Raw genomic sequence first — 142081 nt, 5'->3', positions numbered from 1 at the left:
TTTGCTTCATATGCAATATTATATACCTGAAGAAGTTGCATAATTGCTTGGAAGTCATTTTCATTAAATTTAATTTTTGAATCTTACATTTAGGAGTCTACAGATGGTGTTAAAATTCCTGCCTACTATAAATATAACGGTACAACACAAGCATTTAAGTGCGGAATAATTCTTGACAACCGAATATTTTCACAAAATATTCCATGCATGCATATGCAAATTAGGTTGTATTTACCCAAGGTTAATTCAGTATCAAGTCTACGCTTTGTTTGGTAGATTGATGCCTGTTAAAGATTATATTCGCACCTTCCTAAATCGTATATATATAAGATTTTTAATTCAAATTCATCATTTGTTTTGCGGAAAAATTGATTTAAATGTCTGTTTATGCAAAACTGTTCCAAAAATGTATTAAAACATATCATCTAATATCTTTGAAAAAAATACTTACCAATTATATTTTTGTAGCGTTTCAGCAGTGGATACTCGCATTATTTTATTGCATTTCGAACAGTTACACCATCGTGGGAGCTTTGCTTTTTTACTATAAACGACGTTCGGCAAACATTCGCTCAAACTCATACCCAAAACATTCCAATCAATTGCGAAACGAAGTCCCGCCGTGCATTCTAATCACATGACGATTTAATACACGATAAATTCCATTCAAACGTTACTTTGTTCACTAAAAATAAATTAATCAAAAGCGATGTCAGAATAAAATTAGTTTAATTTAGAAAAAAAAAATAATTTCACTAATAAATCGTTGACAATGACTAGACTTTTTAAAAAAGGCTTTTCATTAATTACTAAAAATTTTTGTAGTAATTTTTTTTTTACACAAAAATCTTGTTTTTCTTTACATTTTTCGTCTTCAGAATCCAGTAGATTTGGTAATTTTTTTATAACTTTTGGAATAAGTTTCTATAGATTTCAATAATAGAGAAAGGAGAAGATTTCTAGATTTCTGGTTCTCAGTAAACGATGAAAGTTGTCTAGTATGAGTAACATAGATGCTTAGATCGTGTGATTTAAATAAAACATTGATGAGCCGCGCTCACAACCCTTGCTGAATTATAAACTTGCGTGCAATGGGACATGTAGCAGGAAGCGTGAGACCGCAAACTAATACATAAATTTCTTCATGACCAAGGAAACTAACAATTGAAGCTGAAGGAAAAGAGTAGCAAGTAATTGGTGATTTGAAGATAAAAAAAGAGCAATAGAAAGAATACAGTTGTTTATTCTGAGAATAACTGTATTAATTCTATACTGCTTTCTAGAAAACTTAACTGGATCAATGTTTTGTTCAACGCCCAACTTACTATTAAGCCAAGACACATTACCGTAGGTTTCCACTGCTGAAACATCTGTACAGAAATATATCGTTATCTCTGTTTTGTCAGAATAAGTGAAAAGGGTGACAGCTTTAGTTTATTCATGAAATTAATTTATGAATCAACTAAAGCAGAAAAAGTACAATGAAAATCTAATTAACTTTGTCTCACAAACCATCTGCATGTATAGAATAAAAATAAAAAGGCGCATAAATTTAATAATTCAATTCGATTCGTATAAGTCCCACGAAGTAACTAATGACATTAAAATACTGCAGACACGTTTTTCCCAGTCTGAGCGAAGACGCGGGAACAAGTTGAGCGTCACATATAAAACGTTATGATCGAAAACGAAATTCGTAAAATACCGTTTTTTATCCACCCCCAAACCAACGTAATTACAGAAAAACCACACTTATTTCTTAACGTATAAGGTAAAATTTGGTATTGACAGGTATTAAGATTTTGGTGCAATATCTCGTGGCCAGAAGTCTTCGCAAAGCTCGAAAGCAACAAGTCCACCGGAGAAAGGACACTCGAGTCGTATCGATACTTTGATGGAACGTTTAGGGCTGTATAAAATACGAGTCATTGTCTTTTTTGCGCTCGTAGTCCGCAGCCGCGGAATGCCAACGAGCTACCGGCCGTGCGACGTGAGCGTCCGCCTCACACCGTGCGACCACAACACGGCGACGGCACGACGACGACACGACGTACAAATTAATTTTATGCGCAACTTATTAGCAAGAATAATTAAATCAGCCTACGAAAATCTTTTCTACTGAATTCGCGCAATCTTGACTATTTGATAAACTAATCCGGTTAACTTAGTTAAGTTAACTTAAATTCAATTTTTTTGCCGACTTCAAAACGAAGGAGGTTATCAATTCGACTGTATTTTTCTTTATGTGTGTTACCGCGATGCTCCGCCCCTGGTGCTCCGATTTTGATAAAAAATATTTTAATCGAAAGAAAGTGCTTGCAGATGGGTCCCATATTTTTGATTTTCTTTTTATAAAACTAGAAGACTAGTAGATTTTGAATTTAGCTTCAAAATTCGTTGCGAAAATTAGGGACATTTTTGCTTTCAGCGCTTACGTAGACTAAACTATAGGACCTACATAAGAATGATGTATGGAAGAATTGTAGCTCTTTAAATGTGCTAAATAAAAGTCCGTGATAGCATATATCTTTTATAGTTTTCTCACAATAACCATTTTTTTCTTTAGAATTATCAATTATTTATATTACAATCCAAAATATGGAGTCGTCATCGTAACATGACATGAAAAGAATCGTATACAAGACCTCACGATCCCCGAACTATCTTCACACCCAGAAAAACTCAGGTTTTGTCTCTATATTGTCATTATGACATACTTAAAATTCAACACTTTTCCTTAAAGATATGTACCATAAGGTCCAAAATTGAACATTGTGACTCATGCAGTGAACTAAACCTTTTAGAGACATGAGTTTGGCCCGGCTGACATTCGAAAAGACGCAACTTCCATTCCTCGATGATTTCTTTATCTCCGTCATTATGGCCAGTGTTCGATAAAGAGTTCACTTTTAATGAATTTGACATTTTATCGCGTCCCAATCATCTCGGATCGCTATCGTGTAAATATCGCAAATTGTTGCATAAATTACCTAACGTATAATTATGTACATATTGGTGAAAAAACAGATTACCGCTACGACTTAAGGTCCTTCAAGAAGCGAGCGTATCACCATCTCAAAGGCCGGCAACGCATCTGCGATTCCTCTGGTATTGCAGATGTCCATGGGCGTCGATGAACACCTTGGTGTTCCCGCTGCTCGTTTGGCCTCTTCTCTTATAAAAAAAAATTCTATCCCCCACTGTTTTTTTACCATAACATACTATTTGCCTACGGCTTAGGTGAATTTTAATAGTCAGTACCATCGGCTGCTTGTCGTTAATTGTATTTCAAAGCTATTTGAAAAGATTTAAAAAGGTAGTTTATTCAAACACCAAAATCTATGGAAGACTTTACTAAATTCTGTTAAAAATCGATAGAACAAAAAGACCTGCACCGCTATCATCCAATGGTCAATTACAATATTGGTTGTTTTTTTTTTTTTTGTTGACAAAACATATTAACCCTTTTTAGGCTACTACTTGTACACACAACTCACGCCTGTAACCCAGAGGAGTAGTCAGAGATTACGTTCCTCCATTTGGTGTGGCCAAATGAACCTCCACAATCCACTTTTCGCCATTTCGGGAGACGGAACGTGACGGATGGCGAGCCGCATCGTCGTCTTTTTACTCCCGGGAATTCACAAATATGTGCGGGTTGCATCAAGATGTTTTCCTTCATCGTAATACTTGTATATTAATATTTTATCCACTAGGTCATAAACTTTTTGTTTCAATAAGAAACGTCTATAGTTCTATATTTCTATATAAACGTGTCTAATTTGCTCTAGTGATAAGAAATAAAGGACAGTGCGTACAACTTTGTATTTCGTATAAGGTAAGACTTGGATGGAATTTCGCTGCAACATGTGTGGTCCCCAATTTGGACCGTTGACTGAACGCTAAATGGCTACTTCAAATTTAACGGGCTTTTGATTGCTCCTATTATCCTGTATCACAAGCGAAGCATACTTGCTGCATTTTCAGGGTTGCCACCTCATCGGTTTTTACCATAATTAATCCAGTTTTCTAATATGGAAAAATAATTAAGTTTAGATTTAGGATAGGGGACATCAATGTTTTCGGGAAAGAGTTGGTAAGTGTAAAATTAGTCGCTGAATGACGTTCTTTTCGTCATTCGCTAAGGATCAATGCTAGAATTCTTTTTCTTCGACTAATAAGAAATCAAGTATTAACTAGTCACCGATCGTCGGTTTTTTTCGCCAGTGTTCGGATCTACGTTTCTTGAATATGACAGCCCTCTGTATGGTATGGCTCTTAGTATGCGTGGAGATATTTTTGTAATGAAAACATAAAAATAAAAACAACTCTTACATATTCAGTGACAATGTGAAGATCATCTTTATTTATTTGTTTTCTGTTACGGTTCAGATGCTCTAATTAGTTCTGGTCACATTCTATTGGTTAATTTTTTACATGTTTTAGGAAACTTGATTCTGAGTAGCGTCGCAAACAATTATAGGTTTACAGCGTTCTCTAAATGTGTCTATTATTTATACTTCCCCTCACCAAAGTTTTTTTATAGTATAAAGTAAAAAAGGCCCCCTGATTTTGACAAAATAGTGAAACGACCGCTGACCAAAGACACCGACAACTTGTTGATGTCTACCTTAAACAGACAGGGTTGAGGACGTACAGAAATGAGTATTTCCTCCACGTTGCTTTCCCGACGAGTCCATTTTCCCATTCTATCCTTTTGAGAAGTGAACTTGAGTTCATAATCCGGCACACAACATTGTATACCATTGAAATAATTTTTGAAATCTATAAATTAGGTACATAGTTTAAATATATTTTTTAAGTTTATTAAACGAGTAACAAACAAAGTACAGGACATTTAAACGATTAAGGAATAAAGATAATTCATTACTTTAAATATCTACATTAGTTTTTTAATGTTCTTTTACCATTATCTTTTTTTATTAACAAAAAAAAAAACCTAATTTATTGACAGGTCTAGATTAAATTTGTGTTTTACTTTAATATATTGTCCTTGCACTGGGCGCAAATTATATTTTATTTATTAATGCAAATACCATACTGTATAATGAAATCCACCTTTTATTATTGTTCACCTGCAACTAATTAAAGCTACCAATGTTAAGGAATATTAACATTTAATTGTGATCACATTTCCCTTTTTAGTTACGTTAACAACGGTAAATGTCGATACATACTGACATGTGTTATACTCGTAGTATAAGAAACAAAGCGTCAGAATTATAATTCCTGAGTACGTCCCTGTCTATTTAATGAGAAGTTTATGATAATTTCTATTATTGCTCTGTGTTTACATCGCTTATCTCGTGTTTAACAGGAATTAATTTGTGACGTAATGATTTTTTAGGTTTTTTTAAGTTATTTAGTTATCACGTAATTATATTTTGATTTCTATGGATTCTCATGTTTTATAGCATTTCATACAAGCGTTATTTTATAGGTGGTATTTTTTTGTTTTCTTATATTTAGCGCTAAACTTTACTTCTCTAGATATTTTTTAATTCCAGGAGATAAACAGTTTTTGATTTGTGACTGACTTCTAAAAAGATTGTTTCATCGGGTCCTTCTTAGCAATTCTTTACGGTATCCTCACTCGTTTGGAACATTTACAGTACCAGATTGGATTTGATACGTTTTCTTTCTCATGAACCTTATTACTTAAACTCTCGCTTGTCCCAAATGTCTGTCTAGACATATTACTGTCTAAGCTCTATCCTTGTCTTGTCTCAGGACAGTCGAGTTTGTCTATAGCACTAGAATTTTATGACTGCCATGTCTCCAGCACGTACGGCGGCATCGGTGAGCTGTATGGCGTGCCGCGTGCTCCCGCCGCCAGAGGTCGCGGGGTGTGCGGCGCGGGGCGCAGGGCGGGCAGACAACAATGGCGCTGCGGTAACGAGCGGCCGCGTACGCGTTGCGTCCGTGCCCGCCACGACACAGCGCACCTCAAACTTTGACTAGTTAAACTTATTAAAAAGTTTAAAGTACCACGTTCTAAGTACAAGTTCAAAAAATACTGCTGGAGTTTTTGTCATTAACAGGCGATTGGTCGGCTCTACCGTTTATTACGACGGCTTCTTGACCTTAGAAGAGTCTTGCCCTATCCAAAGTTTAATGTAAACGGTTTATGTTGTTTATTTACTTATTTATTTATAAAAATCATCTGCAAGTCTCACCACAGCAGTGAGCTGACTAAAATTCAAAATATTGAAGCATGCTTTCTACAAGTCCTTTAAATTTTTCAACAGTTTGAGTAGCTGTGTATGTGAGACGAGAAGCGCACGTCCTCATTGCGCATTCCGCGCTCGTCCATACGATATTGATGTCACTCGGCGTATTTTTTTCGAGTCGTCCGCCATTGCCTAGCGCTGCCGTGGTCGCCAGCACACACGTAACTGGCGCTTACAGCTACAGACGCACGCATAAACAAATTGAACAAACTAAAAATAGACAAGGAACAATGGGTAATGTTTGTGACTGTACCCTAAAGTGAATTTTAGCTTCTGTCACAAGGGAACTGTGTCCTGCTAACCAATTGCTTGCTATTCATGAAATGTATTTAATTCAAACTTAACATTATTTTTACCCTTAGACGTACCTACCTATCTATTTTACTTTTCAGGTAAATAAAATGTGAAAAGTTGTGCAAACCGAATAACATAATGCAAACTATTGGCGTAGACCAGGGATGGCTCACCGATGGCATACATAATCATTGATGGTACGACACAATAATTTGGTCACGTCATTGAAAAATAATCTGAAATAAGTATATAATATGAGGAAAGGACGCGAATGTATAATTGTCTATAACCTCATTATATATTTCTTTAGAAAAATAGCACATTGATACGTAAAGGTTCGGCACCTCTGGCGTAGACTAGATATGAGTTGATAGAACACTGATGCTTATTGTGTTTCTTCAGCTGTCTTCTTTTGAATCATTTTCACCTTAAGAAATAAACCTGATTCAAACAGTTTAGATCTACCAAATCAACGACTGTAAATAATTCGGCAAAGCAAATTGTGCAAAGTTGTTGTGTGTGTCTTAGAAGTACCTAATTTTCCACAAAAAGCTTCGAATTCGGGTGGTCCCTTCTGTTTTGGCGATTTCTAACCGATTTCTCGAAGGAGTGTATATCACAATTTCTTTGAAATATTTTATTGCACTTGTATTAATAAGAGTATTAATAAGAATATGACATGTTTATGAAAAGCTGTTATAAGATTTTTAGACATGAATTAACTGCCAGGAATTTTCTTGTCAAAAAAAAATAAGAAAGAAAGAAGGAAGTGTTATTGATTTTTTTAAGTGAAATATTACTATAAGAATTAACATACAACATAGTCTCATTGACTAATAAAATAATTTACAGGGTTTCGATACAACAATAATTATTACTTTTAAAATTAAGCCTTTATTACCTACTCAAGTATTTTTGAGTCCGTACCTGTTGAAATTAACGTTGAATTAAATTAAATAATAATTAAACAAACAACACGGATTATATTGTCGATATATTAAAATTAATATACATTAAGCCAAATTAACAACATTAAATTACCTACAAGGATATACAATATGCTAATACATACTAATACGTAAAAATCAACCATTTTACAAAGACACTTTTTAACTAAGAAACATGTAATGTTAAGTAAACAAAATAGATGCCTATGAAGATTCAAGTAAAATGGACGTATGGTGATATCAATTACCTTGTTTTATAGCAACACGTACTTAACTACCAAAATACTGAGAAACCGCACAATAAGTGCTACTAAAGGCATTGTCAAACAAATAGATGTTATTCTTGTATGACAAACAGTTCACGTTATAGTGGAAATAACAGTAATGTCAATTGCTTTGTTATCTACAAGCATACGTATTCACTGTTCAGCATAAGTTGACCTCCTCCACTTCTCTCTAGCAATACTGAGTCTGGCGTTCAAGGGGTATTTGTTGTGGTTTCATGGGTCAAGTAAAACTGGTGAGTTGGTCGTGAAGTGGTCGCGACGGTGAGTGCCATTGTTTTTCTCGTGGATTTTTTTCTCGGCGCGACCAATGGGGGGCGTCCGCGACGCTCATTGGTGCGCAACGGGGGCGTGAGACACCGCCGACAAGCCCCCCTTGCTATGCTCCCCTAGCACTGCAATTACAACTTAACTCGTTACTCCGCGAAAGTGATTCACGAGTTATTGGTATTTTGATGGTTAATTGAAATGTATGACTATGGAATTAATTAACTTATAAAACATATATTAAACACTTATACATATTTACCAGATATTTACTTGATTAGGTAACATTATTTCGATATTATTTATCTCTGTTTCTAGGTGCAATTGAAAATTCGAAAAGGATAGTATAGACTTGAATTTTATTTTTAGAAATTATCCCAACCTTAAAATAAAAATCATACTGATTCCTTACAATTGGCACTGATGACTGAATTAAATGTTTTTTTGTGTTCTTCGCAGTTCGGTTATCGAGATGACTTTTTAGGTTAAGAGAGTGCCAAAAAAGTCAACTTACGTATTTTTCATAAACTATCATAATACATTTAATAATAGAGAGGCCATTAAATTCATCTCAGTCCATACCAGCTTCAAAGGTTCCCGTGCATCTGTGTGGTCCATAGATAAGGGCAGGTTCACACGCGCGGCTCACGACGCGCCCATACGCCGCACGCCCGCTCTTTATCTAGCGACCACGATATATCTCCACGTCCACAGATATGATTTATGCCTGCACTATACAATCGACATGCAATCTTACTAATATTATAAATGCAAAAGTTTAGATGGATGGATGGATGTTTGTTTGAAGGTTTCTCCGGAACGGATGAGTGGATCCTAATGGAATTTGGCACAGATGTAGAACAAAGTCTGGAAGAACACCTAGGCTACTTAATACGTTTTTTTTAATGCTGCGCGGACAAAATCGCTGGCGACAGCTAGTCCTTACTAATATTATAAATGCGAAAGTAACTCTGTCTGTCTGTCTGTCTGTCTGTCTGTCTGTCTGTCTGTCTTGCTTTCACGCAAAAACTACTGAACCGATTTAAATGAAATTTTGTACACAAATAGCCTAGAGCCTGAGGATGGACATAGGCTACATTTTAACGCGAAAAAGGGGTTGTAAGGGGTTGAAAGTGGGGGTGAAAGTTTGTATGGAATTATCTTCATTTTTACAGGTAGAAGGTTGAAACTTATTTTCAAGGCTGCTAATTTGATAAAGATAAATATGAAATTATTTTTTTGTAAAATTTCACCCCCAAGGGTGCTAAATAATAATAGGGGATGAAATTTTGTTTGGCAATATGTGAGGTTTTGTTGAATGTTTTCTTTAATATGTTTTGCTATTACCCTTACCAATATTTAGTCTAGAGCCTGAGGAAGGACATAGGGCACATTTTAACGCGAAAAAGGGTTTGCAAGGGGTTGAACGTGGGGGTGAAAGTTTGTATGGAATTATCGTCATTTTTACAGTTGGAAGCTTGAAACTTATTTTTGAGGTTGCTAATTCTATATAAATAAATATGAAATTAAATTTTTGTAAAAATTTTGCCCCCAAGAGTGCTAAATAACAATAGGGGATGAAATTTTGTTAGGCTAATATGTAAGGTTTTGGTGAATGTTTTGTTTAATATGTTTTGATGTTACCCTTACCAATATTTAGTCTAGAGCCTGAGGAAGTACAAAGCCTACTTTTTAACGCGAAAAAAGGGTTATAAGAGGCTGAAAGTGAGGGTGGAAATTTGTATGGAAGTATCGTCATTTTTACAGTTAGAAGCTTTAAACTTATTTTTTAGGCTGCTGATTTGATATAAATAAATATGACATTTGAAATTTGTAAAAGTTTTACCCTCAAGGTTGCAATGTAACAAAACGGAATAGGGGATGAAAGTTTGTATGGGAAGATGTTTATGTGAATATTTTGTAAGTTTTATATTTTTTGGCATTTTTTATAAGTTTAAGTAAAAAAAACAACAACAACATAATTCTCGACCCCGTAACCCAGAGGGGTAGGCAGAGACCCAGGACCTACATTTGGCGCGGTCCGGGCACACCTCTTTCTATGTTCTTCGTCATACATCTAAGCATAGCACGTTGGTTAAATAAAATAATTAGCTCAAAAAAAATGCTATCCAAAATAGTATTTCACGCGGACGAAGTCGCGGGCACAGCTAGTACATTTATAAATACAAGATGAATATTTACATATGAAATTACTTAATTCGTTAAATCAGGCATAAAAATTTGGTAATTTAGTGCTTTTTTCCTCTACTGAAAAAGATCAAACTTTGTTAAAACTTATTTCAGCTAATGATAAAACCGTTTATAAAGTGAAAAAGTCATAAAATAATTTAGGTATGTCAAATACTAAGTAAAATTTAATCGACGATTTATTTCCGAAATACTCATTAATCACAAGAAGCGTTGAAGTATTTCCCTCAATATAGGGTCGCAGTGCTATATAATTAAAGGATAGACACCGAGTAAAAAGCAAAAACGAGTAAAACATTTGAGTTAGCGAGATGTGAGAGCACTTAGCGCGTGACTAATGAAGGAGGTTCGCGCAATCGCTTTGCATCACAAACGACGGCTGTGGGCCCTTGAACACGACTGCTAGAGTGCGACCCGGCGACACTGCGACCCTCCGCTTGCGACTCCATAGAGGGTTCGGTATGTTTTCACTGTGAAAACACCTGTATAAAAACATCTTGTTATCTGTATTTTTCATACACAGTGACAGCGATGTCAAAATAATTTTGCGACCTTTGTAATATTTGTGACCTTAATTTTAAAGTAGATAAAACGTTTTTGTCATAGCTCTCACTCTCTAAAGCTGGCTACACATCTTAAGTTTTAATTAACAATCCGAATGTTATGTTAAAACTGTAAAGTTACAACTGATGGTGTGTACTGGCTCTCAATATTGTTATCGTTTACGTGTTACCAACCAATAATATAAAACTTCAATATTATTAAATAATAATAATTATTCGTTGAAATAAATTACAAAATAAGCCGGATGCATTGTTTTTGTAGTCAGTTATTTTTTATTTTATTTTATGTTATAGATACATCAAATTACTACAAGACTATTCCTAGAATCATACAAAACGCGGCGCCTGTACCGCCGGAGCAGTCGTGATAAAGAACTTAGACATGTTCTTATTGAATCTATTGATGTAATTAGTTCTGAGACCGGCTTTAAGGTGGTCTCGTGTCGATTACGATTGATGATTGAATCTATTGGTTAACATTATATCCTAGCACAAGCTAAACAAAACAATTACAAAGATAAACAATGATGTACGATTCAATTATTCGATAAAAATTAAATTTTATCTTAGATGAGAGACGCGATACGACGCCATATCAATAAATTATGACTGAAAAGTAAACGCGAAATACATAAAATTACATTTGAATTATTGAGAATGTGTTTCTTAAGCGGAAAAAATTGTAACTTTTTAATTTACTCGCATAAAAATAGGAAGCAGTCGCACACATCAGGTGACACAACATGTTTGTTTCTCAATTCCCTTGAAAACATCAATTATTTAAACATAAAATAATATAATTCATTGATCCAGGGGGGATTAACTTAAAAGGAAATTCATCTTGCAATTACTTGTTGATTAGTAAAATATAATAAAAACCTGAAGAATCCAATGTAAGGTAGAGTAACGATGTATTTAACTCAATTATATTGATCGTTAGGACGTAGTCGCCTCCCGCGATGTCGCCTCGAATCGCATATACAATTAGACGCGCGCCGAGTTACATAGAATTGCAAAACAACCGCCACGAGAGGATGACGTAGACCACGCTAACAGATGTCTCATTTCAATTAAATAACTTGATAATGTCAAATAACTTCATTTAAACTATGCACTTATTCCCATAACACAAGCGTTCTGTTCTGGCGACATGTTCTTTGGGAAAGCCTAAAGGTCCGTTCATACACGACGGTGTGGTACAACCCTACAGAACAGATTTTTATCGCAAATAAAATTGAACTTTATTCGATTGAAATAAAGCTTGATTTTACTTCTTTTTACGCTTGTTCTTGAAAATTGCCTATTGATAGTGGATTTGGCAGAGGCGAGAAGTGCTTGCCTCTCTATGCCCATGAAAGAGGTAGGTACACGCTAGCCTGCTACCGTATTCTCTACAGCTAGATTAACATCAATATGTACGTATAATTGAAACTAGATATTTCCAAACGTTCAAAAAAATAAGGGTCCTATAAAAACTAGGGTCCGGGTAATTACTCAGCTGATTATTGTAGGCGTTACTTCGCAGTTACTTACTTGCCGATATTAAGTTTGTTTTGTCTCGAAGGGTCCTCATTTAAATGCGAACACCCATGTAGCTTTTATTTTTATTTGCTATATTTAGCATAAATAAACTTCCGGCGCACGACGAGTATTTGACCTCCGAAGAATTACGTTCGCTTTTCGCAATACACAAGTATTGCATTTGGATAGAGTGGCTCGCAAATAAACTAAAAGCTAGGGTGCGATGATACGAACTGTACAATACCAACAAGGAGAACAGTAGGTACCAACAAATATAGAAAAATTAACTTTTTCAAAGTACATAGTTCAAAATGTATTCAAGTCGTAAAAGCGACAAAAATATAAAAATCCAAAAAAGGTGAAGTACTTTTATTCGCTACGCATATTTTCCACAATCGTATTCTAGTTTTTTGAAAAATGATAACCTGTTCTTTTCCGTAATATTCACCTTTACTCTTTTAAGGACACAATTTAGACACAACAAATTTAGCATAAATCACACATTTTATATTAGTAATCGTAAAATATATTTAACATTCTCATTAGTGGTTTAGCAGTATAAATAAACAGTGGGGAGGCTACGTAATATTGTAAAGCGCCGTGTGCCGCACGGTGCGATCGCGTGTCAACGTAATGATGCGACACGCAAACAAACAAACAGACGCTCAATCACTGCCCCTTGTCCTGCCCCAATACAGTACCTGGGAAGCTTCAAAAACTACCCTCCTAAGTCAGTCAGGCCAAAAGAATGGTCTTTGTACGATCTATTAACCCTTTATCGATAACAATGGTTAAATTCAGAATCGATTTTTTATTCTTCAAATAAAGAATTTTATGCGATTAAAATTAATTAAACTGTCCCCTCTCCTTTTTTCTCTCTTTATAAATCTGCTTTCCCCTCATCTCAAAAGTAATTACCACATGTATGCTGATGACCTGCAATTATATAGTGCTGCATCAGTCAATGACCTAAATTCTGCTATATTATCACTGAATAATGACCTGTCTCGTCTCCAAAAGTGGTCTGAAGCATACGGCATCGTAATTAACCCACACAAATGCCAAGCAATCTTAATAGGTAGTTCCCGCCAGTTAACTAAAATCATTACTGATGACATCCCGTCCCTTTCACTCAACGGTTGTGTCATCCCGTTTAAGAGCACAGTCAAGGATCTGGGTGTCATTATTGACTCCGAGCTGCGATGGTCAGCCCATGTCAAAGAAATTTGTCGCAAATTCTATGCATCTCTCCATTCTATCATCCGATTTAAACACTTCCTCCCCGTCAAAACAAAGCTTACTTTAGTAAATTCCCTTCTTCTTCCCATTATTGATTATGCCGACGTTTGTTTTATTGATCTAAATACCGACTTACTGAATAAGCTGGATAGACTACTTAATAACTGCATACGATATATTTATGGTCTTCGCAAGTTCGATCATGTGTCGGATTTCCGATCAAAACTAAAATGGCTGCCCATCAGAGAACGTAGGAACGTTCGTATTCTCTGCACTCTTTACTCTGTATTAAATGATACAAATTACCCCACTTATTTAAAAGACTTCTTCAAATTTCTGTGTGAAAATCACGAGCTTTCTCTTCGGTCCCCTGATAATCTCTCACTATCCGCGCCTATTCATCACTCGTCCTTCTTGGATAAATCCTTCTCTGTGACAGCTGTTAGACTGTGGAACGATCTTTCACCTAACATTAAAAGAGCCTCCTCCAAAATTATTTTCAAGCGTCTGATTCGGCATCATTATGTTATGAGACTCCATTCATAAGTAGCCTTCTCGCTGTTATCGCTTATTATTGTACTTATTAATCTAGAGTTTTTATTTATCTTATTCTTTTTCTTCTCCATGTACAATGCTTTATTAGTATTATATACAATATATTATTTATACCTATTTATTTCTAATATATTAGGTCCTTACATATGAAATTGGCGTTTTTCGTACTGGCCACTTTAATCACGAATTTCTCCTCTTTGGTAAGGAATTCCAAATTCAAATTTGTACAGCTATAGACTCATGTATTTGTGGTTCGATGACCGTCATTCATTTGTTTTTTTTCTTCTGTTTTTTTCTGTTTGCGTCACTGATTTTACAAACTGGAAAACTTAAAATATCGCATTATTTAAGAGTATGAGTTCCGCCGTGGCACTAGTGCTGCGGAAACGACTCGAAGGGTGAATAATGTGTATGGCGGTCGTGTTGCAAAAGAAAACACAGTTCGTTTTTGGTTCCAACGTTTTCGTTCTGGAAATTTCGATCTGCAGAACAAGCCCCGTGGACGGCCTGAGACTCAAGTTGATAATGAAGAGTTGAAGGCTATTGTGGAAGTGGATCCATCGCAAACCACGTCCGAGTTAGCTGCAGGCTGCGATGTTAGTGATAAAACTGTTTTAATTCACTTGAAGCAAATTGGGAAGATTAAAAAGCTTGAAAGGTGGGTACCTCACGAATTGACTGAAGCAAACCGGCAAACGCGCGGCGACTGTTGCGACATTACTAAACCGGCACAATAATGAAGGTATTTTAAACCGAATCATTACCTGTGATGAAAAATGGGTTCTTTACGATAATCGGAAGCGCTCAGCGCAATGGTTGGATCCTGGCCAGCCAGCCAAATCCTGCCCCAAGCGAAAATTAACCCCAAAAAATTACTTGTAAGCGTTTGGTGGACTAGTGCCGGTATTGTTCATTACAGTTTTCTCAAATTTGGCCAGACTATTACGGCTGATGTCTATTGTCAGCAATTGCAAACCATGATGGAAAAGCTAGCGGCTAAACAACCTAGGCTGGTCAATCGCTCCACGCCACTGCTGCTTCACGACAACGCTAGACCACACACTGCGCAACAGACGGCTACTAAATTAGAAGAGCTTCAATTGGAAAGTCTAAGACATCCTCCGTACTCCCCGAACCTTGCTCCAACAGATTACCATTTTTTTCGAAATTTGGATAACTTCTTGCAAGGGAAAAAATTCAACTCCGATGGGGCAGTCCAAATCGCCTTCAAAGATTTTATTGATTCCCGTCCGACTGGTTTTTTTAGTAAAGGGATCAATGAACTACCTATGAGATGGCAAAAGTGCATAGAAAATAATGGTTCATACTTTGATTAATTAAATATATTATATTAAAAAATATTCGACTTTATGTTCCTCCCATACAAAACGCCAATTTCATATGTAAGGACCTAATATTACTGTATTACATAATATTGTATTAGTAAAATTGTATCTTCAATTCATATCTGCCCTGCACATAATTATACTTTCCTCTCATATACCGGATGACTGGTAGAGAATGCCTTTAGGCATTAAGTCCTCCTTGTACTTATAAAAGTGCTAAAGAATAAATAAATAAAAAATAAATAAATTATTAAATTGCTTACCTTCTATTGTTTATTACAATAGGGTTGGGGACAATTAATTAATTATGTTTATGATTGAATAATTGGTAAGCTTCGTGTATGAGTGAATTTCACAGTTCAATTTGGGTAATTTTCAAAAAATTAACTTCATAATAATAACAACTAAAAATCTAGCAAAGCTTTTAAATTAACTTTTATGCGAATTTATTTAGCCTAAAAAATACCTCATTAAAATTGAGCTAAAAATATTGACGTTAGTGGCCTCAATATCTCTACAGGGGTCCATTCGACAGCTAAGTAAAGCGTGGCTCAATCCCCAGCGACATGTCGACCACAAAAACATATGCTCTTTAATTGTGAAACCCAACAATAGCTCGCGCTTTGTCAATTGTGGGAAGTGTTGGCTGATCGATTGATTTGTGCAGACTCTATACCAACCCTAGGGGTCGTATAAAATCAGTGTCATTTTAATATCGGGATTAATTGTTAAAACAATTGAGTAACTAACAAAAGAGTAAAGGCTTGTTCTTTAAGAAAACGTCAAATTGATTTTATGACATCCAATAGCTTAAAGGGCTGAAGGAATTTTGACAACTTCGGTATCATTGATATTTATCCCTCTAGAGCCAGTCGGGTAAAAAGTCATTGCATGGTTGTGCTTCAAACCCCTAGTAATAATGTCCATGCCAAACAATACGAGCTTTATTTAACGAAATCCCAAATAAAGGGTTTTGCGCGGGACAGGCGCGCTGATGCGACAAATCGTCTTAGTTTTTAATTTAACCGGGCGACGTAATCCCGACGGGAACAGGGTCCTAATGGAAGCTGGCCGCCCGCAAGCACCCACCCTCCGTGTCATGTCGATGCGAAATTAAACTATTGCGCGAATATACAAAACAGTGCATATACTTTCTCGTGAGTTTCCACTGTTGATACACATGTACAAAACATATTGTTGTCCCTCTCATTTTATTTCAGTAAACAGTTATAGTTTCAGCAATTGTTCGAGCAACAATATGTTGTTGAACCCTGTATGAGCAAAAAGAGTATAGAGTAAAGTATATAAAGAAATGTACTGCCTGGAACTTGATTGTGTTTTAAAATGTATCTTAATGATATTAAGTTTAGGTGTTACGTTAATTCAAATGTGCTAGTAATTAAATGTACTCTCAGCACCCTCGTTGCACGTTTGAAATGTCTGTCATTAGAAAACAAGCTTTATACGCAACCTTCCATTAATCATATTAACTTTATATAAATTTACTCATAAAAAGAATAATTATTTCAACGCATGCCAGGGATTTTGGTCTCTGTGCTGATTCCAATCTGATCTTCATCATCCTCCATGAGGAAATATGGCATAAACCGAACGCCACGTACGCAATAAATCGGCAGGAGCTGCGGCACTACGTGTTAATAGACATCGAAACGGCTACGATCTTATCTTTCTTCTGTAGAATACCTCACACTTGGACGTCCATAAATATTGCTGAGACCAGGATCGTACTGAAGTTTTTGTCCAAATGTTTTTACAATAATATTTAAATTGGTTTTACATTCAGAGTACTCTTTTACTAATTATCAATTTGCGACGTATAATTTTATTTAACTGCAAAAAAAGTTTTAATGAAACTTAAACATGAGGCTTCCAAATTTCTAAATATTTTGAAAGATTTTTAATGTCTCCTATATTACAGTTAAGTGTGGTCAACGTAGTTGCACCTGTGCCAGGAGTTTTTGTCGCAGCACTCATTCTACCATTTAAATCATACTGCTGTTATGCCGGTGCCGGGGAACCCTTTGCGTGATTCTCCACGCCCGTCACCGCTGGCCATTCACGCTACTGCCTGCACCTAGGGCTGCCAATTATAATAAAAGTAGATTCACATATTAAAAGAAAAAAAACCAAAGAACACTGCGTTGTCTCTTGACTCTTGGCGGATCACGAAAAAAAAAATTGATTGTTGATTGAATTATTGCATACCAAGTTCTCTGACCCAAAGGCATCGATGTCAAAACAATCAGCCGGCATATGTGCTATTTTGATCCAGAAGAACTTCGAATAAACTTGAAGAGGTGACAACCCTGCCTGCTACACATACCGAACACATTCAGCTCTCATGATTTATATCATACCATACAACAATCGTAGAGACCACTTCTATGCACTATACGTAATTTTTTTTAAATACATATAAATTGAACGATCTTATTTAATCCGTGGCCAAAATCATTCTTTGAAAAGATACTATATTTTATTTTATTTTTCAAGAAAAAATCTGACGACGTCATTTTAGGAAAATATAATATTCGATTAATAATTCTAGTCAATACTATCCGCAAATTTAACCTACCTTAACTTGTAACAGAATATTGCAGATAATGCAGTACTGCAAGTCAAATTGTAAATTCTAGTTTAAAGATAAGGACTCATAACTTAGGGAAAGATTTGAAATGTTTTTATATATAACTAGCTTTTACCCTCGACTCCGTCCGCGCGGAATAAAAATTAGAAAACGGGGTAAAAATTATCCTATGTCCGTTTCCTGGTTCTAAGCTACCTGCCCACCAATTTTCAGTCAAATCGATTCAGCCGTTCTTGAGTTATAAATAGTCTAACTAACACGACTTTCTTTTATATATATAGATGACTAGGAGAGGTAGAGACTGGTAAGGAAAGCAGCCTCCACAAGCATATAAGTAACTACCTACGGAGAGAGGGATAGGAGGAGAAAAGATATATACGAGTAATGCAAGCAGAACTGAAGTCATAAATAATTCTTGGAACTGTTATGCCCATGTTCCATGTCAAATCATGTATGTAGAACATTCGAGACTAAACAAGCGAACGGCGCGAAAATACTTGAATTATTCAAGCAATCATGTAAAGTGAAGAGTGACGGCCGTAGGTGTCCGTGGTGAGTCGCATCTCATTGGAGCCCAGCGGCCAGATGTATGCAGATGATATGGACATGGACCCGACTACTTGAGATTTCGACATCTCATCAATATTTGATCTCGATTTGAGTTGCTGATGTCGCCTGATGACGTCAATGCCCTGGTGATGTACCTACATTGTAACCGCTTTTTAGCCAAGGCTAACGTATGCAAAGTATTCTTTATATGGAATCAGTACATAAGTGATAATATCTGTGATAGAGCACAGAGCAGTACAATAAGCAGTTAAGATTCTGTACGCCTCTTAAGAAGCACATTTAATATTTGAATCTGTGGTTTCTTCAAACGTAACAAAAAGATCAATGACACACATTTTTTGGAAATAAAAAAATCTAACTTCATGTGCATTTTAATGTCAAGTCATAATACGCTGATATTTGACCGAAAAAAAGTTTTTTCATCCAGCTAGAATGACATTGACCCTGAGACTTGGATACCTAATGTAGGATTCACGAGGCCCGGATACATACGCAACACAAGAAACAGATGGACCAACATTTTACATTATAATGTTCATGCGCACAAACTACATTATACCCAAAGAATATCAACAACTGTTAATATGCGCATTTTTTCAAAAACATCACGCCTTGAAAAAATATTATTGACTTTTGATAACATCTTTGCTGTTTGTCATTTCATGGCGATTGTGACGCCAATGAAACGAATTTAAATGAGTAAACATGTATTGGGAAGTGTTTTATTATATATTCTTAACTTTGTAAGTCTACCTACTTTGTCATATCCAACTAGCGTTGCCAGGCGTCCGGATAAAGCTGGACATAGGTAGGCTTTTTGATTGCGTGTCCGGCCAAAATAAACGGTTTTCCAGCTTTTGTTAGGCTTTTTACATTTCCCAAACGAGAGTACCTATTAATACTGAGACAAAATCCTAAATAATATAGGGTGTCCGACCTGTTTACCCAAATGTCTGGGCAAACTGGCTGGTCTGTCCGGCTAGTAGGTTTGGCGACCTGGCAACCCTATATCCAACATATGTTAGAGCAGCATTATAAACATGATCATTATGATCAATAGCGTTTTTAATATAATTATTACCATAAATAACAATAATTCGTTATTAACAACATTGTTCCAAGCATTGTGTTAATTTCCTAGCAGTGAAGTTCTGCAGTAGTAATGCAAACTTGCTTTGTTATGCTGAAAAAGAGCGTTATTATTTTTATTTTATTTATTTACTTACGAGCACACGACACCGACGTGCATAGATGTATGAATGTAGAATAAGCAAGAGAGGTGTGTTAGGATCGCGACATCTGGAAGTCAGTAGTTTCTACCTACCTCTTTAGGTTAGGGCGTGAGTTGGGTTCTTGGTGTTGTTAAAAATTCGAATAATAAAACTGTATGCAACAGCATAACATATTCGTAACAACATTCCGTCTAAGTATTTTATGCTTTCAACAATCTCTAATTCATCCACATTTATTTTCAATATAAAACGTGCGAAACCGGTAGCTTATCAGATCCATCCAGAATTCCTAATGTTTTATAAATAAAATATTGCAGTTATTAAATAAAATAATGGCTATGACATTGCAACACAGGTTCAGCAAAACTTCGAGGAAGGAGACCTTCGTAAGGGAACAAAAAAGGCTCATGTCCCGTTCCCTACCTGCACCTCTTATCAGATGTTTATTACTACGAATACAGTTTCTGGCTCTTTGTGCTTTTTTCTGGCACTTTTTTAATCCAGTTCATTTGTACGCAACATCTTGTCCAACATAACAAATAGCTTTATTGTTTGTTGAACATCTTATTGAATTAAATTTATTGCTGTTAAATGAAACAGTATTTATTAAAAAAAACTACAAATTAAGGATTCTGATACTTTATAAGCGACATGTTATATTAATTTAAACTGAATTGTGCCACTAATTTCGACCCTGTTATTCTCTTTGACATATGTTTCGTTCGCTTTCGCTTTAAAAATAATCATATAAAAGTTATTTTCAAAGCTTCAAAGCAAATTTCAAGAGCTAAGATTACATAGCAACAGGCCAGCGAATATCACATCGCAGTACAATGCGTGACCCGACCACGCTACCAAAAAAGCTGATCCCATTATCCATTATTATCCTAAACACAAAGAGTACCGAAGAACACGTAAATAATGATGTACAAGATATCGATACCTACTTCTAAAATATTTTGAACTATAAAAAATACATTTTTATACCTTTTATACACGAATAAAATTCTTGACGCTTTATTGTGAGAGGTTAATCAAAGTTGTAATTATTAACATACTATAGAGTTCTACAGATGAACAAATTTCAATAAGTACCAGACCGACGCGCATCCCCATTGCCTATTACAATTTATTTATTAGGTTAAACGAACTATAAGAAGATTAAAATAAAAATCATCGATATACATATAGGTATATTATCGAGACATCACTAGGACGGGTAGACGTGATTTTTTCCCGATCTCACGGCCAGTACGGACAATGGCAAGTGATATACGACACGAGGTGGTGATTTACCGCCGACACAATTGCACGGTGCAGTTAACCGTGGACTTCCACTGCTGAATTATCTATACAAAAACAGATGTCATCTCTCTTTTTATCTTTGAAGAAATAGAGATAAAATATTTTCTGTAATTGATAACGCTCACTAAATTAACGCAATGTTATTTCTAGTTAGTGTATCTATACGGCTAATTACATTACGTGATACAGTCGACTACATCAACTAAGTTCACGCACGAGATATAATTCAGATGTATGTATGTATGTATGTATGTATGTGTGAATGTGTATGGAGATGCAGCCGGCGTTTGATTAAGCAGTGGGATCCGGTAAATCAATGTTGTCTTACGTATTCCTCATACCGATCTATGATTATGTAACTTGGGACATACAGAGAGATTATACAACTGTATTAATTAAAATTACGTTTAGTATAAATTCTTTTTTAAATAATAGAGTACATTCCGTATTATGGTACTAGAAAGGTACAATTAATTGTAGTTTTAATTTTGTATAATTAATTTTTGATTTTGAAGATCCCATGATGATACAGTTAGAACCTCTATTTGCTATGTGATAAATAATTTACTCATTAATTAATGTAATATAAAGCGTCGATGGCTCAGAGGTTAAGCACTTGATTTGCAATCTGCAGGTCCTGGGTTCGAATCCCGCCATGTACCAATGTGTTTTTCGATTTTCGATTTACATATGTACATTAATCCGACGTTCTTACGGTGAAGGAAAATAACGTGATGCAACTTGCACATATCTGAGAAGAAATTCAAAGATATGTGTGAGGTCAACCAACCAGAACTTGGCCAGCGTAGTTGACTATAGCCTAGTCACCCCTAACTTGGGGTAGGCTCCGAACCCCTCTTTGGGGACGTATAGTGAGCTGATGATGATGATGAAATTAATGTATATTTTCAAAAGTATCATCTCTGTAAAGATTCGTGTTTAGCCAGGGCGGGCGGCGACGGGCGGCGTTGCCTAACTAACTATAAATTACAAGGTCACCAATTAAGATAACACCACGCCGGACGCGACTCTATTAGGCCTCTGTCACACAACGAATACGAAACTGTACCGAAGCAAAAGGAAACTTTATATGAAATATTATTATATTTAGTTAATCCCGGCAATTTATTCGCAAGCAAACTACTTACTGAATCTATTATAAAATATATGCATACCATTTTCGTATCTACATTCGTGTGTTTTCGCTTCGGTTCCAGTTCGCTTTCGCGTATGTGTGCTACGGGCCTTACCCGCTTCTAGTCCAGCACTTAAATCATATCCTAAGCACACATTAGTATACAAGACCTATTAATCTTTGCTTAATTTAAAAATTATGTGAGAATTAAGTAAACTAAAACTACAAAAAAATAAGTAAAAATTATCATTTTGCGAACTTAAAAATGGATGGATGGATGTTTGTTTGTAAGTATCTCCGGAACGACTCAACGGATCTTGATAATATTTGTCACAGATGTAGATCATAGTCTGGAAGAACACATAGGCTACTTATTAAGTTTTTTTTTTAATTCCACATGAACGGAGTCGCGGGCGACAGCTAGTTATCTATAAAACACATTTTGAAAGCCACGATTTCTTATTTTTTAAAATTCACTGAACCGATTTAATAGATCTCATGTCTAAAACAAAAACGGAATTTCTAATCCAAATTATTTTCAATCACCTTATGAGATTATTTTAAGTTAAACTTTCCTAATGCCAAATTCCGTTTAAAACAAATTGGCAGAATCATTTCTTACAAATAAAATCAGTACAGTCTAAAACCTCGAACAAAAGCAAATACTTTTACAGATTCCTTTTATTATTTGATATAAAATAATAAGGTCCGATTCCAAAAGGAACAAGATACGTAAATATTACAAGGTATGAGTGAACAATCGACAATGCCCGGTAGAAACAAAGCGTCGGCGGTGCTCTGAGCTCGCGGCCATAAGTTACCAAGTCCAAATAAAAGGACGCGGACAATACCGCGGCGAAACAGTAGCACAGATTAGCATATCGACCATCGACCGAACCCCACACAGCTTACATCACGACGTAATAAACCTCACTCTTATTTCATCCCAATAAGGTATATTTTCGTACACTTTTTTGGTTTCACAGTATGAATCTTTGTCGCTAGTATTCGTAAGCTTTATTCTAAGTTTTGCTCTTTTAAAATTCGCATATGAGGTGAAAATCTTATCTCGCTTTGGAACAACACGAATCTGTGAGGCGGCATTTGCTTGGCCTAGCGAGCGATGACAACAATATACGGAAAATATATTTTTATTCACATTAGGCTTTGGTTTTTATAAAGATAACTTCATTTTCTATCGTAATTTATCTAGCATATAATGTATGTGACACTAGCTGTCGCCCGCGACTCCGTCCGTGCGGAATTAAAAAAAAACTTATTTAGACTATGTGTTCTTCCAAACTATGTTCTACATCTATGCCAAATACTATCGAGATCCGTTAAGCCGCTCTGGAGATATCTTCTAACAAACATTCATCCAGACATCCAAATTTATAATATTAGTAACATATGGGTCGTGTCAAATGTTCCATTTGGCTCAATACTTTGTTACAAACATTTTTTCATTCCGATTAAAATCTATTATCTATTTTTACGTCTACATATTTTTCGAGGAACTTTAGTTGTTGTTTTTTTTCCGAAAAAGGTGGCCGAATTTAAACTATTTTCAAATTTGTTCGAATTTTAAATATATATTTTATTTTTCTAATGACGACACTGTCTAGGTTCTTTATCTGATGCACATTCAAAAGGTCATTGCATAAAATAATAATGCCAAGAGCATAAATAAACACTTGAAGTAAACAATTCTATTCTTCGTAATAATCATGCATTTATTATTCTGTCTGACTTTTTTTTTTAATCCAGCCATATTAGAAAACGTGAATATTTTATTTGTCTGAAGTCATCTTACTTTTGGAATATTCTGGTAAACAACGGCTGGACTTGTCACTCAATTTAAATTAATGGTAATGCCTCACGTGGCCCTCCTCAAGACTCCTGTATAATCTGTTTTTGTTTACAGCTTACGAATAAAGGTAGGTACTTACCGAAACACATATGTTATCAGTCAAAATCCTTTAATAAAACATTCCCAACAAAACTTTCGTATCTTTATTAAAAAAAAATTATCCTAGTTTTTATTATTATTTTTAGAAAATTTTAACTTCTACAACAACTCACGTTGTTATTACAGCTTGAGCTGCCAATGCTTTGCAAAGTCGTATAAAACAACGTAAACTTTGACGTAAGCAAGTCCAGTGCAAAGTCCAAGTGCGCACTATATATTTCAGCTTAAAACTTTGGATGGAATAAAATGTACATTCGAACACGACAAGTTTTAAATCAGCGTTTAAAAATTCGTTAAATTCCATCAAACAGTTTGTTAGACATTCGTTGTCCATTTTACGTTGTTTTAAAACGATGTTTCTTGTTGTTTCAGAAAGCTGAACACTGCTGAGTGAAATCTACAGCAGGGGGTCACAGTGGTGTCCGTGTCTATAGGAATCGGACCCCGCGCCCCCCCCGCATGACTCTCGCCCACTTCTTGCGACCCCCTAATTCCTGAAATGGGCCGCGCTTATGTATAATTCAATTGATTACATTAAGGATAGTTTTTCAAAGTCGGGTCACAATACATATGGATGTACGGCCTACTCTAATAAATTGGTCGGAGCCACGTTTTTAGTTGAACTTCCCGACTCGTATGCTGTACAACTAATGGCGGCCATACACGTTACAATGAATAACTTTGATTCCACTTTCATACAATAATTTCATTTACAAAAAAAGTCAAGTTCTTAAAATTATTAGAAATTACATAATAATTAATAATTAAAGGTTTAATATAAGGGTTAAGTTTACAAACATTGAAAATGGTAATATATTTTTTAAATATTTTCATTTTCCCGAATTTTTTATTAAATTTTAATAACTAAGTAAGTATGTAAAAGGGAAGATTTTGGGATGTAATTATTCTTACCGTGTATGGCGTACTTTAAATTTAATGCAGTGTACCTATTTATCAAACACAGTTTCTTGTTGTCGTCTGCCCATTAACTGAGTTTAGATCGATCGATTCTATTCAAAGATTTAACAAAATTAAATCGATAAGTACACCTTCTTTCATCTTTGCAGGCGATTAAACTTACATCTAAATCCCTTGGGAACATACCAAAATTGATTTCTTATTGGAGAAATATGTCATCAATCCAAAAAAAAATTTCTAAAAATTTAAATCATTCTTAAAACTTTTAAACGCCACGAAAAGAGGAATAAACAGAGAATAAGACAGATATAGAATTCAGGCTTTACTTAACTCTGCTTATCTTAAGCACAGAAAACTTTGACTTCAACATAGTCGTCTAATAGAATTAACAGTTTTATGTAGATACGTTAAGTCAGTAAGGTGTATGAGCTGTCATCAATTCACGCCATTTTACTTTATAGAACAAAAATTTAAAATTATGGCTTGCAAGATATGGTGGATATTAATATTTAATACCCATATAGCCATAGTTATAGCAAACATAGACAAATATAAATATTCAAGCGTAATTTGCTACATATCTGTCTATCCCAAATCGAGTTAGTTTATTATGATTTTAATTTTACTAATATGGCAACACTCACGGGTAATAAAGTAGAAGTGGAGGCGCGTGCGATCGTTATAGCAGTCTCTGTGCAAGTTGCACAGATAAAAAAGTGACTATAAATCAAGCAGACAGACACGGAAGTCGACTGCAATAGCACGTACGACAGGAAATTGCAGTATTTATTTTATTTTACTGAATAACTTTTCAACAACAAAAAGATGGTTTATTATTTTTTATCAATTAATAAATAAAACTCTTCCCTTGCCGTACATTCTGTTTTGTACATTCGTAGAAGGGCTGGAGAGTTACTAGGATATCATGAGAGTTAATATTGGTAAAAATGGCTAATTCATATGAAATTATACTTAAATATTCATCGTTACTCCTACTTAGTGTTTCCATTGTGCAGTTTACACTCGTTATCTTTAACGCAAATACGTCTTGTGTCATAAAAACACGTGTATAGTATAATATTTTTGTTTTGTGTATTACATTAAAACAATATGCTATAAAATTTTACGAGTCACATCGTTATTGCCACTTCACACGCCACAGAGACGGTCAGTGTGAAAAACAATAGCTGCTTCGACGACTCATTGTCCTCACAATTACAATATCATCACCTGTCACTTATTTTTACGTGCAATCAGTTATAAATGAAGTATTTTCTATACTAAAAATATCTCAGTTAAATTAGCTTTTAGGTGTTCTTAGCAGTAATAAAGCAAAGCTTTTTCATGTCGCGATCTCGCATTTATATGTAATTTTTTTTGCGGTTTCGATCGATTTTCAACAAATCAGCATTTATGTGCCTGTGTTGGCTGACCCAAAGTAAATTTGCTGTCTGCACAATAATAATGAAATTTTACCTGTTAATAAAATTTGTATTATGTTTCCTGAGATGTCCGAAGTCCTTTATGAGAGAGTACATCGCTTCATTCCTTCCGGTGCGCCCCAACTCACGTCACGTGACAGCTCCGCCAGCGCCACTACCGACATCAGCGCCTCTAGCGGACCTAACCTGCAACTCCAAAACCCGAGAGCACGCCACCAAGCCACCACCTTGTCATTGTTCGACTCATAACCGAATTATTTTGGTGGAATAACCACCAGAAAGCCCTTGTCTGGACTTCGGACATCTCAGGAAACATAATACAAATTTTATTAACAGGTAAAATTTCATTATTATGTGTTCCGTTCGATGTCCGAAGTCCTTTATGAGAGATCTGTTTGTTATCTTCTGGTGGCTTGTGAAATAAGAACGCAACAATGTGATAAAACACTTAATTTTTCGTTAAAAAGATCGTTAGAGGTATTTTGATCACTAATCACAATTTAATCGATCCGGATGATTTGTATTACTAACCCGGAAAAAAGAATATCCTGATACAAGTAATTGAAAAAGCGATTGCTCCAGTTTTGCTCGGCTATGTAGTAAACATATGCTTAGCCTTTTCGTGGCATCATCGTCATTCTCGGGCTCGGAGCCCACCGTAAACTAGGGACGACTAGGCCACAGTCAACCGCCCGGCCCAGTTCGGCTTGGTTGACTTCACGCTATCTTTAAAATTCTATGCAGATTTTCGTGGCATCGAATTTCCGTTATGCAGTTGCCAGCACTATTTTCATTACATAAATAAACAGAAAACGTCAAAGTACTATCAGATGCAATTTAACTTACACCAAGATAAACATGTGAAGCTCTTTCGACATATTTAGCAAGATAAGTGGTCCTGAATCAGTCTTTATAATAATATATTATCTGAGAAAACAATAACTTACTCAAACAGTGATAGAAGTAAAGCGTAAAGCTAATTCGTGAAATTTTAGTTACGTACGACTTAACATGACAAAAAGAAAAGAGAGAACAAAATAAGATTTTGCAATGTTTAAAAGTCAACTGATGACTTATATCCCCGTTTTGATTATCTGTTCAAAGAGTAGAATAAACTAACTACATTCAAACTGTTAGACGGGGAATTACAAGATTGTCGGTACTTAGCATAATTTGTATTATGAACAAAAAATTAATTTCAAGTTAAGCGATTTACGACATTCCACTTTCAGTTAGCTTATTTTAGGTAATGAAACGGCTAAAAAGCAATGAAAACATCTTATCAATATAAGAACACCTATAAATGTATGTTTTCTTATATGTACTGAGATCATATCACAAAATAAAGCGACGTTCAATCTATAAATCTATCAAGCGTTACAGCCCTTCTAGGGGCTAGGTTGGCTCATGACAGTGTGTCGGTGAAACTGACCCAGAAAGCAAACCATCGAAAATCTTTTCTTCTTCGGATGCTTGAAAGGTTTCCATCCAGAGAAGTGCCACAACATATAAATTTTTCCGTCACTGTGAAGTGTGTGTTAACGTATAAATGGCAGCAGCGAAAGCAAAACTTTTCCTGATGAAGTCGTATTCCAAAATCTATTGAAAGAGTTGCGATAACATCTATTCGAGTGTAATAAGTCGGCTGTATTAAAATTTGTTAAGTAGCGAACCGTTATTACCGCATCAGCTTTGCTGTTGTTATGCTTAACATGCCCTGCGGAGCCTTATTGGTCTGGTGAGCGGTGAGGAGCCGTGAAGTACTGTCCAACTTTGAGGGACAAGTACGATGTCTAAAACTTTTTGCTAGAACCGGAAAATACTTTGTCAAACCTGAAGGCTCTACAATTGTACTGTCCTGTTTGAGGGAGCAATACGTGCTATCAGGTCGTTCACCAGTGCAATTACACTTGTCAATCTCTGAAGGTATACATAACGTAATACTGTCCCAGTTTGGGGGAGCAGAACAATATCTAAAGCAGTTCACTCGTGCCAGAAGTACGCTTGTCAATCTAAGACACCTTACAGTCATACTGTCCTAGCTTAAGGGAGCAGTAGGAGCTTCGAGGTGCTTGACTAGTGCAGAAGAAGAAGTAAGCTTTTCAATCGCCGAAACGTTGCGAATACTACTGTCTGTGATTGGGTACTGTCCCAGTTTGAGGAAGCAGTATGAGTTTCCATGCTTTCTTTAAGGAAAAACAAGCGTCTGTCGCGCTACAGTTATTGGCAATGCAACTTTCCCCGTGGGGTGATGAAAGTCGCAGAATTGAACATCCTAAGAGGCAGGGCCAGCTCAAGAGGTCAATTGCCAAATGCTAAGCGATCCCATCTCATCTTTTCCCGTGCAAACATTTTGGAAGTCTTGACTTGTTAGCGATACGCGTACGTTACGTAAAACTCTGCGTTTATTCACAATCAAGAAGTCGTTCAGGTATTTTAGTTGACATAAACCGTGGTTGCGAAAACGGACGACCGGCAAAATTGACACATGTACACAGCATCGGTGCAACTGCAGACACGTCATCCGCTAACATATGTGACGTAATGGATTAGCAGAAACGAAGGTCAAGCTTCAATGACAAACGTATGTCACCCATATACAACCGCAATGCACAGTACAAGTTCATTACAACGTGATCTTAAAATATTCACCTTAAACGCCGAAGTGTGCAGTCTGCGCGACCTTAGCGCCATGAAAATATCGAGCCATCGATAGGCGACAATAAATTTGTAGATATCGAGCATACCTGTAAGGAACCCGAATACTTAGTACCACAAACTATTTCGTATCAAAATAAAACTAAAGGTTGCAACTCGATTAATTGACAACATAGTATTAAGATAATGTTCGCTTTGTCTGTTGTTCTCTGCTAATGAGTGTACGGGTAATAGCGGGTACTTATAAAATTGGAGCTACAATGGCATGACTATAGTTCCATCTTTTTTTTTTTTTTTTTTTATTAAATTCTTACACAAATGTGTTCTAAAACTAGTTGATATGATTGTATCACTTCTAGTACAAAGAAAAATCTATATATATAAAGGAAAGTGGTGCTAGTTACACTATTTATAACTCAAGAAAGGCTGAATCGATTTGACTGAAAATTGGTGGGCTTAGAACCAGGAAACGGATATAGGATAACTTTTACCCAGTTTTCTATTTCTCATTTCGCGCGGACGGAGTCTCGGGTAAATGCTAGTAAAAAATTCATTAAAGGTGATTAATAAATAAAAGGTAATTAACTATGGTTGTTATTAAAACTCTGGATTCTACATGGTGAGATTGCGCCAGACAGCAACCACAAATAACCTATAGTCACCTTGTTTTATCCTAATCCTATTTATTGCCCCTCCCCCCTCTTTCTTTTTCGATAATGTCAATATTCGCGACTGTTTTGAGTTTCACACTTGGTACGATTTAGAATAATAACTTCTAAAAGGGGGGTCCAATGACAGCCATTAAAGGAATTTTCATGCATCTATTCTTAGCAACACTAAACCGGGTGGCGACTCATTGCATGGCATAGACGTACAAATAACTTATTTACGAAGGTTAATAATTTGACCGCACTTTGCTAAAGTTATGACTATGCCTCTGTATCAGCGTATGAATCATTAGACAGAAATCTATTTAACAATACGAACAGCACGTACGCGGTACGAGTTTAAACAGCTACAAGACAAGAATGTGTAGCGAACCTAAGAGGGCGTGTCGTGGTGAGCACTGCCAAAAAGGTATCTTGATACACTATTCTATAGCTTCGTATATCGTAGCACTTAAGGTTGAGTGTAATCGACGTACTAAAATTCGTCCAGTACGGTAAGGATTATCCATTTGAAATAAATGTATTTCAATAAATTAACATCTTGGAAACATATGGCACGTAGAATATATTTAAAAAACAAATGACATGTTAACGATCTTGGTTCATTGAAAATTTCGTTATAGACGATTATTACACATGTACCTTGTAATTTTCTTTTTATTTTTTGCTAAGACGGTGTATACTTTTTCGGTTTGAACAAAAGAAACACTATGAAATAGCCTTTTCGATTAAGATTATACTGTAAAAACCAAGAGAACAGTGAACTTTTTTACTTGTAATGACATTTATTTAACTAACTATTCTATAATATCGAACTATTTGCGAGGTAGTTGGCTTCGAATTCGGCAATTCGTACGGAGTTTGACACGTCCCAACGATTTCCTGATTGTTACAATACGCTTCAGTAATCTCATAATGTACAAATTGACACGTACGCAACATAAAAATAATGGAAGTATTATCGAAGTATTTCAAATAGGTCAATGAACTAGCGTTCCGTAATGTGTAACGTCAACATAAGTATGTAAAACGACATCGATAACGATATAAAATTTCCATTTCCTCCATGATCTTTAGTATGGAGATAGCGAAGCTGAAGCCGCAGCTCACGCAAGGATCGAGCATTGCTATCGTTAATGCTCGAGCTGCATTTGGTTCTTCGAACCGCACAAACGTCTCGAGGCTCCATCAGAACTTACTCGTTTCGTCCATTTGTTCTGCAGCATTCGGCAACGACGACTTTCCCCGTAGGGTGATGAAAGTCGCCAAGTTGAATACCCTAAGTGGCTGGGCCAGCTAGAGGGTTCAACAGCCGGCTGTTAACGCTGTTATACACTCACGACCGTCGAAGTTTTCTTGTAGACTCTTCTAATATCACGTGACGCACTTTTCAAATTTTTTTTTTTTTTTTTTTAACTTATTGCTTTGTAATAAAGAACTTTTTAAAGAACTATTTGTTTGAAAACCTAGGGACGACCGTTCGGTTTGAAAAACGACGCAACAATGACAAGGTGGTGGCTTGGTGGCGTGCTCTCGGGTTTTGGAGTTGCAGGTTAGGTCCGCTAGAGGCGCTGATGTCGGTAGTGGCGCTGGCGGAGCTGTCACGTGACGTGAGTTGGGGCGCACCGGAAGGAATGAAGCGATGTACTCTCTCATAAAGGACTTCGGACATCGAACGGAACACATAATAGATATATGTAGTTCAAGTAAATCTTTCGGATGCAATCATTAAGGCAATAAATAAAAATCTATTCAATGGTTTCGTAAAAAACGTCCGCCATAGCGGGAGGAAGCGCGCCACGCGGCGACGTCTCGCGCGCTTTTTTACGACAAAAGCGCGCGGAAGTGGCGCTGCGAGCGCTGCGAGCGCACGCGTCATTAAACCGCGCGCTCCTCCGCTCACGACAACTATATATTTATTGCTGTACGCTTTGACAATTCTGTCCTTCGTATTTGCAACACCCTTACACCAAACACAGCGTTTTATTTTGCACTCTGTTACAAAAAAAATAAAGTTTCAATCACCTTATACTCTGTCCCATTTTGGGGGTAATTACGTGGGAGAATGATCTGGCGGAAAGTTCCAGTGTCATTATTTTATGACGTCTTCATCGAGGACACATCGGACACGGCGCGGGATATTTGTGAAGTCATACTAGAGTAGTTCCAAAAAGGGCAGAACGGATTTATTGCTCGTTTTATTTGTGTTTGTATTTTATTTGTAAGTTTGTTGATATTATGTTCGTAAAACATGGATTAGGGATGATTTTTATTTGCCTCAGCTTCTTGGCTATAATTGGCTTGAATAAAATTTGATTATAAGGAGCAAAGATGGGTGAGAAAGTAAAGCAACTTTACTGATTCTTCTTCTTAAACAATATTTCTTAAATCCCGCCCTATTTCACGGTGAAGCGGCACTTATTCAAAGAGCGCACTCTCCCGATACGGAATTCGATTCAAAATATTCATGCTTAGGACTTATTTGTTTTAGGTTCTGAGGATCCATCACGAATATTTCCGTTGTGCATTTTTTGTTTACGAAGTTGCTGTATACCTTCTTTTTTAAGGATATTTTTGGTTCCAACTAATACAATAAACTCACGATATCTTGAGATTTAAAATTAGTTGAAATCATTAAGTTTTTTCAATTTTGTTTAAAAGCAAAAACTTTTTTAACACCATCTAGTGGTGTAATTTATGACTAATACAACGTCTTTGTGGTGCGCGACACGGACCGACACAGTTAGTGCAAGGTGTATGCAACAGATGGCGTTGTTTTATAAAAGACAAATTTTTTCAAAAGGTAAATTTTTGTTTATTTTATAAAATACCGATAAATTTTGATATAGGTTTGGTATTGTTACCTCAATCTTATGCGAAGAACAAGTTTTATAGTTGTTTTTATAAAAAGTTTTTGCTATATTGTCAAATCCCCAATTAATTTAGTTACTCTTTTTTGATAGATAACCGGAAGAGTTTGTTTATCGATCACTATGGTAACAACAGGCTAGAAAATAACAACAATAATGGAGGGTGACTGCATTTTAGCATTTTTTATTTAAAAGTGATGTCACATACAATTAAATTACTCGCAAGGAGGATGAATAGTTCTATTTTCAAACTAGCGTCTGAGTGACATTTTCTACGTCGTTATTGATAGTGCGTAGAGTGTTGTGTGTTTGTGTTTTGTGTGATTTCCACCTGTTGAGATGAGCATGTCAATGCGGTCTGTGCTCGTGGAGGGCCCGCAGCGGCCGAAGGGACCCTTCACGTTTGCCAGTACGCCGCGGGCTCTTTACAACAATATGAAACTCAAAAAAGATACGTCATGGTAAGGACTAAGGACTTAGAAACTAAGTAGCAGTATTTTCAAGGTTATTTAACTTGTTGTGATATCTTTCACTTACCAAATAATGCGTATGTCCATTATCTTAAAACTTTCTGTACACAAATATAACAAAAAAATCCAATAAGAGTACGTGGTGAGACAAGAAAAAAAAAGAATGTGTAAAATTACATTAATAATTGTACTTCATACTAATATTATAAATGCGAATGTTTAGATGGATGGATGAATGGACGGATATTTTTGTTGAAAGTATCTCCGGAACGGCTCAACGGATCTTGATGAAATTTGGCACAGATGTAGAACATAATCTGTAAGAACACATAGGCTACTTATTAAGTTATTTTTTTTAATTCCGCGCAGACAGAGTTGTGGGCGACAACTAGTCTCATAAAAGGTAACACGACTGGTCAATAGCTGGATTCCTCGTAATAATACATCGCATGTCGACTGACATTATGATGCGATACGTTTGATATAGTGCATTATCAAGTGTTTGTGACGTCACTTTTACCTTTTACCTTAAAGTGCACTTGTATACCATCGGTCTTGGTCTTCATACCTAAGAACAGGTTTTAGCTTTAAGCTACACAATAATGAGAACTATTACCAACACAAGCATATTAATCTATATACGATACATTCTAAATTTGAATCCAATTTCGTTATATCGTGTTTAATTATTCCCGCTTAATAAGAAATGAGTCATATAAATTCAATACATATAACCACGTTACGTTTTAAATTTAAAATTCTACTATATTTCCACGTAGAGTGTAATTTAAAAACACATTGAAATCGATGACCTTCGATAACAATATGTAACAATAATTTTTATAAAAAAGAACGAAAATTTCAAAACTAAGTGCACAAATTCAAAAATAAATATCAACAGTGTATTCACTTTCGCAACCCAAAAATTAAGTTATGTATTTCCCAATTCATCATCCCCGTCCTTATCTCACTTACATAGGGTCCGGTCACTCCCTTCTTGATCATGTCACCTTTCACCTCTCCCGGTATACCCTTCCACACTCATATAATACTTAAAGTAAAGTCGACGTATTTCCCAATTGTGAGATTACGAGCTAACGATGTTTACATTTATCACATTTTTTTTCCAATGACTGAGATTCAACCCTGGGAAGCAAAGCAATTCAAGGTCGTGTTCAAGGTCGCTGTAGTAAACATTAATGCAGACGTACACCTTACACGTATACAAAAATGGCCACTTAATTAAAATTGCCGGTCACGGCAACTTGCAATCTAGATAACGTCAACTTTACACATATTCATTTATCATCTTAAAATACCTTGGTCGAAGTTTTCTTCATTTAAATAAGGTGTTTTCAATATAGAAACATTGCAGAAAAACATAATGTCCAATAACTCATTCTCATAGGATAAGCCACAACAGCGGTATTTTAATGTGTAGATACCTACAGAATTCTTCCGATGCATTGTAGCCTCATTTAGCCTAAATTACTTACCCGATTTGAAGAATGATGTGTCGATTTGAATTCGAAACTTTACAGTAGTAGACAATCAATTCAGTTTATTGGATTTTGAATATAGGTACTATTTCTTGTTATGTTTTAAAACTTCGTTTTACATAGACATAGTCTAAACCCCAGATGCTTATTTAATCTCTTATAATAAAGATAATTATATTATGAAGTGTACAAAATATTACAAAAGACGTTGGATTTCTTAAAATAATTTTCTCGTGTCCTATTTGACCGGTGTCTGAGCTCGCGTGGTGATGGAAGATAAGCTGTTACAAGAGGTCTAGCATGTTAATATTACGGTGGAGAGCAATGCCCTTAACCTTGGTTGCTAATAGCAGCACCCTCTAGGGTGAGCTACCTACATCTATTTGCCAAAGACCCTTACCTTTTATTACTTGGCTCTTACTTAACATGTGTATAAAATCAATTAAAAATTAGACCGATGTAAATGTATAAAACTAAAAACTAACTAACTATAAACTTGCTTTGTATCTTGATTTAGCTTGCTAAGGTTTGTATTAATGTTTATTGTGAAAGTAAAATTACTTTTTCACAAGTTCTATAAATCGATTGGTCATGAACCCCAACAGAAAGATTTCAATGTTGACTTTAGTCTGTTATCTATCAGTGTATTGTGAACTCTCTTGGTGATAATGTCATTCAATATTTGGAAAATAGCATTGCCTTACCATATATTAAGGTTGCTTGTTATATGTTTTATATTAAACCTTTAAATAAATAAAAATATTAAATAACACTATAACACTGATTTTTCAACACCAAGTTTTGTCCTTATATTCCAACATAATAGTTATATTAGCTGTCGCCCGCGACTCCGTCAGCAACATCAACAAACATACATACATCTATGCCAAATTTCGTCTAGTTCCGTTAAGCTCTTCTGGAGATACCTTTCAACAAACATCCATCCATCCAAACATTCGTATTTATAATATTAGTAAGATTGTATTAGTCATAGCGCAAAACACACCCAATACCACTGTTTGATCGTACGCGTATAATTTATTTAGTAGATTTCGTTTAATGGGCAATCTACAGATGTGCGATAAGACGAGTGACCTGGGGGCGGTTACTAAGCCAATGCGGAATGTACATGAGCCTGTATCAATTAAATTATGTTATCAATTAAAATATTAACATTTTAAAAAGAATGGAAGTCGTTTTGTTCTAAAATTTTGAATACTTTAATTGATAACATAATATCTAATGCATGGATTTCGTAACGGACTTTGGGAACTGTTTGCAATTTATCCTATAGCCCTATAGTTTATAATCATCTTCCTAAAGATAGATAGGTAATATAGATATAAAAATATTTAAAACATTTAGGTTAGCCTAGCCTAGCTTAGACACTATAATTTTTCAGAATTTTGATCTTTATTCGTCTATTTAACATATACGAATCACCGAAATATACATAATTTGGTGACTATCTATTTTATCCATTTAATTTTAATCTTATTTCGTAGTGACTGCAAAGTAAAATTGAAATGGCTCCTTGACTATTTCTAAATAGAAGATCATTGCGTTGCGATCGTATTCATAGTTTTTATTGCGCGTAGCCCGACATGTAGCACGTAGCGTTCGCCGCTACATTATTATGTAGGCAGCGTAGCATGACGCACATCCTGGCTACGCAATTCTACAAAACGCTACAATGGACCTTCAAGGTCAACTCAAGGCTTATATTAACACCAAAATATAAATTCTCTTTAATTTTTACGTAAGGTTCTTATGCTATTAGCGTTTTTATTATTTTGAGTTAAAGGAATGAAAATTAGTTTAAGTGGTAACTGTTCCTCGAATGAAGTAAAATTTTAACTTGCTGTCAAACCTTCTATCTTACGAGCTTTAGTTTTATTTATTTATCGATTCATTTTATTTGGTACATAATATGTTCTTCATATTTATTCATTTATTTATTAAAATTTATTAAAATTTTTACAAACATATGAAGTTACACAGATAGGTTGAGCGTTGGAGCCTGCAATAGTATGAACTGTGTGACAGGCACCGGCGCCTTTCCTTACAATATACATGGTTAGCGGATTAGTGTTTTGTGCGTAGTGCGGTATGTACGCATGCGGTACATGTGCACATACACATTATTACGCACAACACACTACATACAAGTAGACACAAATATAACATGTAATTTTATATGTAAACTAGCTGTCGCACGCGACTCCGTCCGCGCGCAGTGAAAAAAAAAAGTTAATAGCGGCAAGAAAAATAGATAGTAGCCGATTCTCAGACCTACTGAATATGAATACAAAATTTCATAACAATCGGTAAAGCCGTTTCGGAGGAGTACGTACGTAACTAACATTGTGACATGGAAATTTTATATATAAGATTACGTGAGAAATGTTTAAAGTTCCAATAATAATAATTAAAGATGTCTAAAAATGTAAATCTGTGCTTTAGATGTATTAGTTGTACATTGCGATATAATAAATTAAACAAGAAACGAGTCTTGCGACTCTCAACTGGCCGCGGTCAGTCTTAGCGCCTGCGCGACACGTGCCGCAGCAGTTAGAGCTAACTCTACAAGGCATCAAGCGCCATCTGACGGTGGACGGTGACGACGTTTTGTTGGCGAGCGCAAGTGACCGTTGGCCGTCGCCCAACCCTGCCGCCAGTGCCCACCGGCCGCCGCCGCGGACTGCCGCCCTCACTACATGTAACACGCGATGTCTGCCTCACTCGCGCCTTCCGACAACGGCTTACCAGTCGTCGACAACGAGACCCCACAGTCAGACCACGCAGTGAAACGCAACCATAGCAATGTTAACATAGTCCGACCTCTCGTCAGGCCACCGGTGGACTCACGCACCGCTCTCAATCCGAAGTTCTCTCGCGCGCTCGACTTTAAATTGCGCCGGTTAAAAGAGAAAGAACTATTGGAAGCAAATCTACGTCGGCCGGTCAGACCTCGACACGGTATGGGGGCGTTGGCCGCCTCGGAATGCAACCTCCACCTCAGTCAAGACCGAGCTGAGCGGGAGAAGGCAAAGAATCGCTCACATCCACATATTAACTGTATCCCTTCAATGGAAAGAGTGAAATTATCACCGAGAATGGAAGATAGTCCGTCGCCGGATCAAAAGAAGCGAAATAAACAGAATGAGCACGATAAGCCGCGTTTTGTTACGACAGTTAAAACTGGACAGTTTCTCCTCCCTCCGCCGGAAGTTGCTTACCTTCTGGGATTACACACTCTCTACCCTTCTCAAGATAGAGAGAAGGTTGTTTATTCATATGCCAGTAAACCGAAAGCTGTGACGACACGTCCAAAGCGATCGGTCGCCGAAACTAAGGACAACAGGATGACCAACGGCGGTCCTAAGGTTGATGCTAGTAAAAATGGAATGAACCCCGGGGAGGCGTTCCGTGGGGTCCGTGCGTTAATCGCCAGCGTCGCCGGAATGAGACATATGGTTGAGAAGCAAGACAAAGTGTATGTTTCTCTATTTTTTTATATGAAATAGCACGTTTACAAGCCTATACAGAAGCAATAACCTCACCAAAGAATGACTCGATAAAATGAACACAATTGTTTTTTTTCTTCGTCCACAAAAGTTATTTTTCTATAATAATTCTTTGCATTTAGCGTATATAGGTGGAAAAAAATCTTTACGTATTTTATAAAAGCAAATTCGTTAAGCCAATGTTACTTGTTTAATACATTTCAATCGCTGTAATGTGCATTAGTATGTTGAGGTTTCCTTAACGGAGGTAAAGTTTTAGATGTATTTAACAAGAACTGTTTAACTACATTATTTTCTAAGCCTGAAATTTACAGCACACGTATATATAGATGTGAATGAAAGTCGGAGGAGGGTTGATATCGGGGTCAAGCCGTGTGTAATGACCGCGGCTGCATGCCCCACTAGCCCTTGCTTCCCCCCGCCGCCAGTCCCCGCACGCCCCGTACGCCGCGACGCCGCCGTCGGTCAACTACCCCCCGGACATTTATACCTCTTATCTAATCTTATCAATTATAAATCTATAGTCTCTCTAATTCCAGGCGTCACTTTTTTGTTTTATTTGTATTAAAAGCTTTATATATTTGTACATAAAATAATGATTCAGCTATTATAAAATTAAATATATAATGTTCCGCGATGCCTTAGTAATATGAGCCTTCTTTTTCTTACCCGTTTACTTAACTTAATTAAATATAATTAAACGAAGTTATATGTTATTTAATGTAATTGGCAACTTTAAGTTATCGTGATTTAGACGACTTATTTATATATATGTTTTTCTTACAGCGAAGAAGTGGGGCCACGAAATCTGATGCATGACCGGCGTGTGGTGCGCGGAAGCACATTCGCTCCGCAGACTGCGCACGCGCACGCTGCGGTAAGTATCTAATAGAATTGTGGCGCTGTAGTCTCGACATTGTAACGTTATCACAAAGTATCAAAACTAAATGCACCCAGAAATATCTATAGGCAAAGGTAAAAAAAAAATACGAATTGGTACAGAAAGTTACACTATTTTATTTCTAATTCTACCAGTTTTATAATACTCGTTAAGATGTACTCGGGTCGTTAATTACCATTATTGTTTGTACGTAAATTCCGTGAGCCGTGATTATGAATGTCAAAGTAAACAACTATATTACAAGAGCCGTGACTTAGTAATCAAACGTCCAGTGCGATTGCGACCAGTTCACATGGTTAAAAAAGCTTAACACTTGTTTAGTTGCAGTATGCATTCACAATTTACATGTTAATACTTAACGGGATTTATGTCGATAATAATTACGAAGTGCACATTAGCGTTTCGTTACTAAAGCTTTCAAAGAAGTATGTCAAACTGGAGAGAATATTTTGAAATGTGGTGGCAGATTCTGTTTCAATTAATCTATATATATATAAAAATGAATTGCTGTTCGTTAGTCTCACTAAAACTCGAGAACGGCTGAACGGATTTATCTTATCTTAGTCTTGAAATGTTCGTGGAGGTCTAGGGAAGGCTTAAAAGGCGAGAAAAAATTAATACCGCTATTAAGTTTTTTTTAACTGCGCGCGGACGGAGTCGCTGGCGACAGCTAGTCGTTAATAAAATACAATATATGTCTTTAATTGTTAATCTTTTTTCTGTTAAGAAACAACTACCAACTATTCCTATGTGACCTGCATAGCTCGTGCTAAAAGAATCCATTTATCCAATTGCAGCTATTCAAAAATATTAAGTTTTCAAAGTAAAAATGAAAATTACTTAGTCACTTGTATCACATTACAGTTATAACAAGCCAGTAAACGATGAATCAAAAATTCATCGAAATTATCATCATGGCCGGACTATAGCCGGCACGGACTGGATAATTCACTGCAAACGTGCCCTCATAATGCAATTTGAACTCAACATCGATCACTTTAAAGGTTACATTTGATTGATTAGATCGAGTCCATGTACGACATGCAATTTGTACGTACATTTGAAGGCAAGAAAATCGAAAAGAAATTTGTTTACTTGCAGCTTTTTTATGTGTAAATGGTATAATAAGTAAGCAATTCGAAACGCAGTTAGTTTTACAATTGTCTTTGACTTACATAATTTGTAAAGATATAATTGTGTGATTATACCACCACCTTACTAATATTATAAATGCGAATGTTTGAATGGGTGGATGTTTATTTGAATGTATCTCCAAAACGACTCAACGGATCTCGATAAAATTTGGCATAGATGTAGATCATAGTCTGGAAGAACATACAGGCTTTTTTTCTTTTAGGTTTTTTTTTAATTCCTCGTGGACGGAGTCGCGGGCGGCAGCTTTTTATATTATAATTTTTATTGACCGGACGGTACATTTCTTTTTCTACTCTCACCATAACTTTATCAACACTGTACCTACATAATCTTAATATCTGTTTTACCACTGTCTTAAAATAGATGAATTAATAGTTACCATTTATTTTTTACGTCATTATTAAATGAGTTAAATTTTCTAAATAGAAAACATTTCAAATAAATAAAATATTTTTAATCAATCTTTAATTTTTATTAATACAGCAACTCTCAGTGTCGCACACAAGCATGCGTGTTAAGTTTCGTCACGCAAGCTCCCCGGGGTGACGTGACCAAAAACACTGATTTCATGGCCCGAACCTTAAGCTGTGAACAGTACATTTTGAAAGTGACCTATGAAAGTCTTAGCTATTAATTTAATTGCAGACCTTCTGTTAAAATCTTGATTGGGTCAACATTTATTAATTCATGAGTTTTTTTTTGTTATAAAGTAGGTAGATAGAATGTTACCGTTGTAATTATTTTAATTTATTTTGCGCAACTACTTTAAGAAATTTCGTAACTTTAGGTAATAAAATTTTGCTCTGTATTTATAATTTATGATTTAACCTTATTCCACGTTATTATTTTAGTAATTGCCTTATATTTTTTGCGAAATACGCTAGAAAAACACCGCCGAACTGTGAAAGGAGTGGTCTCTCCGAATCGACATCGAATAATCTCATTACATTCAACTTTTATAACCAATACATGCGAAAAGTATCTAGTTATACGTCTTTATGAAAGGAAAGTCCGTCAATGCTCAAGTTATTTCGTGACTCAGCAGTATATTGTGTGCTCAGGGCGATGGTGCGAACAAATCGCGGCGGCGCGCGCTTGCCCGGCGTGCAGCGCTGGCAAGGCTTCGACCCGGCACGCCACCGCCGGCTCCTGGCCGACGCCACTTGCCGGTGCAGACTGAGCACTACCTACAAGAGGTGAGAACTGAATACTTTGTGTTTTGCTTCATTTCTTAACTACCTACACACTAATCTTATCTCTGGTTATATGTAGATAAATGCTCCATATCGTTTGTAGTATTGTTGCGCTAAAATGATGCCGAAAACCTGCTTACTTGAAGTAAAGCAATTACATCCACCAAATCATACATACAAAACAATCTATAGGCCTATTCAAGCATATCCAAACATTCGCTATGATATAGAAGAGGAAAAAAGATGAAGAATAGCAGTTACTAATGTAGTATGTACCTGTGTAGCTGTTTGATAAAGGCGTGGAGCTGGAGGTAGGCGTGCAAACGGACCTGTTTGCTGACCGGCCCGCAACGCCCATCTATGTGCCCGCTAAGACCGGCGCGGACGCGCACACCCAGATTTACCCTGGAGATGTGAGTACCCGTACACCAGTTACTAATCATAACTAACTGGCACACAAACAGCTTAAAAGTGACTAAAGCAAAACTTAATGTAGATATCTCTCGCTAGCTACATTAAGGAATCCCTTCAGAATTTTATTAGAGACGATGAGACCGTGATATTTATATATTTAATTCTGTAAAAAAGACCGATAACCTTTTAACAATAGAGAATATAGTAGAATGTAATTTATGATATTCTTTTCTGGGCAGCTGTTCGACTTCGACTTGGAAGTGCAACCGATCTTGGAGACGCTCGTGGGCAAGACGGCGGAGCAGGCGCTGGCGGAGGTGGCGCAGGAGGAGGAGCTGGCCACGCTACGCGAGCAGCAGCGCCGCTACCTCGAGTTGCGCGACGCCGAGCGCGCTGAACGCCAGCGGCTGCTCGCACAGGACATACGCCTACAAGCTGAAAAGGTACACTAGTACGCAGTTACAATGGTGAAGAAAAACAAAAGTGGGAACTTTATTCTCCTGGTTTGTTACTACCACGCGTACATCTACATCCACTATTGAGACCACTGACAAGAACGTTTCGAAAACTATTTAAAATTTTTGAGAAACTTCATCTGTAAATTCGCGTAAATTTGCTTAAAGTGGTCCCGGATAGAACACTAAACTTACACAGATAATCGATAGAGAAGACTGTAAGAGTTGGTCTCTAAACCACACCTTTTCCTCTGAAGCGAATCATAGGTGAATCAATATATTCATATTGTATGTGTGTAGGAGCGTCGCGTGGGCGAGGCGCGACTGGCGCAGGTGGCAGCAGGCGAGGCGCGCGCGCGAGCTGCGGCGGCGGCGCTAGTGCAAGGCTACGTCGCCGAGCTGTTACCCAGCGTGCTGGCCGGACTGCGCTGTCACGGCTATCTCATCGAGAGGATACAGACTGGTGACTATCTATCCTTTTTTGTCGTTACTATAAGTTCCTACATAAATCTGTTAACGTAGAAACCGTGCGGTTTCTCGGTGTAATCCTGAAGAACGTTATTCCTGGTCCTCGTAAGAGTTTTATATTTTGATGCTTGTACTGCTGATTTTCTATATGCGATTTGGTTAACAGGCGTGAACGAAGAGGTAATGCCGTGGCTGGTACAAGAGGTTTCGCTGGAGATTGAATCCATTATCACAAGCCGCGATGTCATCACAGGTAGGCACTGGCACTTACATTCTGTTTAAATAAGATTAGGGCTTACTTTCTAGTTGAAATTGACAATCTAAGGAAATAAAATGAACGTATATGTTTGCAATCAGTTTCTTAATTTCGTATTATATTTATAACAACAGAGATCGTGCGAGAGGTAGTGGAGACGCGCGCGCAGGCGCCGACGCCGCTGCACGTTCCCGACTCCCCCACGCCGCCCTCCACGCCCAGCATGATGCTAGAAGGTGAGCTCACACCTTATACTACCGCATTACAACTTGAACCATTCAGTATAGATACACCTTAACAAATGTCAAAGTACTTGGTATCATCTTGGCCACACTTGCTCGTGTCAGCCGGTGCAGGGCCACACCGGCGGCTCCCGCGTCACGTGCACATTCGCCACGCCATACCATCCCCATTAGACCACTATTCAACTCTGAGCGGACCTTACAATACTTGCAATAATATCGCATTGCTCGCTTTGTAATAACAATGCAATTTGAACTCTAATAATTTAGAATGTTACGTTTACGAGGTTTAACATGAATCTTATGTCCATAAAAATAAAGTTTAAATTACACAAATTATTATGAGGTTAGATCTACAAGTTTTTTTCAATGGAATGTAGTCTTTATCGCCTTCGAACATGGTTGATTTTGCATTTCTAGGACTCGCCTAGTGTGGATCGAAGAATAGATGTAAAAAAGGTGTTATTTGTGTGACGAGGCACTGAAAAAGGGCGCGTTTTGCGGCCGGTGCTGCGGTCACGGGCGATTAGCTAACGCGGTGTGACGTCACAGCGGCGTCACAGCGCACGTGCGCGCGCGCTAATCTCTCGCGACGCTAACGCCATCGCTAATACAACCACTTGTCAACTACAATACGCATAATAATGCTATTAAAAATAAATTTTTGTTACATTATATTTGATGCGGGGCGTTGAGTGCACTTATTGTTGATAAAATTAAAAAATGGAGATTTAAAAATGCTGTAAAAAATGTCATATGTATAAAATTAACTAGCTAACCTATTAAAGTAGGTAATATTACAAATATTATAAATGCAAATGTGTAGATGAATTGATGGAAGGATGTTTATTACAAAGTATCTCGAGAACGTCTCAACGGATTTGGATGAAATTTTGTTCTGTTTTGAGAAGTCAAGGGTTAGTTGTGTGATACTGTGTTTTTCCTAATTCAGATTTACACAAGTTTAAATATTAAATAGAATCCTCTTATCTGAAGAAGACCCAAAAAGAAAATTTATTATCGAAGCTTACAATGTATTAAATTGAGTTGTACCATATATAATTATTTAAAAAAAGCTTGTATCCCTTACCACCTGGAGTTGTGTAATCTGATCCATATAGACTCGTGTTTGGCAACAGTATTTAATTCATTTATTTAATACAAAAATGTTGAATGCAATCATGAGGCACTCTATCTCCCGTCGAGTTTGTATTGCTTTCGGTTTGGCGACGTTTATCTGATGAGATGGGAATTAAGATAAGGCGCACGTGGTCACAGCGCGATCCCCGTCCACTTGACTCGGGTAATTGTAATTGTTGCAGGATTTAATAAAACTAGAGTTTCATGTGCTATGTGAATATTTATATATATAATATGTATAACAAAAATTCTTAAAAAATCTCTATATATATATTTTAATATTAAACTTGGTTGATTTTGACACGACATTTCTGTCAGGTTTCATATGAGACGTACAAACGTACAATCATACCTTCGAATACATTCCACTGTCTGACAAAAATTCAGACCTTTATTTTATTTAAAATAATCATTTGATCAAGACAAAACAAAAAACAATAATTATTAACAACCGTACTTAAAAGACAATACTCTTTCACGCATTTTAAAGAGACCTCAATACGGATACATTATTTATATACTAAAATGTGATATGTAATAAAACAAATGGTGTTCTAATTCCAATTGTTCTGACAGACATCAGATAACAGTAAGTGAAATTAGGAAAAGTCACGGGGCCTCTGTATCAGTGGGGTCTGAGTGTTAAACAAACTTGTGAGGCGAGTGGGCTCGCAAGACACACTACACATGTCGCATTTGCCCTAGCCTCCTCTATATTCGCTAATGCACATCTAAATGGACATTAAGAGTTCTGTGATCCGTTTTTAGAAAAACAACCTTAACGTAACTGCATAAGATTCAGTTTTTTCCGTAAGCTTGATTGTTCCGGACTTCGAGAGTTCTAAATTGCATTGTTGGAAAATGAACCTTGCTAGAACGGAAAAAGGTGTTCATTCATTTGTGTCAATGCCTGTTTGTGCAGCTGCATGGAGTCGCGTCGCCTCCGAACAATGCTATAATGATGTAAAGAGCTTAAATGTTACCATTTTGATCACTCAATTAAAATGAGCAACGCGAACAAATCGGACTCGTTCTTTATCCTAATAGGGGTATATAGTATAAAGTTTAACATACGAAAATAATAATTATTAAATAAAATATATTTAAATTAATTAAATATAGCGGAAAATAATAAAATTGCAAGAAAACTATAAGAAAACATAAAAAATAAAATGCTGTTATATTTTATGTCAAGTTATTGGTACTGAAAAATATCCTGATTTCCACAATACTCATTGATTGTGGCGTGTACTAACCAATCCTTATTAATTTCCTACTAAATAAATCTTTTACCACTTAACTAAATTAAGTTCGCAAAAAAAAATTTATTTTAAATTATAACTTCTTATGGTTTATCTATAAAGTTTTATTAAAATGTAATATACCGGGCGGCAATAACTAGTGGATCACCACAACTGCTGCAGGCCGTGGCTTAGGGCGGCCCTGGTCCAAACAATTAAAATAATGCAAAATCAAAACACGAGAGGGCGCGCCGTGCACCGGCTCAATGTTGCAGCTTTTTATCTAATAACAGATTAATTCAGCCGCCAAATCTCTACATCGCTTGTACAAACACACGCACACGGTCACCATATTGCTCTCCAATTAAATTGTTTATATTCAAAATAAATAACCTATTATAAATTTAAATAACCTATTATAACAAAGGTATAAGTTTCCTGGCTAATGTTACGCTAATGAATGGAAGTAACTAAATTAATTTGATTCTATTTTTTTGTTTTTTGACCGCCTTTTTACTCTGTGCGCGTAGGACAATATAAAAAGACTGTCTAGACACAAATTAAAAAATATCAACCATAGATTTACACGTTCGTAACACTTGTCCGGAAAAACTTTAACGTGTATCCATCTTTTGAGTGTACGCGACATGTGCGCAATTCGGCGCGACACTAATGCGACAGTTATCGTTGCTCAATGGTCGTGTTAAAGCGACCCTTGAACTCAACATCACACCTGACATTTTATAAAGCATAATTTCTGTCAGTTTAACACTGGATTAAAGCAAAAATGTACTTACCAAAGTAACTGGGTTATTTTTATTCTACTTTTTTGCGAAAATTGTATGTGACCACTAAAACCAAGCTGACACTTGAGATTTAATGTAAATTTGTGTTTACAGGAATGGAAGAGGAATAACAATAGCGTGCTTGTGACGTCATGAACTACGCTTAGAGAAGGTTCGAGCGGTTTACGTTTTAGTAAAATTATCAAATTATGATGTGTATACAAGTAGTCATCGTTTTGTTAAAATATTCAATTATTTGTTATATTATATTTAAACTTAAACTTTAAATAAAAGGAAAGGGGCATTTAAAATAAATTTAGACGAAAATCAAATCCGATAAATTAAATCACGATATTTATGAAAAGATGTAGTCTTTGGTTCTCCGAATCGGTTAAAAAGTCAAATTAAATGATGTCACTAATTGTTCTATATAAAGTATAATTTGTTTATTATAATACATAGAATGTGTTACACATATCGACGCTGGAAAGCGTAAACGCTGTAACCCCGAAAGTATGAACTTTACAGGAGAGCCAAAAAATCATAACTCGTGAGCTGATACGCCTACAAGCATGCGGTATTTAGCAATGTTGTGTAGTTTGTGCTAACCTATAATAAAATCATTATCGTTTGATAATGGTTGAAATTATTAACGTGTGAAAAACATATTCGCGATTTCAAGGGTTACAGCGTTTATGCTTTCCAGCGTCGATATGTTACAATAAAAAAATATTATCATAAATAGAGAATGATAAAGTTGTGGAAATTAGAGTACGAAATAAGAATACTTAAGAAAAGGTACTATGATTTTGAAGTTTTTGGCGCTTAGCGCATTTTTTTTTTTTGGGACGATATGGAATTAAAATTACAAAATCCTAATTCTGATTTATACTCGCGAGTAGGCGAAGATAAAAGTATTTCTATCATATCAAATAATAACGATGTCAAAAACAAAGTTATTTAAATTATAAAATTAAGATATCAAATTTAATTATATGTATTGTTGTTTTTTAGGACACAAATATGTATATACCTACTTTCATGTCATACCTTTGAAAATAGTAAGTTGTTTTGTTATGGTAATTGAAATAAATTGCAAATGTTTAATAAATATGTTTTTAAATTTACATTTTTCATTTTCCATTCAAGAATCTTATTATCTTACTGATATTATAAATGCGAAAGTTTAGATGGATGGAATGGATGAATGGATTGTATGTTTGTTAGAAAGTTCGGAATCTCCGGAACGACGCAAGGGATTTGACTGAAATTTGGCATATTATAATATGTAGAACATAGTCTGGAAGAACACAAACTATTAATTAAGTTTATTTTTAATTCCGCGTAGACGGGAGTCGCAGGCGACGACTAGTCCGTAATAAATAATTGGGCGTAAAACTTAACTACGTGTAACTTTTATAGAAACATATTTGTTACCGTTGTAGAAGTTTATGATTAGTTGGTGTATTTGGAAAACAGGTTAAGTGTTTGTCCCTTTGAAAGACGAGAAGAACATTTAAAAAATCAAAGAATCGAAAGTAAGAAATCTGCTCAATTTTTTGAAGCTACTAGATTATAACCCACCGGCGTAGGTACTTACATAAATTCGGTACAAAATGTTAATAGATTTATAAATGACGGATTTTAACACTTGGATAAATAATATAGATGATGTTATTAGAGGGCGATATATTTTTTTTCACGGATATTTTGATTGCGGGGTCGGAGACAATATGTGTCGGAGTGTCGGGGGCGGTCAGAAGGCGGAGTGCCGCCCTGAGGGTTGCCACCCTCCGGCACGTAAATACGAGGCGCACGCGGCGCACGCGCCACTTGCATTCCACCTGCAGCACTGCACTTGCCACTGGAACATACATATTTCATTAAAAAAGGTAACTGCGGCTCGGTTTAGGTGCAGTCCTTAAAAGGTTAAGTAGTTGTAGGTTAATATTATTTACGTCAATACAAGGAGATATAGAGGTAGACACTCATAATGAGAACGCTGGCTCGCCGAGGCCTGTCTTCTGGCGCGTGTTCCGCAGCCTTCGGGACGAGGGAGCTGAGATCGGCGCTTCAACATGCGCTCTTCACACCACACAACGTAAGTTATACTTCTGTTTCTATTTCTCTGTCTCTGTACGTCAAATTTTCTCCGTTAAAGTCATCGTATCTTAGACGGTAACCGTCCAATCAAGAAGGAAAGAGCTTCTTGGCTGGTCACAGGTTACCCTTGGATTTAGTTACTCTTAGGTATTGTTGTCGAACAAGCAAACAGCAACATGCCTCATGTAATGTAACCGTAGTGACACCCATGTGACATATCCAAAAATTCATATTTCTACAGGTGTACGTAGATTTAGACGTGAGCGGTCGTCTGTGCGCGCGAGGCGGGCCGGCGGGCGCGGCGGTGTGCGCGAACTTAGCCCCAGCCTCCCCCGCAGCAACACTACTACTCTGTGCCACCTCGCACTCTGCACCTCAGCAACTGGGATCGGCACCGGAAACGACAGAAGCCGGCTGTCTCCGACTGCGCCTACAAGCGGAGGCCGCACCTCTACAAGAGCTGCAGATATGGTTTGATGACACAACGCTCGCTCTACTAGACATGCCTTTTTTATCATTGAAGAACATTCAAGGTAAATGCTATTTTATTTTAGCACGTATTTTTCTTTTAAAATTTTATGCTCGTAACTTTTTACATTGCTATGCCTGTAATAACCGCTTATTATGTTACAGGTAAGAAAAATTACGTGTGCCACGACTGCGGCGTGGAATTTGAACAGCCGAATCCGTTGAAGATTCACCTGTTTCTGAAATGTGGGGAGTATTCAATGGGAGCCTTTTGGCAGACTTGCCTCGAAGTTCTAGAACGTGCTACATCTCAACGGAGCTCGGCTTTCCGACCGTATAACATTTCGTCGGTACAGCATTCAGTCAGTCCGATGCCACACTGGCCACTTTTGCCTCTCCCAGCAGATGACGCCGCGAGCGCCGCAGTGGAAGCTCTGGCCGCTGCATGGGGCAAGTCGCGGGGCGGTCACACCTGCCTCTACTGCGGCAAGCTCTACTCGCGTAAATACGGCCTCAAGATCCACATTCGAACTCACACAGGCTACAAGCCGCTCCGATGTCGACATTGCTTGCGCGCCTTTGGTGATCCGTCTAACCTCAACAAGCACGTACGCCTACACGCCGCTAGGGCTCCGCACGCGTCGCAAGACTCCGCCCCTCACGCGTGCCCACGCTGCGGCAAGCCCTTAGCGCGCCGCAGAGACCTGGAGCGACACATGCGAGCGCGACACTCCCATTCACCTCACATAAGCACAACCTCGCCTGACCACTCGTCTTGATCCTACCTTATAAAAAGAAAATGGATGGATGTTGCCAAAAATATCGTCAATAGACTCTGAAAGTGGTGAAATGATCACGACCAAGAGCCTCATGCTAAAGGTGCTAATTAGCGGGGTAAAGATGATCGCTGTAAATTATTAATTTGTGTAACGTAGATAAAAGTGGATGTATAAAGGATAATATTAGGTCCTTACATATGAAATTGGCGTTTTTCGTACTGGCCACTTTAATCACGAATTTCTCCTCTTTGGTAAGGAATTCCAAATTCAAATGTGTACAGCTATAGACTCATGTATTTGTGGTTCGATGACCGTCATTCATTTGTTTTTTTCTTCTGTTTTTTTCTGTTTGCGTCACTCATTTTACGAAATGGAAAACTTAAAATATCGCATTATTTACGAGTACGAGTTCCGCCGTGGCACTAGTGCTGCGGAAACGACTCGAAGGGTGAATGATGTGTATGGCGGTCGTGTTGCAAAAGAAAACACAGTTCGTTTTTGGTTCCAACGTTTTCGTTCTGGAAATTTCGATCTGCAGAACAAGCCCCGTGGACGGCCTGAGACTCAAGTTGATAATGAAGAGTTGAAGGCTATTGTGGAAGCGGATCCATCGCAAACCACGTCCGAGTTAGCTGCAGGCTGCGATGTTAGTGATAAAACTGTTTTAATTCACTTGAAGCAAATTGGGAAGATTAAAAAGCTTGAAAGGTGGGTACCTCACGAATTGACTGAAGCAAACCGGCATACGCGCGTCGACTGTTGCGTTACATTACTAAACCGGCACAATAATGAAGGTATTTTAAACCGAATCATTACCTGTGATGAAAAATGGGTTCTTTACGATAATCGGAAGCGCTCAGCGCAATGGTTGAATTCTGGCCAGCCAGCCAAATCCTGCCCCAAGCGAAAATTAACCCCAAAAAAGTTACTTGTAAGCGTTTGGTGGACTAGTGCCTGTATTGTTCATTACAGTTTTCTCAAATCTGGCCAGACTATTACGGCTGATGTCTATTGTCAGCAATTGCAAACCATGATGGAAAAGCTAGCGGCTAAACAACCTAGGCTGGTCAATCGCTCCACGCCACTGCTGCTTCACGACAACGCTAGACCACACACTGCGCAACAGACGGCTACTAAATTAGAAGAGCTTCAATTGAAAAGTCTAAGACATCCTCCGTACTCCCCGGACCTTGCTACAACAGATTACCATTTTTTTCGAAATTTGGATAACTTCTTGCAAGGGAAAAAATTCAACTCCGATGGGGCAGTCCAAATCGCCTTCAAAGATTTTATTGATTCCCGTCCGACTGGTTTTTTTAGTAAAGGGATCAATGAACTACCTATGAGATGGCAAAAGTGCATAGAAAATAATGGTTCATACTTTGATTAATTAAATATATTATATTAAAAAATATTCGACTTTTTGTTCCTCCCATACAAAACGCCAATTTCATATGTAAGGACCTAATAGATGTGTTTTTAAACTTCAAATCCTGATTTTTGTAGGACAAACGGACATTTTTGTCATTGATACTCAAAGGTTCAAATTTGGAGTAAAAAAAATTGTTGTTGTGTAAATAAATAACATTTTCTTGTTTATATCGATTGTTTTCTTCAAACCCATTATTTTTCAGGATCTTCCGAATTGAATATGGAATCAATAAATTGCGGTCCCACACAACGCAAATCACGATTATAGTCAAATGTGGATAAGCGACTCATTGTCATTCCGACAGAGGAACTCCAAATAGAGAAACTCGGGTTGACAAAACCTCTATACGCAAAAAAAATCTCGTGGTCCCTTATACTCTCGCTTATCCAGGCTCATATACATATACTTAGAACCTCATTCTACTATCATCAGCTGACTATACATCCCCACCGCAGGGTTAGGAGCCTACCCTTAGTTAGGGGTGACTAGGCCATAGTCAATCACGCTGGCCAAGTGCGGATTGACTTCACACATATTAGGGATCTCCGTTTCTGTTTCCGCAAGTGCGGAAGTTCCGCGTGCTTTTCGACATCCATTTCTGTTTCTGTTTCCGCTACTTTTATAACCGAGATACAAACGGAAGTTTACGACGGCTGAGAGTTACACATGCACGGCGCGAGACGCGCAGTCCGTGCACGGCCTTTCGGCACTTGTCGCATTTGTTTATGTACTTTTTCGTGAATTTAAGCGCGTAATATTTTCTGCTGCTGTTTGAAACAGTTTCTCTTGCTGGGGTAAAAAAGTCTAGTTGTCCATATAAAATTTGACAACTGGCAATATGCGACTATTTCATAATTACGAGTTAAATTCTCTGATATGTCTAGGTTGCATCACGATGTTTTCGTTCACCGTAAGAACGTCGGATAAATGTATATATGGTAATAGAAAATCGAAAAACACTTTGGTACATAGTACAAGTTTAGCCATCGCTTCTACAATTATACATAATTTTTTTAAATCCCAAATCATAAAATTGTCATTTAAATGATGTACAGTGCTTGGTATTTTATCTGAAGTTTCTTTGCTGGATACTTTAACGTGGGATATAAAGAGGGTAATAATAAAACAGTTGTATAGTTCTTATAGTTTAATGTTGTGTTCACTGCGCGGCGACCTTTGCAGCGATGCGCTTGTCGCGTTCCTCTGCGATGGTGAGACGCACTCCCTTGCCGCGTGGCAGCGAGATGTACGCCTTAGTGCCCTTACCGATGATGAACACATTGTTCATCCTGTAAACACACAAGTTACTAAATAGTTGAAAAATACTATTACTAGCTTTTGTCCGCTACCTCGTATATGTTGTATTAACAAAACAACTCAGTAGCCTATGTATTCTCCAAAACTATATTCTGTGTCTATGTAAAATTTCACGTGATCTGGAAATACCTAGAACAGACATCCATTCAAAGATCCATCCATACATCCATCCATCCACCCAACAATAGCATCTATATATATAGTCAGAAAGTCGTGTTAGTTACACTATTTATAACTCAAGAACAACTGAATCAATTTGACTGAAAATTGGTGGGCAGGTAGCTTAGAACCAGGAAATGGACATAGGATAATTTTTACCCCGTTTTCTATTTTTCATTCCGCGCGGACGGAGTTGTGGGTAAAAGCTAGTTTATAATATTAGTAACATTAATTGTTGAAAGTGCAATTGACAAATAGTTCGAATGTATCAAAAAAGTGATCTTCGTCATGAATACATGTGTCTATGTAATAAAAAATTGTATAACATATTACCTAGTGGCGAATGTGTGTCCGGTAGAGTCCCGGATGTGCACAATGTCAAAGGAACCTGGATGCCTTTCACGGGACACGATTGTGCCCACTCGCCCCAAGTTACGACCTCCCGTGATCATGCACAGGTTGCCTAATATAAAAAAAACAATATTAAAACTTCACTAAACAAAAAGAATAGGAGGCTTTTACCCAAAAAGGGGCCACATAACAAAGAAAAGATGAAAACTAGTTTATATAATCTGTTTTATATTTATTGCATTGTTAAGTGGAAAGTAAAGCTTAAATAAAAAATAAAAAACAAAAATAAACATGTTTTCAATTACAAAAGTGAAACAAAAACGATCATCTGTTTTGACTAGCCTTTGCTTTCTACTATATTGAGATAGTAGTTACATATATAGTAAGATATTATCATCTGTTATTTTCCCTAAATAAACTGTAATAGTAGTAAATTTTAGTACTATAGTCCGGTCGCGGAGCAGGAAGAATTTCGTACAATGACCTCTTTACCTACTGACAGAGGTTACAAACGTTAGTGCGGCATACATGAATTATTTGAAGGAGAAAGAAAATTTACCAACTTATAATATATAGTTATTATTATTATATAAATTATTTATTTAGATTTAATAATACAAGTAATAAAAATCTAGACAAGTATCTAATAATAAAAATTCCTTTTCGGTAATCCTTCTAACGGAGCCCATAAAATTTTTACAATTTACAATCCCTGAGGACGGCGGCCTTTGTTTCTGTGCGAGCGAGACTCATTGTATTTACGCGGGAGTGACAGAGACAGGCAATGCGAGTTCAATGTACGAAATTCTTCGTGCTCCGCGACCGGACTATAGTATTGTCACAGCAGGAACTCATCGTAATAATGACTGTAAGTCAAACTTTGGCAAGTCAAAATGCGTCTTTAATATAATTAATCACAATATGAAACATATCAATAGGTCCTATGTATAAGGGCCAAAGTAATAAATTGCTGATTTTAACTTTTTTTATGTTAAAACCTACCTCTTAGTTTAGTTAACATGCACTAAACATGTATGCAGAAGTAAAAGGGTGTATGCAGCCTCTTTTCCTATATGGTTGAAACTTTGAAAGCCTCTTCTGAAAAGTTGTCAATTTGCATATTGGCCCTTATTCATAGGAGCCATCAATATAGAAACTATTTAAAAAAAAACAGTATTCTTTGATACTCACCAGACTCAAACTTGATGAAGTCCATGATTTTAGAGGTGGCAATGTCCAGCTGGATGGAGTCATTGACCTTGATGAGGGGGTCGGGGTAGCGCACCGTGCGGCCATCGTGTGTCACCAGGTAAGGCACGCTCTTAGGTCCTGTACCAACTGCGCGCACTTTGCACAGCTTGTACTAGAATAAAAAGTAAAGTCTAGTAATTACTTGCAATATAACATATTGACGTCAACCAATAGACTAGTCTTGGCAACCATATTTCCATATAATTTTTAGGTGCATGGTGATAATCCAACAAATTTTTTACAGGGTTTTTATTGAATTATTAAATTTCTTATATTATGAACTATTGCCTAGGCCAGGGATTCCCAAAGGGGAATATATTCCAAATATAGACACCGTGGGGTAGATATTGAACTTAAAGCATTCCTAATTCTCACTCTGTCTTCTTCTATTAGCTTAAGTCAGAATGAAAAATAATAATAAAACAGTAATTAATCTTAAAAGTAGATAATTTGGCCATGGGGATCTCTTGGGGGTCACTTGTCCAAAATAGTTTAGGGATCCCTGGTCTAGGAGCTCTCTATAATCAAGATTATTTTACAAGAGTGCCTTGAAATCCAACAAATTACAGATTAAATATAGATTCAATGTTATACTCTGAATGTGTCAGCTTACAAGGGTCAACCAGATGAGATAAAGCCAGATTACTGCAGGTGCATTATGTGTATTATCACAGTAGCAACATAAAAAAAATTATCTTTCAACAAACTAAATTACTCTTCAATTAGTTTAACCCCGAGCTCAATCTGCGTGGCCAATATAATGTTCAACTTTTAAAACTTATAAAATTCCTTAAACTAACAGTTTTAGTAAGATCTTGATTATTGCGTCACCAACAATAATTTTAAATCAATTTGCTTTTAATCCATAGGCTATTTCATTTTTGTATGCATTAATTTGGCACACATCTGGAGAATGCTGATGTAGTTGTAGAACATAGTTTCATTTTCAACAATTATACTTTAAGCTATTTATATTATTGTACACATAAAATTTTCAACAAACCTTAGCTTCCTCTGGGGTAATGCGGTGGATTGTGAAACGTCCCTTGACATCATAGATAAGTCTGAACAATTCATTGGTCTTCTCAATGGATACAACATCTGAAATTATACAAATTACCATTAAATCAAACTAATTTTGTTTAAATATATGTATATCTTTAGAGTTAACTGATTTATAAAGATTATTAAGTTTCTGATTTATTTTTCAAGATACATATTATTATACCAAATAATTCAAGTATTGCAATATTTGAATATACATGTAAAAGTAAATAATAAATTTTAAAAGAAAAGGGTATTAAGCGTTTTATAATAAACTTAAATTATAAGCTTACCCATGAATCCAGCAGGGTAAGTAGGGTCTGTCCGCACTTTGCCGTCAACTTTGATCAAGCGCTGCTTTACGATCTTTAGAACCTCATTACCGGTGAGGGCGTACTTCAGCCTGTTGCGCAGGAAGATCACCAGCGGCAAACATTCACGCAACTTGTGGGGACCAGTGGATGGTCGAGGCGCGTACACGCCACCCAATTTGTCCAACATCCATGCTTTCGGCGCGTTAAGACGCTTTAAGTGCTTCTTCGGACCACGAGCCTGAACACGACAACAAAATATTATTGAAAGTTATGTTTTCCCTAAGAACATAACCTTAAAAAACTCCTTAAATGCTTATCGAACTGTAGAAACTATTAACATATAATTAATATAATTAATAGTAACCATTGCTTTAGTGTTTAAATTTGAAACAGATAGGACTATAACAACTTCAAACAACTTCGGTTTATTTTCAAACTACATACAACTTTCACATAGGCCACTGAAAATATAGTATCCTACACGTTCTAAATTTAACAGAGTTTAATTTCACATGTAAAAAAATGATTTTTCATAAACACTTCTTGGGATTTAACACGATATTTCACAAAATAGACATAAAACTCACCATGTTGGACTACAATATTCACAAGAAAGACATAAGATCTGTCAAACGAACCTTATGTCAACTACTAATAATGCGTTCAGAATAAGAAACGTATTTCGGTTGTTCTTAAATGTTTTAAATTATTTTGTTAACCCTAACTTAAATTAGTACTCCACACAGTTATTTATAGAACAAGTAAGTAAAATAATTAAACAAGCATAGGCTAAATGTAATTTAAAATGTTAAAGAAAAGAAGAAATGTTAACAAAACATATAAAGAATATTGAAAAACGGAATAAACTTAACAATAGACATGTGACATGCGTCATTGTCAGTTGTCATAACACAACGAACACAACACATGTCACATGCATTGAGAATTGTAATTGTAAGGTTATAAATTTCAACTTAGAAATTATAATTAAAGATTTTACGTTATGTGTACATGAATTTAATTACTTAAGGTTTTAATGGAATCATCGGATGACTTTGCTTGGACGGACACTTCCGAGGACTCGACGTAAGTTACCTTAATTTGAAGCCATAGAATAATGGTTTGGTTACTATTTATATAAATTTTTAACAATTTATTTATTTAAATTAATGGTAATTTTAAACAGACAAAAGGAATATTTAGTTATTATCCTGAAGAGTATAAGTGAAGCGAATTTGTTACTTTTGTTAATATATAATTATTTTTTTAGAATCATGAAAGAAAACGGTGATGATGGTGATTCTGAATCAGGATACAGCTATAAGCAAAAACTTCAAAAGAAACTGTTCAATAATCAAGAAATTTCTAACCAATATGACAATGAACAGAAAAAATCAAAGAAACGGAAGCATAGTGAGTTAGAGAGCAATAATGTGGAGGAACCTAAAACAAAACAAATAAAAACCGAACCAGAAAGCGATTTAGATATAAAACCGAAAAAGAAGAAATCTAAAACATCAATTTCTGAAAGTGTTCTACCTGATGAAGAATTTTTAAATTTAAAAGTAAAAGAGGAGCAAATGTCCACAGAATGGAAATCGCCAAAGCCTAAAAAGAAGAAAAAACGTAGAACAAATTCGGAAAGCGCAGATTATTCCAGCTTCAGTGAATCTCAATCACAAGGGATTGATAATTCACAATGTGAAAATGATATAGATGTACATCTAGAACTTAGCCAAGAAAATGATTATTCTAATCTCAAAGAAGAACCAGAGGATAATGAGAAGGTTAAAAATAAAAAGAAGTCAAAAAAGAAAAAAGAGAAAGAAACTATTGATGACACAATAATAGAAGACAAGTTTAGTGCAGAAGAAACTTTAGTGGAAGAAAGAATATCCAATGTTCATGAATCAGAGAGTATCATAGAAGAAAAAGTACAAAAAGAAAGGAATACTGATGAAAGTATAGATGAAAGTGAAGGTACATATAATACAAAACAAAGTTTATCCGAAAATCAAGATAATACAAATCACATAGAATCAAGTCAAGATAAAAAAAGGAAAAACAAAAAGGAAAGAAATAGTTTATTTGATAAATTAGCCCCCACTGATGAAATCATAAGCGCTAATGGTAGTATCACCCCTTTAAAACCGTTGAGAAAAATTACTGACAGAATAAGATTTGAAGAGGACACTCTTGATTCAAGTCATGACGAAGAAGAAGTAAAAAGTGTAAAACATTCAGCAGCACTAAAAAAATATCTGAAAAGAAATGCTCATCTAAATCAAATCACAGTGAATCAAAACAGTAGTGCTGTTATTACAGATGAGGATGAAGTTTGGGTGCTGAAATGCCCCAGTGAAGTTGACATCAATAGTCTAAAAGACACAAGTTTAGTATTAGACACTAAATGTAAACTTAAGGCGAACAGTCAAACCTATGTTGGTTTTATCGAAAACTATACTGCTCAAATCGCCCTCTTGACATTAGATCAGAATAAACCGATCATAAAAAATGTACCACTTTCTGGTATGATACGGTTTTCCAAAAGAATTCCGAAGGCTCATTACGTTGAAGATAATAATATAGTCAACAGTCAAACAAGTTTCATACCTTTACCTGACACAAAGTCCCGTCATCCTTTATTTGGTGTTAATTACAGAAGTGCAATAAAGATACCGAAACACATATCAAACCGTCTCAAAGGTTTAGAAACTCAATTGATATCAGAAGATAATGAAAAGAGAAAAAAGAAGAAGAAGAAGCATAAAAAAGAGGTTAATACGTCAGATAATGAACTACATATGAAACCGGAACCAGAACCAGAGCCCATTGTTCATAAGAAAAGAAAACGCAAACATTCTCACAATGATGACATATCACCAAAGGTATCTAAACGGTTGAAACACGACCCTGACTCCGCTGAGGCTTGGGATTCAGAAAAAGCAATTGAACAACAACTATTTAATTTTTAAGTAACTACATAAGTTTATGTAGAATCAACAATAATGAATTTAGCATAATTATATTTTATTACTCTTTGTTTTATTGTTTTTATAAACTACGAGCTGTCGCCCGCGACTCCGTCCGCGAGGAGTTGAAAAATAAACTTTGTTAGTAGCCTATGTGTTCTTCCAGACTATGCTGTAAATCTGTGCCAAATTTCATCAAGATCCGTTCCATGAGCCGTTCTGGAGATACCTTCAAACAAACATCCATCCATTCATCTAAACATTCGCGTTTATAATTTTAGTAAGATTACAACTTGTCCCAGTTGCAACCCAAAAAGCTTAAAGTAAAATAATGTGACACAACTTCATTTTTTTATTACGTAAATATATAATTTCATTCATCTAACAAAACAAGAATTTATTACGTTTTATTTATCACTTCTTTTTGGCTTCTTCCTCAATGAATATGCGAATGACTTCGGCAAAATTACTATCTGCAATAAAGCCGAGGCGATTCGCACGAGTCGTATCAAATTCAGGCGGGAAACTAGCCACCATGCGCGCAATCATTTCATCCTTGACGAACTGCACGCGAGAGGCGACTTCCTCTCCGGCCACTTCGCGCAGCGCACGCACCATCTCCCCCACGGTGGCGGTTAGACCGGGCAAGTTGATAACCCGCCACGGGTCCAGCTGCGCGCTCGATAATGTTCCCGCGTGTAGTATGTTCTTCACGACCGTTTTCGGGCTACAAAGCCACAAGCGCTGATCTTCATCCACCGGACAAACCGCACATTCGCCTCGAATCGGCTCACGAATTATTCCACTAGCAAACGAGGTGACTGCACGGTTGGCAATGCCTCCACGGACTGATACAGTCGGCAGCCGCACCGCTAACCCGTCGACAAACCCTCGGCGGGCGTACTCATTCACCAACAACTCGCTCATCGCTTTTCCGACGCCGTACGAGGTTTGCGGGGTCACAGCGGTGTAGTCTAAAACGACAGGTGGAAGGTCACCACCGAAAACACCCACCGTGCTCACAAACACGAAGCGCATATTATTGGCTCGTTTTCTAGCTGCCTCAAGTAAAGCACGGGTGACGTCAAAATTGACGGCGAGACCCAAATCGAAATCTGCTTCGGCGTGGCCGCTGACGACTGCTGCGAGGTGGAATAAAATCTGGCGGTCGGAGGTGACGATCTGATCGGCGGCCCCGGGCGCCGTCAGGTTCAGGGCGAGGGTGCGCACGCGCGGGTCGGGGCGTATGCGCGGCTCTATCGTGTCCACCAGCAGGAGACTTGCCACCTTGATAGGCGAGTCGTTCGCCAATAGAGCATCTGCTAACAGGTCTCCTATGTACCCCGCCGCTCCAGTTACAGCGATATCCATTTTTAAAGAACTTTTTCTACAAGTTTTCTTGCGACGCGTAAAACTTAGCCGTAGCACTAAGTAAATATATTATAGACTAGTTGGCACAAAACTCATGAACAAGACTGATTTGATAAAAATGACTTCAAATATTTAAGTACTTATTATATAACATTTATGAGATACGAAGATATTTAAATGTAAACATTTCGTAACAAAACATCAGCTCATCTTCTCATTATTTAAATTATAAATAACTGTTTGAACTATGTTGTTTTGATAAGGAAAAAACATTGATAAGTTATGCTTCAGAAGCTGTAGATCCCTACGACAAATATTGGTAATGTACATCGGAGACTGTTTCACATATTTTTTGCCATACAATTTTGATTGTTTCAGCAGTTTTACAAGTGTATTTTTTCTAATAAATTAGTAAATTAGCTTCTGTATAAAAATATCTCAATACAACTACAACAGAAGGTGCGAAAACAAGCGCAGGTAAAAGGAATTCATACTGGGAAAAGAGTCAATAAAAACAAAAAGTAATTTTTTTCAATATATTAAAATTAACAAATCCAAAATAATAGCTAAATATTAAACGACATTCTAAATTTTCTATGAGCTAAATAAATATTCTTAAATAATAAAAATAGTTTTGTATCAACAGATAATCATATAAAAAATAAATCTATTTTTTTATAATTTTAATTATTGCTTTGTACGATTTCTCTAGGTTAAAGTTTAATTTCACTGATTTGATGTCCATTGATTACACTTGAACTATGTGATTAAAAGATTTTTCTTTTATGTCCGACTCGAAGGACCATTTATTATCGGAGCACACAAATTACCATTGTGACGTTAATGTTATTTTTTATGAACACTCTCAGTAAAATAAGTGATACTATTGTTGATAAAACATGAAATGAAAATTTATTTGATAAATAATTTTCAAAAGAATTCGCAACAATCGCGACTAGAATTTATAGTTTCTTGAACATAGACAACACATTATTCCTAGTAACATTACCTAGTGTAATAAGCTTTATTATTTCAACACACTACTACTACTTGTTAATAATTTTCAAGCTTATAATGAAGCAATTTACTTTTATTTCTAGTACAATTAATCTTTTAGATCGACAAACGACAAAATAAATGTAATCTTAGAAAACAATAAAATTTTCCTGTTTTCAACCTATATTCATATAAAAAGTAAACAATTATAAATCTCTTAAGTTTCAATCACAACAATGTATGAACATTACCTTTGTAACAAAAATATAACCTAGTATTATAGTCGCCTGGGAAACGCTAAAGTATTTTATCAAATATTGCTAAAATATAAAATATGGCACAATGACCGCATCAGGCCAGGCTTAGGAAGTAGAACGCGATAAAGGCGAGCGCGTAGAACGCGCCGCTGAGGGTGAGCAGGGCGCGGATGAAGGCCCGCTGGCGCGCCGCGTCCTTGCCGCGTGCACCCCGCGTGCGTCGCGCCGTAGCGCCGTTGTTGTACCGCGGCGCGGCGTACCGCTCGGTGTTGAGCACCTTGCGGCGCAGCGCCTTACCGCCCGTCTTGTCCCCGCCCTCGCGGGCCACGTTGGGTCCGAGCGGCGCCGGCTCCTTGGCCAGCGCGCCGTACGTGCGCTCGTCGCTCGAGTCCGCAGCGCTCGCCCTCCGCCGCGCCGCCTCCTCCTCGGGCAGCGCGAACTCGGGCCGCGGCGCCTCCTCCGCGGTCGTGGATCTGTCGGGCGAGGGGGCGCGCGCCCGGGACGCGGAGTCTCGGCGCAGCTGCAGCGCGGCGCCGCCCGCCAGCGCCCCCACCGACCCGCCGGCCGTTTGTCGGTAATTCGGCGTCAGCTGTCGGCCGCGATACTCGGTCGGCGCCGTTTCACCGAATCGCGGCATCGATGAAATTATGAACACACGCGGTACGTCGCGGCGACATCGCTTCAAGGGCGCGTACCGCGGACTCGGGATGACGAGACGCTCACCGGCGTCGTGCAGGAGGCCGGCACCCGCCGCGTGCCGCGGGCCCGCGACGGACAGCGGCACGAAGTGGTGAGGGCGCAGGGTGAGGACATGGGCCCCAGGGTGGGGCACGCGGGCGTGCAGCGGCAGCCCGTAGCGGAAGTATCGGTCGCTGTAGACGACGGTGGCGAGCGCGCCGGTGCGGCCGAGCAGGTTGTAGACGGCGCGCGACAGTCGGCGCGGGGGGTCGCGGCGCAGGAGACGACGCAGCGCCGAGGTGCGGCCGGGCGCCGGCTCGTACGGCGTGGAGTAGAGCCGGCGCGGGGAGGCGGCGCGCACGGCGTGGCGCAGGCGACGCGCCCGCGCCCCGCCGCGTCAGTCCGTCAGAGTGCGCGCGTTGCGCAGCGCCTCCGCCTCGCGCAGCGCCTCCAGCACCGTGGCCGCGCTCCACGCCTGCGTGCGGCACGAGTCCTTGCAGTACGCGCCGCCCGCGTTCGTCAGCTCGGGCAGCCCGCGCCACGGCGACGATCGCAGTTCCGCGACCAACGGCGCCAGCGTCGCGTACGTCGCGGCCACGGTTTTTGCGTATTTTCCGTTCTCCTTTGCGAAAGCGAGTCGCGCCAGCAAGTAGTACCCGATGGGCCACACCCACTCGGGGCCCTGGTGGTAGTTGAAGCCGTGTGCTATGTTCGGGTCGTCACTATTGTTGGAATTGTCGTAGTCTCCGCGGTAGGCCCAGTCGGCCGGGTCCAGCGTCTTGACCCCGAGCGGGCCGAGCAGCAGCCGCTCGACGTTATCGAGCGCGAGCCAGGCGTGCTTGGGGTCGAAGATCTCGGGGGCGATGGCCATGGCGACGGAGAAGTTGCACCGCAGCTGGTAGTCGGCCCAGGGTCGCGTGGCGCCGTGCGTGTCCTTGTAGATGGCGCGGCGATGCACCAGGTCGGGGCGCAGGTCGGCGGCGCCGGGTGCGGCGGACACCCAGAAGTAGCGCTCGAAGTTGTGTCGGATGCGCTCGGCCCACTGCGCGTAGGTCCAGGCGGTGAGGGAGCCGTCGCGATGGCGGCGCGCGACGCCGGGGTAGGGGAAGCGGGCGGCGCGGTGCTGCGCTGCCAGCCAGGAGGCGACGCTGTAGGCGAGCGCGACCAGCTCGACCGCGCTGCCGTCGCGCGGCGTGGCGGGCTTGCCGCGCGTGCCCGCCGCCTCCGAGGAGCCCATCTTGTCCATCCAGGTGCCGCAGTTGGCGTCGTTGCCGCCGAACGGGAACCCGGTCTCCGGGTCGATGCCGATCTGAACGTTGAACCCCTTGTCCGACATATGAGCGTCGATGGCTCGGCCGGCGTTGCGCTCGCGAAACACGAGACCCTAAAATTATTCTATTTTATTTTATTCAAGTCACAAAATTTATGATTTCGTTACAAAGTTACAAAATTGTCAATGCATGTAATATTGTTACTGAAATCGAAATTCGTTAACAAATACATGTATCGGCAAGATTTGTGTTATGGTTTAAATAGTTGTCATACTAATATAATAAAAAGGGAAGCGTTTAATAAATAGCCGGTTTGGCAGGCACCTGGAAGTGCACGTCGAGCGCCTCCTGCATGACGTCGTGCAGAGGCTGGTCAGCGCTGCCGGGCGGCGCGGGCTCGCAGTCGTCGCGCGGGTACATTCGCGCCACGCCCTCCGCCAGCAGCGCCCCGCCCCCCGGCACCTCGCAGCAGTACTGACAACACCACACCGCAGAGTTAACAGTACATTTTCAAACAGATATCCATATTTCAAATCTTGTATAACACATGGCGTGTGTAGTTACCTGTTTGATGCTCTGCAGCCACCACCAGACGGCGTCGCGGCAGTTGTAGCGCGCGTTGCGGCCGCCGTCCAGCAGGTTGGGGATCAGGCCGTGTCGCAAGCACGCGCCGAACGACAGGATGTGCGCCTTCGCCTCCTGACACATACAACGATACGAATAGGACATGGACTTGACACCAAATTTATATGTATGGTGGTACTTTTCACAACATTTCATTCTACCTGATACCGTCCGGTGAGCAAGAAGAGTCCCCGGAGAGCGATAAAGGTATCGCGTCCCCAGCAGCGCATGTAGCCGACTGCGAAGTGCGGCAGACCCGCCGACAGCGAGGCCTGCTCGCGCACGGCCGGCAGCAGCGCCGAGCGCACCGCCGCACACAGCTGCACGCTGCACAGTGCCAGCTCGCGCACCACGCGCCCGCCGCGCGCCCACCCGCTCAGCCGCGCCAGCGCCCCGCGCACCGCCGCCGCGTACAGCGCTCGCACCGCGCGCTCGAAGTACGCCGGCACCAGGAAGCGCGGCAGCTCGGTCAGCGGCAGCAGCGCCTCCCGGTAGCGCGCGCACACCGCCGCCAGCCGCGGCTCCGCCTCCAGCCGCCGCCACTGGTACTCGATGAGCCAGTCCCCGGCGCGCAGGTTGTCGCACAGCGGGTGACCGAGGTCGTCTTCGGGGCCGACGACGTCCAGCAAGGACACGACGCCCTGCAGGCCGGCGTACACGAGCGGCCCGTGTCCGGGCACGTCGTAGACGCCGCCGGCGCCGCGGTCGCGCTCCTCGGCGTCGCAGCAGTAGAGCAGCGTGTTGAAGTCGGCGAGGGTGAGGTCTGTGAGCGCAGGGGTGAGGTCGGGGGCGCGGCGCAGTGCGGCGAGGGCGGCGGCGTGGGGCGCACGCGGCGACACGCGCACCGCCACCACCGTGCCCGGCGCCAGCGCGCGGAACTCCAGCACCGTGTGTCCGCCCTCGCGCCGCTCGCACGAGAACACTTGAGACTGCGCCAGCGGCACCTTCTGCTCCACCGACACCTCGTACTCCGTCAGACCGTTTATATACTGCGAGTGCTTCGTGAACGCGCTAGGCGGCTGGAACGGCCGCCCCGTTGATCTGTTCACATATTTTAGTACAGTAATTAAATAAATTACGAAAAACCGCCCAGCACGTTGGCGACATTGACGACAAATAAAAATCTATAATACACACCTGTAGTCGATGTGTCGTATGTTAGCTTCTAGAACGATCTCGTCGAGCTGGCCCTCGAAGCGCAGAGGCTTGACGTAGCGGCCGCCGAAGCCAGGCTCGGGCGCGCTGAACGCCGTGAACGCCACCAGTATCACTGACTGCGAAACAACATTGCATTAAAAAACACAACTATTTAAAAAAATTACAATGTATCTCATGACAATAAGTAATCGACTTACCTTTCTAGACTTAGGTTCGTGTCTGGTCACGGCGACTACGTCAGCGTCCATTTGATCTACATACACCTGAACAAAATAAACTGTTAAATATCAAAATTAAACAATATTTTATAAGAATCATAAAACTTTTCACTCATGGTAAAAGTGACCTCAGCCATAACTACCATAACTCGATACCTCATCATATCCCTCCGCGGCGAGCTGGTAGTGCAACGCGTTGAGCACGCGGCGTGCGGACAACATGCCGCAGCGTGCGTGCACACGCCCCGCCCCCACCGCCACGCCCTCCGGCCCCTCCCCCTGCGCCTCGCCCTGCCCCGCCCCCGGCCCCGCCCCCGCCCCCGCCTCGCCCCACTCGCTGTACAGACGGCTCTCATCCACCACGTGAATCTGTTACCAAAAAATACTTCAAACAACTTTTAAGACAATTAGAAATTTAGAAAAAAATCACTTTAAAAAAAAGAACATATTAAAAACATATTTTAATTTCGGAATTATATATCCAAAAACCAGTAATTTTAATCTGATAAGTGTTAATTTGAATGGTGTCGAGCATTGGGTGCAATTTGTGACAAAGATATATGACATAATCATAATATGTGTGTGTACAGACGTGGTGCGGCACGAGCTCGTCGTAGCCGCGTGTGCTGCCGGTGGCGCAGCACGCCATGGCCACCAGCGCCGCCGACGGCAGCATGTCGAACACGCTCCTACACACACATACAAACACAGTGTTGTAAATACATTTATAAAATGTTTAGATTTCAAAATCTCAGGTAGCTCTCTTTCTTTTTTAATTCTTATTTACATTTTTTTAGTCGAAAGCTTATCCATGTATTCAGAATTAATTATTTTTACAAACTAGCGGTCTCCAGTGACATCTTAAGCGCGGAATAAAAAAATAGCCCAAGTTACTCTCGCATACATCAGCTACCTTCCAGACCAAATCCCGTCAAAAAATTTTGTAGATTACACGTAACAAACGCGGAATTGCGAGAAGACAGACAAAAATTAAATTAAATATTGGTTTTTCGTTATAAGTGAAAATAAAATACATCATAGGCGTGAAAGCGTAAGTCCGTGTGTACTGTGATGTGCGTAGAAGTGAGTGTGTCTACCTCTTGTCTACAGGCGAGGGGTTGTCGTGTGTGAGGTCGAGCAGCATGGCGTGCGCGACGCGGGGCGCGGCGAGGCGGCGAGCAGCGCGCGCGAACGAGCCCACTGCGCGTGCGCCGAAACGGTGCAATAGCCGCCCCTGCTCGTGCGAGTCCCACGCGCTCAGCGCCTCTATATACACGAATTAAGGCACTTCGTACAATATGGTATCGTTGCTAACGCTCCGTTTACACAACACAATCGTTGTGTAAACGCCGTCGACGCAAATTGTCTATTCGGCAGTGCATTTACTCCGTCATCTTGAAAATAGTAGCGACTTTTCTCACGACGATCTTGACAAACAGGTTGTGAGCTACTGCCTTTAGCCTTTGGCGACAACAGTTATGTCGGCGATGCTCGCTGTGTACGATACTCTATGACATTGTATTGCATAGATCGCTTTGTGACTAAAATCGCTGAGTTTCAAAGATTTACATTGTCTTGTGTATAAAGGGCTTAAAACGTATGATAATGGCACATGATGAAAAATTGAGAAGTAAAAAGTTAGCGTGGTATGGGCATGTTATGTGGAGGGAAGAATCTCATGTGGCAAAGAGAACGTTAAGTATAAGTGTGGAGATACACCGGTAGAGGTAGACCTAGGAAGAGATGGATGGATTGCGTGAAAGGTGACATGATCTAGAAGGGGATGACAATGGAGATGACGGTAGGCAGATTCATTTGGAGGACGGAAACCTGGAGCACCGACCCTACGTAGGTGGGATTAAGTCAAGGAGATAATGATGAGATGATGATGATCCAAGATGAGACTTACCTCGTATAAGTGATGTGATGCCGAGCCGGTTGACGAAGATGTTGTCGACGTGGTCCGAGTTAGTGAACAGCTCGGCCACTACGTACAAGTCCGGCTTCACGTTGCGAGCACAGTCCAGCATGTACTCCGCCACCTGCAAACTCAAATGTTAATTATTCAACGTCCCTCTTTCTCAACGCAATTTACACACTTTAACTGCCACACTCAGATTAGTCAATAAAGAAGTTTTTAAGTGTAGATTTCTCATATTAAATATACATTAGGAAAGACCAATTTACAATAGTGAGTTGACAGCCTGGAAGTAAAAGATGTCCTTTCCTGCTATCCAGCCAGTCGAAGGCTTTGTCACTCAGATGTCGTGAACCGCTTACTGGTGACTTTGTATGTGTGTATGTATGTGTATGTGTGTATGATGCTCACATGTAGCGGCGTAGAGTGGCAGTTGTCAAGACGCAGGCCGTCAAACACCTCGGCCGTCAGCTCTACGTACTCGCGCATGTGAGCCCACAGGAAGGCGCTGTCCTCTGGTTTCTCGCCATACCTATATAACATAACAAAGTTATTTAAGATTTTAAATTTTTTCAGTCTTCTTTATTAGAAGCAAGAGCTACTGGAAGGACCATAAAAGATACAAAAGTCTGCTTAGAAATATATTTCATTAAATAAGTAACAGGAGAACTCTTTCATATCTCTTTCCACTCTTCCTTTGCCCTCCCCTTTCTTGCTCAAAGAAAAATCTTACTAGTATAAATTGCGAATGTTTGGATGGATATTTGTTTGAAGGTATCTCCAGAACCGCTCAACGGATCTCTATGAAATTTGACATAGATGTAGATCATAATCTGGGAGAACACATAGGCTACTTATTATATATATTTTTAACTCGTCATAAACGAACCTAAGTTTAACACTATCTCCCCAAGCGATCAACTCTCTGCGCAGGTAGACGCGTCCGTTAGCTGCGCGTGCGGCGAAGTCCTGCAGCGGGTCTGCGTCCATCACCCAGCCGTTGTGCGCCATCACATAGCGCCCAGCATCCGAGTAGATCACCGCCTCCATCTCCGACAGCGTGCCCACGGGACACGGGTACGTGAAGTATCTACATAGTAGACCATCAGTAGACCATCAGTAAACCATCAGTAGACCATCACAAAATACCTATCACTTACGGGAAATTTCATCGGTAAAGTACCAAGACATCATAAACGTGAAGATTTTTTTACTGCGTAACCAAAGCCACATTTTTATTATCAACTAGCTTTTACCCGCGACTCCGTCCGCGCGGAATAAAAATAGAAAACGGGGTAAATATCCTATGTCCGATTCCTGGTTCTAAGCTACCTGCCCACCAAATTTCAGTCAAATCGATTCAGCCTGACTAACACGACTTTCTTTTATATATATAGATAGATAGATTTAAAGAAACTAGCAGACAATAATGTTGCAAGTTCAAAAATAGTTGTTACCTGGGCACTAGTGGATGTTTCTCGCTAACTTCTTCGATCTTCGGTCCGTCTGACTGCAGTCTATAATACCTGTAGAAAGAAAAATAAATCAAAAGAGTAACTTCAACAGTAGTAGACAGCAGCTGTTGCAAGAATGTTCCGGTTTTGCTGACGAAATACCACGACCACACAGAAGACAGGCGGAAAGTGGAAGTAATTCCGCGTCTCGACTTCCTTTCCCACCCTTTTCTTACAAGGAACTGATGGGAAGGGGAAGTAGATTTGAAGGAAGTGGGAATGCATAAGATGGGAAAATATTCTCTTTCTATGCGTCTTTTCTTCCGTCGATTGAAGGTAGGCTGCAATTGCAGATGCCTACGGGGAGCGGTCGCTTCGCCATTTCGGCGAATTCGGGTGGCCTCTCGCTAGTTTGCCACTGAAAAATAATCCATATTACAATAATTAGGACATGGCACAGATTCATGCCCATTTTTAGTCGAAACTCATTGTATCCTGCAAAGATATTACCGCATGGCGGCGAGGCAGTTGTTGAGTGCGCTGCGCAGATGGTCCTGCAGCTCGTTACTGGCGGCCGCGTTCAGCTGCTCCAGCCGCCGCGCCAGCTCCTCGCAGCATCTCTTCAGACGCGACTCCTCGTCGAAGCAGTCCGCTCTGACCACACACACACATGGTAAGATACTACCAAACGACTTGGCGACTGGCGTTTTGATGGCAAACGAGAAGGAAGTGTAAAAAAAGCCTTTTGCTAAATATACCACAGATAAAAAAACACTTCATTTTTATATACAAAGTACTCTGCGGACTGTTATAGCAACGACTTCCGGCAAATTTCACTCAAAAAATTCAAGTATTGTTTTTAAATGTTCGTATTCAATAATTTAGTCGAGTTTTGTTAAGATACTTTGGTAATTATTTCTAACAAATACGTACAACAATTTGACAGATAACAGCCCACTTTTGACGCCAGCGCCACCTATTTAGAACTTTAAGTTTTTCTAGCCATTAACGCCACACAACTAACAGGACAGGGTACACAATATTTTTTTTATTTGAGTTATATTTTTACAGAGAATTAAGTATTTCGTCCGTTACATCATACAAAATCATGGAGGTACGGTTCAATATTAAAGGTGTTACCTGTACACATTGTACAGTCTGAGCGCCAGGTCCATATCGACGGTGGCGTGCAGACGGCGGTACTGAGGGTCTGGCTGCAGCTGCAGCTCGCCCTCCCCCACTTCCCCCGCACCTGGACCCTCGGCCCGCACCGCAGGTACCCTGACATTAGACATAACATTGTATTCCTTGAAAATACTACGGGAGTGAGTGAAACAGGTATAGTTTACTTGTTGCGCGCCATGCAACAGAACTGCTGCACGATGTCGTCCACGTTGCAGGTGAACAGCTCGTGCAGGCGCGCCTCCGGCAGTCGCTGCTTCTCCAGAATGTGGATCACACCCTGTACACAAATTGCTATACTCAATGCAATATGGTATACCCACCGTTAAATATAGTGTAGATGTAGATTTTATTTGTGTCCGCCAACCAAAGACCTATGTTATAGATAGTTGCGACATCACTTTTTAATTGCCTATTTTTTTAATACTGTGTTCAGTACAAGCTGTACTGTTCTCAGTTAGCATTGTCACCTCCAGATGGTCGAGCTGAGTGAGCCTGCGCGGCGCGAGGTCTGCGGCGAGGCGCGCCAGCACCGCGTCCAGCATGGCTGCGGGCCGCAGGTACGGGCAGTTGAGGCAGTTGTACGTCGCCTCGGGGTGCTCCGCCAGCCACGGCGTCTCGTTCGCCGTGTGGTTCAACACCACGTCACAGATTGACAACATCTGATACACAAATATGTTACCTAGATTTAATAACAATCAAAACAATAGCTTAAATACAAAAAGCATGGTATTAGTTGTATAATATAGTGCGTACGTGCCACTCGTTGCGTATCTTGGTGACGAGATGCTCGACGTCTGCGAAGGTGTGTTCGCGCGCGCCGTCGCCGCTGTAGCGTGGATCCAGCCGAAGCTGGTTGGCAATACTATAACTAGAGTTGGACGCGCCCAGCTCCTGTACATAAGTATTGAGCCGATAGAAGGCGCTGTATAAAATTCTAACTCCTATTAAAGTAAGTACTAACTTGTATGGGCGTGAAGTGCAGCAAGTTGTAACCCGCCTCCTTCGCGGGGCGCAGCGCCCGCTCCCAGCGCGAGAGCGGCCCTAGACACTTGGCCAGCACGGTCTGGCACATGAGCGCGTCCGGCGTCAACACGCGGCTGCCCGCACGCAGCGTCGGCGCCACGTGGAACCAACCTGAACCCTGCACAATGTTGAAGCTTTTTACACTCGACATGCGATTTTCAACCAAAAATGTCTTCTTTATACAGTAGTTGGATATGAATCCAACCTTATGATGTCTTTATATCAAATACAGTTCAAGTCAATGTATTTTGTGGGTTCATGAAAAGTCAAAGGTGCACCTGTGGGCCCAAACGGGACTCCGCGTTGTCGTAGACGAAGTAGTAGTGGAAGCAGCCAGCGCGCGCCAGCCGCAGTGAACAGTATGCGTCCGTGTCGGTCAACAGCAGCCCGCTGCCGAGCACCTCTCCCCCCGTGCCCCCCGCCTCGCTCTCCTCCTCCTCCCCGCCCATGCGCCATTCCAGGCCGTAGTACTGGTTGCGGACGAATTCTGCTTGCTCGCCTTTTTCATCTACTGATATGTTTTTTGTTTTTATTTATTTATTTGAGGCAGAAGAATACATAATTGTATTGTTTACTGCAAAAAATTTAATACTGTTGACAAATCTTTAGATCCCATCTTCATATTATATGATATGGGCCTTTATGGGCTTTTTTCTGACAGTGGCGGTCAAATAATTCACAACGAACATAATGATTATATGAATCTACTCACGTGTATCGTTCACCACATAATTTGTGTAGAGGAAAACCTTTCTTCCGAGTAGACTGGGGTCCGGACTGAACCGCAAAACGCAACCTTTTTCAAACCTAACAAATTAAAACATTCTTAACATTTCTAATTACCGAGATAATAACGAGAAAAACATTTTCATTTTTATGGTAAGTTAGAAACGAGCTGCAGCAAATGATGACTTTGTTGGCCAAATTATTCCACCTTTCGATTATAACATCCAGCAAAAACAATTATTGCTCAAATGACGAGAGTATGTATGTATGTATGTATGTCCGATGTATCGTAGCTGCCAGTAGGCACGGCTAAAGTCAGAGCGGTGATAAACTTAACATATCCTTCCTCCGAGTGTCAGATACAGTCAGCCGAAACTTGTTTTTTTTTTAATAAATCACTACTAGAGTAATGTTCGTAACACATTATCATCAGCGCGTAATACATTGCTACGAACATTGTTCGTAGTTCTCCAATAAAAGCGTGCTACCTGTAGAGCGTAGCATCCTGGTGCTCGCCATGGTTGAGCGTGAGCACGCGCACCTCCTGCGCTGCCTCCGCACTCTCCCGCGACTCCCGAGCTTCATTCGCCCGCTTCTCCACTGCCATTTGTCTCTACACAAATTATTACCTGATATGTAAATTTCTTAGTGTCCATGAAACTTCAACTGCTCTATGCGTCATGTGTATGATATGCAGTAAGCGTTCATAAGAATTGAAAACAAAGAGATAAAATTTAGGACTAATCAGCGGTCTATAACCTTTTCGATAACCGCCTTCTCGTGCACCTTCCGAGCGTAGTCGCTCTTGTCGCGAGACGACATGCTGGAGGCGAGTGTGTACGCGTGCGTGCCGTGTGCGGCGACGCGTGGTGACGTGTGGCGACGCGTGGTGACGTGTGGGTTCGCGTGGTGTTGTATAGTACCGCGTGGTGGACGCGTGTTGTGTGGCGCGGCTGACGACACAGTGGCCGCGCCGCCGCGCTGCCCTGCCTTATAGCCGCGGCATGCAGCACCGTGACCACGCCAACACTCGACACCGCGAGGATCGCTTTCAGGCTATTGTTCTGACCGCTTGTTACGTTCGACCTATTCATTACACTAGTCGGTGCGTGGACCTTTAAAAGCAGCAACCTCTTTTACTTTGTACATGTTTTTACAAGCTAAATATGAGCGTCCTACATTGAATATGATATTCAATAAGTACAAATAAATGCTATATAGATAAATTGGCATTCTGCATTCCGTATTAATATTATCTGAATAACCTCCGTAACACTGTGTATCTTTTTAAATGATATTATCGTTGTTCTTACGATATGTTATGACTGTTTGCGGTACAATTTTTTCAATAACAAATCAACATTTCCAATAACAAACAACCTGTCAAGAATTAAATTAATTGCGATAGAACTTTGTATTCAATAAGCATTCTAAAATTTATTCCATACTAGCTTTGCGCGCGCTTTCGTCCGCTTGAAATACTGTACCGCCTTCAAAATGAGTTTAAAGTTTCCAACTTTAAAAATGACTTTCATACAAATTTCCACCCCACTTCCAACCCCTTACAACCCTTTTTTTGCGTTAAACAGTAGCATGTGTCCTTTTCAAAAAATTCTTTTAAATCGGTTCAGTATTTTTGGCGTGAAAGCGAGACAAACAGACAGAGTTACTTTCGCATTTGTAATAATAAGTAAGATAAGACAAATACATTTTTCAGTACCTTTCGTGTGCTGCTTTGATACTTTTAGAAATGATAGTGATGACTGGTGGGCTTTAGTTTATCGAACACCGATAGGCAGCGGTTGGCAAACAATTTCGGTCTTTATTATATATAATAACTATTATTACGATAGTTGTTTGTTCTGCTATATTTATTCGCTTTAGCATCTGAACTTATCAGCATCTATAATATTTAATTCATAATAATATGTCACCTACGTAGTGACCTTTGTAACGCCCGTGCCTAACAAAATTAAACTAGTAAATTTTTATCAATTATGGTGAATATGAATTTTCAAATTATAAAATCATATTTTACCTAGAAAATTGCTATTTAACTTAACTAACTTAACTTTTATTTAATGTTAACTATTTGTTCTTTCCGTTCTTCTGCCCATTACATCTCAATGACGTAACTTTGAACTGTTAATATTATTAGGGAACTTGGAACATACCCTACTTTCCCGGAAGGCGGTAAATCGGGCTAAGCAAGATAACATTCTAAACCAAACCACTATCACTGAACAATACTACCAATGGACTGATCAATATTGATCGAAATGATTTTATTGTAGTAACGCTCCAGAAGAAATTCAATTAAATTCAAACAAATGGTTATTAACTGTTGATATTGGATCCGTTAAAGAGTTTAAATGACGTTTGGGCAGATGAAATATGGAACTAAACAGTGACGGATTGATTGATCAAAGATTGATATTTTCTTGAGTTATAATAATTAAAGTCTTTCTCTAATAATAATAATTAATAATCTTCCTCTTTTTTTTACTATAAATAAATTATAGTACCGTCATTTGATTTCATCGTAGCACGTTGAATATCTCTAGATACTATCCTTACTCTAACAAAATCACAATTTTAGGAGGGATATAAACACATGGACATACTATCGGTCAAATACCTTTACACTTAACTACATAGATAAGGAATAATGAATATGTTCGTTTTTAAAATAAATTAAGTACATACCATATACATTTTTATTCAGACAAACAAAAACAAATTCAATGTCATTAATATATTTCGTTATTGCATTGCAATAAAATCTGTAGTAACTTTAGTCTCTTTCAAACATTCATCTTGAACATACGAATTTTGCAGTTCACGTTTGATATTAATGAGTGTATCATCATAATTACCCTGAATCTGATACTGTTCCTTACAAAGCATAATTTTTCTTAATACATTAATGGCATTAAGACCATCATTAAGACTTGGTATACTAAATTCTTCTTCAGTGTCTCTGTCGTCCATTTCTTCTTTCACAGTTGCAATTCCTTGGACATTATCCTCTGCAGCTGGTGGACAAATAGCAATGGAGTTATCTATATTCACAAACTGCTCTACTTCCGTAACAGTCAAAGGAGGTCGCAAACTTTGCGCCAATTGAGCTAAAGCCACTTCCTCTTCATCGTCATCAGTAACGAAAATCTGTTGTACCAGAGGCATAACATCATCATCTGAGTCAATTGTTAAGAACTCGGTTATACCTGCTTGTCTAAAGCAATCAGCTATAGTATTTTGCGAAACGTTTTCCCACGCTTCTGATATCATCAAAATTGCATCGAGAACCGTAAAGGTCTTCTGGTTATCGTTGTTAAGGTTCCGTACGATATTTAACACTTGCAGTCTTCTATAATGATATTTTAAACACTTTATAACACCTTGCTCCATAGGCTGAAGCACAGAAGTAACATTTAATGGTAAAAACACAAGTTTAATGTACTTCAGATCTTTAACACTTTCATGAGCAGGACAATTATCAACTAATAGTAAAATTTTTGTGTGGCTTTCTTCTAATTCAGCATCCCAATTTCGTAACCATCTTTCAAAAATTTCTGTAGTCATCCATGAGTTTACATTGTTTTCATATGTTACCAGTATTGAATTATTGTTTCTTAAGCAGCTGGGTTTTTTTGGTTTCCCAACAACTAAAAGCTTCTTTTTTATTGTTCCTGTCATATTTGCTGCTACTAGGATTGTTAGCCTCATGTTAGACATTTCCCCACCAGAACAATGTTTTCCTTCAAACTTGAAACTATTGTCTGGTGTCACACTGTAAAAAAGTCCAGTTTCATCTGCGGTAAATATATTATCTGGTTCATATCCTTCACATAATATTGGCAACTTTTGGGATTTACATTCATCTATAACACTGGGAGCTTTATTTTCACCACATTTTTTTCCATATATGATGCTGTGCCGGACTTTGAACCGTTGAATCCAACTAGAAGAACACACAAAGTCCTCTCCAAAATGTCTCGCAAAATCATTTGCTTTTTGTTGGAGAATAGGTCCATTCACAGACAAATTATTTGTTCTTTGATGTTTATACCATTTTAACAATGCTTCCTCAATATTTGTATTTTTCGTTGTTCTTGCCCGTTTCATTTTCAAATAATTGGCATCATAAAGTATTTTGATTTTTTCTCTTTTTGACCAAATACTCGAAATTGTTGAGTGCGGCACACCATATTCTTTTACCAAGTCTTTGTTTAAAGTTCCACTCTCTAACTTTGATATTATATGTAATTTTTCTTTGATATTTAAACTTTTTCTTTTCTTTTGTGACATATTAAAAGATTCTTGTGTATCTAAAATTTAATTTGGCTGACCTTATGCACTTATAAATAAACAATTGAAAAAAGAAAGTGATTTTTGGTTAACAGTATGATGTCTTATACAGAATTGTAATAGACCCTCAAATTGATCTATTAATCTCTTTTATTTAATAGACTTCATGCATAATACTGTATCAAATTTATCTACAAACTAAATTATATAGCATCGCTGGTGTACATTGTTAACCAATATATTGATTAACTAATGTCCATACTAAGCTTTTTTGTCTGTAATTTATAAATAGAATATTCACTAATTAATTACTTTATTATTACATAACAAACAATTAATAAACACATAAGTGTAACATTTTATTGTTGTTGAAAGTGAAGTTTTTGAAGTACCTTTTAAAGTTTTAATTAGTACTAAAACTTTACCATTTTAGTTAAATTATTTTTAACAAGAATTTCTTAGTATTAAAATATATTTTATAGTAAACACTTATTGCAAGTTTCGTAACAAATCTGTTAGTGTTTTAATCAAAAATAAACAATAATCACTTTTAGCATAATCACTTTTATTTTCCTAGATTTAAAACGGGTTACAAGTGTAGTCTGTATAAACCAATATAAGTACTTTTGAAAGTTTAAATGGTGTGATTTAGTCTATCCCTTAAATCCAAAATACTCACAAGAAAATGATGTGTGATGTTTTCACTGACTCATTACTTTAAGTTAGGTATTTTTTCTGAATGGAAAATAATTATTTCTTTATCTATAACTACTCTTCGTTCCGAGGAAAAAATGTTATTTTGAATTGAACTAATTCCCTCCTTTGAATTCCAATTATACTTTTGTGAGTTTTTTGACAGTTTTCACCTCCACATGACCTTCAAATTAAACGTTTTATGTTGTATAAAATTATTATATATTTCTCCAAATAAGTTAATCATTTTTTTTTGTCTTAAAAGTCCTAACATTTAGGTGTGATCAGGCATTCTCTCTGCCAACGCAAATTTTGAAAAATTTACGTTGGCAGAGGGTTTTATGTTGCTTTTTACTTTTAAGACTAATGGAAAAAGTTAACGTCAAATTATCAAATTGACAAGTTTCTCACTTTCATAGACTTTCGTTTGTAAACTAAAACTTTCCTGGCTTTCGTGAACGTTGAATTAAAAGATAAAAAGACTTATAGGTTGAATTCCTATTTATTTGAAATCCCATGAAACATGAAATTGTATAATGTGCACTCGCCTAACTACATCGTGTAATTGTCAAAATTAGGTTAGTATTGAAAATTTATTGCACATAGTTTTTCTTTTTATTTTCATCAATCATATTATTTTCGTCGTGTTTTGTAAAAATGACTCCCGTTCTTCCTGTTACTTTATTACCAATTGGCGTCCGGGGTATGAAAATTCTTAATCGTCAAAAATTCTTGCGTAAGGTGGTGGTGCCAATACTAAAAGTGGGCGACGAAAAGGTCTCTGAAGTGACTCCTATATGTAAGAATTACCTTTTGAAACTTGAAAATTTCAAGCCTGTACAACCTCTGAAACAAAATTCCGAAAATTCTTATAAGATTATACATTTAAATCCAGAAAGAATTAGTCAATGGTCTGATATCGATAATTCAGATCGCGAAGTATTACAGAGATGTGGCATCACAGAACAAGATTTAGATACAAAAGAGATACAAATTACATATGACAATTTTAAGTATGATTCAATTTTCAAAGCAGTTCTACCAGAAAATGAAGAAACTGTAAGTGGATTTTCTCAAATAGGTCACATCATACATCTTAATTTGCGTGAACATCTTTTAGATTACAAACAACTTATTGGTGAAGTATTGATAGACAAAATCAAAACATGTACTACTGTTGTTAATAAAAATAACATCATTGATAACACATACAGAAATTTTAGTATGGAAATTATTGCTGGAGAAGAAAATTATATAGTTACAGTTAAAGAAAATGGTTGCAACTTCAGATTTGATTTCTCCAAGGTATACTGGAATCCAAGATTGTGCAAAGAACATGAAAGAATATTGGAATACATAAAACCGGGAGATGTTTTATTTGATGTCTTTTGTGGAGTTGGTCCCTTTTCCATACCTGCAGCTAAAAGAAAATGTAAAGTATTTGCCAATGATTTGAATCCAGATTCATTTACATGGTTAAACTTTAATGCCAAGCAAAATAAAGTTAATATGACAAATTTTAAATCATACAATTTGGATGGCAAAGATTTTATATGTAACATTTTTAAAGATTTTCTAGTTGGTTTGTGTAAAGGAACAGAAGAATTGCAGAATGGATCTAAAATTCATGTAACAATGAATTTGCCAGCAATGGCCGTGGAATTTCTAAAACATTTTAATGGATTATTGGAAGATAAATTACTAATGGAGAAATTTAATTATGAAATTATTGTTTATGTGTATTGTTTTGTGGTTGGTGATGACCCATATAAAGATGCAGAACAGCTGGTTCGAGAAAGTATTGGATGTGATATAGATATTTTAAATACCTTTAATGTGAGAAATGTTTCACCAAAAAAAGAAATGATGCGAGTTACATTCAAACTAACTAAAAGTATAATATTTGGTGTAAATCAAGGATCAATATGTGAGCCTCCGACAAAAAAATTATGTGTGGAAAAAGAATTAAAAGATTAGATCACTTTAAAGAGATGTTTAAAAATCTATTCAGACTGAATTCTGAGACACACTTGAACTCTTGCTGAACTTTACACCCACTTCAGTGTATTGTGCATTTGGCAGTTGTGTGTAAATATCATAAGTGAAAATCTGTTATGATTAATATTGTTACAATAAAATAGGTCTATGAGTAATCTTTTACTTTTATTTACAATACCTTAATACGAATTATCTAAGTTAGGTTATGTATTTTTTGAAAAATTTATTAAATATACAACGCAATGCACTGCACATAAGATCAGCTCATTTCAGCATTTTAATTCTTATTGATTTAGATTTAAACAGAAGGTCGACACTACCATCAAATAATCCCGTAATGCACTCTTACTAGGTTCTTGCTTTTCCGTCGAATTCAGTATCTAAAGGTCCAATTACACATTGTGATTTTTTTTAAATGTTTTTGTTAATGTTAATTACGGAGATAAAGTCATTATTGAAACAGATTTTTTTTTATTTCCGGTTATATCATTTATCCTTCATAGCACAGAATACGCCCGGAATACATGAATGAAAATTAAATACAATGAAGCTATAAAAATTAGCTTTGTTTTGGTATCTAAAAGATTCTTGTACAATAATTATTGATGAAGTTATTAAAGAAATACGGTTTTTTGCTTCTCCTGAAAAATTTGATTTTTCCTATTATGGGGTTATTCGGTGGGGACATCGAAGTGTTTGAAAACATTACTGTGGGAAGAGTAAATGTTTACAAATATACCATTGTTTGATTGTCATTCAAAGTGAAAATACATTTTCATCAGTTTGATTTTCTTTGTAGTGTGTTAAGTCAACTAACACATGTAGAATACATTCATAAGTTTTGCTTACATACATTTTTTTAGCATAGTAACTATTTAATAAGGTAACTTAACATGTTATTTACATAGATAAGTAGAAATACAAGCAGGTCCATAAATTGATGATAAATGAGACTGTAATGTTAGCAAAAGGTATTTTAGAATTTTAACGGCTCAAACCAGACACTATCGTTTTTTTTTTGTTAAATTTAATTACTTGCACAAAAGAATTTTACTCTTATAATTAAAAAAAAATTGCCTTGATAATTAAAGATGTGTTGAACTGTATTTTAAGCTAGTATGAATTATCAATAAAAGTAATGTATTTAAAAATAACTTAAACATTGTTGTTGCCAACTTTTAACTATCACAAATAGATAAAGAACGAGTTATCCTTTTTTTGCTGCATAAAGCTGAACACAATTACAACGAACTACTTAAGGCAACTACATAATTATCTTATTCATTTATTTACCTTCAAAACTGAATTATTGGTGATTTCTCTTTGCACAAAATAACTTTACTGTACAACTTATTTAGAAACGGCTAAACACTGGGCTCAGTGAGCGACGGGCCGCGTCCGTGAAATAATACCAGTCTCACTCACCCTGATGAAGGGCCCCCGAAGGGCTCGAAACTAGTCGGTGACGACACCGGATATATATATGTGAGTGGTTTAGCCGTTTCTATATAAGTTAGTGATAATGTCTCACGAAAGTTTGAATAATTTCATTGTACAATGTTAATGAGTTTGTAATAATATAGTTGGTTTCAGGTGAATTTATTTAAAAATGCCGCAAAAATTAGAAAACGGGAACATGGATCTACCAGATATTACAGAAGTTCTAGAAGAGACAAAACAGGTACGAATTTTTAAGTTAACATAAAATAGTATGTTTTTTACATTTATTAAAACTGTGCCTATTCATTACCAACCAAATGAAATAATTTAGCTTGTGAGATGTTGATTTTTTTTTATCCAAATTTCTTTATTGGATCAATCTAATATAAAATTCTCGTGTCGCGGTGTTTGTGGTTAAACTCCTCCGAAACGGCTTGACCGATTCTCATGAAATTTTGTGAGCATATTCAGTAGGTCTGAGAATCGGCCAACATCTATTTTTCATACCCCTATTAAGTTTTCTTTAACTGCGCGCGGACGGAGTCGCAGGCGACAGCTAGTTCTATTATAATAAACCAAAGTATTAAAGTAACTTGTTGGTTTTTTTTTTACTAAAATATTAGTTGTTTCCGTGAGGAAGACTCACAGTTTCATTTCTTTTTTATTATGTTGCCATGATTAAATTTTTTTTTCCCCTGACCTGGGTATAAGTCAGAAACTTTTTTTACAGCTTTGATTTTAAATGTAAAAAAATAATCTTTGCAGGTAATTCAGAAATGTTTTACACAGTTTCAATTAGATGAAGTATTTTTTTCCTTCAACGGTGGGAAAGATTGCACAGTGTTATTGGATGTTACAATTGATGTATTAAAAAGTATGTATAAGAGAGAAGACGTAGGAAAAGATCTGAAAGTAATATATATAAGAACGACAGGACCATTTAAAGAATTAGAGAAATTCGTAGAAGAAATAGAGGGTCATTATAAAATTAAACTCATAGTAGCAGAAGGTGATATGAAGGAAGTGCTACGAAGAATAATAGAAAGCGATAAGAATTTAAAAGCTTGTCTAATGGGCACGAGACGGACAGATCCATACAGCGAACATTTGAAATTTATGCAGGTAAAGAAAGTTAAATAGTTTATTGACTTCTTCCGATAAACTTGCTTCCTAACAAAAAAATATTGATATTGTAGCAAACAGATGATGACTGGCCGCAATTCCTACGAGTGTCGCCCCTCTTGAACTGGACTTACCATCAGATATGGAGCTACATACTACAGCGACGCGTGCCTTACTGCAGCCTCTATGATAAAGGGTAACATATCTCCATACATAAATAGAACTAATTAGGGTAATTGGTAAACACAGAGCATTTACAGTTTGTAGGTGGATAACCTACAAAATAGCTGTCAGGTGTATCTGAGAGACAGACAGAAATTTTATATTTGATGTTTACTTAATGTGTAATTAGAGAGTATTAAGTGAAGTTAATATTTGTGTGAAACAAAAAGGTATGGTTTATTATTCATGGCCGTAATGTAAAGTAAAAAAAAAGTTTATTTACGTCCCGGCAATAACGAGCTGGAACGTAAAGTAATAATACATCGACTCAATGCACCCAGATAGCAGAATATTCTTATTTCTCTTCAAGGTCCGAAATATATCTGAGAGAGAATCATACAAAAATAGCTCTTCTACTATTTAATAATTAAGTTTATTTTTGCAGTTACACGTCAATAGGCAGTACATCAAACACGTGGCCTAACCAGGCACTAGCGTATAGTGAGAATGGGGTGGTGTCGTACCGGCCCGCGTGGCAACTGCGTGACGCTACGCTCGAGCGTGCGGGACGCGGCAAGCATTACGCGAACGGACACGCACACGCACATGCGCACGCGCACGATGACATACAGGCGAACTTATAACGTACGTAGCTAGGGAAAAAATACAAGTGATGTAAAGTGTACTTATTGTGAGTGTATTCTGAGTTCACAGTGATCTTGTAGAAGAAATATAGTGCGGATTTTTAAAAAAAATTATGTTCTTTAAGCGGCCGATATGACGTATTTTGGTTGAAATATACATTATTGACGGTCGAGTTGGCGACTGTAGCTTTTATGGCGAACACAATTATATTTAAGGACTTACTATCCAAAGTTAAAAGTTGCGGAGACTGGTAGTTTTTAATAAATAAAATCGTACTTAGGTTAGTTATTTTCACTACTTTTGACGTAACTTTGACAGTTTTATTTTATAAGTGGTCAAAGGTTTGTATTTTATACAGCCATAAGTCATGTTGCTACTAAAATAAATTAAAAAAAATAACAAAAAAAAAACATATGATAGGCAGAATTTGATTCCCTAACAAAAGAAATTTGCAACGTCTCCGGCGCTATGGGATGAGCAGCCCCTCCGCCCTAGCGTAACAAGGCGCGGGGGCCTGTGCGAGCCGTAGCGGCTGAGGCTGGTCGCCGAAGGCGACCAAAAAGCCTCAGCTGCGCAGGCGAGCTTGCTACAGCGGGCGGGGGCTGCTCCCCCTCCGCGCCTCCGGCTTTTCATAAACACTCTAGGGGTAGGGCAGAAAGTACCACGTGGTGTCGGGGTTGACTGATTCGGTTCTGTGACTCATATCCAACCTTACAATACAAATTTACAAAGAATTTAATACCACAATGACGCCACGCAACTGAAAAACCGTTAATAGATAATGCCAAAGAGTATGTAAACATTTCGCTAGTATACTATGAAATGGTTACATACTCTTTGCTACTTCGTAGTTTTGCGTTCCTTGTCTTCATAATTATGAAATAATTAAACAATATAAATGTCAGATTTTTATTATTTTTAATCAATTTAAGATACATTTCGCAATAAAAATTAAAATAAATAATACGTTTGGTTTAAAAAACTTTAATCGAATTAAATAGAGTATTTTTTTTAATTTATTTTGGTAGCATACATGACTTACGGCTGTATAAAATAAAAACCTTTGACCACTTATAAAATAAAACTGTCAAAGTTACATCAAAAGTAGTGAAAATAACTAACCTAAGTACGATTTTATTTAATAAAAACTCCTCTCTCCGCAACTTTAAACTTTGGATAGTAAGTCCTTAAATATAATTGTGTTCGCCATAAAAGCTACAGTCGCCAACTCGACCGTCAATAATGTATATTTTAGCCCGTATTTTTAACAGCTCAAAGCTTTTACTGTATGTAAATTGATTGTGCCTATAAAATTGAGTAGGCAATTGTTAGAAAATTTCAATAATTCCTGAATTTTAAAATAGTCTTCGAACATACTGGTTCATACAAAACTGAGTTTTTGCAAACATAGGAAAACTAAACGCAATTTAACATCTGAAATCCCAGTGGAATATTCTGCAAAAATAAGTTACAAAGATATTCATAGCTATGTTTAGCGTAATTATATGTGATTTTAATAAGGGTTAGGTTTTATATTATATATTATTACATAGTTTTATTAGTAGGTAACAAAGAGATTCATCAATGTTAATCATTTATTGCCACATAAAAGAGGACAAAAAAACAAATTATAAATTACTTAAAAAATAGCTCAAGTTAGCCAGCTCAGTTGATACAGGGACGGCCAAAGCTATCAGATTTTTGCCCTTCTTTCAATCATATCATTTGCATGTAGGTGATAGGGTGCTAAGCTAAAACTTAAGTTTTTTTTTTCAATGTGTAGAAGATAGTTTTTTTTTATTTATGGAATACTTGTTTTACAATGTTGATTTTTTTTATTTACTTAACTAAATCAAGTATGTTATCAAATGGAAAATACATTTAAAAAATGGAAAATAAAGTGTTGTAATGTTTTAAAGTAATATAGGTTCACAAAATTAACCTTGATTGATTTGAAAAGTTGGGAATTTGTGATATTTAAAGTTTATTTCCAGTTTTTATTTTTACTGTAGCAGTTTAAAACTCATTTCGAAGTATTAGGACTTTAGCAACACTATAATACTCTATTCATCATCATCAGCTCACTATACGTCCCAACTGAGGGGCTCAGAGCCTACCCTAAGTTAGAGGTGACTAGGACATAGTCAACCACAGCTCAGTGCGGGTTGACTTCACAAATATCATTGAATTTCTTCTCATATATGTGCAAGTTGCATCACGATGTTTTCATTCACCGTAAGAACGTCAGATAAATGTAAATAGAAAGTCGAAAAACACATTGGTACATGGCGGGATTCGAACCCAGGATCTGCAGATTGCGAGTCAAGTGCTTAACTACTACTCTATTACTCGATACTCAATTACACATAAGAATTTGGTTGCTATTCTCACATAATAATTGCTCTTTATTTTTCTTACTAATGTTTCCAATTTTCATAAAGATTGCCCTTAGCAAGATTAGCTTGATGGTGGCAAAGATAAGTGAAACTTAAGAGCCATATAAGATATTAGAGTATTAAAATAAAACAGAAAAATAACAAATATACATACTTAAATTAAAACTAATTTACGCACTTTACGGTTGAGTCCAATACTGGTTGATGGTCTGAATAATACCAACCTTTCCGGGGAATGTTTTGGATTGTTGATGCACGCTTTAAGCTCTTATTGTGAAAAAAACTTATAAATTGTTTATAGTTTAACAACATAGATAAAATGATTAGTCTAGATTAGTTGATAAAAATGTTTAGTCTGTCAATTTCACAGATCAGATTTTTTAAATACTCAATTTGATTTCTTTTGGAAAACGTTTATTTATTGACAAAATTATTTAGACTTGGAGTATTAATATTTTTTTTGTAAAGATCTGTTGGAATTGTAAAAAAATTACACATGTTGTTATTAATATTTGATGTGATAATTTTACCTCGTTATGTAACAGAAATTATTTAAAATTATTTATTAACAGTGTAGAAAATCAAATCATTTATTGTAATTTTATTTGTACTTAATTTTAAATAAATTTTCTAATTTATAAAATTGACTTTTATTTTGAATTCTCAGAATATAAAAGATGTTTCAGCTCCTAGTTTTAAAAATGTACTTATTCAGCAACTAATCTCTTGTCAATTGTAATGTATTATTGTAAATGTGGGTAGGTTATATTAACCTACCCTACTGGTTTCGTAAAATAAATCAGTCCCCAGCAAACCGCCGTTTGATTGACACCATATATTACAACTGGCGACGAGTATTTTTTTTTGTTTGTATTTCGGGTTTATAGTGTTAAATATGCCTTTCGGAAAGTTGCACGAATACGATATTAACGATCGTAACAACTGGAGTGCGTACGTTCGTCTCGTTAAGCAATTCATTTTACTTAACGACATCAGAGAAGATCTACACGTCGCAACACTACTCACGCATGTCGGAGCGGCCACGTACGAGCTGATGTGTGACCTGTGTGCGCCCATGCATCCGGAGACCAAGTCTTTCCAAGCTCTGGTCGAACTTGTCGGAAATCATCTCGAACCAAAAAGATCGGAGATAGCCGAAAGGCACCTGTTTAGACAAAGGCGACAGACCGAGAATGAACCGATAAGCGTGTTTCTGCAAAATTTAAAGCACTTAGCGAAGCATTGCAATTTTGGAGCTACGCTTGAAGAAAATATTAGAGATCAATTCGTCTCTGGACTTCGAAATGAAGTGATGCGGTCTCGTCTGTTCGCGGAACCCACATTGGATTACAAAAAGGCGGTGGAGTTGGCGCTTGCGCTGGAAGCAGCTGAGAAGCATGCGGAAGCGGCCGGCGGCGACGGCCAGGCGTCGGCGCCGGGAGCTTCGGGACTCGAGCAGGCAGGCGGCCTGCATCGCGTGGCCACGGGGGCCACACCGTCGCGGCGCCCCGCTTGCTGGCGCTGCGGCAAGGACGACCACACGGCAGATAAGTGTAGCTATAAGTCGTATAAATGTCATAAGTGTTACAATATAGGTCACTTGGCCAAAATGTGTAAAAAAAATGCTTATAGGGCTGACGGCGGAAGATCGAAACTTCATAATTATATTGATAGTTGTGACTCGGCGAGCGATGCGAGTGATTGTTTACATCATATTATATCCGTTAGTAATAATGTTACGGATGGACCTTACCATTGTACATTGCGTGTAGAAAATATAAACATGGTTTTCGAAATAGATACGGGCAGCAGAATCTCGGCGGTGTCAAAAGATTTTTATGACAAATATTTTTATAATTTACCTATTAAAAAACATAATATTAAATTGCAGTCGTACACGGGCGAGGCGATCGTTCCGCTCGGTTACGTCACAGTGCGAGTAACGAGTGGGAGCGGGACGACTGAGTTACCTTTGTTTGTTATCGCGCGCGGCGGCCCGCCGCTGTTAGGCCGTGTGTGGCTACGAAAACTTAATTTAGATGCCATTAATATAAATAAAATAGGTCTGCCGGCCGATTCGCTACTTATAAATTTACGAAATGAATTTCCTGACGTATTCGGTAACGGGGTAGGCACATTCAAAACAAAAATTAAATTACATTTGAAAGATACAACGCCGATATTTTGCAAGGCCCGTCCACTGCCGTTAGCATTGCGCTCACCCGTCGAGCGCGAGTTAGAACGCTTACAAGCGGAGGGAATTATTTATAAAGTGGATAGGTCCGACTACGGAACGCCCATTGTACCTATAATTAAGCGCGATGGAACAATTAGGATTTGTGGAGATTATAAAGTTACAGTAAACCCTTTATTAAAAGATTTTCACTATCCTTTACCGCGCACAGAAGAGTTGTTTGCAGCGTTAAGTGGTGGCGAACAGTTTACTAAATTGGATTTAAAGAATGCGTATTTGCAAGTAGTGTTAGATGAAGCTTCGCAACCACTAACGGCTATAACAACGCATATGGGTGTTTTTGTGTATCGAAGGGCCCCGTTTGGTTTAAAATGTTTGCCGGAGATGTTCCAAAAATTAATTGAGGAAACTCTAAGCGGATTAGATTGTGTTGTAGCATTTATTGACGATATATGTATCACCGGGCGCAACAGAGAGCATCATTTACAAAATGTTAAAGAGGTATTGTCTCGGTTAGAGGAAGCGGGTTTACGTATTAAATTTGAAAAATGTGAGTTTTTTATGGATGAAATTTCATATTTAGGATATAGAATTGATAAAAATGGAGTACATACAGATAAAAATAAAGTGTCCGCCATTGTAAATTTACCTGTGCCGAAAAATGTATCACAACTTCGAGCAGCTTTAGGCTTAATTAATTATTATTCGCGCTTCATTCCGAACATGAGCACATTGTTAAATCCATTGTATAAGTTATTGGCGAAAGGTAGCAAATGGTGTTGGAATAGGGATTGCGAGCGGGCATTTGAAGCGGTTAAAGAGAAGCTGGTTAGCGGGCCCGCGCTCGCGCACTACTCGCCTACGTTACCGCTGGTACTCGCCGTAGACAGCAGCGCATACGGTCTGGGCGCCGTGCTGGCGCATCGCATGCCCGACGGCAGCGAGCGAATCGTTAGCTGCGCTTCGCGCACACTCACTGATGCGGAGCGGCGCTACAGCCAGATCGACAAAGAAGCATTGGCGATAGTTTACGGGGTAAGCAGACACCATCAATATTTGTTTGGACGTAAATTTACTCTTCGGAGCGATCATAAGGCACTCACATACATCTTCGGACCGAAACACGGCATACCACAAACGGCGGCTAGTCGACTGCAGAGGTATGCTGTTCGTCTGGCGGCATACGACTTCGACATCGTCTTTGTATCGACAGATAAAAATGGCAATGCCGATGGCTTGTCCCGTCTACCTCAGCCAGCGTCCAGTAAGTCGAGGGAGGAGGACGACGCCGCGACTTACTTACATTTTGTAGAAGACAGTTTCCCTCTTAGCCACAGGGACGTGGCAAAGGATACGGCGAAAGATGTCATATTAAGAAAGATATATGGATATATCGTGAGCGGTTGGCCACACCAGACCGAAATCGAAGGCGAGAAGCCATATTTTCATCGTAAAGAGGAGTTACACGTCGATCATGGATGCATTGTGTGGGGGTACCGGGTGGTCATACCGGGTACTTTGCGCAAACAAATAGTGGAGGAGGTCCACGCAGGCCACGTGGGCATGGTGAGAATGAAGCAAATTGCTCGCGGCTACGTGTGGTGGCCGCGACTCGACGCGGAGCTGGAGGAACGCGCACGCACGTGCGCCGTGTGCCGCGATCAGAGGGACGCGCCGCCACGCGCCACGCCCGTGCCCTATGCATGGCCCTCGGAACCGTGGACCCGTTTACACGCGGACTTCCTACAACATGGTGGTCGACATTACTTACTCGTCATCGACGCTCATTCTAAGTGGATCGAGATATTCCATATGAGTGGCGGGACATCTGCGTCTTCGGTGGAAAATAAATTCAGAGAATTATTCGCTAGATTTGGTCTTCCTAGACAAATGGTTACGGATGGAGGGCCACCTTTCACTTCTCGTGAATTTGAGGAGTTTTTGAAGAAAAATTGTGTAGACCATATCGTGACGGCACCGTACCATCCGTCAAGCAATGGAGCGGCAGAAAATGCAGTGAAGACCGTGAAAAAGGTCATCAAGAAAGCTCAATTAGAGGGCGAAAATATCGACCGCGCGTTAAGCAAATTTTTAATGCAGTATCGCAACAGTACACACTGCAGCACGCAACGCGAACCTGCTGTGGCCATGATCGGACGGAGGCTGCGCACGCGTTTGGATCTGCTGCGGCCTGCTGCCGCCACCGGCGAGGCCGTGGCGCGCGCGCAAAGCAAGCAGCGGCAGCACGCGGGGGGAAGCGCGCGCGTCCTCGCTGTCGGCGACGCCGTACTCGTTAGGAATTACGGGAGAGGAGATAAATGGATGGAGGGCATAGTGACAGAACGCACGGGCAAGGTTACCTATGCGGTTAATACAGGTGATAAGATAAATACCCGCCATATTGATCAAATAATTCCTAAGAAAAATTCTCGTCACTCTTGGCATGTTCCTATTCAAAATGAAACGAATGAAGATAGTGAGCGTTCCCACGTACAGGTGGACGACATTGCTGAAACGGGAGTACCAGGGGCGCGCGAAATCGATAATCCGAATATCGCCGCGAGAACACATGAAATTCCGTGTACATCTTCGTTCGAAACTAATCTCTCGCCGGAGCTTTCAATTCCCACTCCAACACCAGAGCAAAAGCGTTATAATTTAAGGCCACGAAAAATAAAGTAATAAGACTTTAAATAAAATGCACACAGTACTGTGTACAAGTATTCCCATTACCTTTATTACATTAATGTTATTTCTCTTGTCTGAACTGTATTGTTTATTTTTTTTTATTTACTTTTCCTACTACATTATAATTCATAAATATAAAATAAACATTTATATGTGTTAACTGTTAGCATTAAGATTTTTTTTTCTATAACAAGATTGGTGTGTAGATGTTAACGTCAACGATTAAATGTAAGTTTTTTTTTTTTGCAATTATTCCAAATTCTACATAATTTGTTTCACTAATTCGAACGAACAACATTGTAAGAACGGTGTGTATGATAATAACTTTGTTACTTTTACACTGTGGTGGTAACCAATTTACGTTTATATTAATTAAGTTTTTCTTTTGTTGACCAGTTACTTAAGTTTGTTCTATTGTTATTGCTTTGCATTATATTTTATCTGGAGAGGGATGTTGTAATGTATTATTGTAAATGTGGGTAGGTTATATTAACCTACCCTACTGGTTTCGTAAAATAAATCAGTCCCCAGCAAACCGCCGTTTGATTGACACCATATATTACATCAATCATGTAAAAAAATCTTACTAATATTATAAATGCGAAAGATTAGATGGACGGATGTATGGATGATTATTTGAAGGTATCTATGGAATGGCTCAATGGATCTTACTGAAGTTTGGCACAAATGTAGAACATAGTCTGGAAGAACACAGGCTACTACACATTTTTTTTTAATTCCACGCAGTCGGAGTCGCGGGCAACAGCTAGTATAACAATAAAACAATATATTGTAAATAAAAACATATTATAAATACCTATATTTATTCATTTTGTCTTACATTTTATAAAAATATATTTAATCAAAATTAATGTTAAGTATTACTTCCCGTGTTGTTAGGTTTGACATGCTTTCTAATAAATTCTTGAAACATGGCAACATCTTCTGGTTTATCATCTGGAAATTAAATATATCCCATTTCACATCTATTTAAAACCAAATTAACCTTAATTTTAATGTTATATTGATTGTAAAGCAGGTAAATGTTGTCTCCCTCTCATCCTGTTTTAAAAAATTGAGATAACAATAATATTTTTATCTTACCTTCAATAACTCCAGTCTCTGTACCCTCTTCATCACTGGAGCTCTCATTGCCGGGATGCTTGAGGTACATATCAGCTATCTCCCTCCCCGCCACTGTCTCCTCTATAAGTTTCTTCTTGTCTATCACTGTGTCAGATGAATCTGCAATATTATTTTGTAATTTGTTGTGACCATTTAATAAATAATTACATCATAAAGGAAATTCATCTTAAAATATTAGCTTTATTTAAAGATGAATCAAAATTATAGATATAATTTTTAATATATTTTACCTTGTGTGCCTTTTTTCAACTCTTCCTCTTTTCGTTTTCGTTCTTCCATTTTTTCCTCTTTCATTTTGAGCCAATCTGCTTTATATTCCCTGATAAATAAAATTTTATGTAAATTAATTATCCAATCTATTTATGTCAATAAAAATATGTAGTTGCAAGCAATAAATAAAAGTTATGGACTTACTTCTCGTATTCTTCAGCAGCTTCATCAACTAATTTGAAGAATTCATCCAATCCCTGCAGAATAAAAAGCAATTTTAAAAAGTAGTTAAACCTACTATATCCGCCATGCCAAAATATTCAAAACTCTATGAAATTTTAATTCCACACTCACATCACCAGTATGAGCACTGACACCGCAGCACTTCAGATCAGAGTAGAAGTTGTCCAGCGCTAGAGCCATGGAGCGTGTAAGGTTACCCGCATACGAACCACCCTCACCATCTACACCAGCGTCCAATGCATCTTGGAATGACTCGAAATCACGCATCCATTCAACTGCATATCCATTATCTACTACATCTGTCTGAAATAACCAGTAATCATATATTATTTATAAAAAACTACATTATTGAAGGGTGATAAGGGAGGTAATGAATACAATTAAACTCTTGAATTATACATCAACCAATTTTGAACTTCATCAATTTGTAATCATAGACTTATTCAGAACAGATATGTTTGTGTCATCAATTTAGACTTTTAACCTTTCCAAAAGGAAACCATAGACAATAAATGACACGGTCAGCCAGTGATAGGTATAAATACAGTTTTTCATTTCCATTTAGGGTTGTCAGGTCGCCAAACCTACTAGCCGGACAGACCAGCCAGTTTGTGTAGAAAGATCGGACACTCTTTATTATTTCTGAGTATTAATAGGTACACTCTCGTTTGGGAAATGTAAAAAGCCTAACAAAAGCTGGAAAACCGTTTATTTTGGTTGGACACGCAATCAAAAAGTAGGTAGGCTTTTTGATTTTGATTGCCAGGCGTCTGGCTTTATCCGGACGCCTGGCAATGCTATTTCCATTGAATTCAACTATGCAGAATTATTAATGAATCTGCCTAATTACATTACAAAATAAAGATCGCTATTGATAGTTCATATACATTTTGTAACTTACCTTATTCATAACAACAATAAAAGGCAGTCTTGTCTTGTATAGTATAGAACAGGCGTACAACATGTTGGACATGAAGGTGACAGGAGACACACTTCTCACTGTGTCCATAACATACACAACTACAGTTGGACATGATGATGCCAGTGTTTCTGTCACTATTGTGCCTGATGCTGACCATGTGAATACTTCTATTTGACCTAAAAATAAAAATATTTATTTTAAGTATAACCTCTATTACAAATTGTATTACTTCTCCCATCTTTATTCTGCCTTGTAAAGCCTTAATTTATTCTTTAAATATGAAATTTCATCATCAGCTCACTATATGTCCCCACCGAGGGGCTTGGAGCCTACCCCAAGTTAGGCGTGACTAGGCCATAGTCAACCACGCTGGCCAAGTGCGGGTTGGTTGACTTCACACATATCATTGAATTTCTTCTCACATATGTGCAGGTTGCATCACAATGTTTTCCTTTACCGTAAGAACGTTGGATATATGTACATATGTAAATTGAAAATCACATTGGTATATGGTTGGATATATGTACATATGTAAATCTAAAATCGAAAAACACATTGGTATATGGCGGGATTCGAACCCAGGACCTGCAGATTGCAAGTCACATGCTTAACCCCTGAGCCATTGATGCTTGACAGAAATATAAAATTAAAATGATAAAATAACTTTAATAGTTTCTAACTCAAGAAGACGCATTACTACTTATTTGCAGATAGAAGTTAGAGTATATTTAACATAAAATAATATTACAGCTTTATTTACCTGGTGTATCAATGACACAATATTTGTGCTTCTTTCCTGCTTTCTCTATTAAGTCTACAACTTGACCAAACTTTGTTGAAAACAAATTCAGAGCAGTGACAATACCACCATTAGGTCCCAAACCATACTGTTTCATCACTTCCTTATAGTCCACTGTATCTCTTACATCTATGAAGTAATTACAGAAACACCATTTAATAAGAACAAAGTTTAAATACAGAGCTATCATTAAATATGTACAAGGGCAACCCTTTTAACGCCTTCCATCTGAATAAAATTGATATAATAATTTTCCTATAGTTATATGCCATAAATGGTCATGATAAACACCTTAATCTACAATCTAGTCATTTTTAATTTGTACCTTTCCTATGTAAAAAACATACCTTAAGTTTAGATATAACAAAAATCCGCATGATAAAATAGATCTTGTGACTATAGAAAGTAGATTTACGTTACCTATATTAGCTGGATAAGGCACTTCTCTGCAAGCCGGGTCTAAATTGATCAAATACGGTCGAGAACCTTCTACTACTCTACCCGCCAAACGCCTCGTAAATGAGGTCTTACCGGCTCCTGCCATTCCTTTGAACATACAAAATACATTTAAGACTAAAGCGATACCTAAAATAAGAAACACAGTAACTAAATGAAACAAAAACAAACATCTAACCTAAAATTATGAGGCAAATTGGTTTTCTACTTTCTTCTTCCATAATGATTTAAATTTGTGAAAGTATTACGTTGACTGTTCTTTAAGATTTGTATTATTGACGCAAAAGTATAATTTGAATACTATTAATTATTGCAACAAACAAATCAAACCACAATTTTCCTGCCACTGTCAAGCAATTGTTGACATTTCTTTGAAGTTGAGTGGGTTGCATAGACTAGAATATGTTCTCTGTGGGTTGAGTTAAGCATCGATCTGTCATTGATTCGATTTTAAGCTCAATCGATATTTAATGATACACCGATGTTTTCTAAAAATAAGCTGGTGATTTTTTTCACTTTTGCAAATTTAGTGTACTTTTAATGTGAATAAAATAAAACAAATATTTTAATATTAAAATAAGGCATTTTATTATCCGATTATTAAAAAAATATTTACATTATATACAATACCACAATGAATGTTTAATGTATTTTACAAGTTTAATTTTCTTTGTCGAGATTCAAGAACATTATGGGATACAAATGTCCTAATTTTGATATTCTCTTCTGTATAATAAGTCGCAGAGTGTCTGTGTAGGTCGATGGCGGCTTGCACGTGGAAGGGTCTCGCCAGTGAAGACCTGATGAAAATATTAATCTTAATATTGAAGATTATATCATGGTTGACTTTTCGAAAATTAGAAAAAATTTAAGTAAAATCTCGATATAGAGTACATAATTTCATTTACCTGAAGAATCACAAGTGAACAATGCGGGCGAAGGCACGTGGTCTCTCGTGTAATTCCATAGACAATCTCGTAATACTTGCACAAGCTGCAACAAAGATATCATAACAATATGAACAAAACATACAACCATTCGTATATAAAATAAGCAAATAAAAATTAGAAATACAAAAATGTACGTCACAATCGCAAACATGAATTTGAACTCAAAAATCAAATTTCGGCAAATGACGAAACTCTAATGTATGGATTTTTTATCAACCAAGTCATTCTTAGTAACATGGTTGTAAACGAAATCCAATTACAAAATAATAAAATATCTCTGCAACATAACAGTTTATTTCGACATCGTCAAAGCGTCACTTGGGACACATTATTCTGGGTCCTAAAACATATATAGAGTATAATATTATGTATGACCTCGCTGGCGGTGAGTTCAGGCGCGAGTTCCAGCATGTGGCTGAGCGGGTGCGGCAGCAGCTGGCCCAGCGTCATCACTGACAGCAACTCCGAGAGCGCTGACAACTCGCGCGCCGCCTCCGCAGACTGTGCATGACGATCTGTCAACATTATATTTCATATGCACCAACTCCTGTGAGCATACACGCACGCAAACTATCAAACAAGTATTCAAATACGTAGGGTAAATTTTCGACATTGTGATTGATTCTGTGACGTGGTTTGCTAAGACGGCGCCCAATTGAAGTCCATATGTTCCAAAGATCTTATGACAGTTTTTTGACATTGACAGGGGCTTACAAGTTCTAAGGGTTACCAGTGAGCAAAAATTATCTAACTTCTTCCGAAAGTTGTCCATGTTGCAAATCCAAGCATTCGATTGCAACTTATCAACTGATTTCTCGTACTATTTCTCTTCACTATTTAATTGGTTTCAAATTATGATAATGAAATATTTTTTTGATAAAATTATGAAAATGGCAGTACTAAGCCGTTAATTCACATATTTTCCAACTGCCACAAGATCTGTAGGTTAGGTATGTGATTGTGTTGTGGCATGTTACCTAGATGTGCACGCAGACGGTGCAGCAGTGTGCTGTGGCATGTTACCTAGATGTGCACGCAGACGGTGCAGCAGTGTGTTGTGTCATGTTACCTAGATGTGCACGCAGCCGGTGCAGCAGTGTGTTGTGTCATGTTACCTAGATGTGCACGCAGACGGTGCAGCAGTGTGTTGTGTCATGTTACCTAGATGTGCACGCAGACGGTGCAGCAGTGTGTTGTGGCATGTTACCTAGATGTGCACGCAGACGGTGCAGCAGTGTGTTGTGGCATGTTACCTAGATGTGCACGCAGACGGTGCAGCAGTGTGTTGTGGCATGTTACCTAGATGTGCACGCAGACGGTGCAGCAGTGTGCTGTGGCATGTTACCTAGATGTGCACGCAGACGGTGCAGCAGTGTGTTGTGTCATGTTACCTAGATGTGCACGCAGACGGTGCAGCAGTGTGTTGTGTCATGTTACCTAGATGTGCACGCAGACGGTGCAGCAGTGTGTTGTGGCATGTTACCTAGATGTGCACGCAGACGGTGCAGCAGTGTGTTGTGGCATGTTACCTAGATGTGCACGCAGCCGGTGCAGCAGTGTGTTGTGTCATGTTACCTAGATGTGCACGCAGACGGTGCAGCAGTGTGTTGTGGCATGTTACCTAGATGTGCACGCAGACGGTGCAGCAGTGTGGCGGCGGCGGCACGCAGCAGTGCGGAGGCGAGGCAGAGTGCGGGCCGCGCGCGAGCCACACGCCGCAGCGCCGCACGCGACACGGCGCACCTCTCCAACGCACCTCGCATGTACAGCTCGCGCTCTATGCTCACTTGCTGCATACATTCACACATATACACACATACATACAACCATCGTGCCATTCAACTGTTGAAAAACATTTTTTTATCTATATTTCTAATCTTACTAATATTATAAATGAGAATGTTTGTTTGAAGGTATCTCCGGAACGGTTGAACGGATCTTAATGAAATTTGGCACAGATGTAAAACATGGAAGATCACATAGGCTACTTATTAAGTTTTTTTTAATTCCGCACGGACGGAGTCGCGGACAACAGCTACTTGAAAATAACAGTGTTTCATCTATTGGTCTATGGTCTATTTTGCAAACGATCCAACTAAATCGGGAGAAAATACGTGAAAGAAGAATTGAACATTGCAAAATTACTCAGAAATTCATAAAATCAATCGATATTCCTCGTCCCTCTGTAACCTTCACACATATCTATCAAATTTGTCTATTCAAAATGTTGCTACTGGCTATCTGTTTAAGATTACAGTTTTAAAATGTACCTAGAACTAGATATAAACTAGATAAAATTAAAATCTCACCTTAGTAAAGTCTTCATCAGGCCAAGGCAGACCGTTGTACATAACATCGGGAGATACGAGCTCTACCAGCAATAGTGAAACTGACGTCGCCCCCTCCACTACACCACTGTTACCGTCCTAATTGAAAACATTATATGAAAAAAACACACGCATACACATATCTGACCTTAAAATGTCTCGATCACACACAAAATTGTTAATTAATAACTAAGGACATCCTTTAGGGTCGATTTAATGTGATAAACATAGATAAAGAGGCTTTTAATATCAGTTGGTTGCAAAAATAATCCATTTTCTTCTAAATATAGGAGACATTCTACTACAAAACACAAATTATAAATAAAATATTTAAATTTACTAGATATAAATGATCTCACCATACAAGACATGAGCGCCCCCATGAGCAGCTCATTGTTGGTGGTAAGTATGGGAGGGATGTGGGCATCGTCAGGCCCACCTGACTTGCGCACTCCCTTACCAATGATGCCCGCGTGGAACACAGACGTATGGCTCTGTGTCAGCTGAGTTATTGGACCCTGAATACGAAACAATTACTGTTACACATCTTACTGAATTCATATCACACATGGAATTAACGAGTATTAGTAGAACATTTTAAGTAATTGTGTAATTGATGAGTTAATGTGTAATAGAGTATATCTATACCAACTGTTGACCGCGACTCTCTCAGCACTGAATTATAAAAAATCTTACTTAGTAGCCTATGTGTTCTTCCAGATTATGCAAAATTTTAGTGAGATTCGTCTAGCAGGTTAGCATACCTTATGACTAACATCCATCCATCCATTCATTCATCTAAACATTCGCATTTATAACATTAGTAAGTTAAAATAAAGTCGTCTTAGTTACACTATTTAACTCAAGAATGGCTATACCGATTTGGGTGAAAATTGGTGGTACTCAGTACCAGGAGGACATGGGATACTTTTTATGCCATATCCGTAAGTCGTCACATAAAAGGTTTTTCCTGCGGACGGAGTCACGGGAAAATGCTAGTATGTTAAAAATTTGCATGTAGTGAATCGGTAAGAATTGTGTAAAATCATTGAGTAATTGTGTAATTAATTATAATGTGTGTAATCAACAAGTATGATATAGAGTGTGTAGTCATTGAGTAAATGTGTAATCAATAAATATGCTACAAACAGAGTGTGTAGTGACTGAGTAAATGTGTAATGAATGTGTTCATTAATTAGTGTAACTAACGTGTTGCTGGTTGAGGTGCATGAGGAGGTGGTGGTGCGGGGTGGGGGCGGCGGCGTGCGGGCGACTGCCGAAGGCGCGCTCCTCACGGAACATGGCGGTCTCGAGCAGCTCGCGCAGGGCCAGCGCCCGCGCCAGCTTGCTCTGCGCACACAGCTTGCGCAGCAGCCGGCACGCGATCTGTACACCGCTTATCTTCTCCATTGCATCTATATTGACAAAGAAATCTGAGTACACATCGTTTTTAAACAAACTTTTAAGTAAATCATAGATTTACAATTAAACTAGCTTGATTTAGATATGAAAGTTCTCGAGAATATTAGTTTCGGGTAATTTTAATCGTCTTAACTTATATACTATCGTTAAGTAGAGTTAAAAGTATACCCTATGTAGAAAAAATATCTTACCTTCTATGTGTAAGCATCTAAAGAAGTATTTAACTGTAGCCTGTACTACTTTCAGTATTGCTTCGACACTCGGCGGAGGCGCTTTGGTCCCTGTTATGTCCACTCTATCCAATACCTTGAATAAAAAAAATTACAATAATATCTTTATTCAGTGTAATATTTGTGAGTGTGTTTAAAGTTAAATAAAATACATTTTAAACAAGATAAGAATATACATAGTTACGAAATAGAATCTATGGTTCTATTTTATTTTGTAGTCTATGCCTTTTTTTTAAATTGTTCATTTTTAAGTATATCGCTCACAAATCTTTAATTGGTTCTTTTTGATGTATATTTATTAGACCTATAAACTAATAGCATCTAACGATAGTTAAGTTACCTCAGCGAGCGCATGACACGTGGGCATTTCCGGCAACGAGTTCATAGTGTATGTGTTGCGCACGCGCAGGAGGGAGGCGCAGTCGTGCAGCGCCCCGCCCACACGGTGCAAGTTGCCCTCCACTGCACGACCGATAGGCCGAGTACGGAGGTAGGACACGCGGTTTGACCCCTCCCATCTGGTGACATGTTTAATGAGGGTTTACACTGTGCAAACATATGTTCCTATAGCCTATATATATTTTTGTACTAGTATATTGTCAATGAAAACCCACGGTAATATTACATACGATTTTAAATACATATCACAAAATTAAACAATTGACACAAATTACACAAAAATAAATCAATTGAAAAGCAAACTATATTTTTTTATATTTCAAGGTGGCCAACGAGCAAGCGGCCACATGAATTCGCCGAAATGGTGAAGCGACCGCTGCCCATAGATATTCGCAATTGCAGATGCGTTGCCTACCCTCAATCGACGAAGGACGCACAAAAAGAGAATATTTAACCTTCCTATGCATCTCCTCCATCAAATCCACCTTAAACATACTATTTTATAAGCATTCTAATACATTACCTTAACAATTTAATGATATTTAAACAGTAATGATGTAGATAAGTCTTCACATCATTTGACTTCACAGTATTTTCTATGAAACACTTCTTGATCTGAGTATCGGACATCATGGCTTCCCTCAAAGCATATTCTACTCCGGTTTTAATTAAGTTCTGATATCTCTCTGTATCAGTACTTATATCTGTAGAATCATTAGGCGTGTGCATTGTTATTGTACCGGACATGATCCGTACCAGTAATGCTAGAGTTGTATCGTTCCGGGAATACTGTAGTAAGTAACTTATTGTTGAAACAAACTCTGATGGCAAAGTGCTACCTAAAAAAATTAATAATATTATAATTTTCTATATGGGTTGAGGAACCTAATATTTATATCAATGGGTCATAAGTAAGTAAGCTTTTTTTGTTTTAAAAGTTACCTCTTACTTTAGTTAACAACATGCAATAAACAGAATACTCATTTACAGGTGAAAATATTGTTTTTTAATTACATAAAAGAGTCTACGCCTATTAGCCTATATGGTTGAAACTTTGAGAGTCTCTCCTGAAACGTTATCAATTTGCACATTGGCCCTTATTCGTAGGAGCCATCAATATATAATAAACTGATAGTTAATAGTTGAGAAACTAGTTCCTCGAAAAGTTGAGTGACCACTCGAGCTACTTGTCCACTGATTTGTTAAGCAAATAGTCAAGAAACTAGTCGATAGATTAATAGAGTGAGCATGTTAGCGGATAGAAAGTACGATCAATACATCAACTAAAAAATTGATTTAATTCATAGTAATATGTAACACTTACCAACTAAGATAAGTATTCTGGCTAAAGAATACTGTTCCAGTTGATTGCCAGTCAGCAGCCTCTCTCTCACTGTGGCAATCTCTTCAGCAGCACTTATCAACAGAGGGATGTTCCTATCCGGGAACAGACTTTCATATTCCAGCTTTTGTAGAAGATATTCTAAGAATGGAGAAGAAGAAAGAAAAACTATTTTACACAACATCAAGTTCATATAGAGTCAAGAAGACTATTGTATCAATAATTTTTTTTTTCAATTAAACAAAAAAGAAATTCTTAGTAGCACTGACCCAGCAACTGTCTAGAGAAGACATTCCTCTGTGCATGTTTAAGCAATAAAAAGAGGCAGTGTACATCGGAGCGCAGTAGTAATGTCACAAGGGAGGCAGGACCAACACCTTCCCATGCCCCACTATGTCTGTGAGCCGCGCACACCGCACCTAGCCTCTCTAATACTTCATCTGTTACTGTAATTCAACAATTCAACAAATTATATTAATCAGCAATACTGACAAGTCTTCTACAAAACAAATATAATACTTTAGTTATGAAATTGTTGTAATGTGTTGTATGGATAATGTTGTAAATAAAAAAAAACTTACATGTATTTTCAATATCTTGTGTCAGAGCTTTTAGTACTATATCAGATTTAGAAGCCAAGTTCAATAAATATGGTATAACCTCACGCTTTTTGTCTGGCTGACCATCTTCTTTAATTGCTTCCTGTAAATTAGATAATTTTATAACAATTTACAAAGAAATCTTCAATTAGCTATAGCAAAAAGGCAAAGAAGGCATTGTCTTAATATAGGATACATTACTCAGGGATAATGTAGCAATCTAGTGGTGAAAGAATTTTTGAAAGAATAAATTCAATAGTTAATTTACACAAACATACAAAAAATATAAATCCTTCTCTTTAAATAATATTATAAGTCAAAATAATCTGTTATATGAAGGTACTAACTTGAAAAAGTTCAACAATAGCTGCTCTGACATGAAATAAGGCTGGTGGATGGTTGGCTAAGTGGGCAAGCACTGCCCTTGCTGCATCAGCTCCTAGTGCTAAAGCCCTGGGGGCCACTAAAGCTGGTTCAGCACGACCCACCCAGCCAACTGCCCAAGAACATGCTCGGCAACCTACAAGATTTGATTAAACATTGATAGTATAGCATATAGATTATTTAAAAGAATTTTGTTTAAAAAAAGTAAAAACCCAATTTACCTAACATCATGTCAATACATTTTGCTCTTTCCTCAGAATTCAACATAGTTAAGTTTTGTGTTGTTATATCCAATAATACTCGTACAGGTTCAGTTGTTTGTAAAGTTGCATCTGTACAAAAAAAGAAGTATTACACACTGAAGGAATTACTACTCTCTTACTACATACTACAAATTCATGATATATTTACTTGGTAGATTAGCTTTGTCAGTGGCGATATCCATTATCAAATTGATGCACCATGGAGCTATGAATGGTGCCCACGACTCCCCGAGACTGCATAGTTCTGGTCCAATCATAGTCACACTCTCTAAAGATCCATTTGCACTGGAATCCGACTGTAATATTGTTTAGTATGAAACATATTATGCTACTTAGTTAACTGAATAATTCATTTTAAGTCCTAATCGTGTTATGATTAAAGGAAAAGCAATACATCTCACCTCATAATCGCCTTGATTTATTGATACGTTTACTGCATCATGAAATACCATAGCAAAATACTCCAAAACAGCATCTCTAGCGGCAGGAAAGTTTTTAAGAAGCAAGATTCCTATTTTAGTTAGTTCCGGTGCATTTTGAAAATTTCTTCTCGATACGCCGTATATGAAGTTGTTTAGATCGACTGAAAGAGCCGCTGACTTAGTTTGGGAACTCATTATAAGGATTTATCATTAAATTCTCAGAACATTTCAATTATTTAAGGTATCTTTTTTCATCTCAAAATATTCGATTACAATCATAGTCACAAACCGAATGTCAGTTTGACAGTGACATTGACACATTGGCACATCATCATCAAAGAAATGCTTAACTACCGCACAAAGAGCAACAGGCTCACAGTGCTTTTTGCGTACAAAATCTTTTTTTTTTTGGTTCTTTTGAGGGTTTTTTTTCGATTACAGTCAAAAAACTGCATTTAGTTTTTAATATCATCAGAATATACACAAACAACATTTGAAAATTTTCATACTTGCTTGGATTCATATCGATTTATAACACTGCCACCTTTTTTCTAATCATAGAAATGAAACTAATTCCAAAGACGTTGGTATTTCATAATTATCGATAGATGTAGTTTTAAAAGAAAAAACATCCACACTTTTTTCTTAGTAAATAATGACGATTTTAATTTTAATTCCTACTTCTATTCGTGATCTTCCACTGCTAGATCTCATTGACCTCGAAATAGAAATATACCTACCTAACCTTAATACTTAAAAACAATAAGCTTTAATAAACACGACGAATATATGACATCTAATATTTTATGTAATTTACTAAGTACTAACTGTCACCCGCGACTCCGTCCGCGCATGTTAAAAAAACAACTTAATAAGTAGCCTATGTGTTCTTCCGGACTATGCTTTACACCTGTGCCAAACTTCATCGAGATCCGTTAAGCCATTTTGGAGATATCTTCAAACAAACATCCATCCATCCATCTAAACATTCGCATTCCCAACCAAGTTTTGGCATATGCGTTAAGTAGAGCCTCATTTAAAATTTAGATACGCTGCATTTCCGAGACAAGCTTTGAAGCCTATTAAATATAAATTATAATGTACCACTATATGTACACACATAAAAGATAAAAACTACTTACTAACGGCTAATGAAAGTTAAATAATTTTTTACCGAAGCATTTGGCAGAGAAATCATTAATCAACAAGAATAATAAATATAGTAGTACATAAAAAATAATTTAAAAATCCTTAGTGCAGACAAAATAATACCGAAGAAAATACTATAAATCAATATGAACCGCCTAGGCAACTGTAATAGTAGTTATAGGTATTGTTATAGAGCGAAGGGGGATGAAATGCGTCGGCCGTGGGGTCGGCTTTGGGGTCACGTTGGGAAAATCAATAATGTCTGCGCACGCGATTGGCGCAAGTCGACTGTTCTACGCCGGCTTGGCTTTGCGACGCATCTACTTGTTTACGCCATACTATAAGTATACATAATACTACATTAGCTATAAATAATATTTCAACATACTTTATAGTTGCTCGACTGAAATACCACAAACGCACAGAAGACAGATGTGAAATAGAAGTAATTCCGCATTTCGTCTGATAAGTGTGCGTCTCGGAGGTCTTATTTTACTCGTAGTTCTCTACCTCCTAAAAAGTATATTTGATTTTTTTTTAGTATAGAAGGGGACGTGTAAGGGAAAATATCCTCTCTTTTGCGTCCCTAATTTGTCGATTTAAGGTAGGCAATTTGCAAATACAGTTTTCTATGGGCAGCTAGTTTGCTATTAACCAAAATTCAGTCGAATTGATAATCTCCTTCTTTTTGAAGTCGGCTAAAAAATGAAACCCACGGTAAGAAGTACCGGTAATCAAAGGACATGTCTGAGTAAGGATTTATTGGCGCGTAAATGGTACTCTTCGCGCCATTTAAAAATCCGTAATGGTTGGATAGCTTTCTGGGTAATATGTGTGAATATTTTTTTCATTATTATCTTTTAATATGATAATGGGAGTTAACGTTGATAACCGACTCATGAGTATGGATATAGTTTACAATGTTACAAATTATAATAAAAATAATTTCCACGAAAAGGAAAAAGTTATGGAAAAAAATTAAGCTTGCTTTTCGTTCATTTTCGGATTCCTCCGATAACATATTGTATTATTTGCCATTTTGAAAAAAAAACTTAGATTATACCTGCGCCAAAGCGCGTTTGTAAGATTTTATAGAAGAGGTGCCCAAGCAGAGATTTCAGGATTTACTTAAGGGTGGCAGAGTAAAATAAGGGGAACCTCGCATTCTGCCAAGTACTCTCACCACAGATGAACCCTTCATATAATGTCATGGCGTTTAGGGCCACCGTTCGGAATAGTAAGAAATCATTTTTATTTTGAAGGAAATAATTTGAGAAAATAATATAATCTGCCAAGTTCTTTAACCCGAAGTATAGTTAAATCATCAATAAAGTGTAGTGCGTGCACATGGTTGTGTGTAGCTGCTAAGAATTGTGTACATTTACACTCGGCACCGCAACTGTCTTTCTTTCCTTCTCATTGTTTTTCCTTTACTCTAATGCTCTGTTCCCATACTACTTTCCGTTAACAAGATGCCATCACATCTGATCTAATCAGAGAACAACGCGTTAGTGCCTTTTTATAATTATAAAAGTTTGGTTACTTAAATGCGGTATAAATGTTAAATTTGCTACGATAATGAGGATTGTGTATTTTGTGGACAGAAAAAAAATAAAAAGTTATAAATAACGTCGGAAACATTATCAATCGTTTATGCTCTAGTCTAGGCCGTCTCAATAAGTTTTACATACAAACAAACAGATTTACATACGCGTGAAAATCATTACCCCCTCCCTTTATCTGTTGGGTAATAAAATAAAAAGGTTGAACTTCTTCCATACAACCGTTGATCTTTCATACAAATACGGCTTTTTTGCACAATGTACACGGCTGGTTAAAAATTTTCATTGGCAACACTGAAAAATCACAGCTGATCTGATCTGATCTGATATATGTATAACAATGAGTAGGTTCTTAATTTAGTGACTTAAATGCGGTATAAATTTTAAATGTGCTACGAAAATGAGTGATAATGTGAATTGTGTATTTTGCGGACAAGAAAAAACATTTGAAAAAGTTATTAAATTTACCTCAGAAACAATAAAAAAGTGTAGGACAGTTTTGAAGTATCGTCAAAATAAAGTGGTGCGAAGGAAATTACGCACTTCCTATGACAAAGTAGAGCTCTCAGATGAAACATTAAACGGAGGTTATCATCCGCAGTGTTATAAACTATTCACAGCGATTAAAATACCTCCTGATTTTGAAATGCAACAGAAAATAGAAGTGGCATTTGATAATGCTGGTACATCAACAGACGAGTAAGTGCTTATATTACTGAATAGCTTATACTCGCGACTTCGTCAGAGCTGAATAAAAAAAGGCCTACGAACCTTAACGTAATTAAATAACCTAACCTTAATTAAAAAAAATACAAGTAACCCGACTTACTCAGGCACTTAAAGACGAAATAGCGCCATCTATCGTCTGCGTTTTAAAAGTTGGGTAATAATAATCAGGCGGGTAAATAGAGAAAAACGAGTTCATTACAAACATTATTTTTTTTGGAAATGCTCTTTAGAGCATAATTAATTTACTAAGAAAGTGTAACACATAAAATTGCAATTTGTCTGGTTTAAATAAAAAAATAAAAAAGTCCTTGTTTTAATTGTTGCCGATAAAAGGTCCAAATTCTTCCATTAGACCAAAAGTTAATTTTCAGTCAGGGTTTTTTGAGATGGTGCACGATGCATAAGGGCGCATTTCATTATATATCGATAACTAGGTCGTTAAACTTCATGCGGGGAATGAGGAGTCCCCGCAAACTTGTTAACAACAAATGAAAAAGATCGCTATGGCATGTGTGACAGGAAATCTCTCGCACCACTAATGTTGTTGATCTAATGAAACTGCGCCCTAAGGATGTTTTATGTCTTATGCCTCAAGTCAAAGGTTCGATTTTCAAGTAAAAGACAAAAAGGATTTATACAAGTTAAAAGTGAAAAGCGGCTTGTCAATAAGATACAAGTACGTGACGCAAGAGACCAATTTTGGTGTTACTTTGTCTTATTAGGATTAGCATTTAGCACACAAGATATGTACCTATCAACCAACAAAGTACATAATTATGTATTTGTTGGCGATGCTAGATCATTATGTATGAACAGACATACCAAACTACAATTACAATTTATAGTGTAGTGTAGTAGGTATTCGGAGTTCATGAAAGGCAGCAATTTGCGCGTGAACAGGGTGGCGTTGCGACACGCTCGACGGCAGGGCGGGCGCCGGCAACGCTCGGCTCCGCGCCCCAAGCGCTTGGCGCAAGCGCGCCCCGCTCCTACCGTCGCTCGTCCGCCTCGATCGATGAGATAAACGCGCAACCCCGCTTTTGGAGTTAAATCAATACAAATTCTATCGATTTTTGCAGCCGCAGCCGCCGCACACCAGACTCGAGGGTCGCACGCGGTGGTTGCGCGTTTTACTTCGTCAGTCATATTTTTTCTAGTTCTCTGATTTAAAAAAATGAAAGTGGTCAATCATCGCCCTAAATTTTAGCGAATTAAAGGACAGTCAAGGTAATATTGGTTTTAACATTAGTAAACAAACATAATAAATTACCGTTATAAATTATAGTTTATGAGTCCGTAATAATTTATTTGTTTTGATGAAATTACGTTCACATTAGATTTAATTTCCGTTTCAGTTCAAATAAATTATGAAAAGTGACAAACTAAAAATCAAATTATTTGTGCCTAAAATAACTGTTTCGGTGGACGAAAACAACACTAAAGTCCGCCGCCTTATCTTGTGCCTTTTGTGTTTTCTTGTCCTATAAATAGAGCATGTTTTCTAACTGAACTAAACGCGACAACAGCGCCACTTTTACCACGCCACATAATATGTGTATTTAGTTTGTTTGATGTTTGAAATTTCGGATATTTTTGCGCCGGTAAATATTTAAAGCATGTAAAAATGTTTGTTGTTTTTAAATGGGTAATTTATTTATTTGCATCAATTTGTATAATCCGGTGAATTTAAGGTGTTTAGATAATTTTCAAAGTTGTTGTTTATATCTTTCATAGATCGTGTGATGGGATTAAAATGACTTCGACGGACACTTATCAGTTGAAATGGCACTCACACAGTTCGCATTTAAATGGTTCGGTGGCGTCTTTGCTCCGATCGGAGCGGTTTACGGACGTGGTGCTGTGCACGATGGATGGGTCACAGATACCTGCGCACAAGTTCATTCTCAGCTCATGCAGTGTTTACTTGAGCACTCTTTTGGAGAGCCAACGGGCAGTCAATCGAATGGGCGGAATGCTGTACGTTGTACTTCCTTCAGAAATATCGACAAAGGCCTTGAAAATCCTTGTCGAATATATGTATAAAGGTTTGTGTTTTCATTTTTTGATCAATTATACTTGCAGTTTAATTTTTTTCATGAATTGATTAAATTAAACAGTTTAAATTTGTAATTCCAGGAGAAACAACAGTATCAAATGAAGTTCTAGATACAGTTTTAAAGGCAGGTGAGGTGTTAAAGATCCGAGGACTTTGGAGACAAGCAGATGAAGAGACCGCTTATTCAGAGAAAGCAACAGCAATAGCCTCACAAACTATAGTCAACAAGCAATTGGCCATTGCTAAGAAACCTGAAGAAATACAAGCAAAAGTAGCACTTAAGAAAGATGATAAAATAATGAAAACTTTTAATCCAGCACAACAGCAAGGTGTTACTAGGTATGGTGTTTTAATTTTATATTTTGAATGTAAGTAAAGTCAACAGATAGTCAGCCAAAGGGTCACTATAATATATCTAGAACTAGCAACTATTACACATACATTTAATTATAATTTTGTTTAGTAAGTGCCCTGTCTTTGTAAGAATTTTAATTTCCTACTTATATTTATATTGTAATAAATATCAATTCTTTAGCTTAACGGAATATGTTTTAGGTATTGTACAAAGTGATTTAGAAGTTTATTTTTTTGTAGGCCAATGTTCATTGGACCACCTAAGCTGGTATTTATAAAAACCAGTGAGGGTGGAACTACCGCACTACGTCCCGGCGCTGCTAAAGGTCAAACCATTCTAGTGGCACAAGCCCCACAACCAGAGATCATGACCTCCTCTGTCACCACAATGCCTACTCCAAGTGTCTCCATCGGTTCTACCACCACTATATCTGATGATTCTCCGGATGAAGCTCCCCCAACTAGGGTACTAAGAAGACATGCAGCTGAAAAGAAATATGGAAAGAGACAAAAGACTGAAAAGGATACAGAAGAAACTAAAGATAATGAGGATAATCAGGACAACATATCGGAGACATCAAGTATGATCATATTGAAGCAAATGTTTAGTTTTTACGTTTTCCTGCATTGCTACACTGCCCAGTTGAGAAATCACTTGTTGTTTTTTCATCATAAAAAGTAAATTAATCATTTTTTTTATATCATAAGATGGCAAATGAGCCAGCGGTCACCTGAATTCGCCTAAATAGCGAAGCGAACTGTACCCATAGACATCCGCAATTGCAGATGAGTTGCCTACCTTTAATCAACAGAGGAGAGGATGCACAGAAAGAGATATATCCTCCTCCGTCAAATCCACTTCCCCTTCCCATTCTTTCTTGATTCCTTTCTTTTTTGATCACCTTATAATTGAGTAGCTGTTTTTGTACTATTGATGTATCCTAAGTATGAACAACCATTGAATATTATATGACCTGCTAACTTGTCCCTATGCTAAAAAAAAACTTTATGACTAAATGTAAGAAAGTAGAATCAAATTAAGTTTAAAAAATGTGTTTAAGGGAATTACTTCAATAATTTGATATGATTTTAACTTTTTTTTTGTTTTTTTTTATACAGAGAAATCATCACACAGCACAGAAGTGACCACTGAGGTGCAGATAAAGGAGGAACCGGAGTGGGATGCTAGCAGCATTGAAGAGGAGGAGACGTCCATCGCTGAGATGTTCCACGCTGAGATGACAGTCAAGTCTGAACCCATTGATGACATGGATATTGAAGAGGAGGGACTGGTAAGAAAGACAACAGTATTTAATATTAGCTTTATATGAAGTTGATATGGTGATAGTTTGCCGCAATTGATCACAATACAAGCTATGATAGACAAGATAGTGAATGACTTTTATGAATGATTAGGTGTCGCCCGCGACTCCGTTCTTAAAACTTAATTAGTAGCCTATGTGTTCTTTCATACTATTTTCAAAATTTATGCCAAATTTCATTGAGATCCGTTGAACCATTGCACACATCTATCTAGGCCAGTGTTTCTCAAAGTGGGCGATAACGCCCCCCTAGAGGCGTTTGAAACCTAGGAGGGGGCGATAAGAGGCCCAAAAAACGGGGGCCATTGAAATTAATTAAAGTAATGAAATTGTGGTTTTTAAGTTTTAGGGCGGAATAAAAATTAAGGGGCTCTGAAATATAATTGATTTTCAAATGGGGCGGTGAAAGAAATAAGTTTGACTATCACTGATCTAGGCATTGGCATTTATAATATTAGTAAGATATGATAATCACAAAGTGTTTGTGCCCATTTTGAAAATTACATGTACATAGTTAATTTATTTTTTTAGTAATATAACATTTTACAAGTCTTACAATGCATAGTTATAAGTAGTGTTCATTAGATGAGAGTGTGAGAGGCTGTTGCAGATGTACAGTCCTCTGGCATGTGAGCTGTGTGCGGAGGTGTTCACAGTGCCAGGTGCCTGGGTGCGCCACGTGCAGGGACACGCGCACTCCGACCACGCTCATGCCCGCAAACGAAAGACCAGATCTGCAGTAAGTTACAAATTTCTTTTAAAATGTTCATTTAACATATTCCATACTTCTTTGTTGATATTGCAAGTAAACACCTCAAGCGAGTCAAAAGTGTTACCTGATTAAAAAATTCTGAATTTAAATGTCTATTTAACTTTAAACACTTTAAATTATATTACACTAGCTTTTACTCGCGACTCCGTCCGTGCGGAATGAAAAATAGAAAACGGGGTAAAAATGATCCTATGTCCGTTTCCTGGTTCTAAGCTAACCTGCCCACCAATTTTCAGTCAAATCGATTCAGCCGTTCTTGAGTTATAAATAGTGTAACTAACACGACTTTCTTTTATATATATAGATTTATAAAATGAACTTTCAGCAGGACGAATTTATTTAACAAAAAAAGTTAGTTTTGCCTTTAAAATTAATTAATGAAATAATATTTTATTGCAGAGCGACGATACGGAAGAGACAATGGCGTTGTTACGGTGCGATTTGTGTCAGAAACACTTCCCAAATCCAGCGCAATGGGTCCGTCACATACAGAGTACACATACAGAGACAGGTCTGTATATATCATTATAAAAATTAAGTCATACAAATGAAAACATTTATTGCCACATAAAGAATATAAAATTTAAAAAACAAAGCGAATACAAGGCACAGCTCAGTGAAGTAAGGACAGACTAAACTGTCCCCGTTCAGCTACCACACAAATAATAATAATATATGTGATATATGTTTCATTTTAAATGATAGAAGGAAGCTGTTTTTAAATGATAGCATACAGTGATAGTATATCTCTCTCTGAAGATTGTATATTTCTTCTGAATGGAATAAAAGAATAGAGCATCTTTTCAAGTATTACATACTTGAAAGGATGCTCCTACAAATAATGTAAAATAAGTGTTCTTTGGTCAAATAAACTACTATTTTTCTGATAAAACGATGCTTTGAAATCTTATATTCAGTTAATAGTGTGACAATGTTTTGTAAGGTCAGAACATTCTGGAAGATGAAATGAGATTGTTCAACCTGATATTTAGTGATTTATTTTTCACATTATTATTCTGTTATTTATATTAATATTATAAAGAGGAAGGATTTGTTTGTATTGAATAGGCTCTGAAATAACTAAACTGATTTGAAAAAATCTTGCAATGTTTAGAAGCTACATTATCCCCGGATGACATAGGCTATATTTATTACTTGATTTTTTTTATTTGTATGTATGTTGTGTATTTCTAACAGGTATAGTCCAGTTAGTGTTACTATATTTGCTAACATAGCTGAAATCTGATTGTTGTGCATGTGGCTGATTCTCGACAAACGTCAAACTTGTAACAAAAGGAAATACGCGGCGCGATTTGAACGCCTTTTATATGTTTATTTATAATTATTTTTTATTTTTCCACAACTCTTGCCTCGCTACACTCATAATGATCACTTCAGTTATGTTTTTTTTTAATATATCTAAAAAAAATATTGTATTATATAACTTTTGAAATGCTTTGTATTGCTTCGAATTTCCATATTTCATTTTTTTTTTCTTTAAAGCGTTGCAAACGTTTATAACTAGTGATGTAGCGTTTGTAATGTGTGAATGTTAATGATGAATGTCGGTTGTCTAGAATTGGCCATGTCAAACAACAGTGCTCCACCAAAACGTCACAATCGTTTCACAGAGGGTGCGCAAAACAAGATTTGCTCGCATTGCAAGAAGATATTCCCCTCGCACGCCTCCATGCTCATACATATGCGTACACACACCGGTCAGTACACATTTATACTTATTACTAGTACTAGTTTAAGTAACTCGATTCAAATTGATCATCAGATCAGCTCACAAATTTATGAAGTTGATCAGTGATCCGGCTCTTAGTTCAGATCAATTTGTACTTGCATAGCGTTATAATTTGCTTTTCGAACTGCGAACTACAATTCATTGGTTCTAATAGTGTGATGAGCCGTGAATTGACAAGTTGAGCCACAGATCAACTGATCAAGTCTATGTGATCTGAATTTTTGAATTGACTCATAGCTGATTTGCTCACGTCTATTTTTTAATATGAAATTATTTAGTTAAATTATAATGAGTCATGTTTGATGACGCATCTACAGTTCCTCTGGTGTTGTGAATGTCTATGGATGTCGTTGATCACCTCAGGGTTCCTGCCACTCGTTTGCCCCCTTCTCTTATAAAAAAAAATTGTAACTCGTAAATTCAATGTAGTACATATGGCAAAATACTTTACAAATTTAAAAAAAATTGTTGTTTTTTTACTTGATATATGTTGTGTGTTAGGGGAGCGTCCATTTGTGTGCGGTCTGTGCAACAAGGGGTTCAATGTGAAGTCGAATCTGCTGCGTCACTTGCGCACGCTGCACGACCAGCTGGCGGGAGATGACGCGCCCGCGCACGACGAGCCCGGACCCTCTGAGGTCAAACGGGAGCCATGAGGACGCGGAGGGGGGGCAGGTATGTACAATATAACACAATTTCCTTATGTCTTAGCTACTATCGCCGGCGCGGAATAAGCCTATAACATGCCTGCGTACATCAGCTACCTTCCTGTCCAGGTCTCGTCAAAATCGGTCCAGCAGTTCCTGAGATTATCAGGAACAAACATGACACCTTGAAAACAGACAAAAATTACAGCTACACCAGGGATTGCCAAAGGGGTCGATATTGAACTTAAAGCATTGCTAATTCTCACTCTGTCTTCTATTGACCTAAGTCAGAATCATCATCAACCTGTCCTTATCCCTATGGATGATTGGCACAGTATGTACTACTCCTCCATACATCTCTATCAGCCGTCATATCTGAATTTACCCCCTTCTTACGCATATCATCTTTCACACAATCCATACATACTTTCTTTGGTCTTCCTCTACCTTTATAGCCATCCACATTCAATCTCATTACTTAATAAATAATAATAATTCATCTTAAAAGTAGGTAATTTGGCGATGGGGGGTCTTAGGTTTATTTTGGAAAAGGGGTCCAAAGTAGTTTGGGTATCCCTGAGCCACAGACATCGCCTCTTTACGAGAACAATGTGATATTTTTAAACCATAACCATATAGCAGAGCAATTTTAAACATTTAAGCGTTGATAAATTATAATTTCATATTGAACTGGGTTTTTTTGTTATTTTGTTTATTTTCAGAAAACATATTAACTACTGCAACAATTTATCAACGCAATGTTTAAAATTTCTCTCCTGTAAAGTTGTCGTTTAACAAATTATCACGTTATTTTTGTAAAGAGGCGACATGTTTAATAATTATTATTCCACATATTAAATGTTATTTTGAAGCAATGATTGCTGTGAGTGTAGTATGTTGTGTGCAGGTAGAGGTCGCGGTAGACGCGGTGCGCGAGGTGCCGCGGGCGCATCCTACACAGGTATGTCTGCCAGCGAGCGAGCGGCGGCACTTCGCAAACAGAGCTACTCGCTCTTTTTGAAGCAACGTGCTGTTCTCTTCTCTGCTAAGAAGTGGAAGTAACGTTGACACCACACATTGACTATTGATCTCTGGTTACTAAACATTTTATTTTGCCTACAATTATTCAGTTAAATGAGATTTTATGTGAACCAAATTTACATTTTAATGCCTCTTTCTTTATATTGACCGTTTTTTTGTCTGAATTTGCCACGCGATCTTAATTATTAGAGAACGGATATGGTCTTTTTCTTTCATACTTATTGCATTTGTGAATACATCTCTATCTCATTCACTCCCGGCTCTAGTAATAATGATAGCGAAACTTTAGACATTAAAAATATACTTATTGTTTAATTTTATAAATAAAATCTGTACGTATTTAGCTTTACAAGTCCAAAATGTTTTTTTCTCAACCTGAGATCTTTTTTCATATTTGGCGGTGTTCGCGTTAAAATGTTCACTTTATTAACCTGCCCACCCTCCTAAGTTTTATCTTTAAGATTTCTCGATATAAAATTATTTTTGTATAAGATCTCATACTTAATTTAAATATTTAAGGTAATTTTTTAATTCTAAGATAATTTTATTACATTTAAGAGTGCTTTTGTCGATATAATTTAAAAAAAAATCACATTTTTAAGGTTAATTAAAATATTTGTCTACAAATGTAACAAATAACTTTGTGTGATTGAGTGTATGATAAAAATAAGTTCGTGTAAATTTAATTTTTAATAACTTATTTTAAATATAAAAAAGAAAATATTATTTTTTTGTTTTCGCAAAATATTGTAAACATTACATTCCTATTTGTGTTCTTTTATTTGTTAATTTGTAATAATTTAGTTTAATTTAGAGCTATAAGTTCGCCATTTAAAAAGATGTATTATAATTTTTTTTTAATACTCTTGTTAAACATGGAACATGATTTTTCATTAATAGTTTGTACTATTTAATATAGTATATGGAAATAAATGATTACAATATGTGTACATTTCTACTATTTTTCAGATATATTGTTTGTAAAGTGATTATAAGTTTTTAAACATCGTGCAAGTTTGCACAGGACACAATGTTAGGTGTAGCGGGGTGAGGGTATTTGAAAAGAACTAGGTATACACAGTTAGTAGGCATTGGAAAATTTGTAGTTTTTTTAAACATTATCCTAGACATCCAAGCTCAAAAAGGGTCTAGACCAGGGGTTCCTAAAGGGGTCGATATTGTACTTAATGCATTGCTAATTCTCACTCTGTCTTCTTCTATTGACCTAAGTCAGAATGAAAAATAATAATAATAACAGTAATTAATCTTAAAAGTAGATAATTTAGCCATGGGGGGGTCTGTGAAAACGGTTCATTTTGGAAAAGGGGGTCACTTATCCAAAATAGTTTAGTAAAACAGACGGACGGACAACAGTGATGCTATAAGAGTTTCGTTTTCTCTTTCGAGGTACTGAAACCCTAAAAAAACCTTTGTTTCAAAAACAACTTTCTATGACCAAAATTTTTATTATGAAAAATTTTATCACATTATTTTGTATTATTTCACATATATCAATAAGGCACGAAAGTACAACATAATTTTATTTGAAAAGATCGCATTGGTAGAGAGAGGTACATGCTAGTTGTCGTCGTCGTCAATCTTGGGCGCGAGGTAGTAGCGGATGTGACCGATATCTGGTATACGGTACTCCACCACGAGTGGTACATCCGCAGACATAGACAACTGCACCTGAAACATACGAACACAATATTATCTAGGTTTTTATTGATTATTTTCCACTGAAAAAATAATTGTCATCTATCAAAATATTTATTGAAAAAAAAAACTGATGTGCTTGTACACTATGGAAAACAAAAATAAACAAGTTATCTATATATATAAAAGAAAGTCGTGTTAGTTACACTATTTATAACTCAAGTTCAGTCGAACTGATTTAGCTGAAAATTGACGGGGAGGTAGCTTAGAACTAGGAGACGGACATTTGTACTTTTTTTATCTTGTGTGCATTTTTTTTATCGTGTTTAAATCAAACGATGTCTCGCTACAACGCCATCTGTTAGGGCGCAGCAGAAACGGCGCCAACAGAAATCTTTTCAATTTATCAAAGTTTATTTAAATCTATTGCAGTATTACTTGTTTTAATACGAGTGTTTCAAATATATAGTTAAATTAGCTGTCGCCCCCGACAATGTCCGCGCGCAGTTAAAAAAAAAATAGATGTTGGCCGATTCTCAGACCTACTGAATATGCTCACAAAATTTCATGAGAATCGGTCAAGCCGTTTCGGAGAAGTACGGTGACGAAAACTGTGACACAAGAATTTTATATATTAGATTTACCTGAGGACTGAGAGATGTGGCTTTGGTGAAGTAGTTTAAGTACTGGCAGGCAAAGGTGAGGGTGACAGGCTCCTCCATCTCTATGACCACAGCCTCCTCCTCTTTGTCTACGGACGCTGTCTGCGCCAGCGCAATGTTAGCTGAACCAATGTCCCCCGATGCTGAGAATCTCACTCCTGGCAGAAGAGATGTGATGTAAGACATTATAACAAAAAGTAACAATAATATAACCAAAAAATGATAACGCACAAGAGGAAAATTAAAAAATAAACTATATTAATCGGAGAAAGCACCACAAGAATGTGCACAAAAGCAGTTTTCAAATTTTATAATATAGCAAAATTTTTCCTTTGAATAGATGTTTTTAACCAATTATCTTTATTCTAATACATTTAAATAAAGATAGATAAGTCTTGATGTTCTTTAATTTTATTGTTTACCTTCTTTAGTACATGATATGACAATAGATTCTCCAAATTGTGAGAGATCACGACAGATCCTCGCAAACTCCGCACTGGACAAGCGAATGGTGCAGCTGTACTCTGTCTCAGGAATACCTTTAAAGTAAAAATACTTATTTAACTTATATTATTAAGGTGCAATTTCAAACTATCACAAATTCATAAAATCAAGGCATTTCTCAGTACAATAGTTAAAATTACTAAACAAATTAAATATTTATATATGTTCATAAATAAGTTTCGTTAAAATAACAGAATATATGAACACTTCATTAACAAGTCAATATGGTCTATGACACTATATTATGGAACTCTCGCAAGGTACGTTCATCACGCAAAATACGCGCTTGTCGTGGAGTTGCGCAAAACTGAGCCCCTGTTAGTACTCTCCAGGCGAGTTATAGCCGAATTTGTTAACTGTAAAAAATTTAAAATGAATACCTATGAATGTTAAATAATATTTGGACAACTCACCTAAATGTTCAAGATCTAAATTCATGAGCTTCATTTCATAATCAGATACTTTCTCCTGATTGGGGCTCTCAAATACAAAGGTCACAGTGTCAGCATTGTCCTGTGCTTTCATTGTCACTGTATCTTTGTCACCGGCACACTTCAGGATCTTTGACATACTGGAATATTAAATTTACACTATTACTGATGCTCTCATAGTTGCAAAGTGCTTACTAAGGACTGATTACTGTTGTGTTACCATTAAAAAACTTTAAATAACAAAAATAATCTTTGGTACTCTGTTTATACAAGTGTTAGTGGATTAAGAAAAAAAAATGCTGACATTAACTTACCTACTCAAATTCATACCTAGAGATATGTTTCTATCACATCTATATTTATCAAATCCATCTGCTCGTAATGTGAGTGAAACCAGTGACACATGTGAGTTATCCATAGCCTGGAAGTGAGATTAAGTTTAAAAGAAATTATTTGTCTTTTTTTTATATAAAAAAATCTAGCGCTTGACCAAGATCCCACCCAATGAAGTGATGATGAGGTCTAAAGATGGGATGTGCTAGCTTTGCAAAAATTGTCAAAGTTATATTTGATTCTGTTATAGAAGTTACTGTCTATAAACATGGCTCCCGACATTATATATTACACATGGTGCAGTAGCACAAAATTTTGTGTGTATAGGGGTAAAAAGGCATACTGAGGGAGAGCATTGCACTGATTTCTATGCTGTCAAGATTATATTAGAAAGTATTTAGATCCCTCAGTGTTTGTGTTGCTTTAAAGTTTAGTTCAAGCATTTTGTTAGTCAAATCAGTTTTCTTGAAGATATACAAAAATGTGGGTAAAACAAAAAACAAATATAGTGCCCTTTTTCTTTACCTACCCATCCTAATTTCTACATAAACGATAACAAGAACATGATTATAACCTAAATTATGGATATGCTAAATGACAATGCTTATTTTAAATTTGCTAAGGGATATGTTTACAATTACATGCAACTATAATTTATCGTTAATCAAGAATCTAATAAGAATACCTGTAATTGTATTCCATTGTCGTCGCAATCAAACGTGGCCTGTGTTAAAAGATCCTTTATTGCCTCCAGAACCTTCTTCAAAATGGAACTGCGAAGTAATCTTGCCTCAAACATCTTAACCTACAAATAAATTGCACAATTTGTAGATCTTTTGTAATATGAATGCTTGACTAAACGAATGCTTCAAAAAAAGAATAAGCCTACGTCTTTTTTAACTATAAAGAAAGTACAATAACGGAGTTTGAAACGTTAAAACTTACTTACTGTTATAAAATAGGTTTAAAACACCTAGAAACGTATTAAATATGGATTATTTTAATGAAATAAATTACAAAAAGTTTATTGCCCTTATTCAAGACGCCGACGTTAGCAAAATGACAATAGACACCGGTAAAACCGCGCGAAAATTGTTAAATGTCACAACCGAATGTCAATCTCTTTAAAGAGAAACGTTCAGAAACAATTTGTGTTGTGACTTATTGAGAACTAGCTTTTACCCGCGACTCCGTCCGCGCGGAATAAAAAATAGAAAACGGGGTAAAAATTATCCTATCTCCGTTTCCTGGTTCTAAGCTACCTGCCCACCAATTTTCAGTCAAATCGATTCAGCCGTTCTTGAGTTATAAATAGTGTAACTAACACGACTTTCTTTTATATATATAAGATAGATAAGATGTGAATTAATTAAAATCAGCAGATTATTATAAAGCCGCGTTCACATTTGCCTGACGTGTTGTGTCGTGATGCGTCAGAAAGGTATCGGTCTCATACAATTAATATGGTTGCGTGCACACTTCTCTGACGCAGTGTGTCGTGATGGCTTGTGTCGTGTCGCGTCAGTAGCGATCCCGGTCCGCGTCAGTTGGGTGAGGTGCGGGGGACGGCGCAGCGACACGACACAGCGGGTCGGACTAGTGTGCACGCGCACGTGTCGTGTTGTGACGCGTCAGAAGGTATGGACGACGAGCTGATCGAGTACGTACGACAATATAAAGCGATTTATGATACAAAATGTAAACAATATAAGGATCAATCTATTAAAACTAAACTATCTTTTTGTATTTACTGGATGTATCCAATATCTTCTTCTCTTTTTTTGTTTTATTAGAAGTGTTGCCAGTGCCAATAACTGCATATCTTCTTCATAATCTGAATCCGAATCGGATGATTCATGAAAAAACATTGCGAATGTGTAAACTCTCCGAGAGCTATAACGGAACTGATTAAAAATGCGTCATAACGCGTCACATAGATGTGAACAGTAGCCATCACGACACAAAGCATCACGACACGACACGTCAGGCAAATGTGAATGCGGCTTAACAATTTCATAAAAATATACCGGATCGCTTTTTATGTATAAGAAATGAGTACATGCTGCATCCACTATTTTAAAGGAAAGAAAAACGGATATGGTATAAACAAAGTGTGGCAAGACAAGGAGTCCTAAAAATAATTTAAACAACAATTTGGTTGTATAAAATATTTATTTAAATCATTATCCAATCCAGATACAAAAACTATGTACATCTAATATATAAAATTCTCGTGTCACAGTTTTCGTCAGCGTACTCCTCCGAAACGGCTTGACCGATTCTCATGAAATTTTGTGAGCATATTCAGTAGGTCTGAGAATCGGCCAACATCTATTTTTCATTTTTTTTCTTTTTTTAACTGCGCGCGGACGGAGTCGCGGGCGACAGCTAGTTTTCATATAAAATTAACATATTTCTACAATTTGATCTTGGTTTGGATATTCTGGTAGTTTTAAATTATATTTAGTAATAATACCTGGTGGCAGAAAGCGGCCACCTAAGAAATGTTTGGCTTTGTCAATAAACTCTCGTTTAGCACATTGCTTTGGAGCTGACAATGATATTAATAGTGCAGGCTTTAAGGACTTCTCAGAAATCGGCCCTTTCTCTACATCCCAGCCACTTGGAATATCAACACTGAAAAAAGTATTTAATGCAATAGTAACATACTATAAATTCTCACACTTATTACAAATTATATGTATAATTATTCACCTGCAGACTGGTAGTCCCCCTTCAATTAAGGCATCCAGAGCAGGTTTCAGTTCTTCCCTTACAGGGGGTTTAAAACTGAAGCCAAATAGAGCATCAACCAAGACTTTATAATTATTGTGTAATTCATTAGGCTGTGGCAACTTTTCTAATATGTGGACACCAAATTGTTCACATTGATGGAGTAGATTTTCATATAAAGGCTTTGGTGTTCTTTTTGGATAATGAACTGAAACATTGTAGCCAAATAATGTCATATGGCGAGCAGCCACTAACCCATCCCCACCATTATTTCCTGGGCCACAGATAATTAAGGCTGAATTATGTCTGTAAAATATTAACAACATTAAAAAGTTGACTCACCTAAGTATCAATTTCACAGCCAATAACAAATAATCAAAACTATTAAGATAAATAAACATTTTACATTAAGTAACTTATAGAGCTTATATCAAACAGTACCATTAAATAAATACTACAAATGTTAACATTATTAATATTTTTCTTTTGTTCAACATCAAAGGTAAATATACTTACGTAGATGGTGGAAAAGTCTTAGCAACCGCAGCAGCTACACTTAAGCCAGCCAATTCCATCAGTTGATCTACACTAAACTTGTATTCATTAAATAAATCCTGATCCAATGCCGCAGCATCCTTCTGTGATAAATAATGCATATTGCAAACGTTTATCAGTTTAGTGCTAGGCACTGTGCTTCGACAAATGTTGATTAAAGGCAACTACAAAATAAAAGGTCATTGTAAATTTTATTTCACATGAAAATCTGATATATAATTATGGTTATAAACATACCAATAGCACACTCTTTATAACTTTATTGAACAACATTTACACTTGACCGGCACTCTTGTAAGTTTCTAGCGATTATTATATGGGATTACTCTTTTGACTTACACTAAGTTAAATTCTTATTAGATTATTGGTTTTCAAATGTTTTCAAAGAATCCTAATGATATAGTTTCATTAAGTTTTGTATTTGTTTTGTTTAATTCTTTCGAATAATTTGATTTCCTTTACTTCTTCTTCTTTCAATTAATAATAGATTATTATGATTTGTCGATCATACCATCAATGTCAAATAATGTCAATTGAGATTCTATTTAAATAAAAAAGGAAATGCGAAGGCTTAAATAGCAAAAATCCACTTGAAGCTTCCCCTACTAATACTAAATTTTTAAAACCTGTTGTGTTCAAGTTTTATTTTATTGTTTTAGGTAACCAACATTTACGGCGTATTACTATTTGTTGAAAGTTTTAATACCTACCGCAGATATTCTTCCATTCATTTAATCGACACTTCGAACAATTTTATTCAGACTTTTCGAAATGAGTTTTACCTAATTCGGAACGTTATATTTTGATTAACACTGACAGTGACACTTGACAATATTGCTCATCCGTCACAAAAATGGCTGCGCTCAGGGTGTTTAGCCGTAATATACCGTATTTACGACAACAATTTTCAGCATTATTGGGGAACACATCACCGTCAGTTAAATTTATATGTGTAGTTGTAATTATAGGATATGTGTTATCGTATTCAGAGTCTGTTGTTAATGTTCTTAGTGTTACACCAGGGTTTTTGTTGCCACCTTCTTTTCAATTGTGGTCTACTTTCACGTTCTGGTTTCTGGAGATCCACTTGTGGGAAGTGATTATCGATATCGTGACGGTCGGTTTGTGCGGAAAACTAATCGAACCATTATGGGGGCAAATGGAAATGATGAAATTCTTTTTCCTTACAAACATTGGTGTTGCATTTCTGACAACATTTTATTACTTGGTGATATATGCATGGACTCAAGACACATCCTTGTTGTTCGACATCCACGTACACGGGCTCGCAGGATACCTCGCGGCCGTTAGTGTGGCTGTGAAGCAGATTATGCCTGATCACTTGTTGATAAAAACACCTTTGGGTATGTTGCACACTTATACAAATTATTTATGAACACTTAATTATGCGCTTTCAATTGTTCATCAAATTTTCTATTAATTTTTTCAATCAAAATTAATTTCAAAGTTGACCATTTAAAGGATGATGTGGTTTTATGCTATGATAATGGAGCTTTTTTGATTAAATATATCGACGCTGGAAAGCGTAAACGCTGTAACCCGAAAGTATGAACTTTACAGGAGAGCCAAAAAATCATAACTCGTGAGCTGATACGCCTACAAGCATGCGGTATTTAGCAATGTTATGTAGTTTGTGCTAACCTATAATAAAATCATTATCGTTTGATAATGGTTGAAATTATTAACGTGTGAAAAACATATTTTCGAGTTTTCAAGGGTTACAGCGTTTATGCTTTCCAGTGTCGATATATTTTAACTGAATAATTAATGTAACTTTATTTGTGAATTAAGTTTTTAATAATAATAATAATCATACATGTATAATCCATATCAACATGCGGATAAGAATAAATTGCTTTTTCATGTCAATAAAAGTATTTTTTATTGTATAGATAACATTAACAACATTTAAATTACTTGATCACTCATGTTTAATTAAATATTAGACATTTTTCTAACATCTTTTTAACTTTAACAATTTAGATAAAATTATGAATAAAGATTGTACATAGAATTTTTAAACAATTAATGTAATATGTCAAATATTGCACCATATTTCGATAAACTGTTCATTTGTCAGATTAGGTTGAGTGTCGTAGGAGATTGAGAATTTTGGAATTAATGGTCACAAAATAGATACACTGTCAATGTGGTCAATGTTATGGCCATAGTGATAATAATAAAATGAATATAAAATATGAATAAAATTATTTACTGTATTACTTTAAAAAATAGACCCTATTGTTGTTTAAAAACACATGTTTATGGAAACATGTGTTTTAACCCTTCGACCGCCAGTGATTGATATTATGGACATCAATGTGGTTATAAAATTCAATTTCGTTTTAGTCTTAGTTTAAATGTATTATTGAAACTATTAAATTACAATAATTTTAAAGATGTTTTTTGCTGACATCCTTACTTGAAAATGTGCGTATAATTTATTTTATAGGAAAGTTGACAAATCGCTCTTTGCCACTACTGATACTGATTGCTGCCATTATACTGTGGGCGGTGGGAGCGTTGGAAGGCACCTACCCGTGCATGTGGGGCAGTGGCACGATCCTCTCATGGGTCTACCTCAGGTTCTGGCAGCGACACAGCAGCGGTACTAGAGGAGATATGGCTGATAACTTCAGCTTTGACAAGTAAGCACAAATAGATTTTTTCTTTGGTTCGCAAATTGTACACTTTTAATTTTAAAACTACTGATGATGAGTGACAATTTGTTTAATTTTGTGGGTGTGACAGCATATTGTTTTTTTTTTGTAGTTTCTTCCCTACTGTGGTGCAGCCAGTGGTGCGAGCGGTACTTGGCCCACCGGCCCGTTGCCTGGCGAGGCTGGGCCTTTGCCCCTCGCCGCCGCGCCGCGTCACGCTGGCGCTCAGCCCGCGTGGCGTCACTATCTCCATGCCAGGCGTTGAACCACACGACATGGAGAGACGACGGTAAATAAAAGCAGTAATACTACTTCCAGAAGCTTCTATGTAATATTTAAAGTTTATTCAATATAATGAATTTTCAATATTTTTGTCAACAGGCAAATCGCACTGAAAGCGTTGAGTGAGAGATTATCAAAGACGTCAGAGCAGACACGTCAAAAGAATTTATCGACCAAAGTGAACATGGACGCTGTTAGGAAGATGCAAGCGTCACATGTGATACCGCAGTTCCCCGCGGAGACCACAGAGCAGAAGCCGCCCTCTGTACCAGAGACAACGCTGGTCGACATCAGCGCAGAACCATTGACACCCACGACGAAGACCTCATGATCAACGTGACATGTCCTATTTTAAGTTGTTCACAGAACCAATGTGGAAATCAACAACAATGTAAGTCAATAAAGTTATTTATTGTCAATATTTTAAAATTTCTAGTAGCATTTTCTGCTGTAATCTGGCAATACTAATTAATGTATTTTATTATTATACATGAAAATATTCATTTCAGTCTGTAAACAAAACCATAATTTTATAATTTTACTGATGTTATTTAAATTCTTATTAAAGTATTACAATAATGTAGGGGACTGATGACATTTTCAATAGACCTAAGTATTCAAGGGCTTTAAAGTGCTATCAATTAGTAACATTGTCAGATTATTGTTGATAAAAAAATACTTGTCTGAAAAATAGTTTTGTTTAGTGACTTTGTGAAGGGTACATAAATTGAATAGTAAAAAAAATGGTGGATTAAAAGATTTTCTTAAAAAAATGCAAAGTTATTTTATGTTTTTAATACATAAATATATGATAAAGCATTTATTAACTAATGTTCACAAATAGCAACAATTATTGTTCATTGAATTGACATCAATTTAACTAACAAATTCATAATTTTTAATAACGTCTCAACGCCAGACTTATGATACTTCGTCAATATGAAAAATGTCATAAAAATGTTATAGTGTTATTCCGAACAAAACACAAAATCTTTTTTTTTTTAAAATCAGCTATTATAAACGTAATTCAATGTTAATTGTGGATGGGACTGATAGTTTAAAATTGTAAATATGTTAAACATGGACATCACAAAAGGTTTTTTTTTAATTTGATAAATATTAAACAATATAAATGTTAAAGAGATTGGCACATTTTCATGATTTAAGCATTTTAAATTTTTATTCAAAAGTCAGATGTACCAAACATCAGATTTTCTTAGAGTCGGATGAACTTTGTAATTATTCTATGTTACTGTGAACTGCTTTAACATATGTACAAAAACATATGGTTTCTTTTGTGGGAAAAAAAAGCTCTTGTTAACTTTTCCCACTCATGTGGGGTCGGCACACAAGGTTTTATAAACCTTAAGTTTTGGTTTAAGTTTTTACGGCCGACTGCCAGCCTGTTGCCAACCCTACTTGAGATGTATATCTTAAAATTAACAGAAAACAAAACATTATAAATCGATGGCTCTTACGAATAAGGGCCAATATGTAAATTGATAACTTTACAGGAGAGGCTTTCAAAGTTTCAACCATATATGAATTTTTAATTCAGCAAAAAAAAAAACACCTGAAAATGTGTATTTTGTTTAGTGCATGATGTTAAACTAAGCTTTAAGGTAGCTTTTAACACAAAAAATAAAAATCATCAATTTGTAACGTTACATTATCGGAATAGAAAAACTTTAAGCTCTTATCACTAGTAGTCAGTCAGTTCTTCTGTTAATGACAAATGTAATGATTTTTTTAAATTTAATTTCTGTAATTATTTTATTTTTATTTTACAATATAGTTAAGATACACCAAGGTTATGGTAAAATATTTAATTGATTATGTATTCATAGAATTGTGTTGTATGTTTGCAATTTTTAATTAAAAAAAATGGAAAAGTGTTCGTAAATTTGTTTATATAATTTTTACTTTATTGAAAAGATTTGTTTATTGTCTATAATTCTTAAATAATGAAAATGTGTCTCGTATGGATTATTTTGTTTGCATTTATGACGAATTTATCATAGTTTCCACAGTGGCGCTGTGAATCTAATACATTAGTATTTGTTTTTGTCTTATTATAAATATCTTTTAGATTATTTACATTGTTTGAATTAATTGTATGCATTTTGTTATATGTACAGCCATATTGTGGCTTCGTATGAATGGATTTGTGATGTTGTAAATATAAATAAATATTGTTTAGTGTTAAAATAAATAATTCCCAAATATTTATTTATAACTTTTATTTCTTAGGGAATTAAAAATGAGATATTCTTACTGTGATGATTTACTGTCAAAGAAAAAGCAATTATTCATTTTTTTTAATAGACAGCTTCTGACAACGACCGGCCTGAATTCAGAGGTAACTCTTCCTGAAATTTTAATTAGTCATAGGAGAAGAAAACGCTGGCTGTCAAATTATTATTTTTTTTACAATGAATCCAAAGACAATATTTATGGATTCTGTTAAAGTATTTTTCTAACATACTTAACAAAATATAAACATCAATATTATTGACTTAATTTTAAATCTATGCTCAGTATTTTTTACATAAAATAGAATTTTATAACTTTTGATACAAGTTATTTAAGAACTGGAAGTTTATCTAGGAAGTCAAGTAAGTTAACAATTACCTATTAATGATGCGGATACAATAATATTTTAAAAAAATATCTATATTTCATAAGCCAAGTTAAAAATAATCACTTAGGAATAATAAACTTGGCATAGTTCATTATTTAGCTTAAAAATTCGTAAAACAGTACATTTCAATTAAATTTATACATATTTCATTAGTACATTAATAAATTTAAACAAGATTGAAAATAACAATGTGCTTCTTTCTAATCAAATATGGATCATATTTTTTTTCTCGAACATAACTATGTTAGAAATATTCGTTCACATTAAAAAAAGACCTTATTTACTATGATCACTCAACATGTGTCCTTCCCACTGAACTGAGAGATATAATACATTTCAGCAATGATGAGCCCACAATTGGGCTAGTGGTTAAGCCCACAGTTGGGTCACCGGTGACCAGCTCAGAGATGTTCTAGTTCTGATTAGCCCAGAGCTGGGCTAACGATGATTCATCTAAGAGCTGAGTTGCCCACTACTGGTTAGTCCAGTAGTGGTCATGCTACCGGTAGTAGTGGTGCTGGGGCTGGGGCCACGGCTGCACGGACACCGTGGGCGGCTGGTAGTTGTCTGGCCAGCGCGCCTCGCCCGAAACCGGGCCCACGTTGCCCACGCTGCCAATGCCCACGCTCGGAGGTAAGGGGGATACACCCGCCACGTTTGGAGTCATACTACCACCTGTTGGCAGGAAATAAAGCATGCAAAATGAGTATGGCATTTATAGTGATTGATAATATATATTTTTTTGCCATTTTAGAGTCAAATTCGTCAACTTCTAGTTTAACCGTAACTATATACAAGGTAAAAATAGTAACAAGTATTAACATACCAGGTGGGGGCACGTAGGGTGCGGGTGGTGCTGAGTATGGGGGCACGTAGTATGGTGGGGGCACGCTCATACTGTGCGGTAGTACTTGCACTGACGTCACTGTCGCTGACGGTAACGCTCCGCCCACCGGCTGCGGCTGTGCATATAACGTTAATTGGTCATAGTATGATATATATTGTATATAATAATACAGTATATATACTATGATATATAGAAATACAGTACGCTAGTACGGAGGGCAGCTGAATAATTTGCTATGTAACTTTGCTTACATCGTTATTTCATTTTATGTATTAGTTAATATAAATTACATACCTATATTAAGTTATTATAGAAGCAAAAACATGTTATCTTAGGCTAATTTTTTTTTATGTGAAACATCTATAGGATCACTTGTAAACCGAATTGTTATGTAATAAATAAATATATTCAAAGAAACTGTTAGGTGAGTGAGTTTGGAATGCTCAATCGCCGCACTCGTCTCATAATATTCCGCCATTTTGTACATACATGTTTTGCTTTACATGTCAGTCTTGTCTCATTTCTCATACTAAGCGACAAAGAGATGACGTGTGTAATACTGCTCGCAGACTCCCGATTCATTTACAATTTAAAATAAACCTAATTGGTTTAAGGAGCTTAAATGATGGTCATAATTTCACACAAATTCATCATCATTATACTCATAATGAGGGGACGTATAGCTCACTATACGTCCCCTCTGAGGGGCTCGGAGCCTACCCTAAGTTAGGGATGACTAGGCCATAGTTAACCACGCTGGCCAAGTGTGGATTGACTTCACACATATCTTTGAATTTCTTCTCGGATATGCGCAGCATCACAATGTTTTCATTCATCATAAGAACGTCGGATAAATGTATATATATAAATCGAAAAACACATTGGTATATGGCGGGATTCGAATCCAAGACCTGCAGAATGTAAATTGCTTTAACCCCTGAGCCACCGATGCTCTCACAAATTATTTTTGAAAAAAACATTTTGTGTTGATTTTTAAATTTTAGTGAGATTGGTATTGACCTGATAGTAGTTGTAGTAGTTGTGCTCGCCCTGGTCCTGTATGGGCACGGTGATGAGGTTGGTCCTAGCGGGGCGGCGCTCGCCCGGGGCGTGCTGCGCATGCGCGGGGTGCGCGGTGTGCTGCGCGTGCGCACCGTGCGACAAAGTGTGCGAACGAGGATCACCCGCTGATGGTGGCAACTGTGACATAAATATAAAGTTACACTAGTTTTGATATGTCCGGACAGTTTATTCCAAACTTGAAAATTTTACAAATTCCATAAGTCTTAAAAAATAGATAATCCATACTTAGGCTTATTAATATATAATTTTGAATGTACTTACAGTCATAGGTTTAACGATGGGCACAGATGGTGTGGTCGGCTCAGGATCTGGTTTGTTTTCCCCAGCCGATGACACATGCCGATGGTTTATGTGAGCTTGCAGATCCCTCTGAAAAACAATTAATTTTTCATCAGTAATGTGTCATTTCAAAAAAAAAACAGTGCAAAAATTATATTTAAACGGTAAATTGTATAATAACCTGTGATAAGTATGTCCTTCTGCAACCTGTATTCCCATATCTTGTTCCGGAATGTGTACACATGAACACCGTACCTAAACCAGTCTGTTCCACACGCAATACCTGTAACCACATAAATTATGGAAAATTGCAAGAAATTTATTTAAGACAACACTATGCAGAAAGTTATTGGTATGAGATACAGCAGTATGAGATGTACAGTCAGCTGCATAGATATGTATAAATGTACAAAACTTTAGAAATTCGCATACACTTTTAGTTTCAATATTAAATATGCACTTATTTGTCTATAGTTTATATTCATTTTCGGAAGCATATGGACAGACATGGATAAGACATGTAAAATTGTTTACCTTCTCTCTACAGCGAGGGCAATGTGTGTGATCGGATCTGGCACAAGATAAACAAAATACATGCTTGCAGGGTATCTGAAAATCAAGAAAAATATAAATTTATAGTCATACTAGCTTTTACCCGCAACTCCGACCGCGCGAATAAAAAATAGAAAAGGTGGTAAAAAATATCCTATGTCCGTTTCCTGGTTCTAAGCTATCTGCCCACCAATTTTCAGTCAAATCGATTCAGCCGTTCTTGAGTTATAAATAGTGTAACTAACACGACTTTCTTTAACATACATAGATGAACAGAAAAATTGTTCAAACATTAAGAAAGACGTATCTTCTCATATCCATATCCACACTTTTTTCATGGTTTTTAATTTTATCATGCTTCCTTATTTTATTGCATTTTATTCATTTAGTATTTCTTCAACTTGGATCCTAAAGGTCGGACCATTGGACTATCAAAGGCAAAAATATTTTAATTTGATCCTGAGATTAGATGATGATCTTTTTATCTTTATTGTTAGACTAACAGTCGCCCGTAACTCCGTCCGCGCAGAATTAAAAAAAATCTAGTAGCCTTCCAGTCTATGTTTTACATGTATGCCAAATTTTCATCAAGATCCGTTGTGGCGTTTTGGAGTTACCTTTAAACATCCATCCATCCATCTAAACATTCACATTTATAATATTAGTATGAAGTTATATATCAATTACTACTTACCATTCTGCCATAGATAAGAATTGGTTTAGAGCAAGTATCACAACAGTATATCATGGGGTTTAGAACTTTCTCTCCAATAAGAGTCGCTCTATGGCTCCAGTCCAAGCGCAGCATGGGCTCTGGGGGCCCGCGCTGTATTGTTGTGAATACGGGCGTCTCCAGCTGAGAAATGTCTGAGGGCACTTCTACTGCAAATTAAGATCACTTATAAATACAAAATGCATGAAATTTTAATGAAAAATATTTTATGTATAACTGGAACATAGCAAACTGTATTTTATTTCATATGTGCTTATTAAATTTGTGAACAGTATATTTTAGTGAAATAACAAAGCTGCAATATGTCTGATATGACTATCTATAATGTAAGATGTATTAGTTATTTGTATCACTTACACTTTGGAGGTTCAGCTGGTTCAGCCTCATCTTTTGACTCCTCTGGGGTAATTTCTTCAGGATCTTGAGTGGTTTCTTCTACAGAGCATTCTTCTTCATCAGAAGACATAACTTTAGCAACTTTTTTGCCTCGCCCACGGCCCCTGCCGCGGCCTCTTCCTCGACCACGGCCACGACCTCTGCCCCGAGAATTTCTCTTTTCATTATTCATTTATAAGTTTTTAATTTACTATGTTATTAGTTGTCACTGTTGGTTGTTGGCGGCTTTAGCCTTATGGTATATGTTTGTAACTAAAAATCTGTAATATGTCCTATTAAACTTTGTGATTATGTCATAAATATGAATTCAGCAAGTTTAAAATGGAATTTCAATAATTCATAAGAAATTGGAATTAAAATTCTAATCCTAATTATTCCATATTTCATCAAAAATATCAAGAAGGAACGAAACAGATTAATAAAGAACAAAGATGATGTAAAATAAATGTCAATGTCAAAGAACATATATACTCTTTGGAGCATAGAATCTTTAAAATAGCTGTCTGTATTAATTAATCTGTGTTCACGAATTTTGATTCTGTTCTGGTTTTGTCACTTGGTCAACTTAGTCCGTTACATACAACAATAGATGGGGTTGTTTCAAATTTTGAAAGGGCACATTTTTTAAGAAACTGGAACAAAAATATCTACAATCTTATTGTTTTAACAGTAACACTAGTAACTTTTGCATAAAACATAATTGTTATACCGTTATTTCAGTGATAAAATAAAATAAGAGCTCTAACTAGACTTCGAGTGCACTTTCTCATCTTGTATGGGCTATATTACGTCTTATTCGTCTACATAATAAATGTGAAATGTCGTCGAAAGTCGAAATGGCGTGAAATTAGTTATGCTTCCCGTTATAAAGTAATTTACAAACATATATGGTATAGGGCGTCGTCGGTTGCTTTGTTGTTAATATAAGATGAGGATAATTGGTAAGATATTAAACGGTTATGATAATATGAACTAGGAAGATAAGTGCCTAATTATGATTATGAACCGTTAAGACATTCATCAACCTAATCTGCACGATCCACTTTAAATTTACTTTTTACCATAAATATTTGCGATGATAGTATAAAAATGTGTTTGTGGCTAGATAAAAGTTATCGGATAAATTGCGCCTTTGCATGAAATATTAATAACTAAAAACACGGCAGCCATCTTGAATCCTTAAAAAAACTTGTTTACGCGATAAAGAGGAAAAAAAGTCGATATTCAACATTTATATTATAAGTCAATGTTATTAAAATCAGAAATGAGAGATAAAAAGTTTTTTATGTCGATCACGATGTGTTTTTCAATGTAAATGTAAACAAGTTAATAAACATTTCTAGAGGGAATAAAGACAGGGGTCAATGGCATTTACCTCATGAAATCGGGAAGAGGTCTGAATTAATATGTCGTTATATAAGAAACAAACAAATCCATTATTCTTAAAACAATGGGAAAGTTACGAAATAATTTAGTTCATGTACCTATATCTAGTAATTATATTTTTGTAATAATATTTTTTCTTGTAGACATGTTCGGTTTCGCACAGGTGTTGGATATGTGGACTTGGCAATTCAGACACTAAAAATTACAAGCCATATCATATTCAATGGTTACTGTAGCGAGATTGGTCACCTAGTGCTGAGTGGTGTAATACAATAATGTAAACAAGTGGACTAAACAGGGCTGTTATGTAAGCGATGCAGTTGCAGGCCGGCGACTTGCAACGCGGTCACGGCCGGTTGACGATCTGTAGGTACCTACCAGGGTGACCATGTGGTACACGTATCGACCCATCTGACTTGGATGGATTAAATTTGCAGAAGGTTTCACCCTATTCAAAATATCGCAATAAAGATCTAGAAGTTTTGACATTGCTGTCTTACAATATACTTTATGTTATAGCATCGTAGACAAAAGGTCTAAATTTAGTCGTTTTATTTTTATAACTTTGAACGGCAACATATCATTTTTATTGGTACGTTTATAGTTTTATTAGTCATAATTTTATAGTTGTAGATGGCAACCCTAAAGTTGTTTACCGTGTATTTTAGTTCTCGAAAATATTTAGAATTAATAAATAGGTAACATGTTTTACGGCACATTATATTTGTTTTTTTATAAACTAAGCTTAAATCAAGGACATTTATGGTAATTTAATCTTACTAATATTATAAATGAGAATGTTTAGATGGATAGATGGATGTATGTTTGAAGGTATCTACGAAACGGCTGACGGATTTTCATTAAATTTGGCATAGATGTAATACGTAGTCTGGAAAAACACGTAGGCTGCTAATTAAGTTTTTTTTTATCTGCGCCGACGGAGTCGTGGGCGGCAGCTAGTTATGCATAAATTTAATACTCTTTACATCTGAATTTTCAATAATTTATATTTGTCATACAATTGTCAATCAAACGGTTTTTATGATCTGAAAACAGTTTGATCTTATTCAATAAAAATTATTGAAAATAAGTAAAAGATGTCTGTAATATTGTTAATTTTATGAAATAAGCGACCAGTGCGAGCGACTTAAACCCTGTTGGGTTTTTGTACTGCTGACTAATCTAAATTGTTTATGTTTCTAAATTGTTTTTGTACAATAACTTAAAAAAAAACTTTTCGATTAAAACGAAAAATTAACCAAATTCAACTATCTCTCTCTAAGCACGTCCATTATCAACTCTCCGTTACCAACTCGAATGTTTTTGACTCAATATATATTTTTCTTGGAATTCTGTTATATTACTTATTATTAATAACATTTGAAAAACGTGCGCAGATTCTACTAACCGATAACGGGTCAGTTACAGAAATAATTTTTGGCAAACGCGTTTTACTTCCTTGAACCGCAAAATCTCATGATGACGCGTGTAGTTCAGTTGCCTTGAAAAATTTTGCGACGATATATTTTCACTTTTAGATGTTTGTAGATCTATCGCGGTTTTTCCGGTAATTTTTCTTTTTTTATCGCCTGTACTGGTGGTATTTTACTAATATACACATTGGGTTTATTGGCTTTTTTAAATGAAAAATAAAATCTATTCCTTTTCATTTAATAGTTGATTTCCGACAACGATTATAGATGGCGTGGTAATCTCAACTTAAAATAATAGAAGGCTAAAACGGACAAGGCTTTTCCAAAAGATTATTGTTAAGCCCATAAAGCTACGATTAAGATATGGGGTAGGTTTATGCGATTAGATCACTACAAAGATGTTTAGGTAATCTACTCTTGAGATAAGGTCAGGTTTATTCATGATAATACTGCTCTATTAACCTATTTGTTCAGTTCAGTTGATAGTTCAGACAGCTGTGGATGGAAGTTCCAAGGTTCTGACATTGTTAAAAATTAGGATTGCCCGTGTTTTCATGATTTCTTTTACTGAATATTAAAAACATATTTGCTAATTCTTTAATGGCAGGGGAGCCAAAGTCCACACAAGACAAAGTTTGTGGAGTCCGCTAGTTAAATAATAAAACATTGTTAAAACAGAGTTTATGTAATCATCGCCACATCATAAGAGAGTAGCTTATTAAAATGTATCGGTTGGCACAAACGGTTCATTTGAATTTCGAATACCTTCTTAGAAAAAGTCATCGTATAGGGCTGGCGGCGGGGCGCTGCGAGCACCGAGGAGAGAGGGACAGTCGAGTGCAGCGCCCTCCTTTCGCCTTCGACAGCTCGCGACCTATGCAGAGCCCTGAACCCAATGACCGCTCTAATGCGATGTGGCAGATCGATCTTATTACATTAACGATACGTTAGTTCCATGTTTTCAACTCCAGGCACTTAAATAGTACATATAATAGTGTTCAGAGCTTGATTATGTCATAATATCTTTCAGCTATTTTGGGGTCGTTCATTAATACTACTTACTAATAGTAAAAAACATCACGTAACTAATGAACGCCTTCATAATATTGAAATTTTCTGTATTTTATTAATTTATTCGTTAAAAAGAGTTCAGTCAGACAAGAAATAAACGTGATATCTTATTTTAAGATCCCCCCTCCCTCCATGTGATTTTTCGGAACCCCTCTCCGCATTTCGAGCCTCACGTAATTAATGAACGATCTCTCGAGTGTTGGACGTTAACCAATCAATCGGTAATTATTTGTATTCAGTTGATAAGAGTTTTGCTTTTTACTATAAAAAAAAATAGTTTCTTTGACTTAGTTATCGAAGCGAAGTGAAATTGTATCAACACAGACATCGATCTAACTTCCATAAAATATTTTTTGCTCTAGGTTAGTCTTAATAAATACGAGTAAAATAAGGCAGCATTGTAGGGGTTTCTGCGAACTAACTGCGCTTCGTATCTGCTTGGCTCACAGACCCCGTTGTCAGGCGATAAATGTTGTATGCCGGCTTCGTCGAACGTACAAGTATCTTGTACGAGTAAATCAAGTAACCCATCACACGCTGAAGCAAGCTTCACCGTTGACAGACACGTCATATCAAGTACACATCATATGAAGTCTTGTGTATTTGATGTTTTTAGAACAATTTTTTTATCTTTTATGGTGTTTAGTGGTCGGAATATGGTGGTTATTGCCAGCAAATGCTACTGCTGACTCTACCGCTGTTAAAATTCATAGAGTTCGCTACATATCTTCACCTATAAAATTGTACGTGTGTAAAAAAAGTCAGAACTGTACATTTTTAACTGACAGTTAAAAATTTGCCTACACACCTTATAGTTAAAACTGAAGATGTATAGCGGGCTAAACATAGTTAATAATCATTCGCATTTAAATTTTTGTTTAACTAAAAGAATTTTACTGATGTTGTAATAGAAACCACACGATCTGTCTCTAGAGATTTAGAACGGTGTGTATTTTAAAAAAGTATGTCTTCAGCTCATTGTGGCACGACCCGGCAGGGGTAGGACAGGGGGGCACAACCTTTTTTATCTCGGCAAGTGGGTTGCGTACCGGTACCGCTCGCAGAGATTAATTCCCAGGTCACATGCAACAGATACTAATGAGAAAAGAACTACGGATTACTTACAGACTAATTGTCTTCCTTTTACAAGACAAACTTAAAGAGTTTTTAAACTGTTGTAGTTTTTAATCTAAAAATGTAATGCATAGAAATCTTTCATTGCTCTTCTCGGTCGTTGTTCATGTTGTTCGAATATAAAATATAATTTCTATGTCTTGGCACAGAAGTAAAAAATATATACATATATTACATTTACATATTATATAAGTAATAATAAAATTGTTTACTAAATGTTATATTTTTAAATAATAATTTTTACAAGAAATCTAACATTATAGGTTATCAAATGTAAACATGAAAAAATGTTATTAAATTGCGTCAGATCTGTTAAACCTTTTACATTTTATCTAAGTTGTATTAAATTATTGTATAAAATTAATCCTACCAATATGTACAAATTACTAATATTCATTGTTGATAATGTCATTGTGAATAGGGCTATCGTATACAGTCAAAAATCTTCGCCGCTTATCGGTATCAACCTTGTATCGATAATATAAAGAAATTATTAAAATGGTAAATAATAAAACCATTTGAATACCACGTTGACAGTAACCTACTTAAAGAATTATTAATTAAAGCGGTATTACTGTTTATGCGTAATCACGTAACTGTGGCACTACAACAGCACAATGGCTACGTTTTGCGGCGGACATTCCAAAACAAACCGCACCTGTTTAATTTTACTAAATAGATTGTCTTGTGGGCGGAACAATGTGTAACCGGTGGGAACCGGTTTGTGCGAGGTCATTTCGATAGGCACAATACAATCATTGCGAGGGATTATTGAGCCCGCCATTGCCCGCGATGATTCGCCTTGATGTGCGACCAATAACTGTGAAATCGAAATAATTGCAAACGTTTGTATATTTTTAAATTAACATATATTCTGACAAAATAAATATAGCCAACATATTTTGAATCTTAGATACCGAATAAAAATATTTACTATTGAAATCTTCAGGCTTATCAAAGGGAATACATTTAAATTGGCTTTACGATATTTTATTCTATTCCGGAATTTGTAATTTTAAAATTACAAATACAGGATGGTTGTTGGAACTATACTTTTCAATTGTTTTAGTAGCACGAAGTCTCTATATCCAACATTTCCTGTTCTATTTCCGTTGCATCATAAGTTGATATATTCTTTAGATTGGACGATATATTTGGCCAACCTACATGATAGTTTTATTAATTGAAGGTAAAGTTGTGGTTTCATTTTTCTAAGACAACTCTTCTACCTTTGAATCTGGGCTTTAAAGTATTCCCTTCGGTTGAAATGCAAAGCGGTACCGGTGACATGTAAACATGGATATTTACTTCATGTAGCGAACGGTTCTTCAATTTTTCTGTCAAAATTTTTAGTCGAAGAACTTAATAACTTTAAGAAGACTTTGTAACTAGAATATTTTTATATGAATTTGATGTTATAATGTTTCCTATAAGCCTATAACCATAATTAGGTACTTTAGAAGCGTTGAGAAACGTCCGGAATCAAATTACAAAATTATTATAAAGTAGGTACTTAAATGTAAAAACTTGTTGTATTCGTAATTTGATTAAAATTATATAATTTTAATAATTTTATCTTAGTGGTACAAAATATTTAGAATATGTATATGTTGTAAAAAGAGCTTCTCTGATAGCCCAATTTTCCAAAATAAAGTTACATAGATTTTAATTTTATAAACTAAATGCTGGTTTATAAAATTAACTTGCCTATACGAGTAAACATGATTATAGTCCATAGGAACGTTTCCGACACATTCTAAATTCTCTGTTCACATGTTACACGAAAGAAGCACGAAAATTTGCTAGCTAATAATCGTAGTTTAATTCGTAATATGAATTAAATCTGATGCAAGACAATGATAGGATTGCATCAGATATTGCGAATTGTGATAGGTCAGGCGCTACACTTAGCGAATCTTCGGTAACTAGGTACACTTTGTCTTGTGTTATGTTTAAAGGTTAAACGCTTTGTAAACTAGTACGGTGGCATTTTACAATTGCTTAAGTTCCTTATTACGAATTCGGTTTATAAATTCTTATTTAAATTTTCACGTATTTCTTTTTGTGGTTCATATTCTTTCTAGATTCTTCCATATACATGATCGCAAATAAATACCTCTAACGTTGTTTATTTAGTTTTTGTGACAAATTTATTTGGTACAAACTCGTTTCGTCTAATTCCATACGCCATTTTAAATTGTAAAGTTATAGTTTCAATTGCAAATATCACATCAGATTATAGCAAATTTAAAACGTTCCTTTTAACTATTTATGGATAGTTGAGGACTTAAATTTTTCAATTCGTTCTCTATTTAGTATTAAAATTTTAAACAAGAGATTACAAGGACTTTTATATGAAGTTTAAACTTTTTTCCTTTTTATAATGCCTAGTTCGGAACCTGCTAACTTCTGTGCGCAATACTTCTGAACTGATAGACACATTTCCAAATATTGAAGTGCGTAAATAGGTTTTGTTGACTTCATTTCTTGTCCGAGAGCTTGTTTAGCAAGTCAGTCAGGTTTAGTAGAGGTAATATTATTCATAGGATTTTATGTTTATTTGAAAACGAGTGTTCTCCAACATATTTTACATTTATCGGAACGCGCCTTGGCCCCGTTATATTGCCTCACTTATCTCACTATCTACGCATAATATCGCTTTTCGCAGTCATTTTATGAGATCGATTATGTTTGTAAATTACCTTTGTGTATGCAAACTTTAATCCTATTCTTATAATAAATTTATTCACCTCAGTTGGAATACAGCCACGCCCCCAGATTCAATCAATAATTTGTTAAAAATAAATAAAGTTTCTTTTCACTTTAATATGAGAGTGGGTCAATGCCACGGAACAAGATGATTTTGAGTGCTTGTGTACTGGATATATTTGTACAACGTTACAACAGTTCTTGAAGTTGATCGACCATATTGAATGACGTCATCATAAAATAATTACCGATATTTGTACACATAACTAAGGCTAATCAAAAAACATGGAAAGCTATTAGAATATCATCTATGTATTTTAACTTCATAAGAGCGATAGAAAAAGATGTCAAAAGAACGCACGTATTTTTTCTTGCCATATTTTCAATCTACCATTTTTTAATCTATATATTTCACCGACCGAGAGTAAATGTGTTGGCAGAGTGTACATCACATAATTTGTCACTTATTATGTGTCGTATTTGATTTTCGACATTTTCGCGCTGACGGTTGCAGTTGATAGCGATGATGAGTATTCCAACTAGAATGCTTAATTGTCAGGAACTTAAACAGGCGCATTTAAGTAGAACTGAAGAAGAACTATAATTTCCAGGCAAAAACCTATACATTTATAGAGATCAGTGCTTTGTAAGCACTCATCATTCACGACGCGATTTTACAGAATGTTATACATTGAATGTGTTTTTTTCATGTCGGAAAATTCGGTAATACTTAATGTTGTTATCGTGATTCGTTGACATTGGTTAGGAAAGTCGAAAATATTATTGGAGATTAGCGAACGATGCACCGTAGCTTAGATAACCTTTGTTTTGATACGGTTACAAGAAAAACAACACCCTTGCGTCATGTTGTTGTTAATGCTTCTATTGATCCATAATAGCCGATAATCCTAATGCCCCTTGATATTATAAAATTCAAATAATATGCAAGAATATACATCTTATTGTGACGTCATAACTTTCAATTCGAAAAAGATAAAATTATCCAATTTTATTAATTAGTAAAACTGATAAGTGAGAACTCATCTTTTATAGTATTATTTGTTATTAAACTGTCCAAGTCCAAACAAAGGTCCAAGTTCAAAAAATAATAAATTAGCTAATAAGTTTTGTTACAATTTGACAAAGACGAGGTTATTAATATGCTTTCTACTGAAACTTAGACCCTTCGCACACAAGGCAACGTAAACAGTCGAAACTAACATTCTATGGTTGCATCGCGAGACTTGCATTGTACGCGTTTCGTACACACAACGTTGAATCGACGACGTGAGTCGTTTATTCGGTCAGTACAAGCATAGCGATTACCTCTGTATAGATTTGCTCCGCCATCTTGAAAATTGCAGGGCCTCTCAGAATGATTTTGACAAACAGGTTGCGAGTGACAGTTTTTGGCGATGACAAATAAAAACGTCGGCGACGTGCGCTGTGATCGCTGTGTCGAACCTCTATGTCATTGTATTGCGTAAAGTTTACGTTGAAGACTTAAGTTGTCTTGTGTATGAAGGACCTTACTGTAACCGAATATTTTAGGACGTAATCTGCAAACCTCGCCAATTTTCTATGTATTGTTGGTTAGCAGTTCGTAAAGAAGGAATTATAACCAAATGTGTTGACGACAATTAGGATTTTAAAAAAATGTTTAATATAAACAAAAAAAAATGTTTTGGAGCATTTATCTGGTAATGTACGTATATGTATGAGGGTCGATGGCGATATCAAATCGGTGTTGCCTGTTTGACCGCGGTGACCTTTACTTCTTTTAAATAAATTTTCACGAGCTCGGGTCATGAGGACTTAATGCCTTCGCTAACGCATATCTGTATTTATTTATGCCGAATAAATGTTTTGTTTTTATCGAATTGTTTATCCATTCGTGTATTTAGGCATCTAAAGCTGCTAGTTTCACACGAGAGCATAATGTTGAAAGGTACTCTGCGGCTAAATCTCTTTCATTTACATTAAAAACCTAAGAATAGTATGGAAGAAGGGATTCGTGTTTCTGAGGTTATCGAATGTTGTTTGACATTAGTGAAAAGGTTAACTTATAATATTTCGCCTTCAAATCTCAACGAATATGTGAAGTTAAGAAAAACAATAGGAAGGACATATTAATTATCATTTTCTCGCTAAGTTATACGACGATATTGGTATAAATTATAATTACAAATATGGCGCGAATTCATCTGAAATCAATGTTAGTTTTACAATTCATTACTTAATTAATTAAGAACGGCTTAACTCACGTTTTGATCGTCCGGTGGCGGCACCGACTAGTTTCTAATAGATACAGCTGAATATGAACAAAAAGTCGATGAACTAGTTAGTGATACCAGTACATATAAAAAGGTAAACTACAATCCGACAGCTCGAGTTACGTCCAAACTGAACAAGATCTTGTCCTCGCTGTCAGATGGAGAGAGAAAACGACTACGTCCCTTGAACCCGACACCTCCAAAAATATACGGTTTACCCAAAATCCACAAACCAAATTGGCCGCTACGTCCCATTGTTAGTCAAATCGACTCGCCAACGTACAAGAGCTCACGTCACATGGCGGATTTTTTGCAAACTTTGACTGGGAAAACGACGAGCTTCATAAGGGATTCCACACACTTCATTCGCTTATTGCGAGATATAAGAATTCAAGATGACGAGGCAATGGTCAGTTTTGACGTGGCATCTTTATTCACTAACGTACCGGTAGCGGAAACTATTGATATAATAAAGCAACACCTTATTGTTAACAACTTACCTACTGAGTACATAAGTCTGATGGAATTTTGCCTCAAGAGTGGCTATTTCCTCTGGCGAGGGGATTTTTATTTGCAAGTGGATGGAGTGGCGATGGGCTCGCCAATAGCCCCGGTGGTGGCCAACATATTTATGGAAAATTTCGAGAAGGAAGCGTTGAACAGTGCGCCAGTCAAACCTAGATACTGGCTGAGATACGTAGACGATGTGTTTGCTATAGTTTCCAGACGACACATAGGGCAGCTACTGGATCACTTGAACGAAATACATCCTAGGATACGCTTTACGACGGAGGAGGAAAAAGATGGAACCCTCCCTTTCCTGGATGTATTAGTGAAGCGTGAATCGAGTGGGTGTCTAGTGCACACGGTGTACAGGAAACCGACGCACACCGATCGGTACCTAAAGGCGGATTCCCATCATCATCCGTCTCACCTATCGTCCGTGCCACGCACTCTCATCAATCGTGCACTTCGCTTATGCGATCCTCAGTTCGTAGAGTCGGAACTGACGCACGTGAGACGAGTTCTTGAGGACAATGGCTACAAATGGAGACAAAGCCTTAGGCTAGCAAACACGACCGGTAAGACACGGCCTCAGGTTGTGGAGCGAGTCCCGGCATATCTACCTTATATGCGGGGGGTGACGGATAAGATTGGACACTTGTTACGCCGCAAGTATAGTATCAAGACAATTTTCCGGCCCCTTACGCAGATAAGGAGAGTTTTACGTTCGCCGAAAGATCGTACCCCCTTAGATGGCCCAGGCGTCTACGAAATTCCATGCGATTGCGGCAAAAGTTACATTGGGGAAACGGGGCGCAACATTAATACCAGGCTCACAGAGCACATTCGTTGCATGCGCAAACTGGACAGCAACACGTCAGCGGTTGCGGAACACGCCCTTACCTCCAACTCTCATTACATTAGGTTTGACCGAGTGAAAGTCTTGGCTCGTGACAAAAACTTCGTGTCACGTAAGTTACTCGAAGCCATTGAAATCCGACGTCGACCTAATTTTAATAGAGATAAGGGTTGGTCTCTGTCTCCGGCGTGGGAACCCGTGTTGCTGAGACCGAAGCAGAAGAACAACGAAGATGGTGTTGAATACGTGTCGGACATCGTCAGTACGTTTTGCGCCCCGTTTAATGTTAACAACAACAGTGACTCGTCAATTTTGAACTCGTCGACATCGCCGTCGCCGACGCACGCAACGGCCACCGCGCCCCCCGCGCCCGCCGCCCCCTCGAGCCGCGCGCTACGCGCTATGGCCCGCAGTGCGAGACGCGACGCGACCGCGAAGTCCTCGAATTGAACACTCGCCCTGAAGATGGACCCCCGATGGGTCCGAAACTAGTCGGTGCCGCCACCGGACGATCAAAACGTGAGTTAAGCCGTTCTTAATTAATTAATTATGATGTCTCACGAAAGTTTAAACAATTTAATTCATTACTTGTTTACTGAAAGTACATTATTTTTGTTTGACATTAAGTGCACGAATTATTGGATAGGCAGCTTATATTAATGTCTGTCAGTGTGTAACGCTTTTTATCTGTAGAATTTATTTGACATCTAACAATGATTCTTTGAATAACATTTTCGTGAATTCAAAGATCTATTATTCTTGTTTAAACGACAGTAAAACATGCAGCACATCCATCCAATGCTCCCATTCTAGTTTGAAAGGGAAGTTGTCGTATTTCTGTGGATTAGCATTACGTTCTAAATTCGCTTTGTTCCTTGACCCGTTAACCGCGCGACAGAGATATTTGAATTTATTGCCGGTAGGTATTGGCATCAACCTAACTCTACTAGCGATTCGACACGACTTCGGAAAGATAGAGCTAAAAAAATTAGAGAAAAAATATAGATAATTCGAACAGTACCTAACTTTTAAGTTGGATCAAGTAACATGTACGAATCCATCAAAATAGTTCCCGTAGGTATAGTTTGGACTTAAGTTCTCTAAAAATCCGAAATTATAAGCATTTGAAATTTTTTTTGAGAACATCGTACCACGTAATTCTAGAAGATATTCAAGAGACATACAAATAACTAGCTAACCTAACCCAAATAATGAACCTGTTTAGTTCTTTCATAGTTTAATAAGGTATAACGGGATATTTTAATAGGAAATCAACAAAACAACTATCGACGTAATTTATGTCATTAAACTGGTTGTTACAACATTCTTAAAATTAAAAGGTATACTTTATTGTTATTTAAAATTTAATTTCATTAATATTTGTAGTAGAATTTTCTAGAACTAAATCTATAGTAAGAAAAAAAAGTTGAAACATGTCGTTTTCACTGACAGATATTTCCCCGTGCTTTTGATGAGAGTTTTCTGGAAACTTTTGGTCTTGCATAGCCGCTTCGTGAAATGGTCTTTCGTCGGC

At 37.1% G+C, this 142081-nt stretch overlaps 17 protein-coding genes across 20 annotated transcripts; 8 read left to right on the top strand and 9 right to left on the bottom strand.

The window, feature by feature from the left end:
• Positions 1–37512: 37512 nt before the first annotated feature.
• Positions 37513–43214, top strand: LOC106709833 (radial spoke head protein 3 homolog B). Its single transcript, XM_045678434.1, has 7 exons — positions 37513–38315; positions 39133–39223; positions 41464–41598; positions 41880–42008; positions 42249–42452; positions 42765–42927; positions 43099–43214. Exons 1-7 carry the CDS (start codon positions 37549–37551, stop codon positions 43212–43214), a joined length of 1605 nt encoding a protein of 534 aa, XP_045534390.1. The 5' UTR covers positions 37513–37548.
• Positions 43215–48496: 5282 nt separating this feature from the next.
• LOC106709909 (zinc finger protein 677) lies at positions 48497–49955 on the top strand. The gene is made up of 3 exons (XM_014501825.2): positions 48497–48697; positions 48941–49232; positions 49333–49955. Exons 1-3 carry the CDS (start codon positions 48590–48592, stop codon positions 49944–49946), a joined length of 1014 nt encoding a protein of 337 aa, XP_014357311.2. The 5' UTR covers positions 48497–48589; the 3' UTR covers positions 49947–49955.
• Positions 49956–52512: 2557 nt separating this feature from the next.
• Positions 52513–56472, bottom strand: LOC106709862 (40S ribosomal protein S4). The gene is made up of 6 exons (XM_045678263.1): positions 56402–56472; positions 55794–56052; positions 55460–55557; positions 54397–54568; positions 53188–53317; positions 52513–52667 (listed from the first exon to the last, which is right to left on the bottom strand). The coding sequence occupies exons 1-6, from the start codon at positions 56402–56404 to the stop codon at positions 52538–52540; spliced, it is 792 nt and encodes a 263-aa protein (XP_045534219.1). The 5' UTR covers positions 56405–56472; the 3' UTR covers positions 52513–52537.
• Positions 56473–56739: 267 nt separating this feature from the next.
• Positions 56740–58884, top strand: LOC106709864 (titin homolog). Its single transcript, XM_014501758.2, has 2 exons — positions 56740–56900; positions 57085–58884. Exons 1-2 carry the CDS (start codon positions 56851–56853, stop codon positions 58787–58789), a joined length of 1755 nt encoding a protein of 584 aa, XP_014357244.2. The 5' UTR covers positions 56740–56850; the 3' UTR covers positions 58790–58884.
• Positions 58885–59196: 312 nt separating this feature from the next.
• On the bottom strand, positions 59197–60281 carry LOC106709888 (D-erythronate dehydrogenase). Its single transcript, XM_014501797.2, has one exon. It carries the CDS (start codon positions 60155–60157, stop codon positions 59201–59203), a length of 957 nt encoding a protein of 318 aa, XP_014357283.2. The 5' UTR covers positions 60158–60281; the 3' UTR covers positions 59197–59200.
• Positions 60282–62485: 2204 nt separating this feature from the next.
• LOC106709834 (glycogen debranching enzyme) lies at positions 62486–73167 on the bottom strand. The gene is made up of 23 exons (XM_045678433.1): positions 72425–73167; positions 72154–72278; positions 71652–71746; positions 71218–71447; positions 70878–71057; positions 70670–70807; positions 70384–70575; positions 70081–70193; positions 69872–70012; positions 69242–69385; positions 68735–68803; positions 68167–68367; positions 67689–67809; positions 67269–67401; positions 66457–66625; positions 65952–66048; positions 65516–65728; positions 65339–65404; positions 65121–65257; positions 64145–65024; positions 63924–64058; positions 63684–63833; positions 62486–63472 (listed from the first exon to the last, which is right to left on the bottom strand). Exons 1-23 carry the CDS (start codon positions 72485–72487, stop codon positions 62486–62488), a joined length of 4779 nt encoding a protein of 1592 aa, XP_045534389.1. The 5' UTR covers positions 72488–73167.
• Positions 73168–74428: 1261 nt separating this feature from the next.
• LOC106709921 (tigger transposable element-derived protein 4-like) lies at positions 74429–75250 on the bottom strand. Its single transcript, XM_014501841.2, has one exon. It carries the CDS (start codon positions 75248–75250, stop codon positions 74429–74431), a length of 822 nt encoding a protein of 273 aa, XP_014357327.2.
• A 1814-nt stretch (positions 75251–77064) lies between these two features.
• LOC106709855 (FAD synthase) lies at positions 77065–82161 on the top strand. 2 transcript variants are annotated; one of them, XM_045678289.1, is made up of 5 exons: positions 77065–77247; positions 80261–80348; positions 80873–81229; positions 81304–81425; positions 81837–82161. In XM_045678289.1, exons 2-5 carry the CDS (start codon positions 80277–80279, stop codon positions 82033–82035), a joined length of 750 nt encoding a protein of 249 aa, XP_045534245.1. In that variant the 5' UTR covers positions 77065–77247; positions 80261–80276; the 3' UTR covers positions 82036–82161. The 2 variants fall into 2 exon arrangements, with proteins under 2 accessions (XP_045534245.1, XP_014357231.2); XM_014501745.2 differs by having other exon boundaries at positions 80251–80348.
• LOC106709835 (tRNA (guanine(37)-N1)-methyltransferase) lies at positions 77264–78803 on the top strand. Its single transcript, XM_014501720.2, has one exon. The coding sequence runs from the start codon at positions 77327–77329 to the stop codon at positions 78644–78646; it is 1320 nt and encodes a 439-aa protein (XP_014357206.2). The 5' UTR covers positions 77264–77326; the 3' UTR covers positions 78647–78803.
• Positions 82162–85327: 3166 nt separating the features above from the next.
• LOC106709959 (uncharacterized protein K02A2.6-like) lies at positions 85328–89308 on the top strand. The gene is made up of 2 exons (XM_014501891.2): positions 85328–85985; positions 86565–89308. The coding sequence occupies exons 1-2, from the start codon at positions 85328–85330 to the stop codon at positions 89306–89308; spliced, it is 3402 nt and encodes a 1133-aa protein (XP_014357377.2).
• An 845-nt stretch (positions 89309–90153) lies between these two features.
• On the bottom strand, positions 90154–93454 carry LOC106709897 (GPN-loop GTPase 1). Its single transcript, XM_045678357.1, has 9 exons — positions 93269–93454; positions 93055–93180; positions 92596–92763; positions 91815–92011; positions 91025–91216; positions 90875–90927; positions 90691–90779; positions 90419–90559; positions 90154–90271 (listed from the first exon to the last, which is right to left on the bottom strand). Exons 1-9 carry the CDS (start codon positions 93309–93311, stop codon positions 90189–90191), a joined length of 1092 nt encoding a protein of 363 aa, XP_045534313.1. The 5' UTR covers positions 93312–93454; the 3' UTR covers positions 90154–90188.
• A 296-nt stretch (positions 93455–93750) lies between these two features.
• On the bottom strand, positions 93751–101721 carry LOC106709837 (integrator complex subunit 5). The gene is made up of 17 exons (XM_045678274.1): positions 101408–101721; positions 101155–101302; positions 100965–101075; positions 100707–100879; positions 100342–100462; positions 100030–100206; positions 99743–99901; positions 98942–99257; positions 98360–98537; positions 97981–98095; positions 97577–97782; positions 96727–96885; positions 96350–96466; positions 95662–95830; positions 94416–94555; positions 93999–94083; positions 93751–93890 (listed from the first exon to the last, which is right to left on the bottom strand). The coding sequence occupies exons 1-17, from the start codon at positions 101621–101623 to the stop codon at positions 93751–93753; spliced, it is 2730 nt and encodes a 909-aa protein (XP_045534230.1). The 5' UTR covers positions 101624–101721.
• Positions 101722–104483: 2762 nt separating this feature from the next.
• Positions 104484–112973, top strand: LOC106709838 (zinc finger and BTB domain-containing protein 17). Of its 3 annotated transcripts, none has more exons than XM_045678303.1 (10): positions 104484–104838; positions 106603–106913; positions 107005–107263; positions 107519–107859; positions 108398–108570; positions 109211–109339; positions 109772–109883; positions 111004–111090; positions 111624–111797; positions 112677–112973. In XM_045678303.1, the coding sequence occupies exons 1-9, from the start codon at positions 104540–104542 to the stop codon at positions 111776–111778; spliced, it is 1866 nt and encodes a 621-aa protein (XP_045534259.1). In that variant the 5' UTR covers positions 104484–104539; the 3' UTR covers positions 111779–111797; positions 112677–112973. The 3 variants fall into 3 exon arrangements, with proteins under 3 accessions (XP_045534259.1, XP_045534258.1, XP_045534260.1); XM_045678302.1 differs by having other exon boundaries at positions 110950–111090; XM_045678304.1 differs by lacking the exon at positions 104484–104838 and adding an exon at positions 106037–106095 and having other exon boundaries at positions 110950–111090.
• Positions 112974–114313: 1340 nt separating this feature from the next.
• Positions 114314–117476, bottom strand: LOC106709885 (proliferating cell nuclear antigen). The gene is made up of 7 exons (XM_045678340.1): positions 117342–117476; positions 117082–117201; positions 116378–116484; positions 116046–116203; positions 115551–115667; positions 115111–115286; positions 114314–114499 (listed from the first exon to the last, which is right to left on the bottom strand). Exons 2-7 carry the CDS (start codon positions 117193–117195, stop codon positions 114389–114391), a joined length of 783 nt encoding a protein of 260 aa, XP_045534296.1. The 5' UTR covers positions 117196–117201; positions 117342–117476; the 3' UTR covers positions 114314–114388.
• A 1322-nt stretch (positions 117477–118798) lies between these two features.
• LOC106709889 (NAD(P)H-hydrate epimerase) lies at positions 118799–120034 on the bottom strand. The gene is made up of 4 exons (XM_014501798.2): positions 119922–120034; positions 119646–119848; positions 119112–119435; positions 118799–119033 (listed from the first exon to the last, which is right to left on the bottom strand). Exons 1-4 carry the CDS (start codon positions 119955–119957, stop codon positions 118802–118804), a joined length of 795 nt encoding a protein of 264 aa, XP_014357284.2. The 5' UTR covers positions 119958–120034; the 3' UTR covers positions 118799–118801.
• A 479-nt stretch (positions 120035–120513) lies between these two features.
• LOC106709881 (transmembrane protein 115) lies at positions 120514–123061 on the top strand. The gene is made up of 4 exons (XM_014501787.2): positions 120514–121048; positions 122158–122353; positions 122478–122654; positions 122747–123061. Exons 1-4 carry the CDS (start codon positions 120538–120540, stop codon positions 122976–122978), a joined length of 1116 nt encoding a protein of 371 aa, XP_014357273.2. The 5' UTR covers positions 120514–120537; the 3' UTR covers positions 122979–123061.
• Positions 123062–125601: 2540 nt separating this feature from the next.
• LOC106709839 (E3 ubiquitin-protein ligase Hakai) lies at positions 125602–129586 on the bottom strand. Its single transcript, XM_045678343.1, has 8 exons — positions 129140–129586; positions 128744–128931; positions 128032–128106; positions 127679–127780; positions 127480–127587; positions 127156–127335; positions 126115–126250; positions 125602–125963 (listed from the first exon to the last, which is right to left on the bottom strand). Exons 1-8 carry the CDS (start codon positions 129348–129350, stop codon positions 125788–125790), a joined length of 1176 nt encoding a protein of 391 aa, XP_045534299.1. The 5' UTR covers positions 129351–129586; the 3' UTR covers positions 125602–125787.
• Positions 129587–142081: the final 12495 nt, after the last annotated feature.

This window comes from Papilio machaon, chromosome 6 (genome assembly GCF_912999745.1).
Source record: "Papilio machaon chromosome 6, ilPapMach1.1, whole genome shotgun sequence".
Taxonomy (NCBI): domain Eukaryota; kingdom Metazoa; phylum Arthropoda; class Insecta; order Lepidoptera; family Papilionidae; genus Papilio; species Papilio machaon.
This window is presented reverse-complemented; position numbering and strand designations above follow the sequence as displayed.

Excerpts from the sequence above, each read along its gene's own strand:
- LOC106709833 (XM_045678434.1), top strand. The coding sequence starts at position 37,549 with ATGTCTGCCTCACTCGCGCCTTCCGACAACGGCTTACCAGTCGTCGAC. Across the intron at positions 42,009-42,248 it reads CCCAGATTTACCCTGGAGAT|CTGTTCGACTTCGACTTGGA; the intron begins GTGAGTACCCGT and ends TTTTCTGGGCAG. Across the intron at positions 42,453-42,764 it reads TACGCCTACAAGCTGAAAAG|GAGCGTCGCGTGGGCGAGGC; the intron begins GTACACTAGTAC and ends GTATGTGTGTAG.
- LOC106709855 (XM_045678289.1), top strand. The coding sequence starts at position 80,277 with ATGCCGCAAAAATTAGAAAACGGGAACATGGATCTACCAGATATTACA. Across the intron at positions 80,349-80,872 it reads TTCTAGAAGAGACAAAACAG|GTAATTCAGAAATGTTTTAC; the intron begins GTACGAATTTTT and ends TAATCTTTGCAG. Across the intron at positions 81,230-81,303 it reads AACATTTGAAATTTATGCAG|CAAACAGATGATGACTGGCC; the intron begins GTAAAGAAAGTT and ends TTGATATTGTAG.
- LOC106709888 (XM_014501797.2), bottom strand. The coding sequence starts at position 60,157 with ATGGATATCGCTGTAACTGGAGCGGCGGGGTACATAGGAGACCTGTTA.
- LOC106709838 (XM_045678302.1), top strand. The coding sequence starts at position 104,540 with ATGAGTGATAATGTGAATTGTGTATTTTGCGGACAAGAAAAAACATTT. Across the intron at positions 104,839-106,602 it reads GCTGGTACATCAACAGACGA|ATCGTGTGATGGGATTAAAA; the intron begins GTAAGTGCTTAT and ends TATCTTTCATAG. Across the intron at positions 111,091-111,623 it reads ACATATGCGTACACACACCG|GGGAGCGTCCATTTGTGTGC; the intron begins GTCAGTACACAT and ends GTTGTGTGTTAG.
- LOC106709837 (XM_045678274.1), bottom strand. The coding sequence starts at position 101,623 with ATGAGTTCCCAAACTAAGTCAGCGGCTCTTTCAGTCGATCTAAACAAC. Across the intron at positions 98,538-98,941 it reads AATATCATTAAATTGTTAAG|ATGGGAGGGGTCAAACCGCG; the intron begins GTAATGTATTAG and ends ACATGTCACCAG. Across the intron at positions 93,891-93,998 it reads GTTCACTTGTGATTCTTCAG|GTCTTCACTGGCGAGACCCT; the intron begins GTAAATGAAATT and ends TATTTTCATCAG.
- LOC106709864 (XM_014501758.2), top strand. The coding sequence starts at position 56,851 with ATGGAATCATCGGATGACTTTGCTTGGACGGACACTTCCGAGGACTCG. Across the intron at positions 56,901-57,084 it reads GACACTTCCGAGGACTCGAC|AATCATGAAAGAAAACGGTG; the intron begins GTAAGTTACCTT and ends TTATTTTTTTAG.
- LOC106709889 (XM_014501798.2), bottom strand. The coding sequence starts at position 119,957 with ATGTTGTTCAATAAAGTTATAAAGAGTGTGCTATTG. Across the intron at positions 119,436-119,645 it reads AAGACTTTTCCACCATCTAC|ACATAATTCAGCCTTAATTA; the intron begins GTAAGTATATTT and ends AATATTTTACAG. Across the intron at positions 119,034-119,111 it reads GGGGGACTACCAGTCTGCAG|TGTTGATATTCCAAGTGGCT; the intron begins GTGAATAATTAT and ends TACTTTTTTCAG.
- LOC106709959 (XM_014501891.2), top strand. The coding sequence starts at position 85,328 with ATGCCTTTCGGAAAGTTGCACGAATACGATATTAACGATCGTAACAAC. Across the intron at positions 85,986-86,564 it reads CGACCACACGGCAGATAAGT|GCACATTCAAAACAAAAATT; the intron begins GTAGCTATAAGT and ends GTAACGGGGTAG.
- LOC106709885 (XM_045678340.1), bottom strand. The coding sequence starts at position 117,195 with ATGTTTGAGGCAAGATTACTTCGCAGTTCCATTTTGAAGAAGGTTCTG. Across the intron at positions 115,668-116,045 it reads TTTAGATCTTGAACATTTAG|GTATTCCTGAGACAGAGTAC; the intron begins GTGAGTTGTCCA and ends TTTACTTTAAAG. Across the intron at positions 114,500-115,110 it reads CCACATCTCTCAGTCCTCAG|GTGCAGTTGTCTATGTCTGC; the intron begins GTAAATCTAATA and ends CGTATGTTTCAG.
- LOC106709881 (XM_014501787.2), top strand. The coding sequence starts at position 120,538 with ATGGCTGCGCTCAGGGTGTTTAGCCGTAATATACCGTATTTACGACAA. Across the intron at positions 121,049-122,157 it reads GTTGATAAAAACACCTTTGG|GAAAGTTGACAAATCGCTCT; the intron begins GTATGTTGCACA and ends TTTATTTTATAG. Across the intron at positions 122,354-122,477 it reads GATAACTTCAGCTTTGACAA|TTTCTTCCCTACTGTGGTGC; the intron begins GTAAGCACAAAT and ends TTTTTTTTGTAG.
- LOC106709835 (XM_014501720.2), top strand. The coding sequence starts at position 77,327 with ATGACTCCCGTTCTTCCTGTTACTTTATTACCAATTGGCGTCCGGGGT.
- LOC106709834 (XM_045678433.1), bottom strand. The coding sequence starts at position 72,487 with ATGTCGTCTCGCGACAAGAGCGACTACGCTCGGAAGGTGCACGAGAAG. Across the intron at positions 71,747-72,153 it reads CAGGATGCTACGCTCTACAG|GTTTGAAAAAGGTTGCGTTT; the intron begins GTAGCACGCTTT and ends TTAATTTGTTAG. Across the intron at positions 69,386-69,871 it reads AGACTGTACAATGTGTACAG|AGCGGACTGCTTCGACGAGG; the intron begins GTAACACCTTTA and ends GTGTGTGGTCAG.
- LOC106709921 (XM_014501841.2), bottom strand. The coding sequence starts at position 75,250 with ATGACTACAGAAATTTTTGAAAGATGGTTACGAAATTGGGATGCTGAA.
- LOC106709909 (XM_014501825.2), top strand. The coding sequence starts at position 48,590 with ATGAGAACGCTGGCTCGCCGAGGCCTGTCTTCTGGCGCGTGTTCCGCA. Across the intron at positions 48,698-48,940 it reads CGCTCTTCACACCACACAAC|GTGTACGTAGATTTAGACGT; the intron begins GTAAGTTATACT and ends ATATTTCTACAG. Across the intron at positions 49,233-49,332 it reads ATCATTGAAGAACATTCAAG|GTAAGAAAAATTACGTGTGC; the intron begins GTAAATGCTATT and ends ATTATGTTACAG.
- LOC106709897 (XM_045678357.1), bottom strand. The coding sequence starts at position 93,311 with ATGGAAGAAGAAAGTAGAAAACCAATTTGCCTCATAATTTTAG. Across the intron at positions 92,764-93,054 it reads GCCTTATCCAGCTAATATAG|ATGTAAGAGATACAGTGGAC; the intron begins GTAACGTAAATC and ends ATTACTTCATAG. Across the intron at positions 90,928-91,024 it reads TCAGTGCTCATACTGGTGAT|GGATTGGATGAATTCTTCAA; the intron begins GTGAGTGTGGAA and ends TTTATTCTGCAG.
- LOC106709862 (XM_045678263.1), bottom strand. Across the intron at positions 55,558-55,793 it reads TTACCCTGCTGGATTCATGG|ATGTTGTATCCATTGAGAAG; the intron begins GTAAGCTTATAA and ends GTATAATTTCAG. Across the intron at positions 52,668-53,187 it reads GGACACACATTCGCCACTAG|GATGAACAATGTGTTCATCA; the intron begins GTAATATGTTAT and ends GTGTGTTTACAG.
- LOC106709839 (XM_045678343.1), bottom strand. The coding sequence starts at position 129,350 with ATGAATAATGAAAAGAGAAATTCTCGGGGCAGAGGTCGTGGCCGTGGT. Across the intron at positions 127,588-127,678 it reads GAAGGACATACTTATCACAG|AGGGATCTGCAAGCTCACAT; the intron begins GTTATTATACAA and ends ATTGTTTTTCAG. Across the intron at positions 127,336-127,479 it reads CCATCGTTAAACCTATGACT|TTGCCACCATCAGCGGGTGA; the intron begins GTAAGTACATTC and ends TTTATGTCACAG.